The following is a 126,135-nucleotide window of genomic DNA, read 5'->3' on the forward strand; positions in this document are numbered from 1 at the left end:
AAAAATGGATGACAGAAAATATTGTAATATGATTATATAAAACATTGATAGAAAGTTTCAGTTAGCCGACCTTAGAGGAATGCAGAAGAGAAAGCTGCCTACAGAATAAACCGAATGACCTTGTAGAGGTCAGTCCTGCCAAGTGCCGAGTTATCTCCCCTCTTACTGACTACAGTGTGTCCCAGGCTCTCAGCACCTTCACTGAGCAGAATGGTGGCTTTTAAAGAAAGAGTACAGAAAAGTTTGTACAATGAAGGGTGGAGCAGACATGGCACATGGCATGCTTATGTACCTTGTTCAGCAATAACGAAACACGCAAAAGGACGTAACTTATCAATGCAGCGTATAACTAATCTCTAGAAAACTGGACGTAAACTGTTACTACGGTAGATAGCTTAGTTTACCACCACATTGGAGGAGACTTAAACATACATTTAAAAAAAAAAAAGAAATCCAGTCTTTCAGCTCATGTAAATCGAGTCAGTCCATTAACTGCTGTAATCAGGAGAACTGATTATACAGGCCAGGGAGGTACCATTTCATCCGCTGTTGTACAGAAAATAAAAATGACAAGAGCTTCAACTTCCAGTGTTCAAGACTCGGCAGGGTTAAGATAGAAATCCCTCAGATTTATGTCTCCATCAGCGATGATATAACCGGCGAGTTGCTTTATATTAGAGGTTTGTCTTCTCAGTTGTATGGCCACGAGGGAATCCTTCCCCAGGTACAGTGTTGTTGAATGCCTGACGCATTATGAGTTCTTTAGAAGACGTTAGCGTTGGCACCGCTAGTAGGCAGATACTGAACTTAGTGTACCAGCAGCTTTTTCTGTGCTATGAATACCGATCTTCAGGCAAAATACCTGTGCCTGAATTTCAGATATCCTTTTAGCTATTTGTTCTTTCTGAAATCAAGTTCCCTTGTGCTGCACTAACAAAAATTGAGCCAGGGATAGCTAGCCATAATACATGAGCAGCAATGAACCTTATATTACAGTTAAAAATAGCATTAATCAGAGCTATACACTGAATTCAAGCCAGTATTAGTCACAGAGCTGTTTGTTTTATTCCGCAAGCAACATAAATATTCTTGAGCAATCAGCTAGCCTTGATAATTTATATATGAAAGACAATGAATGAAATGTTCATAAAACATCGCAAACTACCAGGAGTTTTGTCCTTAAATGTGAAGACTTTTAGAAAATCTTTAAATGAAAATACAGATAAGTGGATATTTCTCAGACTCTTGGAGGAGTAAGAGCTATATGTACGTGTTTATTAGTAGTAATAATTGTCTTCCTACCCGGGCATGGGACTGGCAGGGGGGATTGGAAGAGCAGGCAACCACAGCAGGTAGAAGGGTAGTCACACTTGGAGGAAATATTTTACTAAAGATCTTGAAGACAGCTTCAGATAGATGTTAAGAGCCCTGACACACATTCTTCCTATCGCTGAACACCTTCCGTACCAGAGCGAACTATAGGATATTTGTTTCATCATGCATGGGCATTATAGTGAGGGAAGCTGTTGGATTTAACATTTTCCGCATGACTGGAAATTGGTTATTGGGGTGTCAGAGTCTGGAGGGAAGAAAGGCTGTGGATGCGGTCATGCAAAGAAGTTGTTGTTGAAGAACACAACTTTGCTGTGATGGATTATATGTTGTTGGACTGCTGCCGTTCACTGAGTGAGAGATTTGGTGGGGAGCGTTGCATGTACCTGCAGGAAATGGGCTATTTGGAAGGAAAATTGCAGTGATCTTCCTGGACAGGAGCTATGAGGACTGAAAGTTTGCAGGGATAATTCATCCTGGAGCAGAAAGGAAGCAAGAGCCTCCAAAGAAACTTACAGAGGTTATTGGTAAGAGGCACTGGGAGTGTAATATTTAGGACACAGGACACCAGGAAGGCAGAGAAGAGAGGGGAGCATTTTGTCCTGTTGCTTGGGTGGGAGTGAGCGCTGCAAGGAGCTGCTGCCAAGAGGCTGTTGGAAGGGTTACCTTTTGTGTGAGATTAAAAGTGCCAGGGTGGACCTTGCCTCCATTGAAATCAGTGATGATAATGACTGTTTCTACTGAGATTAAGGTAGCCAGGGTCCCACGCGTGATCTGAAATAAAAGCAGAAAACTAGGACAGTTTTAAAGTCTTTTTGACATCAAATATCTGTGGCCACAGTAATGATACTTAGGCGTTCACCCAAAAAGGTCTCTGCTAGGCATTTTCTAGGAGGAGGGTATCAGTTTTTCTGTTTATAGAAAGAGAAAAGGAGGTCTGTGTGAGACTTTCACAAGGAGGAAGGAATTTGGGTGCTTAAGTCTGATTTTCATTACATTGCTGGAATTGGGAGAGGGGGAAGAACAAATACCCTGGCTCCTCATCTGTTGATGAGACCACTACATAGGCTGTTAAAGGACTTGTTTTCCTTCCTGATTACATCTCACCATTTAAATCCATCAGCTTCTCCTTTAAAAGGAAAAGAGTGCATGCTCACTTCTAGAGTAATTAGGTAATGTTGGTGTTATGCTCTGAAGCTGTAAAGTGCTAATTTATGTAAAAGGCAAGTAGTAGTATTATTAGTGCTTGGCTATGATATCATCAGGCTGACCATAAGAACAGCGAAGTGTGAAAAATCACATACATCTGCTGTGCCTTCCTAAAAACAAATTAAACTGAAATTAATCAATTGAAAAAATCAGTGTATCATAATTTTGCAGCACTCACAAAGATATGTCTGATAAGAAAACAGGGTTTATCTTCATGTTTCCAAATAAGGGGCTACAAAACTTGAGTTTTAACTAGTTTTAGGAAATACAAACTATTTTGAACTATTTATTTTGTCTGTGTTTCATTATTTTTCAGGGGGTCCAACTGACTTACTGTACATATTTCAGAGCAAAATCTGAAACGCAGTGAAATCGAGTCTGTTGCTTCCGAATCCTATGGCCCACGAAGCAGCTACTTACACAAGTGGAAACAAGACTTGCTGGTGCCAACCAAAATGAAAGGCTGCGGGAAAACAGGAAGTAATCCGCACAGAAAGTGTGTAACTAATCCTGAGAGGGACAGCAGCGAGCCTCCTCTGCAGCAAGCATTCAGGAAGGGAGAAGCACAGATAGGCATCTTCTACACTGAGAATGGCCTGTCTGAGCGAGATTAACCCTTGCCACAGAGAACAAAGATAACGTATCAGTGTTCCAGAGAAAGACGATGTGAAGTGCTGTATTGAGATGAGACCCAACTTGAAATACAAAGCCTCGACATAGAGGTTTGCAGTAAAAAGGGTTACAGGTTCTCAACTAAAGAAATGCAGCGAAAATCCACTGAAAAGATGGGTGAGACTGGAATGATTCCCAGATCCTTCATACTCGTAAAAGGAAACCAAACTGGAGAAGGTGTATGTGAAAGAAGTTGCCTAAAATGCTGAACGAGATGAGAAGGTTTATTGCTTACAAATTCTCCTCAACCACAGCATATTCATAAAGGCCTGGAATGAATGCTGCTGCCATTACCACACAGTACACACATTATAATTATTTAATTTAGGAGAAAAACCTAATCAAATCAAAGGAGAAAATGTAACCGAAACTGCAACTGTCTGCTGACAATGTGTGACACGTGACCAACGCCACAGCTGCTTGTAACCCTTTATCATCGTGAGGAGGATTAAACTCCTTCCCTATTTATTTAAATAAAATTCGAAGTCACAAGGATGCTGGGGAAGCCTTAATGACCACAGTGATTATACTAAAGAACTACTTTCCTACATGCTACAACACTGTTTTGGCACACACTTATTTGCTGTACACTGCACCCTTGTAGAGTCCCATGGAAGTCCGGATTTCTCATGTGATTTAGAAAAATTCTGCTGTATATGATACCGTTAGGTCCAATACACATGTCCAAAGTATGTGCGTACCCAAATCTAAATTGATGCTCAGTACAGTAACAGAACATTTCTCTTATATAACGGTTATGTTAATTTTACTAGTGTTAATGTCAGAAATACTGGAACTGCAAAGGGAAAATGTGGACTTAATGAATGGAATAATATAATTACATTTTAGATTGGGTAATACTAAATTCCAGGCCAGGCACTTACACAAATCAGTGTCTCAAGTGGACTGTTGTGCTGTAAAGGTGCGAACACCTGGAAATCCAGTCCCAAGTACAGACCATTGTTGGCTTTAAGTTGTGTCAATTCAATCAGTTGATGGTTTGAGAAGTTAAGATTTTGTCAGCCTTACTCATACTGAGAAGTATCTTACTTCCTGCGTAGCCTCACTGATTTAAAATAGAATGTTTGTGTGCAGATATGAGAGTAGGGTACTGTGTGAAATGATCTGCCTGAAAAATGTGACTGTTAATCGTGTGTATAAATGTATCCTGGATTGGGGCCTATATTTGTAATCATAAATCTTTCTTTTTTTGGAGCATTCCAATTCATTCTAATAATAAGCTTCAGTTATTTGGTGGACTTCAAATAAATGACTTGTCAACTACCAGTTCAATTAATTACAGAATATATGCACTGAACACTTCGGGTGTAATCATGCAGGTCTAATACATACTTAGAAGTATGTACTCTGCTTTCTAATGTTTTTTAATTAAATAAAACATTTCATTCTACCTGAAATTTTTTAAAAAGTCTTTGTTGACCCAAAACAGTATTATTATTACTTGGCTCGGTCCCCAAACAGAACAAAATTTTGTCAATACAGCCTAGCTGGTGACCACTTTCCATCTCTGTCCCCTACTTGAACCTGGTGTCATTTGGTTTACTACAGAAGCTACTGCCACTTTCTCAAAGGCACCTGAACGTGCTCTTTTTGTCATTTCTGGTTCCCACTGATACCCAAAAGTAAAAAGCAGCGAAAGGGTCCATGTTGGGGTTCTGTGTGACAGAATACAAATGGAATGACACTTGATTAATGATTTACTTATGTGTGTGTTTATTTTTGTATATTTACATCCTCTTGAGCCTCTTCAAGAAATAATGTTCTTAATAAGTATTCTCATTTTTACAGATTTACTTTTTCAAAGAAAATACCTTACACTTAAGGAAGAACCTCTGTTGCTATCACAAGGCCTGAAGCACTGCGCTGAGAGGGCATAACAGTAAAACAATGGAGCTTGTCACCCTTCCCAAGATATTCTCACACAAACAAGATGATGCAGATGCAGGGTGCAAAGCCGCATTCATTATTACTGATATAAAATATACAGGCATATTACTATCTTGAGCCATCTAAACAAAACAGGAAAAGATGGGTGGGGAGAGAATAACACAATTTGCATAGCCTGTGTTCCTTAATTTAGAACAGCACTTTGATGGGTGCCATCTTTGGTTCCTGACACACCAGCAAGGGATGTAAACACATGAAACTCTCTAACATCCCCCCAAATACTTCAGGAAGCTCCTCGCTCTGGGTAACTCTTTGCTTTTCAGAAAGGTTTGTTGCTAACAAATACACTGGTAACCCGTGTTCTCAGCAGAGCAACCACTTCCCATCAGCACACAGATCGATTACCTTGTGAAACCTGGCAAAGAAAAAATGAGTCCCGGGCTGACTAATGGAGATAGCGCATGCTCTGCCTCTCTCTGAATTTCCACCGACTCCCACGCCAGCCAGCTGTGAGGAACGCAGTACAGATTTGCTCCGACATCACTCCAGTAACTCCTTGTAACATACGCCACCACTGAAAGAAATCCCGAGCGGGTCATCTCGTCCACACTTGGGCTGCCTACCTGTATGTCAGGTGCACTACCTCACTGAACACTGGCCTTCCCCAGGAGAGCGGACTGGTGAAACGGGAGGGCAGATGCTCCGCTCTGGGAAACGCCTCGCTGTCTCTGGACCGGCAGAGGGGAGCTGTGATGGCTTTAGGAAGCTTGTGCCTGGTATCGAACTAAGTGAACTGAGTTAATCTTATGTTTTCTGCCGTAGTTTGGACTTCGGTGCTGTTCAAACAGCTGAATTTCCCAAGGTAATTCCTTCCCGCCTGGATACTTGGAGGATCTCATGTCCAGACCCATGGCTAAGATTGTGTCCACTCTTCCCCCCAATCACATAAGAATAATAGGTCTCTCGGTAAAGCACGTCAGAAAATGGAACTCCCTTCTAGTCAAAACCCCTGCATTTTCACCCCACAGGCAAAAAACCCCACTGTTCTTCCCACAAAGGGAATTCCAGGGAAAAAAAAAAAAGGTATGTTGAGAGACCAAAACAGATTTCTCTGCTTCCTGGGTGCCCATCTGGAACCAACTTGTCACATTCATTGTTTTTCCTTGGGGCGGGCAGTGAAACCAGCGGCAGCCGTCCAGCTCGGCGCTGGTAAAGCAAAGACTGGGGACCTCCTGCGCCACAGTTCCCTCCTCCCTCCCAAGCGCCGGCTGCCCCGGGGAAGGGTGAGATTGAAGGAAGCTGTAAGGAGGTCAGGAGCGAGAGCAGCCAGAAAATCGTGGCTTGTCTTCTCAATAGCAGAGCTTAATCATTTCTACAGAAAGGGCATTTCTTCCAGGATATCATTCTAATATGAAATTTCCTATCAGATAACCCTAGCAGATGTCCTGAACTGGGTTTTCCTGACTGCTTTGTGTCAGCATGGGAGGGAACATACAGAAACTCACCTCCACACTGATCTGGCACAGACAAGTCACGGAGAGTTAGGGATTATATTTTTAGAGTTGTGAAAAAGGACTTAGAGATCCAAGTCCCCCTGAAATCCATTGCCCTGTGTATCTTGTTCCAGTGATGTATCCCTGGAACTACAAGTATTCAGCCAGCTTGAACATCTCCAGTAAATACCTGGAAAAACAGCATCTGGGATTCTCCTTTTTGATTTCCCTTTCCTTCCTTTTACCACACTCTGCAGACGTTCCAGCCTGGAAGGAGTGAGCGGGGCCGCATCCGCAACCCAGCCTCGGTGCCTGCCTGACCTGCCGATCCAAAACGTTAACACCCAGCTCACCCAACCGAGCATCCATCGTTTCCTTTCTTTTCCGTTGTCGTGTTTGATATTTCTCAGTGATCCTTCCTAGATGGGCACAGCAGTCACATTCTGCTTTCAACTCTACTCGGATTCTTCACTGAGGAGCGACTTTGTGAACCCTGCTGCTTTCATTCCCGCCCCTGGCCATCTCTGGCATTCTCCCGATACACAGTGCCCTGCTTTCTTGCTGTTTGACTGAAGAACCAACTCAGGTATGCAGAAGACTTTGAAGAATACGAGTGAAAAGATTTCTTTAAATAACCGTGGCTTAGATCAGGAGAGGCAAACAGATGAGATGCGGGGCTTCCTGCTAGCTCAGGGGCGATGGGCTCGTGCTTCATCCCGCATTCCCCTAGCTGCCTGTCACCAGTTTTCCAGCCATTTCCTGGAAAGCAACCAACTGATTGTGTTTCCACTTTGCTATGGCCATAAACAATGACAAACTTGGCTCGTCTGGCACCGCTCTGCTGAGCCTTCTCTGGACCCCACTGCAACCCCCGATGAAGAAAGCTCCGTCCTGCCGAATTCTTTGCGGGTGGGCTGTAAATGCCTGAAGGTATGTTTTGTATGAGTGAGGTGCCATGGAGGCTGTGACTTCCCTACTATTGCTCTTGGCAGTCTCATGCCAATTCTCCATAACTCACTTTGGCAAGCTGGCAGCTTCCAGCATCTGAAGGCCGAAAATAGGAAAGGGCATTTGCAGGGTGGCGATATGATGTGTGCTTGGCTTTAAAAAGGATCACAAACTTAAGGCAGTGGAGAGCAAAAAGGCATACCACTATCACCATGGATATGTGACATTAAACAAACCACTTGTCACGATACACAGCTGACTACTTGCCAAATGGAACAGGATCTTCTTATTATTCATTGTTTTGCCCTGCAAAACCTGCACAACCACAAGCAGGAAAAATCTCCGGAAAGGTACTGTCACTTTTCTGACCACCCGTGGCCAGACTGGTGGTCCTGGTTCAACGGCAACTCCCAGAGGTCCACCTACTCACATGCATTTGAAGGCCAAAACGTGAACTCGTGGTGGGCACCCTACTTAATCGCTGCAGGAAACGGAGCTGCAGGATGAGGTCACTTCCTCGAGGTAACTCGGACACTTGTGAAGCTTCCCGTCCTCCCAGGGCTTTGATTCCATCCCGGCTGTCCCTCACAGCGGGGGTGTCAGCCAGGTATTTTTCTGGCATCTTGTACGCGCCCACCCACTCCTGCCTGCCCGCATGGCTTTGCTAAAGATTGCACCAACCACGCAGGGAATTATACCCTTCTCCTCTCACCCGCCACACCTCGCTGCACCCGGGACCCCAGCTCTGCCTCCATCCCAGCCGGAGATGAGGTGGAGCTAACCCTCCTTTTGGTTTCAGCTTCATAGTTCGCTGTGGCCAGGTAAGGGCCCACCCAAAAGGGGGCAAGAGGGCTGCCACATGGACGGCATCTTGAAGCATTCCACTTGCCCTCGCCTGCGCCTCCCCAGGGAGGACCTCCTGCACCGCTGTGTCCTTGTGGGGCGTGTGGAGGAGCAGAAACCCCATCTCAGCCTACACGATGGCCGCTTCGGCCCCAAAAGAGGAGCACACAATTCCTCCCGCCCGGGGAGGGTGTCCTGCCCACGGCTGCCCCCTCGGCGTGCCCGTGGGTAGCCGAAAGGGGGAAAGCAGAGAGGGGGAGCAGAAAGCCAGGCGAAGGCACCCTTAAAAACAGGCCACCGTCCGGCGCTTCCCTGCAGCAGGCCTCCCCCGGCACCTCAGCGCTTGCCGGCGGCTTCAGCGCGGCCACCCTTCAGCGAGGAGCCGGTGGATCCGGAGCAAGAGAGAGGAGCGCGGGTCTCGGGGCGTTTGCCCACGCGTGGCGCTGCCGGGGCCGTGCTGCGGGGCAGGGGCTGCCGGACACGGGGGGCGGTGGGGGACGTGCCCGGCCAGGGCGACCGCCTTTGCAAAGCTCCTGCCCACCCGCGCTCCGCGGGTTCTGTTTTCTGTGCCATTCCAAGAAAAACAACCGTAAATAACGCTAACAAACCCCACCGGCCCGGCCAAGGGCAAGAGCGGGTGGGCACTCGCCCTGCGCACCCCGGGTGGCTGTGGGGCAAACAGGAGGGGTGGGGGGAGAGTGTGCGGCACCCCCACGCACACCTCCCGCATGCGGCGCCCGTGTCTGTGGAAAAAGGTGGATCTCGGATCTCGCCGCCGGGAGAGGGGCCGACCCCGGGGGCGCCCACGCGGGTGCGGGGGACCCACGCCGGTGGGGCCGGGCACCTGCGCGGCGGCGGAGGGCGGACCTCGTCCTGCCCGGGCAGCGCTGCCGGAGCGCCCGGCCCCGGGCGGCCGCCGCGCCGCAGCCGCACGGGCGGACGGGGCGCGACGGAGCCCGGCGGTGCCTGGGCGCGGAGCCGGCCGGGACCGGGGCCGGGGCCGGGGCCGGGGCCGGGACCGGGGCCGTGGGCGGCGGGCGGCGCCCTCCGCCGTGGCGGCGGCGGGGTGCGCGGGGCGCCGCTGGCTGCCGCCCCGCCGCCGAGCCCCGCTTTGTTCCCGCCGGAGGCGCCGAGCGGGGCGCGCAGCGCGGCGCAAGCGACCCACGGACACACGCGTGGGGCAGGCGGGGGGAGCGGGGGCCCGCCGGGCCGCCCGGCCCCTTCCCGCGTCTCTCCCTGCGCGCCCGTGTCCCTCTGCGTGTGCGCGCCTCTGCCTGCGCGTGTGCGCGCTGGGTGCTGGGGCTTTTTTTTCTCTTTTTTTTTTTTTTTTTTCCCTCCCCTCGCTTGCTCCAGGTTTTACTTCTGGTTGCCTGTAAGGGTTTTGCTCCTCCCTTCTGAAATCCTATATTAGCTGTGGCCAAAGCTGGGTAAGAAACACAGCTCATTGTTGGCAAGTGCCGGAGAGCCTCGCCGGGGAGTGGAAAACAGCTCTGGGGCTGCGGCAGCGGTCGCCGCGCCGTCAGGCAGCGCCGCGGAGAGAGCCGGGGAAGCCCTCCCTATGCGGGGTGACTTCTACTGACTGATTTCACCGCCGCCTTTGAAGCAGAAGAAGAAAGAAGCCGGGAGGTGAGTGCGGCGGTTCTGGTAGCTGGTGCCGGGTGTCCCTTTTGTGTGCAACAGGAAAACCGGGACTGTTAAAACACGCGAGGAAAGGTGTTTCTCAGCTGCCCGGCTTTGCCTCCTTATCGGTGCGTTCCCGTATTTTTACCCAAATAATTAGGACTTAATTCCAAAAGTTGCTGACAGCGGCTCGGTGGGAGTTGCCAGCTCTTTGCTCGTTCCCCGCAAGTTCGCGAGACCGCCGTGGAACCCCGCCGCCTTCCCGGGCGAAGCCGGGGGCTCGGGCGCCGTTTGAACGCGCGGGGAGGCGGCGGCTGTTGCCGTATGCAACACTTTCCGCTGATAGGTATGCGCAAGTTGGAGTGGGAAGGCGTGTTGCTCGCCGGATTAGCGGAGGGGACTGGGATTTTCGTACCGCAGGCTCCGCTTTTATTTTTCCCTTTGTACTCCAGGTAGAGCCGCGGCAGGAGGTTTGGGGGCTTTTTTTTTTTTTTTTCCCCCCCTCCCTCCCTCCCCCCGAGAAGGAGAGGACGGCGGGACCAGCCAAGTCGCCTCTGGCAGGGCCGGGCAGATGCGGCCGGCCCGGGAGAGGGCGGCTGGGTGTCCGAGGGTGTATTTTCCTAACGTGTTGGCACGCTGACTTTCCAGGTGGGCAATGGCAGACCACATGATGGCCATGAACCACGGGCGATTCCCCGACGGATCCGGCGGGCTTCACCACCACCCCGCGCATCGGATGGGCATGGGGCAGTTTCCCACCCCCCACCACCACCACCAGCAGCAGCCGCCGCCGCAGCAGCACGCCTTCAGCGCCCTGATGGGCGACCATATACATTACGGAGCTGGGAATATGAACGCGAGCGGCGGGGTGAGGCACGCCATGGGGCCGGGGGGCGTCAGCGGAGGGCACCCGGCCGGCAGCATGCCGCCCCCCGCCCGCTTCAGCGGCTCCCAGTTCATGGCCCCCCCCGTCGCCAGCCCGGGAGGGCAGCTGAGCGCCAGCATGCAGCTCCAGAAGCTGAACAACCAGTACTTCAGCCACCACCCCTACCCCCACAGCCACTACATGCCGGACTTGCACCCCGGCAGCCACCAGCTGAACGGCAGCAGCCAGCAGCATTTCAGGGACTGCAACCCCAAGCACGGCGGCAGCGGCGGCGGCAGCGGCTTGCCGCCCGCCGTCCCCCACGTCCCCGCGGCAATGCTGCCGCCCAATGTCATAGACACTGACTTCATCGACGAGGAGGTCCTCATGTCCTTAGTCATCGAAATGGGGCTGGATCGCATCAAGGAGCTTCCCGAGCTGTGGTTGGGACAGAACGAGTTTGACTTCATGACGGACTTCGTTTGCAAACAGCAGCCCAGCAGGGTGAGCTGCTGATTCATTTAAAACAAACAAAGGACTTTCTATCGGTGCGAATGAAAACATTCCCCCAGACGCGGTGTCTCACTTTTCAGGGCTTGAAAAGGTGAGAATCTGGAAAGCAGAGTCAACTATGCGCTTGTATAAATTCTTTTTTTTTCTTTGGTTGTCGTTCTTAAATCGCTGCCACTTTTTTTTTTTTTTTTGTAGCTTCGACATCCACGTCCCCTCCCGTAGCAATGATTTCTAGCGAACTCTGCCTTTTTACGTTGGTCGCCCCCCTCCCCTCCTCGCTCTCTTCGTTTCCTCGCGGTAACGTGCCCATAATTCCCACAGTGCTGAACTGTTAGATATTAATCTTGGCAAATTGCTTAATCTTGTGGATTTTGTAAACGATGATTTCCAATGACTTGAACTGCGTTCAAATTCTGAGTGAACAGGGAGAAAAATTTGCATTAGTTGGTTGCATGAACTTTGAAGGGCAGATACTACTGCACAAATGCTGCCATCTTGCTTAATTTTTAACTATGCATTGCAGCGCAGACTAATAATTTTTTTTTTTTTTTTTAATACGCTAAACTGGAAGCTTAACAGATGTGGGCCAAACCTTTCCAGATCAGGAAAAGTAATACTGTTACTTAAAAAGTCTGCTACCCATTCCCCCTCCCCCATATGTACAGACAATAATATGGTGTGGATGGAATGTTGACTAGTGGCAAACATTTCACAGATTATTTTTTTTTAATTATTATTTTGTTTCTGTCTTCAGCATTTTGACACTGTGCTAATATAGTTTATTCAGTACATGAAAAGATACTACTGTGTTGAAAGCTTTTCAGGAAATTTTGACAGTATTTTTGTACAAAACATTTTTTTGAGAAAATATTGTTAATTTATTCTATTTTAATTTGCCAATGTCAATAAAAAGTTAAGAAATGCTTTAGTTTTTCTAGAAGTCATTTACCAGTATTTTTCTTCAAAACTCTCCCCCACTGTCCCTGGTAAGTAGAACATCTATCTGTCCAACCGTGTTGGTGTGCAAAAAGACATTCCAAAATAGAAAGTACACTACACCCATATATATGTCATGGTGAACTCGGTAGGTGAGCGGGATTTGAACATACTTACAGCATAAAGCCTCATACGTAACATTGTAATATGCCTGTCAGTGTGGTTTTATGAAAAATAAAGTTGCCGAGGCGCAACTTTTTTGTGACTTGCCAACATACTTGCTTTAAATGTAGTTGTCCAGAGTTATGATGCATAAAGTATTTATTATATTTATCTATTAAACTTGTAATTTTATAAATCTGCTTTCATTTATATAGTAGACTTTGTTCTTTTGTATATTTATTATCTCACCTGGAAGAGCTATGTAAAAAGACCAAGCGCTTCACGTGCAAGTATTTGTAACTTGGGGAGGGAGGGCGGTGGGTGTCGTCCCGTCCCTCTCACCTCACAGGGTTAACACGGGAGATTTCTGCATCCATCCAGATCTGCATCGCACCAGCACGGGTTGTGTTTCATTTCCAGTGACTTAGGAGAAGGGGCATACATCCCTAAAAGATTCCACACCGGGACATCTCTAACCCCCTTCTCCCAGCAATTGCTACCAACTGAAGCCCCTGAGACAAATCCACACCGGTCTACTTTAAATATTTGGGAGAAAAATGCCCATTAATACAAGGCAATTGACATCTTGCTCCTTTAGCGCCAACTGTTGCAGCCTTCCGCCCCCACTCAGCCTTTGGCAAAGCTCCCGCACAAGTTAGTACTTCAGCGAGGACCGGCGGATCAGGACCCTAATAATACCTGTAATCCCATTTAGCCACACTTCCCAAGTTCGATACAGGAGCGATACCACTGTGCTTTCTTTTTGCTTACTTTTCCGGCCCCATCTTTTGAATTTACTAGGAAGAAAAACAGCATGGTGGATGTAGTTAAATTTTAAACCTGGGCACATAAACAGGGAAGGATATCGCCACACAATGGGAGTGTAAATAGCAGTGTTTTGAATCAAGCTGGGAAATTAAACTGATTACTATTGCTAAAATTGTCCCAGCTGGTGAGAAAACTGATAACGTGGCCTTCTTTGCTTTACAGACATGAAGCAGCTAATATGTTTTATGAATGTAAAAAAAAAAAAAAAAAAAAAGTTTGTATTAAAGTATTAGCAAAGCCAGAAAGAAGGAAGTGTACGCCTCTGGGAAAACCTGACGACAAAATGCTCTCTGCAGGCTGTAACAGCCTGTTCTTAGACAGCCCTCAGCACCCAAGAATTTAAAAAAACAACCGTCTGGTTTCAGCCAGTGATCGCTAATGTTTTGTGACAGTAAATTTAACATCAAATGGCAGTGAATCATAACTTATCAACTCACCAATAACATAAAAGAGTGTTTAGAAGAATATAGCTGCAGTTTCAAGAGCCGTTGCCCAACTTGCCACTATATAAATCCTTTTTTCCATTTTAAGGCTGTTTGATCTGCGCAAGTTGCATTGCCCTCTTCTGCTGGAGTTTGGGAGGGTGATTTTTCTGATTCTAATCAACTTCTTATAAAACAGGCTATCAAATTATGTGCATACCAAATTGCATAGATGTTTAAAGCCTCCACGATCTCCTAAAACAAAAGGGAATACTCTCGCTTTAATGATAAGCGCTTTTGCTTCATAAAGTTGGTTAAACAACAGATTCTTCACAGTTGAGACATCACTACTTAGGTCTGTCAACATTAAATCCTTCCGTATAAGCTTTTCCAAGAATAGGCAGTTTCACGGGCACGCCGGTAGAGTCTATTTGCGTATGATTCCTTGTAAAACTCCTAAGAGCTGCTGCCTCTAAACAACAGCAGCTACTGAAAGCACTGGCTTTGGGCAAGGCATCGTCAAGGAGTTTTACGATTTCTTAAAAGTAGACCTCGGGGAAATTTGCAAAACAATCATATTGCCTACCTTGTCCCTTAATTTCTAATGAAGAGTCAGATCCCACAACTACGTATTTTCTTATTCATAATATCATCCACCAAGCAATATTGGGGGCCTGACCCTCATCTTCCGACGTGAACCCCTTGGCAACGCTCCCACGGCTGAAGCAGTAACAGTCCTTCAAGTAGATCCTCTCTAGCCTCCACACTGTTTAGATATATGCTAAAGCAATTTATTATTTGAACCCAGCAATTAGTGAAAAATGCAGAGTGACCCAGTTTTCCAGCTACCGCCAGATCCTCGCGAAGGACGTTGCCGTCTTGCGTCCCATTAAGTTGCTTTCAGTACAGGAAACTTGACCTCTGTACTTTGGCTGTTTTTCAAGAACTTCCAACATGGTACATGAGATCTGCTCCTCTTTAAGCCGCGGCCATAAATAGACGCGCTGCTTTATTTGGAAGGGAGATCAGCTCTAAGCCGCCCCGCCACGCAAGACACGCTCGGCGGAAAATTAGGTGCCGATTAACGCAATCCTCTGCCTTTTTCCCCGGGAGTAAAGAACTCCCGGGTGGGCTGAGGGGGGCGGCTGCCCCGCACCGCCGGCGCTCCGCGGCCGCACGCCGGCCCGGGGGCGCTGGGGGCGGCGCGGCCCGGCCGGGCCCGGCGCGGCCCCGCAGCCACCTGCGCGGGGCGGCCGGCGGCACCACGGCGCCCCCGTGTGGGCGGCCGCGCTCCCTGCCGCCGCCCGCCGCCGGGCGCTGCCGGGCCCCGCGCAGCCGCCGCCGGGCGCGGGGGGCGAGGGGCGCCGCGGGGTCCCGGCGCCGCCCGCCCGGAGCCGCGGAGCTGCCTCACCCGCCGCGGCGTTTGGCTGTGCGGGGCGGAGGCGGGGCGCGGCCCGCAGCCGGCCGTGTGCCCTTGCGGCGCCGGTGCCCGTAGGAGCCCTGCCCGAGGCTCCCCGGAGGGCCCGCAGCGGCGGCGGTGCCCAGCACCCGTGCGGCGCGGCGCGGCGGCCCAAGGAGGTGCGGGGCCTCCCGGAATTTCTCGGCGTGGCTTTAGACGAGAAGCAAGCAAACCTTGTGAAAACATGCCTGCTGGTCTCAGGTTTTATTTAAAACAAAAAAAAATTTATATAAACGAGGGTTATCCCCTGCTTATCTTGTCTTGCTAGGGGGATTGGAAAATTCCAACATCTGGATTTGCGGAGTTCCTTTCATTTATTTCTTTTTTTACTTTCTTTTTTTCCCCCCTTTTTTTCCCCTAGGAAATGTTTTCCTCACTCCAGATCTGCGAGAGAAGTTGGATACAAAGCCCCGCGGATCGCTGGTGTTTGGCCAAAGGCTATGGCGTGTGCCTGTGGCGCCACATCGTAACACTTCTTCGGGGCAAGGGTAGCTTCTGCGTCAACGTCTTGCTACAGGAGCCGTCCTGTTCCTCCTGCCCGCTGCCTCCGTTCCCTCCTGGCTGTGCAGCCCAGCAGGGCTTAAGGTGTGAGCTGGCACCCAAGGGACCGATACCCTCTCCCGTTAGAAACCTCAGCAAAACCACGGTGGGCACGGGCATGGAGGGAAGGGAAATGAAGTCAGAAAAAGCAGTTCTTGTCCCTGACCCTACAGCTATCCTTTTTGAAGCCTTCATTTCCTCCAAAATGCTCGCTGTGGGGCTACTGCAGACGGGAATAAGAAATGCCAATGTTACGGATCTGGGCTACGCACACCGACCTTAACCTGATCTATTTCTGTATCATCACTCATAGGGATAGCGGTGTGAACAAGGACTAAGTAACATTGACAGGAGCTGTTTAAATGATAAGACAAAGTATTTTTTAAATAGTCAGGCAAATATATATGTCAGATACCACTGCATGTGCAATAAAACTAAGATGAGGAATCAAAGGAGTTTGGAACCCAAGGCAGCAGCATTTTCTCAGGGTTTCACGTATTCTAAAAGTGCATCATTTTGTCAGTACAGAGGAGGTGTTTTACATAGGTTCTGAAAATATATTTACACATTTCAATATGGTGCCACTATTGTGCTCACACACAAGATAAAGCTGAGTCTCAGTAACTGCAAGAATAGCGGGATGCATCAAATGACTGAACAGATGAGCCACTGTTATGGTGGGTTCTCTGTTACTCTCTTTGCCTCATTTTAGAAAGAAATTTGCAACACCAGGTTCTTAATAGAGATGGTTCAGGTATTGCTGTGCTGCTCCATCTGCTGTGCCCTTCCCCCTCTTAAAAAATTACAGAAGGGCAGTTTGATCACAAGCCTGAAACAAATTTTGAAAGACACGTTTACATATTAAAAATAAGCAAAAGATTTTCCAGCTTATCAGGCTTCGTAAAATGCTGACCACTTTTTTCACCTTTTTCTTTCACCGGGCCATTTTGTAATCTGTCTGTTGGTGTATTCATTTGGCAATGCATTCCCTATTTTATCAGCAATAAAGTAAAATAAAAGAAACTTTCAGAATTGTCAAGCTCCTAAAACCGTGGCTGAAGTTACTAGCGTGAGTGCATAGCATGTCTTGGACTCAGACACTAAATATTTAGCAGACCCTCGTCACAATAAGATGCTGAAGGCACACCTGCTCATGTGCAGTTTCAACCAAGAGCCTCCTAGCCATTGCACTGTGAGTTTTCTATTGCAGCCTGCTTTGCTAATGCCCTGGGCAGGGGATGGTGAAGTTTCTGAAAGTCTATAAAATCTTATCTGCTGCCATTCAAACAGAAGTAGCACAGATTTCACCCTCTCTCTCTCTCTCTCTGCTGGGATAAGTACTTAAAGGCTTGTTACTCAAAATCTTTTCTGTTTTCTCCTAGCTACATTATTTGGTCTAATAAATTATATTATCTCTGTCTACAAACCTTGTACAGCTATATGTCCTCCATCAACTTTGTATGAAGTAAAGTATGTATTTGAAGGCAGGAATGGCTTCCTGGGATTTTCCAATGACACCAAGCCTCTGCACACATCTGCTTTGTACAAAAGCTAAATAGTTATATTTTGGATTGCTTATAGGATTATAAAGGTTATATATTTATATTTTGGGTTGCTTCTGGGTTGCTTATCAGCAGCTGCACTAAGGCTAGCATGTGATCCAACAAGGAGATGAAGGGCAAGGTATGAGCACAGGTATGAAGATGAATATAAAGCCTTTCTAAGTAGTAGGCAAAAAAGAATTAATGATCATCACTGAGAAGGTTTTAGGGGATAGGTCTGAAAACCAGTCAGCCCTAACCCACAACCTATAAACAGGTGCCTGTCTGTGGAGTGATGGGGACAGCTTGGTTTTGCTTGTCATGTCTGATGGGGCGCAACATTGTACACCGGAGAAGTGGAAATTTGAGAAAACGTGATGTGTTGACTTTCTTCACAGACCATTATTTACACCACAAACCTGAATTGGTTCTGTCGGAGATAAGTAAGCAAAGCTGCCGTCGGATGGAGCCAATGGAGACTGCAGTCCTGTGTGCCGGCTGCTCTGCTCTTGAGGACGGACATGGGATCCATGTCATTGCTCCTGGAAGATGAGTAGGGAGCAGTCCCATTCCTAGTCAGCCACCATGCTGGAAACTGTTGTAACCAAAACATGGACTTGAAGCCTGTGCTCAGTCCTGCTTCTAAAAAACCACCTTCTCTCTGTTTAAATCCCCTGTAATCCAGTATCTCAGCCTCGTCTGGCGGGTTTCTTTTCAGTGGCCAGGAAGCACCACAGGCCCCAGGCTTTCTCTTGCCCTCACTTCAGTTCAATCGGGGTGAAAATAAGCCATTGAAAGCGTTTTGAGGCAGTGTGTGCTTGCTTTGGGATGCGCAGTCAGCTGATGGGGTGGTTTATTGCAGCCATGCCCTAGGGTGGCAGGGGAGGGCGACAGCTGGTCCGGCCCCAGTCACCTTGTGTGTGACTTTGCCCTATAAGGACAAGAGCAACCTCTGATGGGCCTCTTGCCCGGTCCCCGGCTTCGCAGATGGGGACCTGCTGCAGGGCAGCCCGACGTCCCATCCCGTGGCTTCTTTTTTTGTTTCTTAGCTCTTGCCTTTTGAGACGGGGGCCTCTTGCCCGACCTTTTAATCGAGTGCTTTATGTGAAAGACAGCAGTGCGCAGATAGTCACACAGATTTTTGAAAGGAGCTGTTTAAATTGTTGATACTTACTTGGAGGCGCTTAGTTTCAATTACAGCATATATATGGAAACAGAGCAGGAGTAATTTAGCGCGACAGATAAACCCACGTTATCGGAGAGGCTGCAGAAAGGCTGCAGTACTCGGAGCTTGACCACTAGGTGTTGCTGAAGCCCTGCGTTTCTTATTGATTAAAGTCTAAAAGAGCAGCCTTTTAATTTGATTTATTGTGTACGTTTTAACCGAATGAAAGGTAGTCAGAGTGAATAGTGATGGATGCTTATGGACTAGGGCGTTTACCTAATGCAAGAATTACATCTCGGCAATTCCACAATGCCATCACAAAAATTAGGTTAATATGCACAGGGACTCTTTACTCTGGTTCCTCTAGTCCAGACTTTCTAGTCCAGAAGTCTTTTTGACATTGTTCATTTTACATGTGAAAATCGCAAGCAGTGAAGTCCTCTATTAGAGGACCTGGGTTTGGCTGTGTGTTTTTCCCCCAGCTCTATTATCAAGGGCTGTCTTTAAAAGAGGAGGTTGGCTCCACAGAAACCAGTGAAGCAGAGCACTTCTGAATTCCAAAGGTGAACTGTCAGTTAATGTTTTGGCCTAAGGAGGAAAGGGAGAATACTTTGCTTCCTTGCCTCTCCTTCAGATCTCTCTAGCTCTTTCTGTACTTAACAGCTTTGTCCTGAATGGTATCCTCATAACTCTGACTGAAGATAAGGCAAATCAAGACAAGACCTGATGCGTAAGCCAAGTTCAGGAGGTCCATTCTCCATTTTTTTTTTTTTTTTTATGGTTATCTTTCAAAAGGCATTGATCTTGATTTATCAACTGTGAAGATTAACAGGAGTTAAGATTATTATTCACCCGTGATTTTCCCAGATAAACTTCATCACCAAAATCTGGATCAGTGATACTCTGGGTCTAGTTCTGACCTAGGTAACTGCTTGGCCAGGGGTGTCCAAGTCAAAAACCAAGGCCTGACTGATGGCTTACCCAGTATAGCCATACCCTTGGGATCCCTTTTGGAGTGCAGGCACTACTTTATGCCAAAACTGCATTGCATATGCTAAGTCTAACACAGTTATTTCAGTTTCCCCTGAGTCACCTCCCCTGTGTCAGTGGGCCTAAAAACGCTCTGAACATATTATTCATTTTAGGAGGACTATACATTGCTTGGCCAGGGTGCACTACAGTGGTGTAAATCAGTCTCAGGTCTTGTAAGTCCTTCTTGAGAGTCTGGAGTGGTATTGCTGGAGCCCCTGCTTGACCAAGTTAACGTGTTGCACGAGCACAGCACTGCAGGTGCAGACATGAACCATCCTGTGTAACTCCAACACCTCATGTCACAATGATAATTTCAGATTGGATTGTCAGTATTCACAAACACTATGATGACCAAGAGCCTATCCAAGGTCCTTATTAACTTAATTCAAATATAACATCACATATCTGAGTATATTCTTAAAGGGGCATTTGGGTCAGGAATGGATTAGAATATTTTTGATCTGTATTTTCCTCTGACATTAGCTTATTGTTTTTTATTACTGTTAAAATTATTCTAATAATGATTTAGTGGGATCTTCTGGTTACTTTTTTCCTCAGCATAAGGTCAAAGAACTTGAAAATGTCTTCTTTCTTAGTTCTGGGGGTTTTTTTGTATCACCCTGGTAGCAGGTGGCCTTTAACTACTGAAGAGGAAAGGAAGGTAGATGGAAAGCTGAGTTAGATGTTTTCTGCTAAATCTGATTGACTAACAGTTTCCTAATTTTTTTTTTCCTCCCCCACAAAAATGAACAGCTCCAAACTGCTTTTGGTCAGTGGCTTTTGCCAGCCTCTTTCATTGTGAGGAAATTGCATGTTACTTTTTAAGGAAGCTTAAGTATATGCATGTCTCACTTTCATGTATGTCACATCTTAGGGGTATAGACACTTTTGTCTTTCTGGTTGTTCTGCTAAAACAGTGAAGAAATAGATGTATATAGTATTTAATACCCCAACCAATGCAGGTTGCCAGTAAAGCGTCTGTTGTTATCAGGGGGGTTTCATGCTTTCCTTTAGAAAGGCCAGTTGCCAGCTGATACCTGCTTGTGCCAGCAGTTGCCGGTTCATGATTCCTCAGCGTTTGTTGCCTGAGATGGATGATCATGCTGAAATGCTGCATTTCTCTCTTATTCCACTTTTTGATGAGGGTTACCTGGAAGATTGATGACCTGTGGGTATCCTTGACACTTGACAGTCTTGGAAGGAACAGGATGACAAAACAGGACTTTGAAATTGATAAAGCCTCACAAGGACCCAGCTAGTCAAATGTTAGTTGGTGACATAAAAGGAAGGAGAAGACAGGGCAAGCCAGACTTAAAGGATCTGTATCCTCTCGTTGTTTGCTGTTGGCTGGCACATAGGAGGTTTCTGGGAGACTTACTGTCCAGTGTGCTCTCCAATAGCTTTTCCTTTTTGTGACTGGCAAATAAGTGAGAAAGAATAGGACTAAAGACAGATTTTGTTTATTCCATTTTCTGGTTGGTGAAACAGTCCACAATCTTACAAATAGTGACTATCCTTCCTGCCTGCTCTGCTAGCTGATCTCCTAGTGAGACAAGATGACGGCACAGAAGCTAACACTAAGGAGCCCAGAGGTACGACCAGAGAGCAGGAGCCTGCTGTGCCCAGAGGGTACAAGCATGCAACAGAAAGGTGGCTCTGAGGGACTTACCCACGGGCTATCCTACAAGACAGGGAAGGCAGGTGGGAGACCAAAGGATGAGAAAAAAAGAAAAACTGAGAAAAGGTAATATTTATTAGTCATTAGAATAACAATATGACAGCCCTGGGATTTTATTTACATTGTCCTGTGTGGGTTGTCATAGTCCCAACCCCTGACATGGCTCAGGGATCTCACAGATGTCTTATGAATTTAATGAAAATCAGAATTTCCATTTTCCATGGTCATGTGAAGTACAGTTCCTTTGTATAGGGAAGATTACTTTATATTGGCTAACATTTAAGCCCTCCAGTCCTATAATTTACCTAACTTAGCACTCCTTTGTGCAAAGCAGTGTGATTTTTAGACCATCTTTATTCAAGCTGACTGGTCAGGTCCTATGAATTTCACAACCAATGCAAACCCTTTGCGGAAAGTGAAAGCACGTAAAGACACTGAACATTTTTGTGAGGTGGACCTCCCCTTCACTCCAAGCATGCAACTCTGGTCCTCATGTATAAAGCAAGCACTCTACAGTTAAAGTAGGAAAGAATCTGAGCACATCTTGTTCCCATCTGCATGACCTTGGGCAAGTCATTATTTATTGTGTATTAACATGTAGCACTTTATGTCTCAGTTTACCCTTTCAAATAATGAGTACAATGTGCTTTTTGCAGTTCATTGATGAACTTGCTTAATTATGTTAGAGCCTCGCATGCAAGCTACGACACAACTGGAAATCACTGCCACAGAAGTTTGTTCCTACATCTTTAATTCTAAATGTTAAATATTTTAACCACAGATAACCATAATTTGTAGTAAAATACATTTCGGGCTCAGAAAACAGAACTAATAGCAAAAAAAAAAATTAATAAGGTGATCAGTAACTAGTGATGTGTCTTGCAATGCTATAGTAACACAGTCATAGAATCACAGAATCGTTAAGGTTGGAAAGGACCTCTGAGAGCATCGAGTCCAACCTGTTAACCTAACTGCCTGTCTGCCTCTAAACCATCAATATTACAGATTGGATGATGATGATTTCAGAGTATCCGAGTGAACTAGAATTGCTCTCTCTGATTCCAAGGGGCGTGCTCAATAGTTGAGTTTTCCCTGGTTCAGCAATTCCCCATACTCCAACTGGTTTGGGAGTCTCCAAATTATATAACCTCTCTGAGGTTATTGAGAAGCACTATGATCTAACCCATCCTCTCTTTTAGAGTGCTATTAGAAGAAAAAAACTTTTTAAATTCACTGTAGTGGTAGAGTTTTGGAGACAACTCTGAAGATACCTAAGACTAAATGTTATGCATATATCTGTCCATATACTCCTATTCAAGTCCAGGATCTAAATTAGAGACCAATTTGCCTTTCACAATAAATATGACTCGCATAGGCTTTTTATGTACACAAATTGAAGATTTATTATATTCTAACAAATTGGTGACCTTGGTGTTACATCTCGTATTTGTCTTTCAGCTCAGTAAAATATGAAAGTCACTCTCACCGGATCTTTTCTGTATTCATCCTTTCATCTCTTGGGTTTTATTTTCTTCCTTACTCCTTTGGTCTCCCAAACGTGTTATGTTTAATAAGGTGGTTCTACCTAGACAGCTAGAAAACCCTTACAAAAAATCCAATTAACACCGTTTCACAGTTTTGATCTGTTAATGCCAATATACCTTTTGCATTCTTTTGTGTTTTCCATGTAGTGATTCTCTTTCCACGCATGTCTTAAAATAGGTCGTTGGCGTTTACATCAGCAGCAGTTTTAGACATCACACAGCAGTGCTGCCAGCTCTGCAGATCACCGCGTGGTTCCTTCTGAACTAACAGTTCATCAGCCACCCTGTCATTATCCTAAAAAATAAGATTCTCATTAGGGCTTATTTCACCATCACTGCCCCTGTTATTTTCCCCCCTCTTTCTACTTGTCTTTATCTTTCACCACAAATGTCCCCCTCATTTCCAAGTGTTGCTTAAGTGTTATCTCAATCTGTGTCATTCCCATTGTCTCAGTCCCTATTCTTCCCTCCCGTAATCTTAGGCAGGTTAGTCATAACCTCAGTGTTGCTCAGCCCCCCGCCCCCTCAGCTTACTTATGACTGTCAGCAGAATTTGGACCTTGTCCTTTCCAGAGAAAGATGCTTGGCTCCAATTACGAGATGCTTTACCGCCCATGTACAGCCCGTACAGCTGAGAGAGCTAGCCTTCAATTTCCAATTTGCTTTATTCTCTGTGCTGCTCACCAGCAGGTGCTGCTTGGGAAATCAATGGCAGTTCCACACATGGAGCAGCTGCAGGACTGAGCCTTTAATAAGTCTTTTCCATTTCTAATTTTTACAAGCCAGCTCTAGCAGCAATCTAAAAAAAAAAAAAGTTGCATATTGAAAATGAAACTGATGCAAGTGAACGTTACTAGCAAATGGAAGGGTCTAGAAAAGGGAGGGAAAGACAAAAAGCTACCTCATGCAAAGCAAGTCAGTTTACGTTATGTTACTGGAATAGGTAATTTCTTCTCTACAACTCACCCTTGACCAGTGTACTGTTGGCATTTGAAAGACCTCCAAATTACACCTGATACATGATTTACAGCATGATTACATCTGAATTGGACCCAGAGATTTCCCCTGGCAGGTTCACAAAATGTCCGGGGTTGACAGTTGATTTGGCCCAACTCTGTTTCCACAGTCTGCTTGCTAGAAGGCCATTTCCAGATAGAGGGGCATAATTTTAAAATTAAATTAGATTAAAACTAGACAGTTTCAGGATTCAGTACCTTTTTGAAGTTTCATGTTAAAGTGTAAATCAGCAGTAACTTCACTGCAGTACCAGAATAACTGGAAACAGCTAATACTGCTCTTTTCCTTCCCAATAAATTACATATATATATTGGAGAAGAGTTGTTTCCAAACTGCAGAGATGCATTCAGGTGTGACTGCATGCCTCACCTGAGGGATTCCTTTGCCTTATGTGTGATTTTTCAAGTGAAGCTATTCTCCACTTTGCCAAATTCTTCAAATAGCACACAGCATAATGTATGTATGAAGAGTCTATCTCCTGGGCAAGCTGAAGCGGTGGAAATTGCCTGGAGAAAATTGAAACCCTGATAATTGATTTTGCTTGCTCTTAAGGTTTCAAAAGACTTGAATCTTTCCAAGAATAAATCAAAAACTGTTCAGTAGCAAACCATGGGGAATTCCTCCAGATTCTTAGAGTGGTTTCCTTGCTAAATTTCAGAAATTATATTCTTACTGATGTAGATTAAGAATTAAATTATTTGCTTAAAATAGTTAAGTCTGTTGCCTATTGGGATTTTGTGTGACAGCTAATTTGGCTGTGTTATTAACTGCCATTGGTAGCCAGGATCTTTGAGCTGTAGAAGAAAAGACCTGGCAAACCTTAGGTATATGACAAACCCTTCAGGCCATAAAATCTTATTAGAAGGCAAATCATAACCTCCCAACCCTTTTGAGATTGATTTGGAACTAGGAAATGTGTAGAAAATTGATGCAGTGTGGAACACCTGCTTTGTGTATGCAAATAGATGCAAATAAGTTATTCCCCCCCCGCCTTTTTTTTTTTTTCATTGACGCAGGACTATGCAAGAACGAAATGATTCCCAAGAGGTCACCATGCAAAATGTCTGATTGGTCCAGATGTTCACGACATTTCTATAGAAGTAAATTAAACCCAATGGAGATCGGTCTTGACAGACTTTGCATTGGGACCTCATAGGACTCACCCAACACTGGTTCAGTTGTAGCTGCCCAAAGCAGGGAAGCACTGCCAGACTCAGCAAGCTTCTACTTCTAGACCACTGCTCACACATCACTATGCTTCTGTGTCTCAAGACCTTTTTGGGGGCTATTTCTAAATTCTAATTATGCATTGTACATTGTAGGCATTTCTAAATCCTTCATACATGCTATACTTTCATTATATATTTTACATACCTACTTGTAACTATTTATTATCATGTTATAAGTATATTATATAGTTATATAATGGCGTAAGTATATTATGGTACATATTTAAACAGAATGGATCCATTTTATTTCCAATATAATTAACTGAAGTAGTGGTATTGCAAGAATTGGTTCTGCCCAGGTACAATATAATCTGAAAGACTTGTATCTTTCCAAAAATAAATGAAAAACTGTTCAGCAGGAAAGCTGTGAAGAACTCCTCCAGGTTCTTAGTGGGGTTTCCTTGCTAGAATCCAAAAATGATGCTCTCATCGATACAGATTTGGCATTGAAGTGGCAGGCCATGGCAGTCCACTGCAGTCTGCATCCCCATGTATGACGTGACCAGGAGTGGTTGTCTCCAGATTTTCTTTGGCAAGCAGGATCTCGTGGAGCAGAGCAGCTACAACTTGCAGAGGGGTGTAGATGGCTGTTTTCTGGCCAGTGTAGAAGGCAGGAGACCCTCCCCAGCCTCTTCGCCTTCTGTCAAGAGACGGGCCTGCAGGCCAAATCAGTCTGTATGGCTTCCAGGGGATATCAAGGCTTCTGCAGAAATTAATCTTTCGTTTAGGTGGAGGAAGAAATAAAGGATTGCCATCGCTCGTGGTGAAAAAGAAGCCCTCAAAACTTTTTAAAGTGGTTTTAATCAACACAGCATTGCCTTCAGACAGAGTTTGCATTTTTAAAGCCCTTGAGCATTTGAAAGGGAGACTCTAAACTTGAACCATTAATCTTTCACCTAAACCTTCCCATGGCACACAAGAAGAATACAAAAAGCCCCCAAAAGTAACTGTTTCAATGCCAGTGACAATAGCACTGGAGGGAGGGGGAAAGAGCATCAGCAGGTGAGAGCTGAATGTTGCAGTTGAGGAAAATGGCCTGGGGAAAGAAAGGAAAAGTTACATCGGAAAAGATAGGAAGAAAACCCAAAAGCTTCAATAGCATTGACTTAATTATGAACTTGTCCTTCCATTTGGTAAGGCTGAATGCATTGAATATCATATACAGCAAATGACAAATATAGGTAGAAATTTGCTTATTAGATTCGTTTTCCCCTGGGAAGCCTGTTTCTTCAGTAGGTTTATGCTGATGATGATTATGTTTAGTCCAGAAACAGGCTGCAGGACAGGCAATTTCTGTGTAACGTTACCAATGACATCGGTGGAAATGCCACTGTGCACCAAAGAGAGCGTAGGGTTATGGATACGCAATCGAGCTCACAACTGAACACAACTGAAAAAGAAATTCGGCCTTGTCACAGCAAATTCTCAGGGAGCAGTCTAGCTTTAATGTGGGGAAGGTACATTTCTCCTCTTTCTTGTGGATCAGAGAAAGCTTTTCTTTCTCTTCCCCTAAACAGGGACATGAAATGCCCAAAGCATTGCCAAAGCAGAAACCTCAGAAGAGGCACAGGTTTCACAAAGTTTTCAGCCAGCTCTCTCCTCAGCTGACCAGATGCAACCATCCCAGTGTGCAGTCAGAACGCCAGGTGGTCGGTCATCCTCAGCATGTAAATTGACTGCGTGACAGTTTCAACACACTCCTTTAAATTTCTAAGTCTGAGTTTCCCTTTCCATTCTTAAGGTGGTTGTTTCAATTCACAGGCCAAAATCCAGCAGATCCCTTTTAATCTTCTGGAGCTGCACACACATACTCCCCACATACTCAGGAACACTGATTTTATCTGCCCCTTTCTGTTCCCTGACTGTACCAGGGACTGTTTACTTGCGTATTTAGGAACAATTCAGAACATTTAGCTTTGGATTTCTTGTAGATAATTTTTATAATGATGACCCCAACTAATTTCTTATTATCAGTATGCTCTGATGTCTCAAGGACATGACCAGGTTCCCACCGCCCAGTGAATCCTCACATGTCATTTGAGCTGTGATAAGGGTCTGTGTGCATGCTGTCAGGCTGTTGCAAAAATGAGCTAACATGTAATAGCTTTGACCCCAGTGAAAGAGGGTGAAGCTGAACATGTCTTGCCTTGTGTTTGCCAAGGAGTGAAGATAGCCAGAGTAACTTTCTGCAACTCAGCTGTTGGTAGCTCTGTTGCGCATTTTGATCTCAGAAGCCCCGGAGCTGATTTTATTTCAAAAGAAAAATGAACAGGGGACTGGAACAGGAGAATTCTCCTGTCAAAACAGGATGAGCCCAAGGAGCCCCCACAAGCACTCTTCTCTGAACTGGTGTTCTGCTCGTTCACGCTGCCCTGTCACAAACAACCCCAGAGCTTTATCTTCTCTCAAAACACATCCAGCTGGTTTCCAACCCCCTCCAAAAGATTTGCAGCAGAAGCCCCCAACCTTGCAAGCTCCCTTTCATTATCCTTAAATCTGTGACTTCCTTAGGGGCACTACCGAGCTACCACTGGCGTCTGAAGAAGATTTGAAGAACTGATTTTTCCTGAAGCCACAATGCCCACACATCCCCAGATAATATGAGCTGCCTTTTCCAAGCAGATAAATAAGATTAACGAGAAACCACCCCAAGTATGTTCTTTCTGCCCCACAGACACTATCTCCACAAATATAGCAGGACCTTTAGTCCTCTCCAGTGAAAGTCTGGGATGCTGTTAACATATGGACTATTTCTGAGCCAGTACTTCTTAATACTGAGCTGCCTGGTACTGTTTTCTCTTATATCCCTCATAAATCAGGTGCAAAACATTTCTGGATCCTCTAGTGCCATGCAATAACAGTTCGGTTTGAAGGCTCACTCCACATCATTGTAGTATACATGTGTTTTTCCTCCTGTTGTTGTTCTGAGCCTTATTATTTTTCACTGGAGCCAAAGTCCCATTTCTCTTCTCATAGCACTGGCTGCCACTTCCAGTACCAGCTTATTGCATCTCAGTTGTTTTCATATTTGTGCATTAAACTGACCTACATCTCTCTCTAGGGAGTGGGCAGCAGATGGTCCTTAGGCCATCTGGCATCTCAAGATGCCGCCTGAGTGGTTTGTGTGTTGCAGCAGTGGGAGATGGTGGTCGCTGGATAAACAGCGTGCAGCTGAGCTCCCTGGGGAGTGCTCTGCTTGTTTGTATAAACAACTTTGGGCCGATGTGAGCCGGCATGGTAACATGCAGAAAGTAGGTCAGGCAGGTTACCTTGGCAGCAACGAGAACATTTGTTTGAGAGCTACTGGGATCAGGGGAACAGCTACATCAGCCATCTCCATTAGCATTGCTGCCACCATGGGAGAAGCTGGTCCGTTCACTGGAGGGGCACCCTGGTGGCTGGGGCTGGAGCACTTGTCCCATGAGGAGAATTTGGGGGAAGTGGGATGTTCAGCCTGGAGAAGAGACAGCTTTGGGGGCCCCTAACTGCAGCCCCGCAGTACCTACAGGGAGATTATCAAGAAGACAGAGACACGGTCTTCATAGGGGTGTAAGGTGGGAGGACGAGAGGCGATGGGCACAAGCTGAAAGAAGGGAAGTTCAGACTAGGTATAAGGAGGGACTTTTTCACCACGAGGACAGTCAGGCAGGAGAAGAGGCTTCACACAGAGGTCGTGCGGTCTCCATCCTTGGAGGTTTTTAGGACTAATATAAAGTCCTGAGAGACCTGATCTGAGATCACAGCTGAACTTGCTTTGAACAAGAGGTTGAACTAAAGATCTCCTGTGTTCCCTTCCAGCCAGTGAGTCTATGATTAAGAATCAGTCTGGATTTTAAAAAATCCTGCCCAAATCCCAGGTTGCAAAGGGCAGTCACAGCTGGGAGTTCACATCATTATGGAGAGCCTTCCCAGTCTTTCTGGTACAGACAGAAAAATTAGACCAAGTTTGACCAATCCATAGTCGATACAGACAAATTTCCCATAGCACAATGTGTCAAGTCATTGAAAGATTAAGATTTAATTTTGAAGGGTAGCAGCTGTGTATGAATCCTTCCTTTATTTTCTCTTTCTGAGGGCCCGAGTCTCTAATCTCTTGTGCTATCTCTGTCAGAGCAGGGAATAGCCAACATAGCTGGCTTACGCTGCCAGCTAGCAGGCAGCCTCCCTGCTCGCCTATCAGAGCCGATCCCCTGCAAAGCGCACATTCAGTCTCTGCAGCGTTTGCTCCTGCTGTGTCATTCTGTCCTTCCCCCCTCGCTTGGTCTTCCCGTCCCTCTTCCCTCAGTGGCAGGATTACAGTACCAGTGTCCTGTTGCTGGCGTGCCCTTGTCTGAGCTTTCTGCCTGACTTTTTTTCTCTGCTCAGCTCTTCTCTTTGCTCCGGTAAGTCTGACGAACAGCTTCCTTGCTGTCACTGCTTGGTGCCATGGCACACGGACTTTAATCTAAGTACTTCCCTTTGGGACTGTCAGCCCACGTTTTCTAGGAATAGCCTTAAAAGCCTGGGCACTGTGTGACGTGTAAGGAAAACAGGCGAGTATCTAAGGCTGTTGGTGAAAGTAAGAAAAGCTTCTTCAAAGAGCGATCAAAAAAAATTTAAGCTGACTTTGGTAGAGCTTGCCTTTCAGCGAGACTAGGGGCCGTGGCTGGTTTGCTACAACAATAAGTGATCAAGACTCAGGTGCCGCATGAGAGGTGAGGCAGGGGACTTCAGAAAGTCTCTGAGTCTTTTTTCCATGCCTGATGAAAACCTGCCATGAAGTCTCCAAATTTTTGTTCAGTTTTGCACAAGAAAATTGTGTGTAAATCATAAAACTGTTCAAATGTAGCATGTAGTTGATAAAGGTGATTTCATCACTGCTTTCTGAAGTAATACATAGGACAGCGTCTAGGCTATAACAAGGCACTTGTATTTTTCTGGAGAGTAATTGGAGCTACAGTAGTGTGGGCCATTCCAGAGTTTAATATATGCTGCTTTGAGGTGTTACTATAGTTCAATCTAGTGTTATGTCGAGGTAAAAATTCAGATTTTATCAGCATATGCTGGCTGATGTAAGTATATGGAACACTTTGTTTTAGAGAATTGTGTGTGTGTATGTGAATTTTGAGCATAAAGTGCTAAATACCATTACCCATTTTAGAAGTCCTTAAAATAACTCCTGGCTGCAGAGCAGGTGCCATGTGTCCTTCTGCTGGATACATGGGGAGGCAAGAGCTAAATATAGACCAGTTTGTAAACCCTTTAGAAGTTCAAGCTGCAAGAAGGGAAGGAAGAAGCAATTCCCATGAGAAGGAATGGGAAGCTCTCTGCTTAAAAAAAGATAAATAAAACTCTGCAATGGTATGCAAGACAGTCTGCCAGAGAAGCAAAGAAGAGGAGGTTTTTGGTGTGTGCTTTGTTCATGCTGGGACGGTGCCTCGGCAGCAGGGTCTGCTCCAGGAGTGCGAGAGGCAGGCTGATGCAGCGCCCGGCACAGGGACGGTTTTCCCAACAGCAGAAAGATGGCTATTGCAGCTCTGCTAAATCAGGCACTGGCTCTTGCCGACTGACCTTTTACTTTGGAGGTATTGGCTGATTTCAAAGCACAGCTAAGGCAAATCATGCCATAAATTGGAAATGTTAAGGGACGTGGTCAGAGACAAACAAACTCAGCGCGTTACCAGACTGACCTTAGCAGCACACCTTTTTCTCTTGCCTCTGAGCGCAGTTGTGGCTATGCTATGTGCTCAACCCCGTTGTGTGCCTTTGGGGCCAACCGCAGACTGGTGCTGCCCCAAGCACCAGTCTCATTGTGGGACCGCAGGCATGGCCCTGGGTCCTCGTACAGAAAGGCATCAGCCTGGGACCAGCGTCTGTCACCTTCTATCTGAGACTGGAGGTCACCTGTGCCCTGAGGAGCTCCATTGCTCTTCTGGGTTATCCCAAGTTTTTAATGGAGGAAGGAGGAGAATGGAGAAAAGCCTCTCCCACAGTGGGGAGGCAGTAGCACCCTCTGGCTATTGGGGGTGTTTCCCACTGGAGGAGAGGAGGACCAGAGTGACTATCTGTAGGCAGCAACCACAAGTGTCTGGGATCAAGCTTCCATCCAAAACACCAGGGCCTCGAAAGATCCTGATGTCAGGGTTGTGGAACAGGTCCAGGATTTGGGAGCACAGGAGGAAAAGAGTAAACAACACGCAATGATCAGACTCAGTCAGATAACCAGTCAGTCTTCCCCCTCGCCATAAAACAAGATAAGGCCGTGTTGGAAATTCAGGTGCCTGGAGGCAACAGAAATGGTAGTAGGAGTCGCAAAACTCAAGAGGTGGATAGTCTAAAATTGGGCAAGTCTAAAATGCCTTGAGGAATGAAGGAATTTCTCTTCTGGGCTCAATCACCTAATTTTTAGGCATTACTGTATCTAAGATAGCGTATAACGTAAACACTTTGGGTCTTGCTGAGATTGGCACCGAAGGTCTTTATGACCTGATAAGGAAGAATTCCTGATGTACATCAAGGTTAAACAGGCTGGAGCATGAGGAGGACCAGGGCCAACTGCAGTAAAATCTCCCAGCATCAAAGGCTGTAAGTGGGCTGCTCTCAGCAGATGAGAGCTGCCCTGTCTCCCTAAATATAAACTCCGTGACACTGGGGAAGCCGTTATACAAAACAAGGTGCAGAAGTCTTAACAAGCATTGTGTTTGTGCTGAAAGTAGTTATCAGACCTCTGGTTTAGCCTGAAGGAGAATGGAATAAAGCATTAAAATATTTACTTGGCTGTGTAAATACGATCCCCAGTATGGTCCATCAGGTGGGCACCTGTGGGTTAAAGGTTCATTGCTGAGTATTTCTGTGGTTCCTGCCTGCTCAGGCTGGTGGCCTGAGCCTTAGCAGATGTGAATTGCCATGGTTTCAGGGACTGGTTATTACTAATCCCTTTCTAGCCAGGAATGTATGTTAGGTAAGATTTCCTGTGAGACCAGCTTTTAAACATTTTGTGTCCTTGATTCTAAACATCCAGTTTCTCTTTCATTCGCCCGTGTGTTTCCCTTATTACTGAGAAACACTGTGCATAAATCGATTGCCACTGTTGATTTAAAGCCTGCTGTGTTGGCAGGCATGGTTAGTAATTCACATAGGAGGAAACCTTTAGCTGGATGGTGCTGCTCCATGAGCGATGCAGTTGGGAGTTGGGAGGCAGCCAAGGGAGAGAGTCGGGGTGCAGTGAGGACCACATCGACTTGTGCCTTCTTACAAAGAGAGGGAGTTAGGCAAAAGGGAAATTCATATTTGGAAATGGAGCATTTAGCGATTCTGTTTGCCTTCTGTGATGAACGTAGTACAAAAATAGCTAGTTTAAATTGGGGATGTACTTTGTGAGACTTCTCTTCTGTCTAGACAAGAGCTGATGTTCCTAGGTTTTCTAGCTGATTGATCGCCAATTGCCAATTAGCTCAAATTAATGAATACAATTGTAAACACTAGTCTGAACATGTCAGAAATAAACACATATTTTGTGGAGCTTCTAGCTTAGCATTTACAATAACCTTACTGACCTTGAATTAATTGGCAGTCAATTAACTCTGGTTAAAACAAGTTCACAAACTGTAGACTAACAAACATTTGTGATATCTGGAATTATTTACCGAAATTGCACATGTAGGGTCTAATCTTTCAACATAAATTAAACTCAATATGAAATCCAATCAGACAGATATAATGTTACAATCACTTTGCGGTGATATAATGACCATGCCATAAGCAGGAAGGAAAGAGTGGGATGTGTCTGTCTGTCTGACAGGGTCCGTGGGACCAGGTCCAGCTGCCTTCCCAAGCCGTTCCTGCTAGCAAGTTGTACCTGTGGGAGGACTTCAGGGGCATGGATTTACAGCTAACAGTTTTCAAGCACATCCTGAGCCTACTCAAAGCTTTCGATTATAGGCCCACAATTAATTACTTGAGAGATGATAAACCATAATATTTGACTATCTTATCTGTAAGCCCAGACAAATAGCTAGACAATCAAATCTTGAAAAACATTGCCTTACCGATGGCCATCACTGCACTTCCAAACATCGCTTTGACTGGGGAGAGTTTAATAACAAACACCAAGTGATGTATTACAGTAAATTACATCTCTCTTATCATATACTGCCTTTGGCCAAGTTAGTTTATGATTTCAAAAGCTGTAGAAATCTAGACACCATCGAAGATATATGTTACGGCCAACTGAACAGGAAACAAAATGCTTCCCAGTTAGCTCCGTGTTTTCAAAGCAAGTTGTCTTTTAAAAAATAAGAAAGCAACCACTTCAGATGCTGTAACAGCACTGAGAAAGCAATCTTTTTCCTCTCTTCGTTCCCCACTGGCACCATTGTAAATTATATCATTAAAGGGAGGAACAAAAAATCAGCCTGAAAAAGAGAGAGAAAGGAGCTATGGCTATAAAGTGTACAGTCTGTAGTCAAGCAGAAGCAGGGGCTAGTTGCAGGGCGAGACCCAGCTGTGCACCCCACAGCTCGTGAGGGCAACGCCGCAGTGACAGCAGCTCTGCCGGCACTCTGAGAAGGAAGGAGCCTTCTCTGCACTGAGTTTTCCAGCCGCGCACAGTCAGAGAGGCTGTTTCTGCTGGCCCACAGCTTGCAGGAGCTGGGGAGCAGGTGCCCAGGATGGTCTCGCTGACACCCTCATCGCCAGGTCCTGGGCAAGCCGGAGCAGCCTCCGGAGGAACACAGGCACATATCGGGGGCTTGGGATTTGCCTGACTGAGTGCAGCCGCTCAAAGACATGGGAAACAAAAGCTTCCCTTTGTAAATTGGGAAGAAATTATGTGAAATTCACCTCAGAAAACACCACGGACAATCAACCCATGTTATGCCCGGTCGGTTTTACTTCACTGTGATTTATTCTGTATTTGTACTTTGTCAAACAATCTGTCAGCAGCACACAGCAAGTACGAGAGAAGAGTGGTTTATAGCTGTTTATCTTATTCTTTGCTGTTATTGTGACAGTACCAAGCCAGGCCACTTGTAGATCAAGCACCACGCTGGGCTCTCCAAGAGCACAGTGCAATTTTCAGTTTGCTGGTTTCATTTAAAATATTCCTTTTTCGTGATTATTGACTTAAGATGTGCCGACGGGGGAGAAATAGGAAATGAAACTGATGCAGCTCTGAAGTGAAGCTGCCCATATCAGTAGCCAGCGTTGAGGGTAAACAGATCAAGAAAAGTAAACAGGTGGCAAATAGTATGTTCCGGAAGGGAAGTGATATAAATGACTCGGGCGTCATTTCGTGTGTTATCACTGGCAACACAAATAAGAGGTTTTGATTTTTAAGTATGAGGTTTGTGCAGGCTTCTCCTCTTGGAAAATGTATAATTTGCTTTTCTCTCTGCAGGCAAATCACCTTGGTTGTTTATTTAAGTGTGACATATTTATCAAGCCAGAGCCAACAGATGAGCTGCTGTCCCGAATTCCACAAAAAATCACTCACGTGCTGGCTGAGCTTTGGGAACAGTTAGATGACTAGTTCCGCACGCTTTTAAATTATCCCTCCGTTTGTTTGCTGCCAGGTACTGCACCAAGGATGGAGAATGACCAGTCTCCCACCTCGCCCCAGCAGGACATCCAGGGGCAGAGCGGGGACAAACCTGTCGCCAGCTCGCAGCCCCCCGCTCCAGCCCCCGCGGAGCAGCCCAGCACCCAGCCCGAAGCAGCCGTGTGCGACATCTCGGAGGAGCTGAGCCGGCAGCTGGAGGACATTATTAAAACCTACGGGTCTGCTGCAAGCCTGATGGAGAAGGAAAGCGCCGCTGCGGGAACTGACAGGCCTGAAAAGGGAGAGCCAGGCAGCGTGGAGGATGCGGAGTATGAAGATGCAAATGAGGAGAGTGAGAAAGAGAAGCTGGCTCCTGGGGATGCTTCCAGAGCAAAGGAGCCCAGCAGCAGCAAGGAGCAAAAGCTGGAGAAGAAAATCCTGAAAGGCCTAGGCAAGTACTTATGTACTTATGCAGCCCTTCTGCGAACAGAAGTAAAACTTCCCTGGTCCTTTCCAATGTTAAGCTTCTGCCGTGGATGATAGGGCCTTCTAGTTACCACTGAAAATTACGGTGACAGTTATAACTTTTCTCTAACTGACAATTATTTTCAGCAGTCACCCGACAGATACATGTAGGCTGTATCAGATATTAGTCTTTTTAAAAAGACAAAAGTTTAAGATTATATCACACAATTCTGATATACCGTCAGGCCACCCAAACTAGTTAGCCAAAGCTATGAGACTGATGACACACTGCGGCAAGTTGCTTCTTAGACAAAGGAAAACCTGGCCTCTCATTTGTGCCTCAATAAATTTTTTCTCCCCCTGCTGCCTCGGGTATGACTTCTCAGCGGTCGTAACAGTGCTAATGGTGCTACTATGTGGCGTGGGAATCTGCAGAACAAATTCACTGTCATGCCAGGCTAATTTTCAGCTAGCAGACCTCTGGACTCACCACGGACTATATGAAATAAGGCAATACGCTTATTCTCTCTGAGCACAGGGCTTTGAGAGCACCTTGGCCGCGGCAGGGCTCTCTTAGCTGAGCTAGAAAGAAGTCTCAGCGTGTTTTTGTAAAGTATGTCCTTTCTGCTGGGCAGCCACTAGAGAGCAATGTAGTCACATCCCAACCTAGCAAACGTAATTTTTTTTTCCCTTCCTACATTTAACTCCCGACAATTTTCAGGCCTCTCCTTTGCATGAGAACCCAAACCCAACCGCAGATTAAGCCTATAGAAAAATCACTGTCGGACGTTCTTACAGACGAGGGACTAAGCATAGGACAGAGCAGGGATTTTTTTCCCCAGATTCCTTGAATGTCCAGGAGAAAGAAAGTTCCTCAGTTTCTATTGCCTTGGCTTTGGTGCAGTTATTGGTACCTCTCCAAGACCAGTGAAAACACTACCAAAGCACAGTTCTCCAGCTGCACTTGCAACAGTTTTCACTCCAGGATTTTATTTTAGCTCTCTTCAACTTATTTATACTGGTGCTGTAGAGAGAACTTAGTGTGAAATAGTGGATTTTCCCCACAGGCAGTACTCCTGGACTGCACTAGACTTGAAGTAGAGAAAGTCCAGCCTAAAGCAGAAAGCAAATTTGCTCTCACAGCCTTGGGTAAGAGGAGCATTTGGAAAAGCACAGCCAAGCCCCTGGCACCACAGCCATCCTTATCTCCAGGGATGCCAGGGACATTTTGTATTTGATGAACAAGCGGTGTTCAAGCTCCAGCTCATACTCAGTGCTGAAATGAATGCCAAGAGGTATCAGAAGAGAAGCGATACGTAAATATCTATGCAGTGATTTGGCTATGCATGCCCAGATAGTTATTAGACTGTCTCTGGTATCCACACTCTCTTCACCAAGCCAGGGAACTGATTTACACCACTATCATGTAGCCCAGACCTGGCTGGCATTACCTGCTGCTCTCTCGTATTGTTTCCATCCACACCATAGTCTCCGTACCTAACTTAATTTTCCTTATGTCTTGTATGGGTTGAGCAGCATAGGAACTGAGTACACCAGCTTTGATCAGTTTTTGCCTGCAAAGAGATCTGGTTTCTGTGCCTTTGGAGTCCAGGCCCTTTCCATCCTATTTCAGTCAAACATGCCATATATGTGACCCAGTCATGTTACGAAAACATTAAATGAAAATCAGATTATTCAGAACAAAAGTATTTCACAGCCAGTGCTTTTGCTAGAAGACAGCACATTACTGAAGGCTGAAATGGAAGAAAATTCAAGCATGTTTGCTCTTGTGGGGAGAAAATCCAACAGGAATTCATAGCAAAATTATTCCTTTCCTTCCAAAATTTCTCATTTCTCCCTGAGTTTTTATGGATTCATGCATCAAACAACCAATTTCATAACAGTACATTAGCTACAAACTACCTCTACCATCAAATCTCTGCTTCTTTTTTTAAGGGAAGGAAGCCACCCTACTGATGCAAAGCTTGAACAAACTAAATACTGCAGAGGAGAAGCTGGACCTGCTATTTAAGAAGTATGCTGAGCTGGTTAGTACAGCATTGGTTCTCTTCTGTGCAAACTGTCTATATGGGAAGGTATAAAAACCATATGCCATGCAGCATGGTCAAACCTCATGTAGTAGTAGCATCTGTCCTGTTAAGTGAATCCCAAAATAATTCTCAGGGTTAAATAATCGATTATGTGTGAGAAGGAGGAAGAAAGTAAAAAGTGAGGAAAACAAGCTGGACTTTGGGTTCAAAAGTTGATGAGGCAGAATATTTGTACTTGAAGGTAAATCTACCAAACCAACCCACACTGGAGACTAGTGTCTAGGCTCCTGCCTTCCCCTTCTGCAAGGAGTTTTGCGTGCCTCTGTATGCAGGTGTTGCTTTAAATTATGTATCAGTGATTTAATCAAAATGAAAATAATACAGGGCTTAGTATAAAATGTTAGGAAGCAGAAAATCAGAAAATAGAGAACTGAGGCTAATTGGGAGAGAAACCACAACATAGTGAAATGAAGAGTCAAAGGCCCTGCCACCATAATGTCACCCCTGTACCAACACCAGCTACCTGACTCTGTTCTTTCCACACTTATGATGAGTTATTTTCAGACAAAGTATAAGTAGTTAAAGGGCCCTATGGCCATAAACTGTGGAAATCTTACAGATGGAAAGGCTGCAGCATTTTACAGTTTGTAGAGTACTGAAAAATGTGCCAAGCAGAACATTGACTTTATAATTGGCTTTATGCACAGATTTGTCCACATCTCATCATAATGTGAAGTTCAACTTTCCCTTTTTTCATGTAAAATCCTCTGATTTAATAAATTGGGCTCAGGTGGTTTATGGTTTAGATTGTGCTTAAAGGGACTTCATGCCCACAGATTTGCTGAAATAGGTCATCTTCTTCCTCTACTCTCCACTGCATTCAAGCATCATTGGAGCACTGTATAAAACAGGGGCGATATTGCCACTAACACATCCAGGAGAAAGGTGCTAAAACAAAAACACTGCACATTTGTTTTTGACATCCTGTGCAATGTCACTAAAATAAATTATTTAATAAATACGCTAAAAGTTTGTTGGAGAAAGCCTTACACTGCTATTAAACTGTTAGCACATACCCTGGCACAGTCTATAGTGACGGGTACACCAGAAAATGGAAGGCATCAGGGAAGGGCATGGGCTGGTGTGAAGGAAGCCGTGCCTGCGGGGACATGGGAGGAAGACAGCATAGCCAAGACAGCGTAGCGTGGCACAAGCCGCACCACGCTACTCGCCATCAGAAAACATTTTATTCACTAATACTGCTGTAGGCAGAGTGGTTGGGCTTAGTAAAGCAGACTGTGCTGTATTTTAGCTTTTGCCTACAAATGGCTGTTGCAGAGTTGCTTGTGACCAGTTTATTTTCAGAGGTCCTGAGGGTCTCACAAGTGCTGGGTGCAAGAACTACACACTAACAAATAAATATGTTGTCATTGTCTGCAGTGGGGTCAAGATAACACTTTTTTTCCTAACTTGAGGGTTTATCTCTCTAGGTCAGACTTCCAAAATCAGAATTCCTTCTATTTGTAGTTAATTTTAGCTAATATTTCATTCATTATTCTTAAAAATTTATCATTGGTGGCCCTTTTGTCATTCCTATTTAGCAGTGAATTCCCTTCTTCAGTGCAGAAGTAACAACATGTCTTAGACATTCCTGAGAACTTTGAGATACAGGTTTCTAGCACAAGTCCTTTTTAGGGGAAAAAAGAGCAGAAATAATGCTTGGAAAATTTCTCATACCATGATTAAGACGTATTTTATTCTAAGCCCCCTATCTCAAGAACAGCTTGAGTGAATCATCTAAAATTTGGATAAATCATTATCCGCTCAGCACAGGCTGCGCATGCAAAATGTGAAGCAAAAAGAACTTTTTTTATGTTTTTAAAAGGGAAGGGGAAGGGGCCAAAATCAAGCTTATAAAGGAAAACAAATCGCAGCCTTAATTACAGAGAGGCTATTTTTTCCCTACAATACTAGAAAAATTATTTCAGCTAGTGCAGCTTGATTTGATGCAAAAGCCCCTATTCTGATCTGCTAGGGTAAAAACACTCAATACACGTGCTGAAAGTTGAGCATAAAGTGTAAATATGCTCCAAGCTGGTGATTGCATTGTTTTGTGGTATGCCTAGCTGTGGTTTGATTGATAATACACAGAGCTCTGTACTGTAAGCATAAATTACAGAACATCTGCAGAAAACAGATCCTCAGGCAGAGAAAGTGTAAAATACGATGCCTGTTGACTGTCTTGTTTGTGCTGCACATCATTCCCCTGCACTCACAGACTCTCCCAGTCATCCTGGGGTTAATAATTGATACTAGTGGTACCATATTATTAGATAATGTAATCTTAATAGCAACTATTATTATTAAGGTTTGCACATGGTAGGTCATGTGCTGCTGTTTTTCAACCAGAAAACATCCGGACTTCAGAAATGTCTTACAATGTATGCACGCCTGTAATACAGTGAGGAGGGTTGCTGTGCATTGGAACGGGAGAGGAAATGTTTTAAAAGCTTCAGGGGTGAAATGCTGCTTTGACATGTCTGTTATGGTGTTAATGTGCAGTGCAGGAAGTTTTTTCAAAACAGCCAGTAATAAGCACGTGCCAGAAGAAATGACCAGTTGTTGTGGGAACTGCTATTCTGTTGCTGCCCTGCGTCCCCCCTCCAGATACGCCCTCCTCGCCCCCAGCCCTCTAGGGAAGGCAGGAGCCACGCACCCACAGGAACGGTAGGTTCCCAAGTGAACGTCAGGGACTGTCCATATTTTCTTCAGTGATTACATGGATCTGAAGAGCCTGAAAGAGGTTTGATTCCCTGCAACCCACCCCCATTGATGATGGGACCTCCAGAAACACAACTGATTGATAGACAGTCCCACATGTGCCTGCGGGCAAGAGGAGCCTGACAAGAGGAGGTGCCCCCGCGTCGTTTTGGGGAACTCTTCCCTGAAAAGCATTCTCCTCCATCAGCAGCAAAGCCCCCCACACAGACGGCATCCCTGGTCTCCAGCACCTCTTTTGCTGTTGTTTTTTCCAGCAGGTTCCTGGGTATCTAGGAAGCCACTTCTTTTTTAGGAAGCCACAAAACAGAACGAGCAACTGTTGCGTTATCTTATGATCTGGAGAAATCTCACCACATAAAGTGCTACCAGCTGCTCCAGCTCCTAATGTTGAAACAAAAATAAAACCTCACAGCTGCCCTTCAAAGAAATTCAAACCAAAGAAGGAAGGGCTGAAATGGTGTGGCGAGTATTAAGAATTATGTTTACTCACCCACACTACATTACACTTGGGACTGTTGCAACGAGCAGGCTTGGGACTCCCTCCAGGTCGCTCGCTCCTCTTCCATTAGCGCTGATAAATACAAAACATTTCCTAAGAGGTTAATAAAGTGTGAATACTTTCCTGAAAGCAAAAAAGCTCATTTTCTTTTCTTTCCTTTTCCTCTTCAATTTGTTTTAATCCCCGTTCCCTGCCCAGCTTGAAGAACATCGTGCTGAGCAGAAAAAGCTCAAGTACTTGCAGAAGAGGCAGGCCCAGATCACCAAGGAGAAGGACCAGCTGCAAAGTGAGCACAGCAGAGCCATCCTCGCCCGCAGCAAGCTTGAGAGCCTGTGCCGGGAGCTCCAGAGGCACAACAAAAACCTCAAGGTGAGTGGTGGCCTTATAAAGGTATCTGGCAGTGGGGGGGAAGAAGATGCTGATGCCTTCCCGTCTTGCTCTAGTACCAAATCAAAGGGACCTTTGCCTCTGCATGTGAAACATATAATTATATATACGCTCTAATCTTGAGGCCAGTATACCAAGACCCCTTTACTCCTCGTTTGGAAATATCCAAGTGCTTTGGAGCATTGAGTTCGCCCACATTAGCTGTAAGGCCTTCTTACGTTAGCAGGAAGCTCAGCACAGGAAAAAACAGTGGTGCCAACAGACCAGCTCTGCCGAATTTGGCATGGCAGGTTGCACTCTGCCCCCCAGCCAGGCCAGTCACCCAGCACAAGGCTGGGCTGTGAGAAGTGTCCCTGTTGCTCCAGCTCTCAGCCCAGCTTCAACCATGGCTGAAACTGGAGAGGGGGTGGCACAGGCACACGTCCCCATCCTGGGAACAGCAAGCCAGGGCTGAGCTGGAGCAGGCAGCTCATCCAGAACATGTCTTCCCAGGTCCCTAAGGCTGCAGATGCGAATGCATGTGCATAGCCAGAATAATAGGAACACCAGCTTTGCTCCAGGGGACTCTAGGACATTTGCCAGGAAGAATGACAGGAAGAATGCCAACACTGTTTGTGGAAGTCACAAGCATCAGTTCAAAAAGGAAATTTTCAGGAGTGTCAATAGGCTGGGATCCATATACCATGTCTGCCTATTGCTTGGTGCATCACAAAATTTAAATGTGAAATTTATAATATGATTACGCTTCTTGAAAAATTTTAGGTTTAAGAAGTATATTTCTGTTGTGATCCTCCTTTTTTTCTGAGTACGTTAGTGATGGTGGTGTTATTATTATACAAAAAGCCTCTGCTTTGATCTATTCAAAATCCTTCTTTATGGGGTTATAGTTATGTATAGAATTACACATATGAATTCTCAGCAGCAAAAATTTCACCTGATATAACCTCTATAAACTGTAACGGATTTTCATTCATTTCCACCAGCTCAAGAGTGGGCCTTCAGGGTCTAGCTCTGACTTTCATTGTACGTTGGTAAGAATATAGCTGCAAGGGAGAAAGGCCACATATAAACTCAAACTGTGCACTAGTAGAAGGACAAAAGCAGTTTAACAGACAGTTAAGAAAACTAGAAGCAAATCTCTGTGTGCTCAGTTATAGTAGCGCAAAACTGGTAGTGTCAATTAAATTTGTGCCTGTCATTTGTACCAAACCTGGTGCATATTGAGCTATTCAATATTGATCCACACTGATTTACCAGACCGTCTTTGGGCAAAATCTTTCAACAGAAATACAAGCCAATTTTAAAGTGATTTAAGAGTACAGTGTACAGTGCTTTGCATAGACTTAACTGAGATTTCTAAAACAAATCATATCAGTGGAACAAATAAGCAGAAACTGAGCTAGAGGAAAAAATGAATTCTATTGAGAAAATGTATTTGGAATAGGTTTTGTTGAATTTCCCAGCTATCATATGCTTATTAATGTCAATATTAGAGAGCATGGTTTTTCCTTTCTCTTTGCATATAAATACTTCATTACACATTTCATCTTTACATTTAGGAAAGTCTCTTTCCAACATCTTTCCACTTGTTGGACTGTTTTACTTTGGGACTAGGTCCCCTAAATAAACCTATCAATTTCAGACTCTGTTCTGATTTTTATCCTGTACCTATGCCAGGTGAGCCAGGGAAGGTACCTGAGCTGATCTTGTAGCAGGAAGAAGTGTTCAAATTTTGGCCACATCTTTCTAAGAATTTGGAGACCTTTTAAGAAACCCAGAGTACTAGCTTTCCTCTGGTTGCTGGGCTTTCAGTGTAAAAACAACAAAGTTAAACAAGGCAGTAAGACAAAATATACTTGCAGAATGCATGAGGATTAAATTAATAAACAAAGGTATTCAATATCTGTATGAGTTTTGTCTCTCTAAGAATGTTAACATAATTCTTGGAATATTTGCCTTTAAGCTTTAGCTCCTGGACATCTGTGAATCTCCAGAATCTCATCTTCTGTTTATTTAAATGAGTGCAATTTTCTTTCACTTATGACTGTACTGAGAGGGCCCAAAACAGGAGAATCCATCAAATGTTATTTTCAAAATCTCCTGCTTAAGTCATTTTTATTTTGGTTTTGGCAGGACAGAGAAGCTGATTCATAATTTTTTAGCACTTGGGTTTAGCACTTCTGATTATATTCCAAAGCATGGAAAATAAAAACTGTAGGAGATTGTGTCATTTCAAGAGCAAAGGAGAAACCTGGCCTGTCCAGATCATGAACCTCCTCTGACTTGCCATGTGGTACATTATATGCACATCACGTCATGTAAATGTCGTCTTCACTCATCTGGTATGTGGAATTCCCATTAAGTGGAGATCGGTGCAGCCAAGTGGTGATGAATATGCAATGCGGTGCTGTGCTGAAAATCCACAGTGCAGAGTAGAGAAGAAAAATTTCTGGTTAGTATTGGATTCTGACCTCAAAATTTTACTTACTTACAGTCCAGCTATTCAGATTATTTCCTTGCAGTTACACTTCACAGCAGAAAACAGATGTTAAATTCTCCCTCCAAGAAAAGCATAATAAATGTTCGTGAAATAGCAGAGTGTGTTCCCACTGCAATAGAGAGTAGCTCTGCTAAGACCAGCAGCGACTCATTTCTCTGCATCGTGTTCATGTTCTGCCAGTTATCTGGCAGTTTGGTGGCTACTTAGCATCTTGTAGTGACTTGAACATCTCAGGTCCCTTGTCCTTCCTGCTACCGGGCATTAAGCAATGACTTTCATACAAATGTTGCAACAGTCAACAGCTTCAATTGCAGGCTCAGCTCCAAACTGCAGACTTTGAGGCTTAGACCGTGCTGCCTGGGAGTGAGGAGAACGGATAGTTGACAATGAGGAGTCCACGCTCATATCGTCTCGGCTGATATGGCTTCAGCAGACCAACAGTCTTCTTGACTTGCCCCAGAGAGAGAGAGGAGGACCAGAGACAATCCTGCCCTTATATTTGCAAATTATCTCACATTCCGGTGATAAATCCCAAACTGCAAAATACCCTTGTCTTAATTTTAAAAGGTTTTACTCAATGCATTCTTACATTTTTAGCAGTAAAACAGGGGAGTGATATCAGTGTTGCAGTAGGACACAAGAATATATCTTTGATAGGGTAGATATGGAGCACAAAGGTTAAGAAAGGGCAGAGGAACAACAGTTTATGGCTGGACTTTAGTCTTCCACAACTGGAAATCTAAAAAGAATTTACAATGCTTTATTTTTCTCACTAAAACTGAACACTTAATTTAAAACTATTAAAGAATAAGCACAGAGTGAAGCAGCTGGCAAGGCCTAGCGTGCTTTACATGTTATGAATTAACCATGATGATGCTGAGAAGTCACCACCCCAAACACCCTCTGCTCTGCTCCCTACAACCAAGCAAGCCAGGAGCTCTGCACTCTGCACAGCTACTTCAGCTGTAACATCAGTAACACAAAGCATAAATCAGTCTTCAAGCCTCCAATTAGGGACAAAACTTAAGGATCTTATTTTACATTATGGGATCTTAAAATGGGAAGGACTAAGGAACCTCTTGGAAAAAAAGTGTATTCTCAGGTTACGGGGACAGGTATAAGCAAAGGGTTGGGGCTGTATCATTGTGATAATAAAGCCTGGGTCATGCTGATGGTTTGAGGGTTTGCCAGACTGTGCCTGCCCAGGCGAGGTGGGTGAAGAAGAGCCAACCTCGCAGCCCCGGAGCAGAGCTGGCAGGGAAGCAGGGCTCTGCTGGTGGCACCATGGGCATCCAGCCCCCTCCCTGGCTCCAGTGCAGGTGCAGCCTCAGCCATAGGCTTTCACAGCTAGTAAGGGCTCAGGTTTAATGCAGACACCTCCAAAGACCCATCACTGTTCCCATGGTATTATCAGTAGCACTTCAAGATTGAAACCATATTACCTTAGGGACCAGGCACCAGCCTACTGTCAGCTGGGCACTGGCAGCGTCGCGGCCAGCTCGATGGCAGGGCAGAGCCTTGAGGCACAGAGGGGTTTGTTTCCTCGGGGCAGGCAAGAGGCAATGCCTGCAGGTCTCTGCGCAGTGCCGTAGCCACACACCCGCCTTTCTGCTCAGCCAGCTCCTCTCACCCACACCCACCCTTAATCTGTAACTGGGATATCAAGGATTTAACAAATCACTGCCGTATTATGAGGAGCTCTCTGGGACACACCCCAGCCCCCCAGGCAAATATCCTCCTCATGTATCTTTTTCTCCGAAGCAGAAGATGTCAAAAGAAATATTGTGCCCTGCAACTAAATGCTTCCTGGCTCAGTGTCTTTAACCATGAATCTTTGTATTGTCTCTGTGCTCTGTATAATTATTTTACTTCAGAAGAGAGGATGAGCAGGAAATAAGATCCTCTGAGTAACACATGCACGTTTTCTTTTTTTACATTTTCATGATTGCTACTCTCAGGACGTCTCGTTTCACCTTGTAACAGAACTGTGCAGTGTGACTTACGCACAATCCACCAATTGTTTGTTTTATATTCAGCTGGATTTATTACTCCAGAGAGCTTTAAATCACAGCAGTGATGTGCTATAACACCATTTGGTCCACTGAAACAATAAAGTATTTTTGAGGAAGGATGTTTTGAAGCCATAGAAATAGGACTCCAGACATGCAAGTTCAATTTCTCACTCTGTCTTTGACTTCTTGAAGTGAAAGCACCTGGTCACTCTTCTCCCTGCTCAGGGCTGCACCTATACAATGGAGAACAAAGAGGCATGAGCAGTTTTTTAAACAGTGTATTATTGGAGGTAAAATGGAGTTCTGACTCGACCAAAACTGTCTAGAAATTCAAGTTAAATTTGCCAAAGTTTCAAAGAAAAATAAAAAGGATGACATTGTAAACATCCCCTTTCAAAAGAAAATTAAATGTTTAATTTGGGGAATGCTAAAGCAGTTGATTTAAAACACCTTCTGAGTAGCATTTTAAACTTTACTTTGGAACAGCATTTCTGTTTCAAAATTGTCCTAAAAAGAGTTAAACAAAAAGTAACAACAAACAGAACACAGCTAAATTTCTGGTCAAGCAAAATGTTTCAGGCTAACTCAAAATCATTCTCACCAATTAAAAAAAAAAAAAAATTAGAGAGCTTCTCTTTCATCTTGCTGCAAATTTTGTGTGTGTCCAATTTCCAACCCAGGTACTGAACCAGGACACCCCGCCCCCCCCCCCCCCAAGTCATTTGCCCAGCTCCACCTGAAATTCTTTCTTCCTCTTAGGAGCAAGAGTCCTTCTGGGCTCACACTCTGTTTTACTCTGTGAGTACGCACACACGTTCTTATGTAAACTGCAGAGCACGGCAGGGCTTCATGGTGATTTCTGTGCACTATGGTATTATTAGCACTAATGGCTCCAATACTTTCCTCCCGTCATCCAAGGCGTTGTCACCTCTATCACTCCCCGGTCAGCAAAGGACAAGCATCCCCTACCTTGAACAGCAGGTGTCCAAGATCAGGCTTGTGTTGTGCATGCTAAGTAGAAACTGGGTCGTTTGGTATTCATCTTACTTTAAGAGTAGGGCCTGAATCAACACGTTTTATGTCACATTCATGATATAAATTATACTTCATTAGAGTCAGCTAAGGCTTTGTTCAAGTATATTTTATAGAAAATATCCATATGCAGTGTTATCAGACATTTTTATGTAAATGACTATGCTAGTTGAAACCTTATTAGAGTATGCTATTTGCATGCTGTGGAGTGGATTCTTAACATGGTTCTGGCATGATTTGTAACTACAGCAGATATGGTCCTAGCCACTGTACATCAGGATTACATTCCCCAGAAGGGCAGACTGCCCTGGAAGCAAATGAGTAGGGAATAAAAATAGTCTGTATTTCTGGATCGAAAGCAATGAATCTAGATTCTTTCTGCATTGTCTCTTGTATAAACAAATCCAAAACAGCATTTCAATAATTGGTAAAAAATAAAAAATCCATCGATCTTTCTCCAGGCAAAATTCTGATTCTCTGCTTTAAGTCTGTAAGAAACAGCCCACAAACTTTCCTTGATTCCACCACTTAATAAATTAGTGCAAATGTTGGTGTCAGTTAAAAACTTAGGGAAGGAAAACTGAGGAATTGGGAGGGATTCTACAGAAGGTGATGGATTTCCCTTAAAAATGAAAATCCCAAAGACCATAAATTTGATATGAGGATTCCTAGTTAAAAGGAGGCATTTTAAAGGGTGATTTTTTAATTCAATCATAAAGAATTTTGATAAAAGAGCTTTTGACTACTTCCACTAAATATCTTCTTCCAAAGCAAAAGCTGTGCTGCAGTATCATGAATCAAGACGTGCATGTATGTCCCCTTTTCCAGGCTTGCTTTGATCTGAAACTCTGCTCTACATCCATCTTTATAAATGCAAATTCTTAGTTCCCTAATTTTTTCAAGGCCACTGTGTAATTTGCTCTGTAAATTTAGGATCATGCCTAATGCTGGAGCAGATGAAAGCAAGAAAATCTCCAAAGAGGAATGCAAACATGTATAATCCTTCAAAGGGAAGCCTTATGCTACTCTGAAACAGTATCTTTCTGGAACCGCTTATTATGCGTCTTTCTTGCATGACTGCGTTCTCTCCCATTTAACAACAGGAGGAAACAATTCAGCGGGCACGGGAGGAAGATGAGAAGAGGAAAGAAATAACTAATCATTTCCAGGGCACGCTGAGTGAAATCCAGGCTCAGATCGAGCAGCAAAGTGAGAGGAACATGAAGCTCTGCCAGGAGAACACGGAGCTGGCAGAGAAGCTGAAAAGCATCATTGACCAGTACGAGCTGCGGGAAGAGGTGAGAGCAATGCCCTGGCTGCCTGCAGGGACAGGCAGCAAACCCAGCTTCCCTGGGGGAAAGCAGAAAGCATTGCCAGCCTGTCCTCCCCGCTGGCTATCGTTCGGGTGTCTCATGGAGGTAACGAGGGTAGCCCCCACCACGCTTTGCCATCTGAGCGGGACGATGCATGCAGCGAGCCCGCCAGACTCCGCCTGGCAAACTCTGCAGGCAAAGAGTTGCTTGGGCCAGCACCCTGCCTGCGGCACCCACAGCAGCCTTGCCACCGTGGGGAGCGGGGCTGAGGTGCCGAAGCAGCAAGGTGTGCCAGCTGCCTGCTAAACTGCCCCCCGGCCCGCTCACAGCTCCCACAAATCCCAGGGGACCCCCCCAGCACCCCTTTCCTGCTTCCCCCTCCAAGTCCCCACCGAGCACCTCCCAGCTCCCATCTTTTTGGACAGCCTGCTCTGCTGGTGATGCCGAATATACTTTTGTTCCCTCTAGACAGAGGTTGCTGAGAAGGGCTCTGATGTAAATGCTTTGACCTTTCCCCAGAAGCAGAAAATTAAGAAGACAGATAAAGGAGGCCCTTTGCATTGGAATAGATTCTTCTTTGCAGGCACAATGCTCACCATAAGATCTAGCAGATAATAGACAGATGGGAAATTATTCTTTCTGTAGACATTAGAGTTGGTCAGAAAATTTTGACACAAAAAAACCTCAACGGTAAAATGCCAAACTACCTGCTCTTTTTTTTCATTTTATGACAAACACTAACAAATATCACAATGGGTCTTTTTATTGCTTCTAAATACATTTGTTATGAGCCTCAGTGCAACCAGACAACATTATCTTACTGAATAAAACATAAGTAATCTTTCCTTACAATCTGGAATGCCCGATTCAATACATGCATTTCCGAATCTGTTGCATCATATATGAAGTCTTAAGCTGAATGAAGGAAATGGATGTTCCTGCCTTGTGGTTTCTATGAGAAGAAAATGTAAAGCAGAGGGATGTGCTCAGAGTATTTGCTCCTGTGAATTTTATCTAAATGAAGCAAGAGTGAAGAGGGCTATCAGCAGCATTTACCTCCTGAAGGTCACCATGGAGCCAGATATTTTATGGACCAGAGGAGGCCTCTGGTTCATCTGGTCTGATCTCCTCCACATCCCCCCACAGGCCCTCCAAACTCACATTATGCATGTGAGACCAGAGCAAAGGTGATGTAGGGGGGCTTGTATTTACAGAGAGGACAATATGAACTGTGCACATGCTCCCAGGTACTGCAGGTGCAATGTGTCTTTACACATTTATCCATACAGTGGCTTAGATCCACTGGCAACTTAACAGCTCCAAAAAAGTGTGTCACCTGCATATTTATTATTGATGATCAATTATTCGATCTTCAGTTATGTTGGATTATACTGATGACTTCATACGTAGACCACAGAACGGGAAAGATACTAAAGTGTTTTTTTTAATTTTTTTTTTTGCTATAATAAATCAAAATACGTAATGTAAACAGGTTTCCCTTCCCATGCAAATTCTGGTACAGTTTGTTCTTATCAGCAGTGTAGTTTTTAGTAATTGCAATAGGTTGGGAGTCTTCCTGTTTTGCAATGTTTTTTACGAGTATTCCAGTATATAGCTGTACATGCATGAGCATGAAGGTCTGTGTACACAATTAAACCTGCACATTCAGCAGAATTTATTTTCTTACAGCACCTGGATAAAATATTTAAGCACAGAGAACTTCAACAGAAACTGGTGGATGCCAAGTTGGAGCAGTCTCAAGAAATGATGAAGGAAGCCGAGGAGCGACATCAGAAAGAAAAGGAATACGTACCTATCCTTCTAATCTGTCTGTCTTTTATCTAACTTTAGGCCAAAACAAGCCCTGCATGCTATTTCACTAATATATTGCTTCTTCAGGTCCGAGCTGGGATACAGTAGCAGAGATGTTTTTATTGCTACTGTCAATGCTTGATGTAAAGGAACAGCCCCTGAAAGGCTGCTTTCATTGGCATTTACAGCTTTTGAAGCAAACTGCAAGAGCGGTAGGTTAGAGCACAGACTGCTCTAGCTAACTCACCCGTTACTACACAGTTGATTTGTCGTGACATTGGGCCAGGTGATGCCATTAGTTTTCAAATGGCTCTGATATTTGATACTCCATCTCTCCACATGATAAATGGGCACATTTAAACAATCAGAAATGAGAACAAGAACATGGGATTAAAGTGCGATGGCTGAAGGCCGGTATCCCCCCAGGCTCAGAGCCTCCCCAGATGTCCTCCTGTGGGTCTGCTTTTGCCAGCAGAGGAGGCCACAGGAGCTGCTTGCTGGGACGGAGCCTCCCCTTCTCTTTTGCAGAGGTTCACCTCCCCACATTGGTCTGCCAGTGCCTCTTCCAGGCAGGAGGGGTCTGGGGCCATTCAGCAGCCTCCTCTGCCGTTTCTCCCTACCTGGCGGAGGGGACAGCTCTAGCAGGAGGACAGCGAAGAGCAGGAGGGATGTCCCCTGCAGGCACAGCTGGGATGGGAGGAGGACACTCCTCCCTGGTCTCACGTATTTTGCAACTCAATCAGACCAAAATAATTTTCTCAGGCTGCCTGGTATTTTCACAGCAATCCTAACATCTACAAAGGATCGGAGTTCAACACTGACATCTAGTCCCTCTCCTCAGCGGTGGCAGCAGCTGAGACTACTCAAGGGGAGAGACAGGCTCTCATCGGCTGGAAGAAAGCTTTAGTTTTCACCAGCCCTCCAGCTAACTCAGAAGCAGCATGAGAGAGCTCTATAAAGAGGATATTTATCCCCTCTCCGTATCTGGAAGCAGATACATTAGCATAAGCATGGCCAAAGTATCATAAAATATGGATGCAAGTGTGGGGCTCTAAGCCCTGTAGGTAGAGCACCAGGGAAACACAGCAAACACCTCTTACCAAAACTTGCCTGTAAGAGCATTTATCCTCTTTCTCTGCACTGATCTTGTGGCTGGGACACCCACTCCTGCTCAGCCTTACTCCCAGCTAAAGAGTGAGGGGGAAGAAGAGCTGGGGCTTCTCCGTGTGCACATCTGTGTGTCACTGCATGACAATTTGTGGTCCAGCTGAGTCTTCCCTTTCACTGTCAGGCCTATGTAAAGCCAAACCCTCAAATTTCATTCATGACAGTCGATTCTTGGAAGATTCAAACCCCAAGGAACATTTCTAAATATTCCCTTAGAACATTTAGAAATCCCTTACAATGACAAAGCAAATTTGGGCTTACTTTACTGCAGTCACTGGGAGTTTTGCTACTGAGTAACAGATTCCAGATACTGGGGGGGGGGGGTGGGGGGGGGGGGAGTGAAAGACAGGGCATTGGCTCTGTGGAAAAGTGGCATATACAGCCTTATATCAATGACCTTTCTTTCTGTGGCTCACAGAATATGCATTTTGGGGTCGCCTGCTGCCTGTGACTGGCCCTGTTTCTAGTCAAACCTTCTTTGTGTATTTATTTTATCCAGAACTGGTATGCACAGTTTTGTTATTTTCATTTCTTTTATAGCAGTGAAAGTTATCACCATCTACATTTGAGAGTGGGAGATTTTCTTTGTGGCTTTGCTGTATGTATGACTAGCACCTATGAAATAACAGGTTTGAAAACAAGCTACAAAGTCTTTAAGTAGTGGGTGTATAATGAAATGCACCATATGCAAAGAATAATTTTCACACTGTCCAAGCCAATGCTCAAAACCCCTGCCTTTGAGGTAGGCTGGTGATGTATGACTCACCTCAGAGCAAGGTAGATTTAGCTGAAGAACTTAAGTGACCAGCCAAAAGCCATGCAATGAGTCAAGGCGCAATTAGCATGTCGTGATTTGTCACAGGTAGCCCAGCACCCAGAGAGCTGGCCTACACTTGTCTCCCACCTCAATCATATTCCTGAGCTCTTAGTCCCACCCACCCAGCTATTGTGCTAGTGTCTGTAGGAGTAATGGGTATATAAGTATGTATGAAATCAAGGTGGTTTCGATGGAGTCCTCTCCTTTAGCTGTATCTTTCCCCAGCTCAGTAATGTGCAAAGTCAGAGCCTTACTGCATTTCAGCATCCTGTCATTTGAGGGAAAGGCTTTTAGAACTATATGCCAGTTCTCTCCATACCATATTTTACATCACTGTGTATGATTTTTGCTGCAGGATTTTGAAAATGTCTTTAAATGAATTTTTTCGGGCATTCTTTTATCTATTTTATTACTCCTTGAAGGCTAACTTTGATGTCTTCCTATGCAGTTCTTCCATGTAGGAATCTTTGCCCCTATACAAAACTTCTTTATCTCAGACAAGGAGAGATGTTCCCTCCTGCAGCCTCTGTACATCACATCTCAATAGGCAGGTCATCTCATTGCTTGCACAATTCACTCTACATGTGCAACTAAGAATGTGATTCCCTATATAAGGAGCAACGGCTCATACTGTGTGGCCTTCCCAAAGGGTCAACTTTACCTAAGGATGCAATTTTACTATCATCCTATAACTGGTCAAAGCTACTTGGACTTCCTCCCCATACCATACATTTTTAGCACTTGTGGTACAAACTTTGATGTGCAATTAATTGCAGTTTAAAGCCTCTGTGGCTTTCAAGTATATGACTGGAAGGTATTGATCAGATTTCTACGTAATTGCAATATGCAGTCTGGCAGCAAAAAGGGAAGCTTAATTTTCACTAAGCCATTCCCTAGATCCATGTCATTAAATGGGAATGTATGTTCTTGGGGACCAGCTCTTTTAGTCCTGAGCATGATGTGACTGTCTGGGCCTCCAGCAGCTATCATAGCTCTAATAATACAGTGTAACATCACCACACTTCACTGAAGTGTTGCTTTGTAAACACCACATGAAATATTTATTCATTTCTTTATACTTCAGCCTCCTTGTTACCACTTCATAGCCTATTAATAAATGTATCAGTTCTCCTGATTTGTTTTCTCCCAGCTTGGTGTTTGCGGGTGACCTCAGGCTGCATAAGAGTGCTTACTAATTTGAGCGAGCATCTCTGTGCCTTGCTTCCATTACAGAAGAGTTTATTAACTCTTGGATTTTTACTGGCTGCAGAAGCTATGTGGGTCAATAAGACAGGAGGATTTCATTAACAGACAAAAGAAGCAACATTTCTTTGCCTTCTCTGTCCATCTCTTACGCCATGACAGAAGACATGGTGCAGGAGCTGGGACATTTTCATTATCCCAGGCACACTGGGTATGAAGGTAACCCTAGCTGAGATTTAAGCAATACAGATAAAAGCCCAGTTCTTGGAAGTAATGACTGGCCTAGAGACTGGGTAGCTCTGAAGGTTTTCAAAGCACTTTTCATTAAATCATTCAAACCAGATACCCTATAATTCCTAAAAAAAACCAACCAAACAAACAAAAAGACCAAAACAAAAACAAAACCCAAACAAGTAGATATTGAAGAAACATGAAACATAAAAATCCAGATTTCATCGAAACTTAAAAGAAAATTCATTATTTTTGTGTGTGTGTAAAACACACATTTCTTCTCCCAAGCAAACAAATGCATGAACTGATGCTCATTTAACCCAGGCCTACTCATACCATCTCTTTTTACTGGCTATGACACAACCTATTTGAAATTTTAGTCAACAAGATCTAAACTCAAGAATTTGACTTACCTCCATGGAACCAAACATCAAATTAAATTCTCAAAATAAGTATCAAGAGGCAAGTATAAAACAAACAGAATACGGTATTTCTTCATACAATGCATACTTGAGCTGTAAAACATTCTTGTCAAGGAAAGTGTAGATGGCAAAAATTCAGTGGGTCCAAATCAAAAGGCCAAATTGATGGAAGAAGTATTTTTCTAGAGCTTTTATATATGTGTGTGTGTGTGTGTATATATGCAAAAAGTCTAATTCAGATAGTCTCTGTGCCACAAATAGCTGGAAACAGGGAGGGCATTCATTATGTTGTCCAGTCAGCATTTTTAGGGTGCACCCTCAGCTCTTTTGCCAGGTGGTATTCAAGTAGTTTACATGTGTTATTTCCAACAAAATGGTTAGAATAAAAGTTTTTACTAGGGATCAAATACATTTTCTGCATGTGGTTCTACTCACCTTTCACTTCTAATATGAGAGTAGGATCTATTGACCTACACAGTACTTCTCAATATATTTTCAGAGCCCAACTGTGCTGTTTTAAACAGTACAACTTAATCCAACAGAAGAAAGTCCTGTGGTAAACTAACTTGTTTATATCTCATTTCTCAAGCTATCATTAGCATTCTTTTTCTAAAATACATTTGGCTTAACCAGTAAAATGCTCTATAAATGTTTGTTAGGCGACAGGCACATTTCTTTAACACTTCAGTAAATGTTTCCTGCTTTCAGATTAAACCAATTGCTGGAATATTACTACGCACTTTGGAAGTGCTGACTCAGAACTGCAGCCTGCAACAGTCTCTGTACACCTCATTCCTACAATTCATGCAGCCTCGACCGACCCCCCCATCTGCAGCCTGTACATCAGAATGTCATTTTGCCAAATACCTTGAAGCCAGGAATCACATCTTCCCAGGAGCAGCCAGGGATGAAACTGCAGTCAAGCTCTTCCTGGACTGCCTCCTTGAGCTAAGTGAGGCATTTATCACCCTGAGCTGGGATTCTCCGCTGATGGCATGTCAATGCAAGTGGAGCCCAAAGATAACAGACACCAGTAAATGTATGCCATCTACTATGCATTCCCTTTCTGAAAGCTCAGAGATTTTTTGAGGCACGTCTGACTGTGACAATACCTGTATGCTAAGTCCTGATCATTAATGCAAAAGGGAGCTTTCCATTTACTGGAGAGCAGGAATTCGGCCAGAGCTGCACTGAAATGAAAGTGCTGGAGAGTATTATAACCACTCTCTAGAAGTCTGATGAAGATATGGTTAAATACCACACTTTTTAGAGCCCACTGTACTGCACACTTCATTCCAAGTGTTTTGAACTCCTATTCAAATATGCCTTTGGAAACCAAATGCCCTGTCCCACGTCTCAGGATAGCACTAAATAGTCTGTCTTGCCTAACTCCTCTAACTACATTCAGCTGAAAGTTAGAGCACTCCTTATCAAGGTAGTAGTGGCAGAAGCATAGGTAGCTCGAGGATGAGCATTTCCAACTGATAAACTGGAGACCTAACAATTTTCTCTCTGTTGCCCAAAACACAGCTCCTGAACCAAGCTGCAGAATGGAAGCTCCAGGCCAAAATGTTAAAGGAGCAAGAGACTGTCCTGCAGGCACAGGTGACGTAGGAGAGGTGATTGCATGGTGTGCCTTTGTTTCCCACTTTTTAACCCATGAGGCCCATTCCAGGTAAAGTATCTAAACTACTTTCTATGTGTTCCTTCTAGCCTCACTCTACACCCCATAGACTACTGCAAAGGAAACAGGTTATTTTCAAGCCAACTGTAAGATAATGCCCATACTGCAAATCATACTGTGGCAAGTGGGTTGTTTAGTCTGGAGAAGAGAAGGCTCTGGGGAGACCTTATCACGGCCTTTCAATATTTAAAGGGGGCTTACAATAACGATGGAGAGAGACTTTTTACCAGGGTCTGTAGTTATAGGACAAGGGGTAACGGTTTTAAACTAAAAGAGGGTAGATTTAGATCAGATATAAGGAAGAAATTTTTTACTATGAGGGTGGTGAGACACTGCAACATGTTGCCCAGGGAAGCTGTGGATGCCCCATCCCTGGAAGTGTTCAAGGCCAGGTTGGACAGGGCTTTGAGAGACCTGATCTAGTGAAAGATGTCCCTGCGCAAGGCAGGGGGGTTGGACTAGACGATCTCTAAAGGTCCCTTCCGACCCAAACCATTCTATGGTGCTATGATTTATGAGTGTTTACAGAACCCAACCACACAACAAGGTGTGTGCCTTGGCTTGATTATTCACTATAACTACCCTTCAGGCAGGTTTCTAATCCAGCAAAGCACTGGAGTACATACATATCATGAAACATGTTTACTAAACTGGAGCTGATGTGCTCATGTGCTTTTCTGGTCTGGGGTGTGAAGGCAGTGTTTTCATTAACTTTAGTGGGAATTCTGCCTACTAAGAGCTTATACAAAGGGGCCTCTAGGATTTCAGTGTTTAGTTGGAATTTGAAACATTCGATAAAATAAAATTACTTGCCAAAATTACACTAAGAGTCAGGCTGGAGTGAAAGGCAGTAAAAACAAGAAACAAGCAGTATATACTACACTTTGAGAGCAATGCAATAATCGACCTTGAATACGAGTGAGAACACTAGATGACATGCTGGACTTTCACACCAAAAAGAGACAGCATTGGTAGATTTTCCTAGACTTACAGAAACAGTCATGTAGGTTTAACTTCTTTGACCTGTCTGTGAGAAAGGTCCCCTCCAGCAGAGCTTTGGGGTGGGGGGGGTGGAGGTGTCAGTCCTTCAGCCCCTCTGCAGCTGCCCATCTCCTCACCCATCAGGAAGCCCCCTCCTAGTCCTTGCTCACAGTTAATCGTACTGCTAAGATGTTCCAGCTCTGCCCTTGTAGATGGTCTAATTCCTACCTGTTGAGCAGTGAAGAAAGGCTAAATTGATAACCTGGAAACATGCTAAGAGGGGTTTTGTCCTTTACGTGTTTTTTCAAAGGCTAAGATAAGCCGGTAGCACACCAAAGGATATCACATAAACTGCTGCTGACACCAGTTTGACAGGTTCTGCAATCAAACCTCAAAGGCCTCCAGCTGAGTCTGTCCTGACTGCAAACCTGCTCCCAATTTTCTCAGAGTGGTTTTAATTAAACTTTTATGTTCAACCAGAAAGAGCTTTGTATGCAGGCAGACCTCTGTAGCCAGTTTAATGAAACTGAAGGTATTGATAAAAGCTAGAATATATTAAGCATACATTTGAAATGGTAAAATTGTTTTTAGAAAAATCCAAACAAGTCTGCAAAGGCATTGATAATACATGTGCCCCTTGCAGACTTGTGTAGATGAAAATTAAGTGATTCACTTGCTGAAATGAAACATGCAGTTAGGTGTTCTGCTCAAGTGTGAGAGCTCTGTCACATACACAGCAGCCTTGATTTGGAATTACTGTGAATAATAACATTATTATTATTATTATTATTATTATTACCATCAGTATGGTAGCACTGAGGGGCCTCCCTCATGGACCAGATGCCATCGTGCAAGGCGTTGTGCAAGCGCAGAACAGAAAGAGCATAAAGAGCTCCTTGATGCAAACAGCACAAAACAACAAATAGATATTAACAGAGGAACAGCTGCATGGAAATTATGAGAAGACATTGGTCAATGGGATAAGGAGAAGCCATAATATAGCCCTCACTGCCTGCTATAGCGAGTGAGGTACCACTCCATTTTAAAGGAGGTGAACACCTGCTGCTTCCTCGAGCTGGAAGGAACCAGGGGACATCAGCTTCATGCCAGCCTGTCTCTGGGTGGCACAGTGTGCCTGAGACAGCCAAATCTGCCCCTCTAAACGGTGACAGGGATCTGGCACCAGCTGAGGGACTACACCCAAACAGCGGTGGTGCCTCCCAGGATGCTGCACGCCCTCCCCAGGCACGTTGCTGAGGTGGACTTTTTTAGCTTCGTGCTTTGAAACGAAGCAAGAAGATAAAAGTCAGCTGAGGCCTTTAATTTTTGGTAGCCAGCGTAGTGCAATCACTGGGCTATGGCAACTGGGAAGAATGTAACTGGGCCGAAAGGGCGTCCTTGCTGTAGCAGCCCCACGGCACGGCGGTGCTGAGATGCCCCCGCTTCCCGAAGCCTTGCACTTAGGAATTCTCACCTGGCAGCAGCGCTGCCTCCGCTCTCCCTGCCCACGCTGTCAGGGGAGCTGGACGGGTGGCGGGCAGCAGCGAGGGGGGGCTCGTCTCCCTAACCAAGGAGCACGAGCGCATGCTCCTAGTGAGAGACAGCTCTCACAGCCTGTTCCCAGCCACTATGAAAACATTCATTTATTATTCAAATTTAAATTGCAGAAGCTATTCTTGGTGCTATGGTACTGCCTAGGGCCCCAGCTGAGATCAGAGCTTGCCCAGTTCAAACCTGAAAGGTTTTTAATCTGATTAAACAATAGCAAAAGTTGGAAGGGTAAAACAGAGACAGAGAATTGAGGTGAGGTTTTTTAAGACAACGGCTCTGGGCTAGGAGCCCCAGTTTGCTGGCTTCCACCCCTGCTCCCTCACCTGGCTTTGGGATGCTCAGGCATTTCTCCTCAGAGCCATGACATCTATTCCAAATGTCCCACTTGATATCAGTGTCCAACTTACACTGTGGCACTCAGCCTGCTAAAACAAATCCCTCTGCATTTCTGTTTGTGCGTAGGTCACAGCACTGGCTACAGCCTTGTATAAATACACACGTGCAAGCTTCATGTCAGCCAGCTCTGGTATCGGCACCAGAGAGCTCTGCCCAGATTAACCTCCCATGCCTGCACCCGGCTCAGTGGGGAAGGGCTGCAGCCAGTGCTGTATTCATGGCCACCAAGACCCTAACTACCTAGTTTAAACTGAGGTCAGGCACATCCACAGTACACTGCAATTATAGCCACAACATCGTCTAATGGGCATCATAACAACTAACCAGAATGAACATGAATCATAACATAACCATATTAAAGCCACTCCACTACTCGCCACATTTCCTAAATCTTCTTTTCCTCAGTAACTGAGGAGCAGCATCAGGAGAGGGTGTGTGTTGGCTGGCACCACACAAAATAAAAGCTCCTAGCTAATCATTTAGTCAGCTCCCCACCGCTGCGGAGAGGGCAGCCAGCCTCCAGCCAGACGCCTGAATACTGCAGGCTGCTTTTGAACCTCCCATTGCTCTGTGCCCACCCCACCTCAGCCACTGCGTGTTATGCCAATCGCTCTTTTTCTAAGGAGAGCTGTCAGGCTGGACAGCTGAAATGTCCGATCACCTAAACACTGCTGGGGGTGCTCTGGCACCAGAAGGAAGTGGCTGAGTTGGAGCTGGTCCTCTTTTCCAAAGAGCAAATAACGATGTTTTATTTATATAGCATCCTGCATGATTTTGGAGCTTTGCAAGTGCTTTTCCCACTCAGAAAAGCAGAAAAAGTAGAAACCAAGAGAATCTTACAGAAAAATTCAGATCTTTAGAACAATTTTTTTCAAAAACATCCACATATAAAAATATATCTTAGTGACAGAACACAGCCACAGATGAACTTTCACATGGCTACCAGGTGTAAACTGGTAGCAAAATATGGAGCCCTAATCTTGAATTGCAACAGATTGCACATTGCAACAGATCTTTCTTCTGCTCTGCTTCATGAAGTGAAATGAAGCTGGCAGAAGAGGCTGGCAGGGGATTATTTTCTCTGCCTTTGCTGGCCTTGCCTGCAGCTGCAGTCCACACATAGGCTACAAAACAGAGCTGACAAGGTGCCCTCTCAGCTTGCTCAAGCCCCAGTGCAGGGATGCAGCTTGAAGGAATCCAGTGCAGGGTCACGGTGGTGTGAAGTGAAGGGTGGGCTTTGCTCAGTGGTGGGGCTACACTGCATACCAGATGACATAGGAAGGGAGCAGCAACGCTCCTCTTGAATGGTGGAGTCCAGTGAAGCACATCAAGTGCTGCCTGGTGCAGCTCCTGGCCACAGCCTGAGCCACCGAGTGGGGATTGGAAAGATGGAAGAGGGGAAACCATGGCTGCAGCGTGATGCCTCTCCCCCAGCTCGCTCTGATGTCAGAAGCAGCTGAGCCAGGGTAGCTCCCAGCTCCCAGCTGGGCTTGTTGGGTCATGAAGAAGGCGGGTAAACAGCTGGGCAGCCAGGCTATACTGAGCTCCTCTGCTAAAGCCTGCCAGAGCTTACGCCCTCAGGTTAAAGTTGGAGTTTTGCAGTGCCTGCATGGTGAAGCAAGGCTTACAGCTCAGGCACAGCTCTGACCATGCTGGCTCTCACCTTGAGTTAATCCCACTGCCTGGTCCTGCACAGCATCAGTGGTCGGACCAGCTCAGGTTAGTCCCTGCCCATGGACATGGCCCTGGGATCACATTATCATTTTCCATTCTGTAGGTCATGCTAGGAGTCCTTTCCTGTAGGTGTCAGCCACAGCGGTATACAGAAAAGAAGTGTACAGGGCTTGTGAGGAAAGGCAGGGACTGGAAATCTTTGTAGGCTTTAATGCTGTCCTCTTGAAGTCTCCATGGAGTTACCTAGGGAAATATTTTCAAAGTCTCCACTTCTAGGGAATTCTTTTGCTTCTGGGCACCCTGTGTAGAGACACCATAGCTGCAACATTCAGGAGAATACAGCACCCATAATTCCCAGGTCTTTTTAAAATCACTGGCCTGGGTCTTTCTATTCTTCCTCAGTTTACCTTTCTGCAACAGAGGAATCATAATAGTTTGCAACCTTAAAAAGATGCAGAGAATTTCAGTTCCCTGATGTTTGTGGTTCATGGTCTCCAAACAGAACCTAATTTCCATGTCCAAACACAATACTTTTTTATTATCTTCTACCAAAGTAGAAGTTCACCATCCTGGAGACTGAAATTACTATGGTTATTTTTTTCCCTGTTAATGCAGATCACTCTCTACTCTGAAAGATTTGAAGAATTTCAGAAAACATTGACCAAAAGCAACGAAGTGTTTGCCACGTTCAAACAGGAGATGGAGAAAGTGAGTAGCAGCTCATACCTGAACTCTGTGCTTGAGACTCCTTTTAGATTTTGATATTTCTCACTGCAATAAATTTATCTGGGATGGGGACATTTTTGCATATATCTCATACATTCCTATATTTCATACAATCTCATCAACATCCAAAGAAGATCTGGGGCACATTCAGCCACAACTGACAGCAGCTTAGACTTCAGCACTGAACATTTCACTCTCCCTTTCAGCTAAAACTGAAATTGCCTTGAAGAACAAACATTTTACTTAAAACCTAATATGGAGGATGGGTACAGACCCCCCAGAGATACCAAAGGGGGAGTCTGGAGCTGCATTTGTCAGCCCATGTCTCCAGGAGTGCCCAGAGCCTCCTGGATGACTGACACTGGTACAGAAAGGTTGACACAGGCTACACATCTTCCCACTGGAGTGTGTGGGCAGAGCTGAAGCCCACCAACACCTTCCCATCATTATACCCAAGTGACTTTCCTTGCAGCTGGTGTACTTATTTCCTGTAATGAATGGGAATCAAAAACCACATGTGTCCACTTTCATAATAAACAATGTTCTGCTCTGCCACCAGGGCCCAAAATCCTGGTGCTCTGATCCAGGCAACCTCTAATGACCTTCACAGAGTTCAGCCTGCAGAAAACCAAAGGGAAAGATGGTGCTGTATAGCTAGCAGTGTGTGTTGGAGGGGACTAATCCAGAGAGAACTTCTTTGACAGTGCTGGCTCAGAAGATACAAGCCCTTCTTTAACTTCCCATAAATACAACACTGTGGTCTTTTCAAAGAGACAAACAGAATAATGTCACCTTTTCTCTGCCTTTTGTTTTTGTGATAGTGTGTACTCTGGGAGTTGGCTATACTTTACACACATAATCAGTTGGTCCTACTTTAGGACTGCAGACTGGAGGCTGAAAGTTATATGGCAGCTACTTAAAACTAAATCCATCCCTTAACATAAATTATTACTTAGCACAGCCACTACAGCTTCTGGTAGCAGTGTTATGAGTACAGCCAAAGACCTAATTAAAAGTGCTGCCCTAATTTAAGCTGCAGCATGGAATTCCTGTTGTGATTCAGCTTTTCCTCCTGCTTCTATAGATGACAAAGAAAATGAAGAAGTTGGAAAAGGATACTGCTACATGGAAATCCAGGTTTGAGAACTGTAACAGAGCATTACTGGACATGATTGAAGAGGTGAGTGGGCTTTTTCTTCTCAGGATGCACCTCTTCCCCCACATAATGCTTTAAGTAGGAGATGAGATGACCTGAAACTGCCAAAAGTCAATGAAAAATTTGTTCTTGAATCTATGGGTCGTCTTTTCAAGCTACCTTGGTAATTAGATGTCTTTAAAAAAAAAAAAAAAGACAAAAATCCCAGCTGTTAGGGCTTTTAGATTGTGCAGAGACATTCATTACGTCCACGAGAAACTGAATTATGTAACTGAATTTTAAGTGCTCTAAAAATGTGTGATTGTTAATGCTCTCACATAGAAGCAAATTGACATTAGTTCACTTCACACTACTTTCTTTCTCATAAGAGCATCCACCTAGGGAATTAATGTGCTCCAGCTAATGAACTTTAAATTCACACCTTTCGTTAACTTCTTGTGTAGGCAAACTCTAAGAGCCAAAAGCAAGTACTGTGGCTTACCATAGTTTTAAACATGCTGTCACAGGGGCATTGCAGAGGAAATTCATAAGCATGTTGGAACTCATTCAAATTAGATAAGAGGCTGCCTGTAGTTTCACCCCAAACTTACACTGAACTTGGACCAGGTCTTTCTGGTTAGCTTTGTAGCTCTGTGCTATTGCTATTTCTACAAGTTTCTGTATCTCTTGTTTCCTCACTGGGTGTAGAAGCAAGAAAATGTTCTAATTCAGGCTGCTCTCACAGAACCTAGAAGCAAAATAAACAAAAAATATAATACAGCTTGATTTCCCCCAAATTCACAACCATGCCCACCAGAAGTCCAGGTAGGCTTTTGGATGCTTATCTGTATGGACACCCACAATGTTTTTCCATCTCTGCACATCATCAACAGGTATTCCTGCAAGTATTTTTGAGTGAATTTGATCTGAATCTGTATGGAGAATGCTAAGACACTACAGTAACAGGGGTGAATTTCCTCTTGAAGCTTCAGTACAAAAGACCATAGTTATTGTAGAGCAGTTGGTGAAAGCCAGCTACCTGGCAGAGTCCTGTGAGGGCTGCCTGGATCTCAAATTTTTCCTAATTGCCAGTTCCACCAATGAATTGCATGCACCCAAACTCAGTCTGCACCTTTGTCTGATGTCTTTGACCACAGAAAGCCATGAGGGCCAAGGAATATGAGTGCTTCGTGCTGAAAATCCAGAGGCTAGAGAACCTTTGCCGGGCTCTGCAGGAAGAGAGGAATGAATTGTACAAGAAAATAAAGCAAGCACAGTTCCCTGAAGAGGTGAATGGAAATGGCATCTTAGAAGAAGAAGACGACGCTGATACGAGCCCTTCCTCCTCTGAGCAGGCGAGCATTGAGCTGCACACTGCTGACGAGAGCATGCTGAAGGAGCTGGCTGAAGCTTTCAGGGTGTCCCACAAGACAGAGGAGTCCCTCCCAAGCAGCAGCAGCAATCCAGAGACCTGTGGCACGCAAACATGTAACGCCACCCTGGTGCCAGAGCTCCCTTCTCCTCTCACCCCACAGTCAGAGGCCGGGAGTAGCTGTGATCAGCCCAGCACGAGCACACCAATGCCCACTGAACACATGCCAGCACCCACTGGGAGCCTGCCAGCGCCCACTGAAAATATGACAATGCCCACCGAGAACCTGCCAAAGCCCACCGAAAGCATGCTCGCCCTCCCAGAAAGGGTGCCAACACCCACAGAAAGTGTGCCAATACCTCCTGCGAGCGTGCCAGTACCCACTGGGAATACACCAAAACCCATTGAAAGCATGCCAGCAACCCCTGAAAATGTGTCAACACCCACACAAAACATGCCCACTCCCCTTGGGAATATGCTGGTACCCACAAAAAGTGCACCAAAAGCTGCAGAATGTGTGGATGACCCAGCGGAGCAGTCTGTCCAAGGTCAGTCTGCAGAGCAAACAGGGGACACAGACATGGAAGCAGTGGATTGAAGACACTGGTGTGTCCAGGCTTGTCTTCTACAAACCACAGCTCTAATTTGTTCTCTAAATTGATACCTTTTTTTTTTTTAAAGAAAGAAAAAGTGGGTGCTAAAACACACTCACATATCTGTAGGCAAATGTAATGCACTTCTCTTTGCCACCACTATCCAGTAATAATGGGTCTGCAAATTTTGCTGTCCTTCATTTGCTTGAAGCATAATATTTTCTTAATGACAGGAAAATACAATGAAATTACAGGATCTTTTTTCCCAGGCATAGTGAGTCATCTCATTCAGCAAGATACTTTTAGAGCGTTGGAGTTTCATGTTTCAAAAATCATCGCAATTCATATACATATATTTAAAGCCTCATAATTAATTATATCTATTTGTTATGATGTTGCATAAAAGATGGCCTACTTGGACACGTAGTGATTTTAATAGATGAGGTGAAAGGAATCTGTAATTATAAAACAAAACAGTGAAACTATCGATGTGGTCAGTCATATCCAAGGAGAGGTGCAACAACAAAAGGTGAATTTTTGTACAAGTAAACTACCACTCAGCACTATGTGGCCTGAACACCCACAAGCTCTTAGCCTTACCTTGAATTGGTCTTTTCTGCTTAGTGCGCTAAAAGACGTTTTGTTTTCAACAGAACTACAGGGCAGGGGAGAAGATCTTTTCTAGATGCCTCATAAAATGACTGAAAACAACAGCAATTTCAAAATTGATGGCAATTCCCAAGGTAGGGGTCACAACCGTCTTTCTGTATCCAACAGAAACCTGCTAGTTTGTCATACTATTTGGGATCGTGAGCCCAACAGAGGGGCTCATGGCTGTTTCCAGCTCACAAATGAGGTCAGAAGTTCAGAAGTTGGTTGCAGATGCTGGCTTCTAGGCCAGGAGCAGAAAGCAGGGTGGAGCTGCACTAGAAGGCACCAGGATGTATTCCAGAAGATACCCCTGAGATCATGCTTCCAGATCGTCCCATCTCTCCCAGTCACAGCCACATGAACCTTTTCACCGCAGCTTCCTCCTGGCACTGCTGCATGTGCTGATGCTCCCAGGAGAAGGGCGAGTACACCTGCCTGTCACCCCGTTCGTTGGAGTGGAGCATAAGTAAATAGCCCAGAAGCACGCAGGTACCAGGAAAGCAGGAATCCCTCTCACAGACACCTTCAGGGACTGGCTACGTTCTCATGCCCTCTCTTGTCTAACCGGCTCTTCCCGTCTGCCTGCCAACATACCGCTGCTTAATAATGTAGCTACCTTGTCAGAAACTGGTTGATTCTGGCACCAAGAAAAAAGATAAAGAAGGAAGGGGGCAAGAGAGGGTACCTACCCAGACAGCTGCATGGTCTCAAGCAAGGAGATTAAGAAGGCTTTTTGGAAGAAGGTTAAAAAAATCCTGTTGGCACATTTCTTGTTTCTCATCCCCTTCCTCTGAATTCAATCTAGGCCTTTTGGAGTCTGAGTTGGATAGCTTAGGAATTTGAAAAGAGCAATTAAACAAGATGTCCAGAGGCTGGAAAGGGAAATGTTACAATCAAACAAACGCATCCCAAGAAGCCCCTGAAGACAAAGTGACCCATTCAAGCCAAAGTTGAAATACAGGTGAACCAAGAGAAAAGATGCCATCTTTGGCAGACCATGGGAGACTGTGGTCACGGAGTCCTTCTGGCACGTCACCCTCCGAAAGCAGGGTTTGACTCTTTGCTTGCTGCCAACGTGGTCCACACCCTGGTTGTGTATGTCTGTGTCTGCACTGCTTGGTCCAGCCTTTTTGAGAGCTAACCGTTGGAGCACACAGAGCGTGATTTGCAAAAGTTTGTTTTGATACGGCCTTACGAGTAGCTATTATGGCTACAGTTTTCAAATGTGGATGCCTTACCTTAGATACCAAGACTGACAGGATTTATTTCATGTCTTTAATCACCTGAAAGTAGATTATTCAAGTCTTAGTTACCTTAAGCTCCTTTTATAAGCAGTGGAGAATAGGCATCTTTTGAGGACAAGTCATCTCATGCTAAGACTGGCATCCAAGACGGAAGAAATTACTTTCTCTCTGAAGATGCAATTTCTCTTCACTGATTCTAGAGCCAGCCTAAGACAACTAGCTTAAATTTAAAATGTCTATTACTAGGTGTCTAAATTAGGCAAGATGAATCCCGTCAAACATTCAGATTCAAAGCCCTAAGCAAATGGCCATCTCTGAAAACCAAGCCACTTACGTGCCTGTGAAAATGTTAACCTATAACAAATCCTTATCCTAAGATAAAAAGTTATACTCACCTGATTTACTTTTTTTAGTTTCCATTGACTTGAGTCTGTAGAAATCTAGTTTCCATTACAAGTACAAGTTTTGTTTGTTGTTAGAGTGACTTTTAAAATTAATGCAATTTATATACCCGTTAATTTTTTTTTCCTTTCTTGGTCTTGTTTGATTCTGTTGCCGTTTTAGTAATTACCTGCATGAAACCAACTTCTTTTTCTTCAAGTAGGCCCTTAGAATGCCTTTAACTGTTGAAGTTTTCTTATACATTCAAATATTCAATTACATAATAATAACGATCAACATGGCCTTGCAACTTTAGCTTGGTTCCATTTTGCATAATCATTATGGTCGCATCTTTAATTATATAATTTTTGCCTCATACCTTCCAACTTCAGCAAGCAGGGAGACAAGGATCCTACAGATAAAAACTTCCTACATAGTCATGATTGATTCTTATAGCATCATCCCTCATGAATAATTACACAACCTTCTGGGAAAATCACTCCCACTCTATTCCGCCTTCCTCATTTTTGCCCTTTTAATTCTTGCATCTAAAACTGCACTCACATACTTGCAATTCCTATTACTCTGTGAGTTTCTACCCACGTACCTGTTGCTTCTCTTCTTCTATACCATCTACCAACTGCATTTTATCCCAGCAGTTTCCTCCTCATTCTCAGTGCGTACATACAACACTGAAAGCCCAGGAGAGCAACCCTCCCAGCTTTTAGTTCCAGGATTCAGCCTCACATGTTTGCAAGAGATGGAAGAAAAAATTATACGTAAAATTCTGATTGATACCAGGTTGGATGGAGCATTTATAGTCACACTGCGGGGACGGTTTATGTGTAATCTCATGGCCTATAGAGCTGTGGGAGGCTGGAATACCCTCAGTAGAGGTGGAAAATGGATAAAATTTCACCACGCACCTGTTCGTCACCCCTTGCATCAGACTGGCAGTTTAAACCGCCATCACCATCACAGATTTCTGTGTGTTAACCTACTTTCTCCCATTCTTCTTCAGCATTAATTGCTGGCCTCCTCTTGTTCTCTTCTTGTACTGGTACCCAATATAAAAGCTGCCTCTGCATGGTAACAGTGTCCTCATGAAAACTCTTTGGGCTTGCAGTCTGTACGTCAGCTCTGCTGCACTTCTGTCAGGTACCTCCGCATTCAAGACACAGAAACCCACCACATTTCTGTGATCATTCGGAGGCAGTAAGTAGCAGTGAGACATGCGTCTTCCCTGCTGTTCATCCTTATCATCATTCTCCTACTGATACTGCCAGTCTCATCAATCCTCGTCTGTGCTGTGGTCGCGTCCTTTAGTCTTGCTTTTATTTCACATAGTTATTCCCATACCACCAGGCACAGATCTGGAGGGAGAAGAGGTGGTGATTGTAGCTATATCCTCCTTAGTAAAACCATCCATTGCTGCGCTGCTGCCGAACCAGCAACAGCCTTTATTTGCAAAAGTTGCAAGGAAAGAACAAAAATATTTTTCCTTTCTGCATGTCTGACCTTTACCACCTCAAAAACTTAACAGCTCCCCTGCTGAACATGTAAAACACAACATTTTTCAATAACGCAGATTTTATCCAAATGTGAGGGGGTTTTCATTATGACAGCTAAACTCACATCCATGATGCTAACATGACCTTCTCACCTAATTTCTGATCCCTGTGGCAGACCACAGTAATGATAAATCTTGTTGATGAGAGATTAGTAAGAAACAGCTGACCTGTTTCAGCTTAACTTTTCCCACAAAACTGAAGTAGATGCAGGCATGGAATATAAAATCCAGATGACAGAACTGCAGCAATAGTGCAAGCGACCCAAAACAGGGATGTATGATGAAATACAGTGAAACTTTCATTATAGGCTTCACTATTAGTGTCATCTTTAAATTCACTTTGTCAGTCAGATTGCCATCAACCACATACGCAGCAGTCGCCGGATTCACACCGCCCCACGCTCTTTTCAATGAACATCACTGCATTTATCAGTATTGGATTTAGACTTTTCTTTTTGCTTTATAAGGAAATGGCAGCAGGACTCCTTCCTCTCCTGGTCCCACACACTACCCCTGCATTGCCATTCATACTAACTTTCAACCATGACCTTTGCTTAGCCAAGGGGCAAGCATAAGAACAGAGATAACCCTGCCCAGCTGCGGCACTGCAACGCAGCACCTGCCAGCTGGATGAGGAAGACAGGAGGACTGGGAAGGGCAGACACAGAGAAAGGGGGTTTGCTGCACTGGCGGTATCCCCATCCCCTGAATTTTTTGTACTAACATGGTTCACCAGTGTGCAACACTGTTTTTTCTACTTAGAAAAGAGTTATCACATCCCTTTCAAAGATGCAGGAGGAGACAATGATTGTGGCTGTGGCAGGACAGTGCTGGACCAGTGCTCAAACCCTGGGGAAACCCAGAAATGTCAACATTCACAGTCCCCACTGGCTCACAGCTTCACACGGCTGACAGCTCAGGTTGCCCTGCAGCCCTGGCCGCTCATCACACTTGACCCAGCACAGTGAGTCAAGCGGTAATTGCTCATGGGCCTCAGACGGCTGAACAAACCATGACCCAGCTCCCCCTCCGCAGGAATGGCGAGGAGTGGCAGAGGATCTTACACTTTGGCCCCGACCGTGGGAGAGGGGTGGCAAAGAAAGACAGAATCATAGAATCATAGAATGATTTAGATTGGAAAAGACCTTTAAGATCATCAAGTCCAACTGTAAACCTAACATTGCCAAGTCCACCACTAAACCATGTCCCTAAGCACCACATCTACCCGTCTTTTAAATACCTCCAGGGACAGGGACTCAACCACTTCCCTGGGCAGCCTGTTCCAGTGCCTGACTACCCTTTCAGTGAAGAAATTCTTCCTAATATCCAATCTAAACCCCTGCTGGTGCAACCTGAGGAAGATGCCAGGGTGTATGCCATTTGTGAGCAATTTTCTACATCAGCAAAGTAGCTTCCACACTCCTTCTTATATTTGGAGGTGGTCTGAAAGAAAGGGTGTATGAAAAGCCAAAAGAGGTAATGGTCCAGAAATAAGCCCAGAATAGTGTCTTTTACAATATTTACATCACACGTGTATGGACAAGGGTCTAAAGGGAATGCCCTTTGCTTTTTGCCCCTACTCAAGGGAGCTACATAATGTAAGCATGCCTGGACAGAGCAACCAAAGTCATGCATCCTGGCTAGGGCAGCCCTGGGTTTACCCTGCGGATGCGGCAAAGGCATGCACATACACCCATTCATGTTGCCTAATGAGGCATGTGCTCTGTGTCCCATAAGGATGTCCTGTAAGGAGGGAACAGCCGCATCATCCTCCCTCCCCATCACAGCTGCATGCGGCCCTGACTGGAAGACTGGGAAAAGCTTTACATTTCCCTGTGTTTGGATCCTGGCTTGCTTTTTTCCTTCATGCACCTCTGATTTGAGGTTACTTTCTCTGTTTATCCCATTGAAAAGATTTTTATGCTTAAAAGAAAAAAAGGGAGAGGCGTAAGTACAAGTCTGTCTCTGTCAAAGTTAGTAGGATTCAGCTCTGAGGTGCAGATGAAACACTTGCAATCCAGCCTGAGAGAAAGGCAGCCTTAGCAAAACACTCTATGCTCAGCACAAAAAAAGATTCTGAAGGTGGGCTAAGATGTCACACCTTGTGGCCATGAGCCATGAGACAAAGAACAGATGAAGAAAATAGCTCATGTTCACTGATCAAGAAAATAAGTTCTGTATTAGTAGAATATTCCTTTTTTCTGGGGGAGAAAAAAAAAAAAAGGATGTTCAGGAAGCCCTCTTATTTGCATGAATCATTTTATACACTGATTATCAAAATACACCTCAGAGAGTGCCTTCAGAGGATCCCAAAATGCTTTGCAGGCTATATATGTTAAGGAATGAGTTCACTTTGGGCTGAGGGCGACCTGCTCTGGGTTGTAACGCTGCAGCAGTACACTGCAGAAATACAGAGAGATGGGGCAGAGGCTTTCACTAAGTATAAACCTTCAGAGCAGAATCCAACCACTAACTGTCTGGTAATAGAAAGAAACCTTTTCAATGACCAGTTTATTCCCTAATTGCCTATTTTTTGTGCCGTGCCCTGATAATTCTGGTTGTGCCATCAGTAGAAAGTAAAGGTTCAGCTCTTTGCAGGTGTAAATCAGAGTAGCTCTTTTGGAGCCAGATGAGCTCCACACATTGACTTCCAATGAGAATCCTGTCCAAGGGGCTGAATTACTGGGCCATTAGCAAGTCCTCTGCTCCTATGAAGCAAAACATTTTACCCAGCCGATACTTCAGGGGCCCTGAGAGAGACAGAATGGATTTACTCAATTAGAATTTGGCCAACACATTGCATTTAATGAAGCCACTTTTAGGAAAGGTGCCAAAAAAGCAATTTTTATTGACTACAAGTGGCCACGGCCTCCGCTTTGCAGCTCATCCAAACACAAGTGCTGCAGTGCTCCAGCTCACATCCCCTTCTCAGAAAGGAAGAAAGGCAGAGCACCATTTCTTCAACCACTTCACCCGGCAGCTCTTCGCTCTTTCTCACACTTCTCCCACCCAATGACAGGTCTAAACCTATTCTGCTTGCTGCAGCTTGCTGGATAGACCTTGTTAAAAATAGAACAAAATATTATTAGATACAGGTTTCATTTCACACGAGATCTAGGTCAGGGCTGACAACACTGTTTGAGCTGCTGCAACAGCTCTCAGTCTCCATGACGGGGGAGGTCCTGCTCCTCTCACCAGCTTACGGCTCTGCAGACACTCCTCTGCGCTGGCTCTGATGCTTGTCAGGCTCCCTGATGAACTGATCTAACTCACTAGCCCAACACAAAAGTAATCCAACTAAGGAAAAAAAGATTATTTTTCAGCATGTTAGAGTGCTGAAAGATAAAGTGGGCATAGTCCTTCTGGCAGCAGCAAGCTACTACGTCAGCTCAGGTGTACCAAAATCCTGCTCACTTACTACTTAATCACAGCGCTACCTAAAGTGTGATCTTCCTATTCCCACAGCCAGAGACAGAATACAGGACCAGACGGACGACTGTTGTGAGCAGCAGGATAATTTTTATGCTTTTAAAGACTAGCTACCACTGAAGGAGTCCTCCTCCCTCCACTTCTGCTGGGTATCACAGCCTTGTCTCCTATGTGGGTGGTGGCACCCCTCTGCAACAGCTGTGGGTGCATTTGGGGGTTAACCTGGCAGAAAACCAACCTTGCAAAAGAAAAAAAAGATATTTTTTTGCCAGTGTGGCTCCAAAATTTGGCTTACTATGGGGTTGGGGTGCTAGTGCTTCACTTAGTGCAGAAGCTGAGAGGAGCCAAGGACTTTTGAGCATCCACGTGCCCCCACACATCGGTAACACTCAGGCCATGAAGAGCTCCTCTGGCAGATCACATCACTTCCAGTTTGCAGAGGTGGGCACTTTTCTAGGCCAAAAAAGCTACCTCGAATGGCAGGCTGTGGCAGCATCTGCCTTTGCAGCCCAGATGGAAAAGGTGCGCTGTACAACACCATGGAGCCCTTAAAGAAAGGATTATGGTCTAGGCACCAGGGGAGGCATCTGAGGTCCCATCACCATTGCTAGCTCAGCGAGGCATGCTGTGGACACAGGGCCGGGTACCTTACCAAAATGATAATAGGGCTGGGAGAGCTGGTTTGTGTGACTTGGGCACACGGACCATGCCAGACCTCTCCCAGACAGGGAACCTTTCAAGGTCCCTCCTAGTTTTATCATTCCATGATTTGCCAGGTGTCAGCAACATTAAAGTTGTGCACTGTGATGCTCAGTCCCCTTTTCAATCCATCCCTTTGGAGGGTATTACTAAAAAGAACCAGAACAAAGAAAAGCAATAGCTTTTTTAAAATCAGCATTTGCTGAGATTTGTCGGTTTTCTGGAATTTCTGTTTTCTCAGTTTAGGTGGTCCCAGTGCCCTATGGCTAACACCAGAAAGCTTCAGCCTACAAACTGTCGGCTAATTCAGTCTCTGAAAAACAAAGTCACAAGCTGAACACCTCCAGTGTCACAGCAATCGTACACAGAAAAAACCTTAAGCAAGTCCCAAGAGGAGAGTCAAGTTGTGCTAGTCATCATGTTACTCAGCTATCTCTTCCCGGGTGTTTCCACTAGTTTCCACAGAATTAAAAATAAAATGCCGGCTCTAGCAGTAACATGACTTACAGCTTCTTCCCCCATCCCCCTGTTCAAGGCATCGCTCCCACCCACGTGCTGCACCCACTGCCCTCCCCAGCATGCTGCTGCAAGGCTGCACTTGAACTGGGTTGCTCAAACGATCCAGATTAAAAATATCCCCACCACCACTACACCAAGAAGAGCTAATTTTAACTCAGATCACTGCAGTGATCCAGTTGGGTTTTTTTGTGACAGTATCTCATGAAACTATGACCTGAATTCTGCTCACAATAACTGCTAATGGAACTTTACCCATCCTTTGCTCATAAAGGAATCCACCCATTTGGATGTTAACTCTGGAGCATAATGCTGTTCTCAGAGTTTATGGTAGCCTTTCCATTGACTATTTTAGCAAAAATAATTAAACGGAAATTGAAAAGTTGTGTTTTAAATCTCAGTCTGACCCTCCACACAAAAGACAGGAAAGACGCAATACCCAACACATGACGATAATGACCAGCTCCAGTGTCTGGAATTGTGTGTTACATCTTCTGCTCACAGAGAAAATGAAAGCTCTCCCACTTCCATACGGACACCCTGGGTTCTCACACACGAGAACAGGTCATGTGCCAGCAGCAGGGTGATTGCTCACACTTCAAGGATCATTTCTGTATTCCCAGTCATTCTTTCTGGTAGATCCTAATTGGCAAATTCTCTCAGCAATATGAATGAACTGAGTTTCTGTCTTTCTTTGCTTATTGTACTACAAAATGTTCTTAAATCAATGTCTATAGACCACAGCATTTCAGAACACAGAAGATTCATCTTTCTGTTGTACTGGAGGCTGAATGTCATGTAAAGAAAATGAGGCATTTGTTTCAAAAAAAGGAAAAAAACCAGTGTGGTCCATGTCATTTTTATTAGAAGCAGCCTTTTTTTGTGGGTTGGTAATGCAGTGTTACCTCCTGAAATTCAGGGTCACATCTGAATTACATCAACTGGAGACAGTTTTGGTTTTAAGCTTGTGCTGCTAGACCATTGCTAGACTGCCAGACTATTGCACAAAACCACACTTTTGACTGGTGCTGTTCTATACAGCTTGAAAGTCTGTTCGGAAAAGTCTTGATGACAGAAATAGCAGCTTGACTTAGGGTCAGGAAGAGATGGACCTGCCACAAGAGATGTCTTACTCAGCAGCAGTTCTCTGCACCTGTCTAGGTCAACCCATTCCTCTTCACCTATCATTTTCTGCATCATTAAATACACCCACAACACTTCAAAATATAGATTAAAATAACGGCAATTTACAGGCATGGCACACAACAGCATGATATGTTCAGCTGCCTCCCCAGAAAGAAGACTGAACTTCTTGTTCTATAAAAGATCACGTTTACCTTGTGCATGCAGAACAGTGGCTGTCATCAACCCACCCAGGCCTTCCATATTTTCAGTTTATTATGTTTGCCATTATGTATTTCTACGTCTCTATTATGCACATGCCAATAGAGATTCTTGATGGAACACAGCTTCATCTGCAGTTACCGGTGTATTCAACACATACCATACTAACATCTTAATTATATATTAATGTAACATACCATATGACGTAGCGTGTTCTATTATCGCTATAAAGCACATAGACCTGCAGAGCTGTATTAAGACACTTCAATGGTGTAAGCTTTGTAACACCACAGCTGCAGGGACACGGCAACATCGCTGCTCCACTTGGTGTCCTTCTCCCCCAGGGAGGAGCTGGGATCCTTGCTGTGCCCTGGAGAATCCCATCAGCACTGGCAGATAGCAGGGGAAGACATACAGTATGGACACCAGCTTGTGCACCTGAAGCCCCTGCAATCTTTGCATTATAATCGCTGCTCTTCAGACCCTGTCTCTCAGATTAACGATGTTTCTGCCTCAGCTTCCTGCTTGTAAAATTGGGGTAGTGAATGTGGTTGTGAGTTATTTTGAGTGCAAGCTTGCATATAAACATTTAATTCTCAGTAAGATTAATTGCTTTCATGTAATTTAAAATGCCATACAAAAATTATAATCATAGAACATTTTATGTTGGTAGAGACCTCTAGAGGTCACCTCCCCATCCAAAATGAAGCAGGACCAATTTTGAAGTTACATCAGGTTTCTCAGGTACTGTCAGTTTTGAGTATTATTTCCAAGGATAGAGATTGCACATCTCTGGGTACTTGTTCCCATGTTTGATTACCTTCACAGTGAATTTTTTTTCCTTCTATCTAATCTTCCTTAGTGCAGCCTGTGCCCTTGGTCTCTCACCTTGCCACAGCGCACCACTGTCTTCTCTATAGCCTCCCATCATTAGTTGAAGACAACAGTTCATTCTGCCCAAGCCTTCTCCAGGCTAAACAAACCCGGCTCCCTCAGCTCTTCTTCTGTTGAGATGACATGGGACACCCTTATTTCATGACAGGAGAGCCCACGTACATGCTTAACTGCAGCAGTGAGTTCTGCTCGAGCAGCCTGCTCGAGCTGCTGCTAGCCAAGCAAAGCAGCCACCATTCCCCATTCATCCCTCCCATCTTCCCAGTACCTCACCATGAACTCCACCACGGCTTAACCCCTCACCGATTTTGCCAGCATACTAGCTCATGTGATCATTTTGTAACCCAGTCTGGTGAAAATGCATCAGGCAGCTTTAGATTTAGTTAGGAAAATGCTCAAGCAAACCAGATCATTTTGACCTGGGTTTGCTTAGGGGATGACTACGTAGGCAGCTGTGCCAGCTGTGTAGAGGAGCAACTGTTAACAAATGGATGGGTTCATCCAGGTCTGTGGGGAGTGCAAAATCCTCACCCTCCTGCAGCTGCAGCTCCAACGGGATGTGTAATACAGCTTGGGCCCTATATATCCTATCCTGTACTTGGGCCCTATATCCTATAAGCTCAGGTTCCTACACTTGATAAAGATCTTCTCCTGAGGCTTTGGCAAACCTTTCCGAGTCCTCAGCAGAGTAGTAATTGTTAACAATAACATTTACACAGGTGTATGAACTTTCCGCATGTACTGTTCCTACTTGCCAGGCAAAATGTAAGGATTAATAAGAAGAAAAATGCAGCACCACGAGAACTTGGTTAAAGCACACCCATGCAAGTTACATTCAACCAGAGAAAACAAAACAAGCAAAAGTCTTTTCTAACCCTTAAAGAAGCTTAAATCAGTCTTGTAAAGATATTTTGTCTTGTCATACCAGCCTACCACTGAGAAGCCGCTCTAGAAGAGAATAGAACAGAACAGAAGAGGACAGAACTATTTCAGTTGGAAGGGACCTACAACGATCATCTAGTCCAACTGCCTGACCAATTCAGGGCTGACCAAAAGCTAAAGCATGTTGTTAAGGGCATTGTTGAAATGTCTCTTAAACACTGACAGGCTCGGGACATTGACCACCTCTCTAGGAAGCCTGTTCCAGCATTCGACCACCCTCTTGGTAAAGAAATCCTTCCTAATGTCCAGTCTGAACCTCCCCTGGCACAGCTTTGAACCATTCCCAGGTGTCCTGTCACTGGATCCCAGGGAGAAGAGCTCAGCACCTCCCTCTCCACGTCCCCTCCTCAGGAAGCTGTAGAGAGCAGTGAGGTCGCCCCTCAGCCTCCTTTTCTCCAAACTAGAGAAGCCCCAAGTCCTTAGCCGCTCCTCATAGGACATGCCTTCCAGCCCTTTCACCAGCTTTGTTGCCCTCCTCTGGATGAATTCAAGGACCTTCACAGCCTTCTTAAATTGTGGGGCCCAGAACTACAGGCAGTATTCAAGGTGAGGCTGCACCAGCGCTGAATACAGCAGGACAATCGCCTCTTCTGACCGGCTGGCTGTGCTGTGATTGATGCACCCCAGGGTGCGGTTTGCCCTCCTGGCTGCCAGGGCACGCTGCTGACTCCTATTGAGCCTGCTGCCAACCAGCACCCCCAGATCCCTTTCTGCAGGGCTGCTCTCCAGCCACTCCTCTCCCAATTTATACTTGTGCCCGGCATTACTCCATCCTAGGTGGAGGATCCAGCATTTGGGCTTGTTAAATTTCATCCCATTAATCATTGCCCAGTGCTCCAATCTATCTAGATCCCTCTGCAAGGCCTCTCATCCTTCAAGAGAGTCAACAGCACCTCCCAGTTTGGTATCATCAGCAAACTTGCTAATGGTGCATTCAACTCCTGCATCCAGATCGTTGGTAAATATATTGAACAGAAACATAGCCTACAGGGCATCTCCCAGGGGTACTCCAACCAGCAAAGTCTGAACAATAAATGTATGACAACCATTTCAAAGTCTGTTGGATATGTATTTTTGTTATAAAAACTTCTGCTGAAACCACTTAGCTAAGAGTCACAGTCACAGCTGATGATTAACCACTTAACTGCTAAGACTTGTAAGGTGTCTACTACTTAGTCCCAAAAGCCAGGGGCAAGGTTAAGACACTATGATGACGTTCACATGGTTTGTGCCCTCGCACTGGTGACTCCAGGACTCCAAAGCCTGTCTGAAATATCTTCCACTGTGCCGGTGCAACATGCACCTACGGCAGTCAAGAGGGAGCGACGGTACTATGGAGGAAAGTCAGGCTTCTTTTGGGGTCCTCGCTACCACACTACAGGTGTTCAAAAGTGCAATACAGATGTTTCTGGGTCTTGTTCATGCCTGTCCATGTTCGAATTGATGCAGTTAAACCAGTGCAAGCTCTCACATGCACGTTTATCATGCCCTGACCTCCGTCAAAACAATCAGAAGAAAATGGGAGTTCGCAATTACACAGTATTTTTTCTGGAGATTATACACACACACTTTAAAATCTGGCCCACTCTCTCTGGCTTGCCTCACAAAACTACATTTCTACTACTCAGCAGCTGAGTGCAGGGGGGAGGGAGGATTAAATAATAATCTGGCCTGGAAACTCCAGCCGCTTTAGGTGTAGCTGTGTGTTTGCACAGAGGTGGCAGCTGAGCGGCGAAGGGACGACAGGGCAGCCGCGCTCTCAGCCCAGGAGCAGAACGGGGCTGGGCTCTCCAGCGCTCCTCTCTGCCAGCACATTTTCATCAGAGAAGGTCAGACACGGAGCGTGCCAAAATCCGCACAAATAAGAAACCTCCAGTGAGGCCGCGACAACATCGCCATCCCTGCGGATGAGAGTGCCAGCATGCAGACGCCATCCTCGGCAAAAGCCAAGTGCAACCCAGAGACTCCCCTCCCCTCTCAAGGCATTCTTGCATTGGGCTGTGCCCAGTGCTACAGGTATTAACTCCTACCAGCTCTAGCGACAGTAATAACAAGAAAGAGAGACCAAAGTAGGCCCTTTGTACTTGACAACAGTTTCTCCCAAGTCAAATTTTATGTTGCAAGTAAACTAAACTAGTCATCAAACATCTCGATTGAAGCTCTCCCTGTCTTCACCAAAATGCTAATTTCATCTTTCCCCCAGTCTGTCGTGCCAGCACACTCCTCCCTCCAGCCGTGCTCTGCTGGACGCTCTCCAGACGGAAGTGAAATGTTAATTCTCCCATCACCTCTTTCACGCCTTCAGCCAAATGTCCTCACCTTACTGTATGAGTCAGATTTCTGATTCTTTTCTTCCTGTGAAAGGGATTTTCTCTGCAAAATTTCTGAGGGTATTTCTGAGGGTAATTCCTCATTAATAAGAATATTATAATTCTTATTAAGAATTCCTTGTTAATGAGAGATCTGCCAAACACATGACTAATTTATACAGTGCCTATTCTCAGCAATACCTGTACTCTGAATTTCTGATGTCCGGCAATTAAACAAACGGAAGCACTAGTACAAATCCTCTCCTGGCATAAACAGGCACACCACCATTTCCATGGACTTCAGGAGACTGAGGACAGCTACGTTGCCAAAATCCTGGCTTGGCTTCCCGGCTCTGCTGCAAGCTACTCCTTTCTCATTTGTTTCAGCCACAGATGGGCAGCACCTGAAAGCTACTTCTATGAGGATCTTCCCAAAGAGCAGAAAGACGGCTGGGCAATCCCGCTCCACCTGCTGCGTAGCTGCTCCACCTGCACGGGCACGATGCCTCGCACGAAGCAGTCACTTCACGGCAGTAACAGGAGCCCCGCTGATCTTCTTCCACCACACGAATAATGAAACAAGGACCCTCATGGCTCCTTGCGCAAGGTACTAGAGCAAGCTCGCAGTGCTTTATGTTCCCCTGGCCAACAGGTATTATGCCATTAACACACAGCAGCAGGGGCAGTTAAGCGGCGTTCCTTTTTTTCCTTCCTTTTCCATGCAAACTTTAACATAAATAGTCCTCAGAAGCAAGTCGCAAGCATGTTACAGGTGAGGAAGGCAGAACACAGGGGCAAAATAATTCAGCTCCGTCACACCCATGGTCGCCCTCCCCAGGGCCGGCTTCAGCCTCTCCGTGTCGCATCTTGTACTTGCAAGCACTGAGGTGCAGAGCCAGGTCAGTGGGCCTGGAAGGAGCCAGGTCCATGCCCCCTTGGCTGTGAGCATCCCTTCAGCCCCAGCATGGGTGGGAGGAAAGAGGTGAAGAAGGGAAACAAGGACTTTTCCAGCCAGAGCCACGGGAAGTTAAATTCAACAAGATATGAACGTATTGCCAATTTTTAAGTGAGGACTGCTTACAAAAACATTAGGAAAAACTGCCATAAACCTTTTGACAGGAAACACCCCTTACTCTGCACTTGACTTGTACTCCAACCAACCTGGCTGCCACGCTGCCCGCAGCAGTGAAGTACAGCTTACGCGGTATTTTGCTGCCGACCATTCGGTTCCCACGTCCTCCCCAGCCGTACGCCAAGGCCTGCAGCCTGCTCCCTGTCCGCCGTCGGCCCGGCCAGCCAATCTAGCGCTGACTGCCCCGAACGGAAAGGCTGCCCGATGGCGAGGAAAGACTCCCACGCAGTTCAATATATTCTTTGGCAGAAAATTGAGATTAAAAAGCAGGCTAAATTCAATTACTATTTGTGTAACTGGAGTACCCTGGTTACAGAGCTTGTAACCATAGCAATCATTTAAACAAAGCTTTAAAGAAAATATTCCCTCATTATTAAAATGTTGATCCTTCATTCTGATTCAGTTTCTTGATCTTCCCCATGTCTCCGATCTCAGAGGTGCTGTCTGCCTCCAGGTCTTACAGAAGGCACGGGAAAGGAAGAGCTCGGCTCAGAGCCACCAAGTATCCTCAACTAGTATTTGTGTCTTGTGCCAATAGAATGATACTTCCTAAACATACGAAAATGCGAAAGGATCAATTTGTCTTGTGAGGACTGGGAGGTTTGAGAACATTATACAAGTAATCAGCTAGCAGGGATGCTTCTTAGAACAAGTCCCAGACAATTGAACTGAGCCTACTATTAATGACATTCCAAACAAGATATTAGTTAGGTTGGAGCCAAACGCATTTAAAAGCTCAGGCACTGAAAAAAAAGAAAAGGAAAAAAAAAAAAAGGCTGAAGTATTTGGCAATTGGCAATTAATATTATTATTTAAGCCTCCTTGATTTTATGGCCGGATTACCTTCTACCTCCAAAGACTCCATTCCACAGTTATGACTCTTGTATTAGTAAGAGTCATGCAGGCATCACACAAAGGCAGCATTGATTTGTTATTCTGTAACTCTATCTGGATAACCAGGGAGATTTTTATTTTGAAAAGATCCTGCTGGAGCTTTTTATTTTTTTTAAATGCTTGTTAAATGAGTATGTAGCCAGGAAAATGGGACACAGAAGCAGTAAGATGGATGGGATCTACACACGTGTTTTTCTCACAAGAAAACAAGTGCAGTGCATGTTGAACAAAAGGGAGTAGCTTCGGGGTTACATTATATAATGGAGCTAGACGTAAACTCTTGAATATACAGCACTCCAGGCAGGTACATTACAAAAAGGAAACATTTTTCTTTATGGGAGGAAGGAGCAAATTTCTTCTTGGAACATGGCTTGAGAGCTACTCCTGGATGCCACCACAGCTGGTTCGGCCCCGCAAGCTTTGCTCACGTGAGCATCGCACCAGGCAGGCTGTGGGTTAAGGAGCCATACCAGCCGCTGTAGTTTCTCTACACAGCCCACTGATGTTGGTTGGACATCACTGAACGAAAAGTAAATGTGCAGGAAACCCAGTGATTAATACGCGTATTTAAGGCCAAAAAATACTCATGTACCAAGTCAATGACAAAGCACAGCAGCTGCAGCCTTAACGGGAAAGCAGGTTTTGTTTTATATGGCCAGGTTTTACTAGCATCAGAATGAACAGAAGTTGTTTCGCAGAATACTGCCAGAATAGAAATCAAATACGAATATAGCTGCGTGAAACCTGGACATGTATTTTTAGGTGCACACACCCACACATGTATGCAGCCTGAATAGTTCATTCCCCTCCTCTGATACAATCAGGGATGCCTCCAGCAGGAACATGAGCCCAGGCATGCTCCTAACCCAATTTGCCTGTGCCACCCCTATTTTAACTACATACTATATCATGTAACAGCTTGAAAAGCTTTTTTTCGGTGACTTTTTCCTTCCTCCACATTCTCACAACGCTACTCAGTTTCTTTTAGCAACACAGTAATTACCGCAGCATATCAAACCTTAAGTTCTGCAGCTTAGTGCTCAGTACCATATGCCCCCCCAAAAAGTGGTGAAGACTGCAGTAATTAAGCTAGGGGAAGAGTCTCCTCAAAATATTAGTTCTCATTTAGTTTTCTCCCATAGGCTTAAGGCTCAAACCATGTCCTACAATCCCTTCAGCAGGATATCAACACAGAATCACTACATTCACTTGCAATTACTTGATGGTAGCTTATTTACATTTCCACCTCATAAACAAATCTTCGTACTTTAAGAGGCAGCTATCCAGAGTGCTCTCCACAATTAACACAACACACAGTTTTTCAGCTCGAAGGTTATTCCAGCCAGCCACCATATCTGCTTCCAAAATTAAACCTGAGCAGCTACAGCTGCCTGTTTAAAGAGCATTTACCAACCTCCAAATCACACCTCATCTCTCTTGAGCCGTGGCCCTCCTTCCCCTGCAGCCGTATTTGCTTTGCCTTTTGTAAGTCTGGATTGCCTTGATCATTTATATCCTTCCTGAACTTCTCTGTGGTAATATGCAAAGGCTGAAAAATCACGCTGTAAGCATATGGAGCAAGGTTTGTAAAATGCACGATTAGATGACTAGTCAGACTGCTGAAAACCTTATGCAGGAAGTAAGGATTTGAGGCTCCCTCCCTTGCAACGGGGTTTCAGAGGTGAAGCATTCAGTCCTAACATGGGAAACCCTTTTGCTTACTGCTACCGTATTGCATCCTCCCCTACAGAAGCCCTTCTGATATTTCTTGGGCACCAGAGGGCATATTTCTATTAACAGACTCAACAGCAAGTGAAGGATTCAGCACTCAGTCCTCTATTCATCCCCACCGGTGATGGCTGGTGCAGCACCCGAGCATTCCCGAAATGGATCCCGCAGGACACGCAACGCTGCAGGATGAGCATTTCCAACGTCAACAAAGTGAACAGGACTTCTCTTTTGCAACGGGACACGTCACACCCCACACCCCCTTTTAGTATCACAGTCTTCAAAATTACTACATCACAGCTTCATTTTAATTGACACTGAAAACCTGTTTTCACTGTGCCCTTTAATACTTAAGGTGACTAGAGTAAGTCTCTCTATAAGGAGCAGGTGTAAGAAAGTAGGCAAGAGAAGAAGGGAAAGAAGAACCCACGCCGTTAGCTGTCTGGTATTTATTACTTTTAATACAGAGAAGTCACAACAAAATATTCTCTAACAACACACGCAAATGATATCATAACCAATTATTTTAATTTCATCAACATTCATTTGCTATGTACATATTCTTCCATCTGCAAAAGTGCAATCCAAGAATGTCTCAACAAGAAATCTTTATGGACAAGTATACTTTTGAGGGGTTTTCTCACCAGTGGCCTTACAACAACATGTTTGTCCTCAGTTACCTGGTACAGCAAAATGTTCATGGGGGGAAAAAAAAAAAAAAGAAAAAAGAAAAAAGAAAGAAACTGGGTTAGATGCCTCCTTTGTAGTAATATTCCCTATTTTCCCAACTAAATTCATTATGAATACACTGCTCACTACTGGAGATGTTAATGCAAATAGACTATAAGATAGCCTATGGGCTCGCTATAGAACGCTGTAGTTTTAAATACTCTGCAGCATTAGACAGAAAAGGAATTTCAGGCTCATCACCTCGGTAGATGTCAAATTACACATCAGCATGTAAAAGATGTCCATTGTGTTAGTTACAGTTATCAAAATTTACTTTTAAACATCCTACTGATGGATGAATTCATTTTTACACATCCAAAATATGAAGTCTATCTAAATGCAAGCCTCTCCTATGGAAAACAGAGTTAACTACCGGAAAGAAAAGCATTTGCACATGCAACTCCTATTACTATCACAAGGAGTATCGTGCACTTAAGAAGAGTAGAATGAATCTCCAAATCCAGAGGACTGTATTCTCGTTTACAAAACATATTTCAGGCACAATTTAATCTGACCACAGGCCAGATTTAAAAGAACACACAGCATCAGAAAAATGAAAGGTAACAAAGAGCAAACTTCAGCCAAACAAGCAAAGCAAGCAGCTCCGTAGCTTGGGAAATAATTTCCCTTTTGACGCATTTAAAAGCTCACGACTACTTCCAGTGCTCATCAAGATGGACAGCAAACCAACTGCGGTCTAGTTTAACCTCTGAAGTAGCCATTAGGTCCCAAAGCAGTTACCGCTGCCTTTGTACTTATGCAAAGCCCAGCTGAAACTCTCATGGCCCAAGGGTGGGCCTGAGTGCTTGACTGGAATCTGATGCATGTTACAAAAAAATACCGCATTTGCAGTAACCCAAGACCAGTTTTCAGTACCAGCAAGAAGCAGGGGAAGCGTTCTCTACAAATTAGGGCAATTTACTTTGGAGTGAAAGTTCAGAGGAATATTTCTGTAGTTCAGCTGGTTTCCATCGAAGATCATTTTTACAGTGCTACATGTGCTGCTAGCCTCCAGTTGAGAGATGTGTTTTGCAAGAATAGGCATTTCCTCAAGCAGTAGATAAGACTCACTTAACAGCAGAATTAAAAGGAAAAGCTGATGGAGGACTAAATTGTTTTCTTGGATAGATTTGTATGTAACTCCTTGTCACTGTCAAGACTTTAAATATGCTTTCCCCATCCCATTTTCTCAGTCTGCTGCATTCTTGGTTTTGACTTGAATATACTGTATGACCTTTAATACACTTGTGTTTTTAAAGCTAGCCAAATTCCCTTTTTCCATGTCTACTCATTCTTGATTGTCATACATACATGTCTGGAGAGGCATCTAAGTATTTAAAGAACAGAATCGTAAGTTAGGCTACTCTAAGGAAAGCAAATGAACAAGTATTTAGAAGGACTCCAGATCCCACTTCCCCTCTACCACATGCATTGTACAGTGACACCTCCCCTCGCCGAATGAATGAAGAAGTGGGTACGCAACACCATGTAGCCTATGTGGGAATCAACACCCTAGACACATGGCATGAGTGACTGGCACTCAAGACCAAACACTACAGTTACAGACGTATCCTTTAATTTTTCTCATTACAGGAGCTTTGTCTTTGCTGTGTGATTTCTGGCAGCTGGAACAGCCTAGCCATTGTCTATCTGGTCTGGTTCTGCCAGGCAACTAACTCCAAACCTTGTTAGCCACCCTAACTCCAGCAGGTTGCTCAACGCACCATCAAAGCTGAAGGGTCCATCCCCCCTTAGGAGTTAATTCAAATTACAACTTGATTGTTCTCCGTCTACACTGCACAGCTAACCAGGTTTTATCTGCTAGACACCTTCTTCCAGCCCAGGTATTCCTGGACCAGCTCCTGCTCCTATGGACAACAGTTACAGTGCTGGTCCCACTGCAACTGGGCTCGGTGTTAATTGGTTTGTGGTGGCCACCCCAGACCAGTGTTAGAAGTCCCCCGAAGTCCTTCCCATAATTCTCCTTAAAAAGGAAACAGGTTTTCCCAAAACTGTCACAAACAGGGAACAACTGTACAAAACCCCAAGGATGTGCTCCAGACCCAAAACCAAGGACAGGAGCGAGGACAGAAGGAAGGGAGCACCAGTGATGAAGGCTACCACAGCTTGTTCAGACCAGCAGTGGATCGGCAGTGTAACTGCATGGGATAGACAGTCCAGATGTGAAAACCATTAACGTGAGCTGCCTGGCTTCTAAGGACATTACCACTCAAGTTTAGCAGTAAGTGATCTGTGCCAACAGAAGCCCTCTGTGCAGCTCGAGTATTACTAGAAGAGCGGCTAATGCAAAAAGGAGCTAATTCTGCAGTGAAGACAGCCAGGAAATAAAACTGTGAACTTGGCATTTTTATGCACAAAGAAACATGGATATTCAGTTCGAGTTTTACGGGCACATTCATTTCTTAGCAGAAAGCGTAATTCTCAGTCCAGCATATGAAACACTTTTTTGGCTTCTGACTTTTTTGTTTTCTTTCCCAGGGTGGGAGAGTATCAGGGTCATTTTCAAGATCATGATTTCAACAGATACACTCTTTAAATTAAAGATTCTAATTTGGGAAAACCAAACAACTTCAGAAGAAACAAAAAATAATCCCACCTTGTAAACAGAAACAAAACCCACACCTCTCGATTGGACAAACACTCCATAAATACACTATGAAAAAAAAAAAAAAAAAAAAAAACAAAAAACAACCTCCCCTAAATCTCAATTGGCTTGAGAAACCAAGCAAAAGATTAATGACCTATTTTAAAAATTTTATTTAAGAAAGGGAAAATGGGAACCAAGAAACAACAGCCGCAGAGTCTACACAGTCAAGCCCTCTGATAAATTCACTGCCTAATGCGTAGTCTATTATGTACAGCACGGAGGCATGTAGGAAGTAAATACGCTAAGTTTGCTTTCTTAAAAAGTCTCCCAAGTTTTTAGATCCTGGACTCAACACAATTTTGAAAGACAAAGGTGCAGCAATTAATTGTTTTAAAAAGCTATGCCATGTTTCGTACTCAGTACCTCTCAGCTCTTACAGGTCTGACAGCCCAGATCCCACTTCGTGGTCCTCCTTCCACACCAGTTACACCAGTCTGTGGTAGGCAGCAAAGCCTCAGCCCCAGAAGACACATACAAACACATCCCCATTCAGCTCAGCCTGTTCCTTCCCTAAAATGCCTGTGGAGAAACACCTTTAAATAAAGCATTTTAAGATCTCCAGCTTGTTTTGGTATGAACAGATGACCCGGCTGGGCACACGACAGCCCCGGTGGAAGCAGCACTATTGCCATATAGTCCATCAGCGAGGGCAACGCACATCAAACGCACATGGCAGGAAGACACTATGCCAAAAAAAATAATTCATTTTAAGATTGCATTTTCTGGCATACATTTACATTCACTTGTCACAATACCTTAGTTTACCCCGTCTCGGGAAATCTGAAAGAAAGCCTGCTGAGGCGACTGGCAGCGCAGGGCCAGCTCCTGCGCCCGTGGGAACCAATGCAAGAGGCTGAATGAATTCAGCAGTAACAGGACGGTTTCTTTCCAAGGATTTCCCATTTCCACCAAGCTGGAGGGACAACCTACACAATTACTCACTTTCCAACCGGACGTACTTCTCTGTCCTGTATGTCTCCCCACGCCCTTCCTATAAACTGTATTACAATTATACAAAAAAAAAAAAAAACCAAATCATTTTTAGCTGAACTTTACCCCACACTTGGGATATATTCAAAGGCCATTAAATTGGCTTGCCTTCAACCTTCACAGAGATCTTGTCAGGAGGATTCTGGTTTGAACAACATGTATATATACATATTAATATGTACACAGACAAAGAAGCTGCTCTTTCAGTTAGAAAAGAAATTAAATTTCATCACAGAATGAATCCTATAAAAAGATATGTAATAAAGTTGAAATACCCATAAAATAGCTATTACTAAAGCAAAGCTTTCGTCAATAAGCCTCCAAAACTTTAAATGAAGAAAATGGCTTCACGAAGTGGTAGTCTAGATTTCCACAGTGAGGACACTGCTGGACGTTGCTGTATTCAGAGAAATACTGCATGCCAATCCGTACATCTATTACTGGCTTCCCACAGTGCTTACAGTTCAGTCGAGCCTGTAAAAACAAAGAAACAAACAAAAAAACCTTTTGAAATAACCAAACTCGCCTCCGCTTCTCGCTTCTGAAAAAGAAAGCATCACACGCAGCCGCAGCCCCTGCCCTCCCCGGCAGGAGAGGGGGTAAGTCAGGGAACTGGCAGCAACGGGATCTGCTGGTGAGGACATTCCTCACCCGGACTGGTAACTCGCAGGCATATGCAATGTTTTTCACATGAAATACCACCACCAAATTCTGGAGAGTAAGCTACCTCCCACTCTGACTGACAGGAGGTAGAGAATTTCGAAGTTTATACACATACACACACACACACACACACACACACTAATGTTTTGTGCTGATTAATCTCTGAACCAATTCCTCAATCCCCAGCACAAGAAGTCCCATCTCAATAAATCATTAATGAAGCCCTGAAGCGAAGAGAGAAATTTTACATTTGTACTGTGCAATTCAACTGTTTAGGTTGACGTTTGAACATGATCTGTCTATGAAATATATCAGCATTTTAATCTTTTGGCTTAACAAATGTATAACTCAATCTACTTTATCAGCACGGCATGGTATTGCATCACTTTAGGTATCTACTTAAACATTTATAATACATATCAGGTTATACAAACTAAACGTCACTTCAAGCACACAAACTATTCTACAAAATCCAACTGAGAAAGGCCCAACATTAACGGGGTGGATATGAGAAATAATTAAAGGTCAAGGGTGAGGACAGACAGAACTATTAATGTTCAGCAGTAACAGAAAAAAGTAAGTCTTCAGAAGAAATCTAGCTCAGAAACCCAGCCCATTTGATGCAAAGAAAGCAAAAGGCGGTGTGAAAGCTCAGCAGGCCATTTGAAATACTCGAGAGAAGCAGAAGAGATTTGAGACCATAAAGGAGTTTAAGAGTAAAGGCGGCAAATGAGCAGCGAGGGCCTGAGCTCTATCATAGCGTAACCTCACAGCCCAATTGACGCTAATGAAAGCTTCAGCTCTTCACTGAAAAGAACAAAAAATGATTTTCTATGGCAATCTTGATTTAAGGAATTTTCTTGGGATGAGGAGAGGAAGAAATTATTAAAGTACTATTACTGTTGAGACAAGACTCAAAAAGAAACAAACCATCAGCTCCACAGCCATTTGCTCTGCCTGAAAACCAGAAATTCTAGAAATACAACCTAGTAGGGCATGGATTTGTATGATTTTCTTAACCAAAGTGTTGTTTTCCCTCTTGCTACTGTCCAGCACATCAGCTAGCTGCTAGTAACCTGACAGTGGCTGCAGTTCCTTATCCTACTTGCACATTTGTGATGTATAATTAAATATTTTGAAATAAAGTATGAAATTATTCAAAATAGAAATTAGCAAGGCAATTTGGAGTTAAATTATATACCACATTTAAATGTCATTCCTCTGCATGCACAGAATCATCTGTAACAATCACGGTGAAACAATAATGCGTATTATCTGGCAATCACAGTCACTGCAGCTAATGATTTCATAGTCACTTCTATTACTTACCATGTACTGTCACACTGTCCATTAATCATATAATTAAGGCTCTTGTATAATGAGACCTTAATTCTTGTCTTGTACATTCAACAGAAGCAATTCAGATTTAAATTTGCTGGCTTTTACAGAGCTAGCAAGTCGACACCAGTGTTTTATCTTTAAAAATCCCTATTTCTTAAAAAAAGTTACAGTCTCAAGAGGCACTAAATTTGGAGGTACTATCTCTGTCTTTAGTTATAATTGCTACTAATGTCATTTTATCCAGTAGCAGCGACACCACGTGTCTTTTGAGCAACACATTTTGGTAAATATGTTAAATTTAAAATGAAATGGCATTTTGCATATTGACAAAACTATATTTTAAATTGCTCTTAAGCACGCACAATACCACGAAGTGATCCTGCTTTGAATGAATGCATCTTTGCAAGGCTCCTGTTCTCCCCCAGTAACACCGCCTGCGTGTCCAAAGGCAACAGGGCGCTCCTGAGCATCCCGAGCGGGCCACTGAGCCGTTCCCAGACAAACGGCGCCCAGCGCTGTTCCCACGCGCTACCTGCACAACAAAAGTGCGCTGCCCATCACACGGACAATTCTCTCGGGTGCTGACCACCCTGCTGCCTCAGGCACGCGTCTACTCTGGAGTAACCCCAGGCCTTGGATCTTTCACACCCAAGGTATAGATTAGGTGAGCATTTAATGAAAACGAAGTTGCTTCAAGCTGTGGCGGAGTACCATCATCGGAGTCGGTCGCAGCAAAGATTAAGGAGAGCTAGGTAGTCTCCAAGCACAAAGACTCTTTAGACCTTTCCATTCCCTTGGCTTTTTTGCTACAATCATCTTATGATAAAATACAATTGAAGCAACTAGAAGAAAACTGAATACATGAAGCATCTGCTAAAACTGTGCAATTGTTATTAAGATACTACTGGAATTACATCTGATGCCAAACATACCTGCTAGTGATCATCCTAAGCATCAGATTTAATTGTGAATGCATTTAAAGGGGTTTTACTTAAAAACATAAGTATTAACCACTGACCATCGCACAGGCTTTTGCCTAGCTATAGGCCTTTGTGCCTCGCCAGTTAAGACAAAGGGACAGGGACTCAGCTTTCTTGTATTGCACTCATAGGTACAGGCTGGAAAAGAAGGATGGAAGAAGGGAGGGGAGAAGAGAAACACAAACCTTGGCTTTACTTATCATCAGTTGGAAATTCACCTTATGAGCCTTATTTACGTATGGTACTAACCTGACAACAGGGAGATGCTGCCAGAATATCGTAGGTGTACATAGTTCCCAGCTGATGCCAGCTTCCATCCCATCGGGACTTGCACTTAATGCAGATAATTTTGTGAACCCCTTCTAAGCAGTCTACACAAACAGCATAGAGGTGCATAAGCCTTCCTGTGGACAGGAAACACACTTCTTAAGGAGACTGGAACAGAAGATTCAAACAGACATTTCCCACAATGTGTTCTCTGCTCTTTAGTGATACAAATCACACCTTCTTAAAAATCTTTTTTTTTTTTTTTTTTTTGAAGGATGAATGATAAAGTAAAAAATGTTTCTCTATGGGAAATACGTAGGGCTTTACTGAAGCTATTTTCCATGGATGCCAAACTCAGGAGTTAGTTAGTCATCACCCTGCCCACCCTCCCCTCCTCCATTTGCTGGTAGACCTTAGCAAAATATTTTATAAAAGGAGTTGCTGAAGCTCCACGAACAGATGCCAGGTTAAGCTATATGATCTGATGCAGTGTTTCCAAAACGAGGATTGTGCCCTAGCTTCACCCCCACCTGACAGAAGAAGCGGAGAAGTGTTGAAGCTTATTAGCAAGCTGGGTACAGATTCATTTAACAACTTGCCAAAATCTTCCAGCAAAGAGGGAGCTAAGGACCTAATATTCCTCATGGAAAAAAGCAACAGCCAGAAGAGCAATTTTCTTTCATGTACTTTTTCCTGACCATTCATTTACAGTAAGTATATTTAAAAAACATCATCTATTACACATACACAGACTTTAACATGCCATTCAGACCTACGAATCTATTGAGCTCTATCGTGACCTTAGGCTCTGTACGCACAATGACTTTCAACACCTGAGTTATATTGACTTCCATAAAAACCAAGCAGCTCAGACTCGAAAATGAAATATTTTCTCTACATAAATGTTACTAAACTCACCCATGCAAAATCCGAGATGCAAATTTCACACAAAACAAAAATTCCTACACAAATTACAGAGAGCTGACGTCTAGATTGTGCCTGATTTGTAGTGACTGAATCCATTTGTAGTTTAATAGTTGGCTATTAAAAGTGGGCTGACAGTACTGATTCTGTAATATACCATATTTTGCACTGCTATACAAGACAAAATTAAGAAGTACTGCAGTTACAGATAAGCTACAAAACAGGATTGGATATAATGTGTTTATTTTGGAATGCAGTTTGTGCTTTTTAGCATCCAAATACTGAACACATCACAACCTGTAATTTAAAGACGACACACATCTTGTACTCTTTCTAGATAAAAGGGAATAAAATATTATCGATTTCTGATTAGCCCATACCAGATACTTTAAAACTAATGGCTTGGTTTTTAACTTGTTTTGGTTTTTAAGCCAGCTATTTTAGGAAAATGAAAAGAACAAACCAGACTCTTCTTAAAATATATATATGAAATAAACCTGCTAGTATGAGCTGGTAAAAATTGAGTTATTCCACACTGGCATGTTCAGTTGTAGAAAATGCAATGTGATGAGACTGAAGCGCAAATACAATAAACTTTGTTCCTAAAGTGAACACTCAAGATCGGAGACTTTCAAATAATTTCACGTACAGAAGTTTTGTGTTGTGCAGGAAGATAAAATAATTTTCCTCATCTGAAGTTCTGCAGTGCTCCCGCACATGAAAATACTGCATTCCCCCCCCACTTAATTTTCAGGATCCTTGTTATATAGGAAATCTGACATCTTAAACATGCCTGAAATAAAAGAAGTGATTTTCTGTACTGAAGAGAAAATAACACCCTGGTACAGCACCTTGCAAGCTTAATTTCATTTCAAAGAGTACTTCTGATAATAAACCATTTTACCCAGGACAAGGAGGTAAAAATTTTAACAATTCATTATTCATGGTATCTTGTCTAAGCAAGTTTTTCAGATGTACCGTCCAATGGGTAAGGAACAATTAATTAAAAAAAAAGAATTTTGCAGAGTTTCATTCTTAGTGGTAAATGTTAACAAGTGATGAGTTTCACTGTTATTAAACCAGCTATTAGTACTGATAAAATCACAAGCACATTGTGCATGCCTCCCCATCAAAGAAGTAAGTATTGTTATCTCACATACGTATACTCTGTTCATCCTGGAGCTTTTTTAGCTTGTATGTTTGCCTATCACTTTTTCTCCTTGGAGTACATTAGGCAAGACAGCAACAATAATGTTAGTACGAACACAGTTTAGTGACTTAGCGCACAGTGATTTAAGGGAAGAAAATTAAAAATACAAAGTTTGTTAAGCAAAGGAATGTTACATAACACATATCATGACCATGCATGGGATATAACATATTTTATTGAAAGGAGAGAAGCTTAAATGTTAAGATACCTCTCATTAAAGCCTTCCCAACACACTTTTCAGCATATAATTCTATGCTTTTGAACACCAAACTATGAATACTTTCTCTGACTTATTTTAGCCATGTACCACCCTGATCACTTAGTTTGGGACACAGCTTTCAGGAAAAGCTGAAGCTCATCTTAGCCCACATCTGTTTCTTTCTCTAGGAGGAGAAAAGTAATACATGCCTTGGTCTCAACTCAGCTCAGAGCTGGGACGTTATCAAGGTGCAGTCCAAACAGGTGGGAGTTTGGAAATAAGTCTCAATCCCCCACTACACCCTTGCTGCTTCCATCCACCGTATTAAAAACTTGCTTTTACTATGTCCAACCTCTCCAGGCCAGTGTTAACATAGGCTAGACCATAGTCCTTTTCACATAAAAAAAAAAAAAAAATAGTTTCCTATAAAACAAAGCTGATATTCTCTACTCTGAAAGCAGATGAGAGGCATCTCATCTCACCAGTGGTACAAATGTAACTTTCACCCATGCTGCAGCACAGCATACTGAAATTTAAAAGGTTGTTTAAAAGGTTGATGTATATCTTGGAGTAAAGCTCACAACAGGTAAATCAGCACACACAGGCTGCAGAACAGAGTGGCTGGAAAACCTTCCCGTGGTGTACCTAGAAACCAGATGAGAAATCTCTTAATTGTAAACCCAAACACAAGGCATGGATCTTTCTACACGGCATTTGCTCCTTGTAATTCCTTCCTGTGTTTCAATCTGATCCATGTGATAATTTGGACGCGACTTCAAGCTTTACAGAACTGCTTAAAAATGCAGAATCGGGATGAAAACCTAAAATGAGAGGGGCAGGGCACAGAAGGCAGTTCCACTATTTAATGAAGCCTAGCATGACTGACAGACAACCTGTACCTTGAAGGTGACAGGGAACATCATATTCAATCTCATCGTGTCTCGATGGGCTAAGGAACAGGGTCCCGTCCACCAGCGGAAACTGTTCAAACACTGGCAGCGCCCTGTGGCACAGAGCACAGTTTACAACGTTCCTGTGGCTGGCACTAAGAGCAGCAAGGATAAACTTCCGAAGGTCCTCCCCTTGGCCCACCTGGGCATCGTCTTCCATCCGCACATGGAAAGTATTCAATTTATGCCTGGGGATGTGGGTAAGCAGCTCAGATAGATCGAGCCTTCTCAAAAACTGCACAGGGGCATCGAAGTGTCCTGATCTATGTGCTTGCAAGCCAGCTGCCCCGTAATCAAAGTGCGCGTTCCTGAACATGCCCCCACCGGCCATGTTCTTCTTATGGGGCTCCAGGTGAATGGCGTTCTTCAAAAACTCTCCTAAGTATCGCGAGGAACGAGGGCCGCTGAAATGCGTGGGGGCAAGAATAGAGTAGCCGGTGGGTGGGGACTGGCCGGGAGAGACACAAGGTGAACGAACGGCGTAGCTGCCGCCCATGACGCCCTTCTCCTGGGAGTTCTGCCTGTCCATCGAGTGCCGTCGCTGGAGGTCGTGACTCAAGCCTTTCTGCGGCTTGTTGGCTGGCCTGCCCTTTTTGGCTTCTTCTGCCGACTCTGCCATCGACCTTCCCGTGCTCTTCTCCAACACTGATTTTTTCTTCTTATCATCCTGCATTCGCTTCACCTGGTACCAGTCAGTGTCCTTCTTTAAATGACCCTGCCCACACCGACAGGAGCAAAAGCGAAAAGCCAGGTCATATCCCTTCTTTGTCCACATGTTTTGGCGACACTGCTTTTCGTTCCAGCTCCTGGCTCTGCCAATGCAATTGAACTGGACGAGAATGCTGCTTTCCCACTCGTAGAAGCACTGAAGGTGCATCCAGGTGCTGTACGGGCAATGCTCGTTGTTGCATATAACCTTCTGGTAGTCATCCTTCTCCAGGTCCACGGGTCTTCCAAAGCTACAGATCAGTGGAGTAGCACAAGGGGCTTCTGTGGAAGATAAAACAGATACATTAATAACTTAATGGCCCACTTACTGCAATACTTCTTTAAACGCCACGCCAAATACGTATGTGAGCTCTTATTCATGAACTGTATTACCCAAGGGCCCACAAGCACTAGCTCTGGGTCAGGGCAAAAAGCAGTCTTTGCCAAAAAAAGTTAAGTATGTGAAAGGAGATACGGAAATGAAGGAATAAGGAAACAAAATGATATTACGGTTTGTTTAATATTCAAAGCCAAAGCACCTCAGAAGCATTAGCCCTCCTCAAGGGTTTGCGGATACCGTTGCAAAGGCTTTAAGAAGTAAGGAGAAAGCTTTGTGGATATTTCTGGAGGGATGCTTTGAAGCCCTAGAGGCAACATGGGGAGAACACACAGAGATGCTTGTTTGAAAAACAAGGAGGCAATACAGCCTGGCTTTGCGATCACAGGGAGAGGCAGGAATTGATCTTTTCTTTGGGACTGAGCAAGAGACAACAGCTAGGGAGAGAAGGAGGAAGCAGAGGACTTTGAAAAGCAAGATTAACAGCTTATGCTCCGAGTGCAGAAAGGAGGGCCTTCATTACATTGCTCAGGCAAATACAGACTATACCACCATCACTGACCTACTGGATCGCTAAATTTCACAAACCAAATATTTCTGCAACATAGACAGGTTAAAAAACCAAATGCCATGTGGTCTTTTATCAGCAGAGTAGCAGCCTTTGCTATATCCTGAGCAAAGAACAGTTTATTTCAATTCTCTCCCTGCAACAATATCAGCTTCTACACAAAAATGTTCTACAAAAGATGTTCATTTATGGACCAGTGACATTTTCCGCTCCCTCACCGAAGTACCACGGACTACAAACTACTCCCATTTCTGGCTGCTCAGTTGCAGCTGGGAGGCACAGAAAGGACAGGAAATTTTCAGTTCAAGTTTCTACTGGATCTTAAGAGTTTCTAATTATGAAGTTTTTAGATGCTTAGTCAAGTATTACAAATATTTCTCTTCTGTATTTCTGACTTCCCACTTCCTCCACTTCACCAGAAAGTACTGCTCCAACAGGGCTGGCAGGCTGTCTTTTAACCCCTGTATTGCTGCATTCAAATATTAGCAGGCTTCTTCAGAGTCTCCCATGGTCAAGTGCTGTCTCATCCCATGCAAAACAGAGCAAACGGCTCCCTGCAGTTCCCCAGTCTCAGCCAGAGCTCCAAGACTTGCAAAAGAGGTACACCAAGCCTCGTGGAGACAGGCTGCCGTGATCCAGGATTTTTTTCTCTAGGACTTCAAATTTCTATCTGATAAGCCAGGGAAAAAACGCCACTCGGTTTCACTGCTTTTAATCCCGTTCTTGTCACTACTAACACAAATAATACACATAATTTGTAGTGGGGTGATAGGTTTTACGCCGCTACATTCACTTTTACTCACACTTTCAGTAATAGACACACTACCCATCATCATCTGTCCTACAGCAGCAATACACAAACCAGATGCTTTACAACAACAGATCTTTGCCATACTTGTGGTTTTGCGCCTTCCCAACAAGTTGTTAAAAGGCTATAAACAAACAAAATCTTCAAGGTTACCTTCAGTAAATTCAAGATTACAGTGGCTCTTAAGACTTATTTACCCAGAAGACACCGCTACAAAGAGTACAAGAGAATTTTCCTGAGCCGTTCCCCAGAAGATACCTCATCCTTCACCTCATTTGTCTGCCTCTGTTTCTAATGCCAGAAGCGGCACAGTTGCAAGGAGAATTTTCTGCAATACCTTTCCTTCAAGGACTATACTATAAACTGCAACCAAGGCACATTGCCGAAAAAAAAAAAGACTATTTCATTTCAAAATATGGACTGTTCAATCATTAAAGACAAATTACTGAATTGGAGAGAAGAGAGATAAGAGAGGCATTCCCTCAGGACTCTTTGGAAGTTCCTTCTATACATGTGACACATATTCTTACTACTTGTCTCAGGTCCCTGAAAAGCCCACTAAGAACATGCAGGTTTTGAGATGTCTTTGAGAAGCATTAATTTTATTGGCTAATGACTAACTTTTCTCCATGTTTTTTACTGTGTATTATTGAGTATAACATCACTGGCCAAGAGCAAAAGTGAATGTAACTTATCTGCTCTGAAATAAAATCTGCCAGTTTACCAGAGAGTTCTCCCACCTATTCTCCCAGACTTCAATTCAAGTCACACTATGCCACACGAAGCATCTCTCCAGAGTTTTATTTCGTTGCCAGTCATTCTTTCATTACATTTAGGGTCTGAAAGCATAGTTTGCAATTACAGCATCCTTAAGAAATCCATCTCAGAGAAGCCAGTTACACTGAAACCGCTAAAGGCAAATCATCAGCAGTCAGATGTGCAGCGAGATACCGGAGGTACCAACACGCACAGTTCTCACTTACACATCGCCTGTATTCATCTATTTCGGTACATATTCCTTGCCACCGCTGCCAGGAGGCAGGAAGAAAGAACATGCCAAAAATCCACTTATGCTCCCCCTGTGTTTCGGAGCGTAAATGTTCTAACAGTCACAGGTATAATTATAGCTGACAGCCGAGAAAGTTACTATACAGACAAGTCTAGAGATCTCCACTTTAGAATAAAGACTTTACACTTGTTCATCCATACTGGCATAGTTAACTGACTAAAAAAGTGTTTCCTTGATTAGCCTTTGAACATGTTCTTGGTTTTGGATGCAAAAACATATGATCTCTAGCCCCCTGAGAAGTTTACAGCCTCATCATTATGTGGACAAAAAATGAAATTTATAAGTAAGTGGCTGAAATACGGAAAAAAAACACCACAGTCTGTGTATTCCACAGAACACATCCACAATAATTTGATTACAATCATGTATTGGATGTCTAGAGGTTATTGTAAAGGTGACTTTCAACAGATTTTTTTCCCCTTTTCCCTAGTTGGTGAATGGAAGGACCGTGGCATGGGATCTTCTCCAGCTTCTCCTTGAGAACTTACAGATGCCAGATTACCTGAGGAACTTCCCACACAGCATAACTATGAGAAAGAAAAAGCTTCAAGTTTTGGACAGCGATGTCCTTTTCAACATTTAGGTTAACTAGATGACTACAAAATTTTCAGGTGTTCCCTCATCTACTCAGCGTGAACTGGCTGGTCACACAATCACCACAGCGAAAGCAGGCCGAGGGCAGCTGGAGGAAAGCAACGGAGGGAACAAGAGCCTTCCCCCCCATACAAAAGACTCCACTGAATTGCTAAATGATGGCACCGAGATCGCTTTGGAAAGCATTGCTAAGAGGAGAAGCTGGTCCCTACTCACCTCTTCTGGGAACTCACCTGACGTTTCACTACTGCCACGGTAGTAGCGCAGGAAATACTAGAGAAACTAGAAAACAGGTCTCTGCCATGTTGCCAGGCTCCACAGCAAGGTTAATGCCGTGCCAGTCAAAGCACCTGCTTTCACTGATACAGGTCTGTTGTTATGAAGTCTGCTGATTTGGAGAAGGCCTTGATAAAACCGCTGCAGTATTTCCACAAGAGAAACTGAAGAGCCCAGCACGGCTAATGAAAGTTGTCTCAGTAGAAAGTTCTACCACTTCTGTAGCATCCCCCTATTTAAGAAAGCAGAAAACTCCACTACCTGAAAAGCTTACAGAAACCTCAAGCCAACATTTGGTGCTGCCTAATATTTCAAATTCCAGCAGGTCTATCTGTACAAAACAGACTGTGCAGACTGAACATCCCTTGCAGACTTCCCTCCATTTATGTCTCCTGCCAAACATAATCATGCCACATGTTCCTACAGAAAGAATAAATGAGAAACAGAAAACAAAGCAATTTTTTGTGCAACTTTCCTAGTTCACAGCAACAGATATGCCTTAGGAGCAAAAGAGAGAGCATTCAGATCACTTAGTATGGGAGCCACATGAGCAAATGTGAAGAGCTCTTCCCATTAATTCACACCCTTGAAAGTGCTCTGGGTTATTTAATCATCATTTTATAAACGAGACAAAGCACTTATTACAGAATTACAAAACTTTAAAAATTCTTGTTATCAAGCCCTTCTATTTCTGATTAATTAGAAATGCATTTTGAGATTATTCTTCAAAAAGTCAGAGCTAGAATCATTGTCTTAATATTTTATGATAACAGTACAATGATTACTGTCAGGAGAGACAATAAAGGGGAGTACATAGAAATTCACATGGCCAAACTGCCCATCCGCACCTGCAGCCCCAAGCTGGTTTGTCATCTAAATATAGTTTGCTTCCAAGTAGCTAATAGCTGAACAGATTTCTGGTTTCCAAAGTTATGAAATTGAACTTCAGGAAAAATGAAAGATTAGCAGGTATCAGAGCAGCATCCATTCTCCCAGCAGACCCTTCTGACAGAATGCCTAAATGACCATAAAAGTACCTCTATTTTACCTCTCAGTTTCAAGATGATTTTCACAGCCTAAGAGAACAAAACAAGACAGCGTGCAGTTTTGTGTAGCAGAACGGCTTCGACATTTAGACATAAGCGCATGGTTGTAACAGACGGGCTGCCAAGCTGCAACTGCAATTGCACGCTCCTTCTTTCTAGAAGTTATGTTCCCACATAAAAAAAACAAATGTTTTCTCATATTCCACTGTAGTGATTTTGATCAGTAATTCTGAAAACAGTTGCAAGAGGTAGCACATAAATGTCCTCTAAAACAGAAATAACATACAATAGTCCAAACAAACATACATTTGAGCAAAGATAGCTCATTGTTTAAACAAGGTTATGTTTTACGTTTGACAGAACTACCATAAAATTAACTTTTCTTTCAAAAACAAGAACATGAAGACTGCAAGGAAGCTGGTTTGGGTGTTTGGCTTTTTCCTCAGTTTTTCCCTTCAGGTTTATAAACATCAATAAAAGCCAGGAATAGAAACAGACAGTTGAGATAAATCTCCTTCAACAAAAAACACACATTAACCGGTTTCTACATTTTAATAAAAAAGAAAGAAGGTATAGGAAGACCACCCTTCCCGTTTTATGACTCAAATGAAGGCAGCAGAACAACGGCTGCCTGAGGAACTTCCCTCTGGTGAAGTAAATGGAGGAGAATGTTGTTTACTTCTGTTTACACACCCATCATAAAACCAAAGATGCACCCAGCAAGCCAAATGCAATAACTCCACGGCTTCAGTTTCGTGACTGCTCTCATTTGTTCCAAGTCCTCAATGCAGACGCCTAAAGCAAAATTCGCTCTTCCCCCTCCACGTTCCCACATTATCCATTGTGTTAAGCACCAGAGTTTTTCAGTCAGTGGACAGAAACAGATAATTATTTCCTGTACTCGTCAGCATAGGTTTCATCTCGCCGCACAGACTTGCAGTCGCTGGTAAAGCTCAAGGGAGGTGTTAAACATGTGAGGCTGGGGGCAGAAGAGAGAGAAGCGCGGCGGCTGTTGGAAGAGGCAGCCCTACTGCCATCTTAAAACAACTGTCAGGTGACAGTAGGTTGTTATGGATCTGGAAAAAGAAATTATCAAAAAAAAAAAAAAAAAAAAGGTAAGGTCTTAGCACTGGATCGGCTGCAAGATACTTACTATAGCTTGCTTTTGGTCTACCGTTACTCTAGCATCTCATCATCTATGCCAAGGACACTTTACTTGCCAGTACATTACTTAGCCAGAAGGATACCTGTGGGACACACACTTTGCAAATCAAGTACTTTAACCTCTACCACCGCTTTCCCATGAACAGTGCTCCCTTCACAACCCTACACAGCTAGGAACTGTTCACTCTGCCAGCTTGAACCAGAGCTGAGTCATTTCTGTGGAGGGCTACTCCCTACCAACCATCTGCATGAATCTTCTGAATTTCCTCTGCCATCAGTATAGCTTTATTTTAATTGAAGTCATACAGTATTATTGTGCTAATACTGTAATGCAGCTGTAGAAAATAAACCACCACAACAACAACAAAACAGACTGAACACAAAACTTGTACTAATTATCTGATATGTTTGCTTTGGTGAACCTTGGAATACAATCTAATATTCAAAAGATTACCAAGATGTGACAAAGCAGTATTGCCATATGCATCACTGGTTAAACAGTACAAATAATACGGCAATACAGAAATGATCGGTCACCTTCCTAAGTGCCTGAACGCAGCAGGAAGAATGCAACGGGAAAAAATGTTTCACAAGTGGATCCAAAAGGCAGCCTTGGATCTTCGGTGCAGCCACAACAACAAATAACAGCCAACAAACAGTAAGAGAAGTCTTTCAAAACAGCTCGGTTCATGGCTTATATTGATAACACTCACTGATGATGACATCTCTCCAACACTTCTTAAGCAATCTTTGCAGACTGATCAAGATGAAAGTTTCTAGTCATTCTCTGGGAGGGAGGGGGAAAAAATAAGACAGCAGTACCTGGGTAAGCCACCTAAAACACAGGCTTTCTTCTGCATCACGAGACTCACGTTCTTGGTAAGAGAAGCCAACATCAGCAGTCCGTCTTCAGTGAGCAATGGCCAGAGAGCTCAGGCTGGCGTGACACCCAGCACAGACCCAGCTGAATCACCCTTGGAGAGCCACTGAATCCAGACAACCCCTCATCGCAATGGGAGTCTGGCTGATAGCTTTCCATGTGTAAGCACCTACACATTGACACTTACGTGCCAATCTGGAGCTCAATCCTACCCCCAAGGACCAAATAGCTGCAACCAACATTTACGCTCAGAAGGGACTTAAAGAGAACAAAGCCATAAGCAGCCTGGCTCTGCTTGGCACACTTACCCCATGGGCGAGATGTCACTAATTCTGTTAGGTGAGTAGCCACATGAAGTGATCACCTTCTCCTATAAGAGATTTCAGGTAATTTGGAGATACTAAACCCTGGTTCACCTGGAAATTCAGGGACTCCCGGAGGGCTCAGTAGGTGCTAGAACCATCTCCATGCACTTCACTTACGCTGACTTCATGCTTGGCCTCTAAGGGAGTCTCTTCACAAAAAAAAAAAAAAAAAAAAAAAAAAAAGAGAGAGAGAGAGAGAAAGGCCTAGCAACTACACAGCAGTGGGAAGATGCCATGGCAATCATGAAGGCTTAACTCATACCTGCCACATTAACACCTTCTAACTTATAGCACAGTTGGAGCTAGTGCCCGTTTATGAAATCAGCAATTAGCACGTGATACAAAGTCAGTTACCTGCGGCTCTTACTCAAGCACCCACTCCCAGCTCAGCCATCACCTCACCAAAGTAAGTCAGAAAGTCAAGAGCAAAACTGTACAACCTAAGGAGGACAGGCATTTACATGTGCACAGTAGTTTTGCAGTTTGCTCGCACAGCCATCTGTGCTCCAAGCTGGACCAACTGCCTACGCCACTGAAACCCATCATGAGAATTCACACGGTCTAGTAGAAGTCACCATAATCTGTACAGTTATCATCTAGCCAACCTAGCCAACTTCTTTCCATTTAATACCTGTTGTCCAAACACAGAGAACAACTCTGTGGGTGGATTTTTCTGGTGACTATCATGGTGAATGCAGAGATTAGTGACTATCTCAAGACTGGTGGGCATTAACGTGTTTTGAACCTTGGCTGTTGCTTTGTCCGCACATGAATTATCCACACAAAAAAGCATTTCCACCATTAAATTCTCTCACTGTAGCCTTCCGATAGCTTTTAATACCTTGAAGTGTTACAGGAAACTAACCCCAGTGCCTCAAGAAACAGACATCCTCATAACTAAAGCAGACTCAAATGCACCCGCCCTAGCAAGTTTTCAGTGGCAAATTCCAAGTCATGCTGGGAATAGAGAGATAACCATGGCAAGCGGTAGATGCCCTAATATCAAGCACAGATGTAAACACCGCAGGCCAGACTTGCCCAGGTTCAGAGCCAGCTAGCCACCAGACCCAGTCCAAAAGCACGAGAAGGGAAGAGAAAAAGGAGAAAAGGTTGAATCAAGTGGTATCAGCACCTCTTTTAGTTTCAAGGCTAGGGATGTTTGTGTCATTGGTCTATCCTTCCCAAGTTTCAATATGACAGACAGTATTTTTATTTCCCATGCTAAAGGCTAAAGAAGCTGGTAGAAACTCAGTGGGAAACGGGAGACGCAGTCACCCTAGCTGCAGTACCTAGCATCTCTGCAAGATAGCAGCTCCTGAGTGTGGAGCTGTTGGTTCCAACAGACGTCTCCTTCATGATGCTGTGCTGGCTCCCAGCCCTGCCCGTGTGCCATCTTTGGCATCTGTGCAGTACCCAGAGACCTCGACTGTACTCTGCTTCCAAAATGGATTTCGGTAGCACGGAAGCGGAGATGGGGAGCGCCAGGCACACTCAATAGCCAGGCTCTGATTGAAGCTACCTCCTCTCCCAGCAGGAATTCAAGACAGGAACAGCAGCAATATCCCTCTCAAGCCCTGGAAGGAGGACTGATAGGCTCTACCATTGCAGGAGAGACAAAGAGATAAAGGTTAAAGTGAATGCTCTCAAGATAAATGTCACTGAAGTCTACTGGGAAATGCCAGTGCTCTACTCAAGATCCCACAAGCTTTCAAAACAGAATTACCCACTCCAGTGACTACATTACTGCTTCAAGAGGCCTCTCTGAAATTATCTGAATTTCTATCAAAACTGTTTAAAGAAAGCCCATGCCCTACTAACGCTGCTGTAATTTAGACACCTTGAAGATTAGCTGGAGTATTCTACCGTGAGCTGGATGCAAGGTTTACCTCTATTTTTCTCCTTGACATATGCTGCAGGAAGAAAAGCAGAGAAGGATGGACATCTGCCAGTCACCATGGTACTTTAATATCAAAGGATGTCTCAATATGCAAGGCTGTAAGCAAGGCTGAAGAAAACTTACAAATGTCTCCAAGGACTAGAAATCGTTTTGTCACTACTTGTTAGATCACTGGGAGGAAGATACGAGATGAGTACAGACAAAGTAAAGCAATCAATTCAAAAACTGTATTTCCTCATATGAAACCTAACAAACATCAAGCCTAACCCTTACTCATGCAAGCCCTACACTTGAGCAAATGACTAATCACATGAACACAGAATGCTGTCAGGGCACTGATAACCATTTTGATAGCAAATAACTGTTAAAAAAAATTAAATGGGTGTGTACTTGCTTGCCTGAAAGGATAGGATTTATTTTATTCAGTAATACCATAGACATGATTCCATTTGCAAAGATTTGTAGAACATGAATTGCATTTGCTATAAAAGCATGTAATTGCACAGTTTTAAAAAATCCTAAAACGAACACGAAAATCCTTTCGAACCCGATTTGCATTGATAGAGACAGTGATATTTGCCTTCAATTGATTTCTGCAGTTAGAAGAACTCAATGGAATTATGAAGCAAAATGGTTTTCCTTTAGAAAATTAATAGGTATTAAATTTTGTAGTCACTGCAACAGAATAGAAACTTAATTTTCCAGGTGGTCTCACTGATATCAACAGGGCTTCCTCAAGCTAAGTAATAAGAAGGTGCCAATACTGAACATCACTAGAGTGCCAAACTGGAACTGGATGTTATATGCAGCAGGGAACATTTGACAGCAAATATTAATCCATTAAATACTACAGCAATTCATGCTCTAAAAATAAATTTTTAAATTAAATATTGCACTGACAAATTTTCCGGCCCTCTTTAACTATCCCACCTCCAGGACATAATCTTTTTTTTCTGTAAATCTTAATTGTTGGCCAGTCACAGCTTCCAATATGTTAGTCACTCTTGCGCTGACTGATTTTCTTCTTCATACATTTGTCCTACATTAGCATTTTTATTTGAAAGTAAATCAAAGTCTTAGAAACTTGTGAAACGCGGGTGAAGAGCGTGCAAAAGCACAGCTGGCCATTTTAAACCCAGGTAACCAGAGACAAGTTCAGAGCCCGGCCAGCGCAGTGGGCACTGCTGGCACAACCCCTTGGCTGCCGCGGCAGGAGCTCCGGCCCTGGGAAACCACGCTCCAGCGAGACCTACAGCAACCACCTCCACCAGCTCCCCTACAGACATTTTTTTTACCTGAAAGACTCTCATGCCCTGTACACACCTGACCTCTGGCAACTCCACCTGACAACCCACCAACTCGCCAGCTCTGCCGCTTGTGCAGTTCAAGGGCTCACCTATGCCAGAGGGGAGAAAGCATCGGCTTAAACCAGGTTGCCAATATACCGTAAGACGGTGTTTTAGAGACAGCTATGCCACATTTTTTTAGTTTAATTTAGCTGGCTATAATGAACCCCAGGTTAAAGGAGAAAAGTACAGACAAGGAGAGCCACCTTCTCCTTTTCTCTCATCTTCTCACAGCACCAATGCTGGAGAGACTAGAGCGACACGGACAAGGGGATGAAGCAGCAAGATGCTACGACAGCAACCATCAAGAGGAGGAAGAGGACTTGGGTCTACTGGACAATGAGACCAAGCATGGAAACGAGGCAAAGAAAATGGATGGAAGAAAGAATTTCAGGGTCAGAAACAACCATATGTGGAGACCAGAGCGAGAAGTTTATAGGATAAAGGGATAAAACGGCTGGAGCTGACGGTGTAAAAGTGTGCAGGCTCAGTGAGGCAGAAACAGAGAAGGAATTTGCTACTCAGAGCCCTCAGATCTGAAGTAAACCCTGTGGATTTTCCTCTGCTGTTGCTCAGGACAAAGTGTCCACAAACTGTCTTGCCCCCTCACACTCGTTCATGTCTGCAGATGAAGGTAACCAGCTATTGCCATTGGGAACGCTGGCAATCCACAAGGCTGGAGTCAGCGGGGTGAGTGCACAATCCCGTGGAGCTGCTGGTATAATTTTACACGATGACAGCTCAGATTTTCCAGTTTGGTTAAGAGAAGTAACCCAGAAAATTAGCTGGAAAACTAAAAATTGTCTAGGAATATGATTCAACCACCCTGAAGACAGGGAATCTAAGAAATGAGGCTTTCTGTGACAGCACGTTTCAGTTTCCCTGTGTACTGCGACACTGTTAAATTAGCCTGTCCCCCCCCACCTGTGACCTGTGCCTCATTCAATGCAGAAAATGGATGCGCTTTGGTCAGGAAAGATTAATTTATCATATACAGAATTCCTGTTTGGTCTGATGGAAGAAATAGGAAAGGAAGGCACAGCTACAGAACGTGAATCCACCTTGCAGGCATCATCCCAATACCTGCTGAAAAGTTACAGTGCAAGATGGAGCAAAGCCATCACATCTGGCCAGTGGTTATGCTCTCCACCTTCCCAATTCCCACGTGGGAATCTAGAACCCTTCGATCGCCTGGGTTTGAGCTCTGAACATGCACATGTTAAACCACCACCCAAAAAAGCATAAACAGATGCCCTCTTGGGGCAGGGGAAAATCAGCCTACGTTTCTCAATCATGACGCCAAAAATTGACTGACACTTTGAGGGAAAATTGTGCGGGGATTGAAGCTGAATTTGTCAAAATGTAAAAGGGAACATCTTTCCACTGTAAAGAGGTGCTATAATGACAGTTCCGTATTACATGGTCAGAGCTGCACAGAGAAGCCCAGAGGAAATTAAAAATTCTCTTTCATTATGGCACACGGATGGGGGCAGAAACAATACATGGACCACATAATGAACTGTGAAGACTTCAAAAAAATTATCTCAACCACTACCCCTTCCCTGAATGAAGGGGGGTCCTGATGGGACTGCATAATTAGACTGTCACACTGAAATCATGATGCAAAGCCAAGGTTTGCACAGACAATCTTAATTTTGCAATTAATAATCTGCTGCTTTCATCTTTGCATACTTCTGCCTTGTCATATTAATGAAAGAAAACAGGTTATGTTATTATGATCGTCTACAGCTTTTTCGGGGTAAAGATAGAGTAGAAGAGCGATAATACCAGACACATGCAAATTACTCTAGAACAACACACGGTGACGATGCAGGAGCAAAGAGTGAGCCCAGGGGCGAGGGACCCAGAGGACCAGCGAGCCCGGGCAGCACGAGTCACAGCATGCAGCTGCACAGTCCAAAAGCAGCACGGCAAAGACCTTCCCTGCACCCAGCACGCTTAATCCGCAACCCAGATAATCTCCCATGAATAATCGAGAGTTGACCGTGTACAGCAGAACTCTATTAACCTCACAACTCACTGCAGCCGCCTGCGTCCTCCATAAACTGCTTAGTGATCAAGTAACCGTAAGTGCACGGCCTCTTACAAACGTCTTGAGTCTAGTAACGGGATACTTGCCTCCAAGGCCCTGGCTATACTACATAGCTTCATTTCAGATTTATCGTTTTTGAAGACTTGGGGGAATCCATTATCATCATCTAATCTTTTCCTTGCACATCAGAGCCGGATTCCCAGCTCCGTAGCATGACAGGAGCAGTTTCTCCTTTCATCTCCTGAACCAAAACTGTTGAAAGCTTTGGACTTATCAGTGAGAATACAATTTAGGAAACTTCCAGCTCAGAATTATCTGATGGGCAGTAGCCAACGTAAAATAAAGCTAATAACCACATCTACTCCTCTAGCCTTTATGATTATCTGAAATGAAAGATATGACTAGACGCAATGATCCTGTCGAAGCAAAGATCAGGTGTGCTGACCAGGCACTCACAGCAAATGCCAAAGCCAATGTTGCACCTCTGTCGTGAGGGGAAAAAAAACAAGAGGTGAGGGAGGGATTTGACAAAAGAGTCGAGGATGCTTCTGACCACTGAAGTCATATGGAAGCAGGGAGAGAGAGAGTAAAGGAGCATCTCAGGTTAGCTCTCAGACAGGCAGCCTCAACTTGCGAGGAAGCTGGCCGGCACAGATGCCTAAGGTACCCGGGACACACAGTCTTACGGCTGACGGAGACTGACAGCCCGTCCAGTTAGCGCGCTGTACCGCTACCAGCGCTCGCTGCCACCACCTTCAGCGGCACCTGCGCAAGGAACAACACGTCGTTACCCCCGTGCCAAACAGCCGCATCGGAAAGGCGCCCCTGCTCTCGCTCCTGCTTGAGCGAAAAAATTTGGAAACACTGTTTCTCCTCACTTCAAAAACTACAAGCCAACAGTGTCCTGTACAAGCCCCCACCTGCAAAGCAAAAGCAGCTGTCATGCACGGTACATCACCGGACGGAAGTCGTGAGAGAAATGCTCTAGAAATTCTCTAAATCTTGCTAATCTTTCTTCCCCCCCCCCCCCCCCGCCTTGTTCAGTCACTAAGAACAAATAGTCAAAAAAAAAAAAAAAAAAAAAAGAAGGAAATACTAAGCATTCTCCATGACTCTCTGGAGTAAGTAATACTCTTACAAAAGCAGTCTGGCAAAGACCTTGTGAGCCAAAGTGATTTGCAATTAATTGCTAATATTTCTAAGGAAAAGTTTCCATTAAATAACACATGAGAATCAGACATCTTGAAAACTGAAGTAAGATTTTTGGAACTACCTTTGGCTAACAGCAGCCAGGCAAAACTACCGCCACAAAGTATAAAACCAGTTGTAGCCACCCTCCCACTTTTTCCAAAGCATGGAGAGTAAAAAGCTGAAGTCCAACTTGGTAGGGGAAAAAAAGTCGAGAGTCTGTGCCGCAGTTTGTAAATCTAGCAGAGGACCTAAGATGTGGGGTTTTTTTGGCTTGGCAAAAGGTGTAATAAAATCCTAGCCTACCTTTAGTTTTAGCCCGAAATACCATTTTGCAGCAAGACTGTCTCCAGACACGGGTAGCAACGCAAGTTTCTGCAAGAAAACACCTTACCGAAATTGCTCTGAACGAAAAACCAGCCCACCAACCACAGGCAGCATAAAATGGTTGATGAAAAGTGAGCGCGTTACCCGGACAAACCCAACGGCTGTGAAACGACAAATAAAACGGACCGAAAAGTAGGACTCCATTTTTAATCGTGCTGAAATAAAGTCGGGATTTTTCAACTCGGCGCTGAAGGAGCCGAGGCGCGGCCGGAGCCGGCGGCGCTGCCCCTCCCGCCCGCCCGCCCGCCGCCGCCGCCGCCGCCGCCGGGGATGCGCGCTGCCCCGCGGCCGCGCTCCGGGGCGCCCGGAGCCCCCGCCCCGCCCCGCCCCGCCCGGGGCAGCCGGGCTCCCGCCGCCCTCGGCACCGCCGCCGCCGAGGCCGCCGCCCTCCGGCGGGGCGGCGGGCGGGGACAGCCCGGCCAGCGGCCCCCCGCCCCGCCGCGCCTGTCGGGGAGACGCCGGCGGCCGCGGCGGCCGCGCAGGGCCCCGGGCGGCGCCCGCCCCCCGCCTCCCCCGGCCCCGCCGCCGCCCCGGGGCGGGCGCCCGCACACACGCTCTCGCCGGGCGCTCCGCCGCCCCGCCGGGCCCCCCCGCGCCGCCCACCCGCCCCCCAGCCGCCGCCTGCGCCACCGCGGGCCGCGGGAGGCCGCGGGGCCCGGCCCGGCCCGGCGCTCACCGCTCTTGACGTCTCCGGGCGCCGCGCCGCCCGCGGCCGCCGCGCCGCCCGCTCCGCCGCCCGCCCCGCCGCCGCCGCCCGCCGCCGCCGCTCCGGCGCCGCCGCCGGCCGCGGCGCCGCCGCCCGCCGCCGCCGCGGCTCCGCCGCCCGCCGCCGCCCCGTTCTCCTGCTCGTCGCCGCTGCTGTTGGCGCGCTTGTTCTTCTTGCCCTTGCCGCCCTTCTGGTTCGGCATCGCGGGCCCGGCCGCCGCCGCGGCGGGGCGGGCGGGCGGCGGCGGCTGCGGAAGGCGCCGCCGCCGCTACCTCCGGCTCATGGCGGGGCCGCGGCGGCCGCGCTGCGCTGCGCCGCGCCCGCGGTGGGCGGCGGGGCCCGGGGGGCCGGGACGGGGAGGGCGAAAGGCGTGTCCCGCTCGGCCGGCCGCCGCCGCCCCGCTTCCTCCCGGAGCAGGCGCGGGCGCTGGCGGCAGCGGGAAGCGGAGCGCGGTGGGGGGGGCTGGGGCTGAGCCAGGCGGGGGGAGCGGGAGGGGCTTATCGGGAGAGGGAAAGCCCCGCTCCCGCCGGCACGGGGCGGGGGGGCGGCAGCACCGCACCGGAGCGGGCAATGCGCGCCCCGCCGCCGGAGCGGGAGCCGGAGCCGGCCCCCCCGCAGCCGGGGCGGGGCGGGCGGGAAGCTGCCGCCGCGGGCCGTGCCGCGCCCCGGGGCAGGGCGGGGGCGGCGGGGGGCGGCAGCCCGGGCCCGGCGGCTGGCGGGGGTCTCGGTGCGCGCTTCTCGCCGGAGCCCCGGCCCCGGGCCGTGCGGTCAGGGCGGGGCTCCCGCCTCGGCGTCCCGGGCGGTGTGAATGCCCAAGCAGCGGGGAACAGCTGGAAAATGTCCCCTGACGGTGCAGGAATAAAGCGGGGGGAGAGGGGAAGGAATCAAAATAATTCAGTCTCGTGTTCGGGGGGCGGGCTGAGGAGCAAAAAAACCTTACAACACTGCAGCCCTGACCTGGGGTTTTTCATCCCGTGTAGTTACTGGTAGGGGCAGCTCCGTGGGTGACGGACAGCGAGGGTGAACCTTTAGGGTACCACTTGGATGAAGACTGTCAGAAGTGCTGCGCACGGCTGGGGCACAGCTGGAAGCCCCCGTGCCTCAACAGAGGCATCGTGGAGGGGCCGCAGCCTCAGCCTCTGCAGGAGTCCGAGGTCGGTGGGAGGCACGGCAGAAAACTGGCAACAAATACTCACGGGATCCCGGCACCCAGGGAGGTGAGGTGCTGCCAGTCAGCTGCAAAACAGCAGCGCTTGCGACATGCCTTTGCCTCACCGACAGGCAGCAGCTCCTGGCTCCTTGGGGTCGCCCGCTGGTGTGCTCACGTTGGTACCTCCCAGCTTATCCAACTTGAGAATAAAAAATACAACCTATCCTAAGAACGGCACGCCAGCTCCCAGGCTGAGCAGTTATTCTGAGCGTGGCAAGCTTATTCTTGCACATAAATTAACTGTTTTTCCTTTCTGACCCAGATCCTGCAGATTAGGTTTCCATGATTTCCTTACGGAAGAAGTACAGGGGTGCGCAGGAATGCACCGTCGTAGAGCAGTTAGGGTCAGTGGTCTGTGACTGATCCAGGCTGGGAGGACAAGAACTTGCATGAGCCCTCTGGGCTCTAGAGGTCAAGTCAAAGTGGGGAGGACAAAACCTGTACTAAGTGCGGTCAGTCTGATGGGAGGGTGCCACAGGTCGTAAGTTACAATTTATCTACAGTGACTGGCCAAACTGTTTGCCTGGAACAGTTCCCAAATTTCTTCTGTTGGAAACCGGGCATACATCCTGCGTCATCTTGTACCTGTAGCCAGGGCCTTAGTTTTCCAAGAAAATTAGCCTCTCTATTTTCAAATACTCTTTGAAGCAGCTAGGACAAGAAGTTTTGAGTCACGTGGCCTAGTTTCTTTGCCTGCAGACATCAACATTTTAGAGAGATTTTATAGAAGTTCCTTGTGTTGGTGGCAACCTTCTGAAATGCTGTGCTCTTCAATATCTTGCATTCCCATAGCTAAATGTCCTGCTTACCTTAGTTCACAGCTTTGAAGCTTCTAAATTGCATTTCTTTCTAGAAACCAGAGGAATGGAGAAAGTATGGCCAATTTCTGAGGCCACGAGTTTGGGCAAATCCTGATCCCAGCCATCTCAGTTGCAGAATTTCCATTTGTTTTGGCAAGAACAGATTTCACCCCAGTTCTTTAGGTTTCCAAGACCAAAAAAAATTTGATCCCTTCCACTACCGTGCTCACAGCCTCATAAACGTGCTTGCCTGCAGTAACAGAGGGTCAGACCTCCAAGGAAATCTTTTCAAGTCTTCATGTTCCTATAAAACAGTAAAAACCCCATGGATGTGAAATAGGGGCCTGATTCTCATGTCCGGAGTAGGTGTGGAGTGTCGGACTAAATGGTCCAGTTTGAGCCAAGAAAGCAGCTACTTACCATGCATCAGATGTGCTGGAGGAGTAACTGCTTCAATGGTACAAGGGCTGGGTACAAGGGCGTAACATCTCGAACGGCAGGTTTGCAAAATTTAAGCCTCCTGGTTTGAAAAATTTAAGCCTCCTGGTTTGCAAGGTGATGCAAATCTCAGTGATGTCCAGTCAGCCTTTACGCTCTGCGAGGGTTGTGCCATGCGTAGGTGAGAACTTCTCGGGGTGAAATCGTAGAAATACATGCAGATCAAGTAATTCATGGTGGTTTCAGTAGTCGTGGAATCTGCCGTAATGTTCTGGGGGTGAAAAAGCTCTTCCGCCAGTGTGGCAGGTACCTGCTGGCTCGCACAGAGGAGGTGTCTGCCTCTTGGGCTTTTCTTGTTCAGATCTACTTAATGAAGTAGTGACAAGCCCTCTGTGGGTACAAAGCACCACTACTAAATGCATATCCAAATGAAAGGCCTCTTGTTAACGTTGCTGAGGACAGATTTGTACCTCTGTGGCAAAACTTACTGAACCAAAGACCTATGTTGGTTAACGAAGAGCAGAAGGGTTGTGAGTAGCAGCAGGAGGACTGAAGGGGGGACCTAGGTAACCACAGCAAGGTGAAATTTCCTCTCTGAAGTGGTATGATGTCTCTAGGCTGACTTGGTAAAGACCGACTGGGCAAATTAAGACAAATTAAGGGTATGTCTGCGGTCAGCACCAAAAAACCCCTATGTCATCAGAAAGGGAGTAGCACAGATAGTGGCCTTCATCTAGGCGATTCAGGGATTCCCTTGGCTCTGAGCCAGCCATGAGCCGTGAGCCGAGGACAAGTTTTTGGCAGAGCAGTGAGTAGGAGCAGGCATGTCGGGTTGGAGAAGGCTCAAAGTACGTACTAGTTTTGGACAGGGAAACTCATCTCAGCTATCTTGATGCTATGATGTATGCTGCCTGATTTCCCTTGCCTGGTCTGGCAGGGGAACTAGGCTGCCACAGTCCCCTGGCACATGCACTTTCCTGCTTAGCCCCATGGTTTTTTGTGGGGTCACGAGGATCCCTCCGCGCGAGGCTGAGGGGACTCCACCAGCCTCTCCACCAGGGCCCTCCCATTCCCCGTCCCACGGAAGCGAGGTGGCTCTGCTTGGGTCTGCAGGTCCTTACTGCGCACCATCAGCCAGGGCTTGTCCTGGAGATGCAGCAGCTTTCTGATGAGCGCAATTAGTCCGCACCAACCAGTACTGCAGATTCTCTTTCCGCAGTCCAATCCTTTGCAGAAGCCTTGTTTTTCATAACTCAAAAATAAGCATCTCTCTTTCTTTCTATATATAGTGCACAGAGTAGTTGTGACCATTTCAACCTGCAGTGAGCTATTTTAAAAGCCAGGTACGTAGTTACATTATTCACACAAATTTTGAAAAACTTCACCGGAATTCTGTTCACACTTGGATCTTTTCCGTTTATCATACTTTCTCAGGAGTTCCTTTATCAGAACAGCTATGATCTCCTCCTTTAATAAATAAACAAGGAAGATGTTAGCAAAACAAGCCACCTTTCACAGCCTTTTATTGTTATTTGTTTGTAATTTTTGATATTTTATTTCTTTCCCTATACAAAGGGCTAGCAACAGTCCCAGAAAGTTGACCTTAGCTTACTGGACTTGCAGACATTCACAAATTGTTCAATCATCTCACTGAATTGTGATTTAGAACATAGAAGGCACCTTAACGCCCAGCTGTAGTAGCATAAACAGCATCACATTTGTATACTTCAAAAGAGATGCATACAGAAAGGATCAAAAGACTTTGAGAAAATGTACCAAGACTCTTCTACAGAGAAGAAAAATTCCCATGAGCAATATATTTTGGGTTTACAGGTATTGGCCAGTATTTCATTCTTGATGTAATCTCCTTTGAGGTTAAAAAATGAGCTTGAAAACATCAATAACAGAAATAAATGACTGCACCTCATCAGTATGATGGTATAGGAACAAACAAGACTTTCTCAATGGTTACAGACTAGGCACCTGAAATCAGGGTCATACTCTGAGAAGAGACTCAATTGACAAGAAATGGGAGTAGATAAAATAGTGCCATTTTACTTAAATTGGTGACAGAGAGAGCGAGCGCCATATTCCATTCCATGGCTGTCAAAAAGCATGAGAGAGAGCTAACGGGAAGAGGTTGTGAATGATTTTGGGATCTTCTTGTCTGACGTATTTAATACAAATATCCTGTATTATAAACGTTCTATTTAGGTACTTCTATGGAAGCATAGGGTGAAAAAGAAAGAATTAGATTAAAACAGTGAAAAATCAAACTCAGACCTCTGCAGCTCTCCTGCACAACTTAAAAATGTTCGTTCAAGTCTGATTTCAAGCTGATCAAATAGAAAACCCATAACCAAGAAATAAAAATAAAACGCCCTTTGTGGGATGCAAAATAGACTACTTTGACCAGTCTATTTTATTGCTAGTTGTTACTGTCACCTCTCCAGATAACAGGTTGCTGCTCATCCAGCTACTTAAGATGACTAGAAACTCACCTCTGGGCTCCAGTTAGTTATCTTTCCAAAATACTCTCTTAGAAGAGAGATGAGTCCCTCATCCTCTCCCTCTGCGGTCCCCATCTGTGGTTTCCACTCGTGCCGCAGTGGTCTTTCGCCTCCCATCCCCTGTTCTTAAAGCCCCTAGCTGAGTGCCCGGGAGCATCTGTGCTGCAGCTCCCCTCCCCTCAGTGGCTCTGGCTGAAACTCAGAAAGCAAGAGATGAAGAGACATTGGTTCTTCAGCCCACTCTCTTTAAGTAATTTTGGTCCTACACTTATGATTTTTCTGAAGTAGTGTTATATGAGTCCTTCCAATTTTTAAGACAATAAAAGCTAGGTTTGCCGAAGCATCTGTCTCTGCCCTTAATGTGGAATAATGGCAAGCAGGCTGTTCTCGTCGCAGTTGGTCAGTGAAGTTTGCCAGGGAAAAGTGGTTTAATCAGAAAATGTGAGCTTCTCGGCTCAGAAATGATTTGTGGCAACTGGCTGAACGCAGACTCTTGCGAAGCCCCAAGTATTTTTCAAGTCCTGGGAGCTTCGGTTCCAGAGCAGCACATTCGAAGCTTTTGCAGCTACTGAGGGAAAATTGGTGGCATTTGTTACCTTCACTGCTGCTGTTCAGAAGTGGGTAGGTGATGAAGTTAAAGGAAATTATATCAATTTCACATAGTTATTGCTAAGATGACAGGCAGTGCACAGATTTTCCAAGAGAATATCATACATCTGTGAAAAATATCCGTTTTGTGGGAAGCTGCAAAACACAAAATTATCCACAACCTGGAAATTTTTCCAGTTCTCCATAAGTGTTTACTGCAAAGAAGTTGTTAGCATTTCTTCCAGGCGTTTCTTAACAAAAAAAGGAAACACAACATGTAATCTGTGAGCTGTTACTCATTCTTTGAATAATGGATGCTATTTTTTGCGAAGGCCCCATGCGACGCACGGGCAAGTTTTCTCGGCGTCTGTAGGAAGGTGGTACAGCAACAGTTGTTGAAGGAGAAGGGATGAAGAAGTCTTCATATTGCTTTTGTGGTGTTTACTTTTGGAAAACTGGATTGAGTTTCCAAACATCCAGTGATTAAGTGTTTGCCATCCCCGGTATCTGTCTCCGGCGTTGAGGGGAGCGACAGGCAGGGGACCAGTCTCTTGCTATCGCTAACTATGTGTAAACGCCTGGGTTTGGGGATTTATAATAAGGTCTCAGGAGATGGCTTCTGCTATTACTAATTGCCATTACTCATTTGAACGGGAAGATTGTTTTAGACATCTGTGGTAGGGAAACAGCAAAGCACTGCAGAGCTGTAAACGAAATAAAGGAGAGTGGTGATGTGTGCAATTCCTTGTGCTCAAAGTGAGTTTGAGCACTAACGATCCAAGGTGAAGGCCCTGATGCCAGCAAGGCATGAGTGTGATGTTCAGCTTGTGCTGAAACCCGTTTCCGTCACGCCAGACCTTGTTTCCCGATACTGGGACCAGGGCAGCTGCAGCCGCAGCACAGGCACAGGGTTTCTCCAGCCTCCTGAGCGCAGCCACTGCAGCAGGCTTGCCTGTCCCTTCCCAGCCACAAGGTAAAACCCTGCATGGTAGTAATGGTCAGTTATTCCATATTCCATGTCTGAAGACATCACCGATGTTTGTAATAATTGCGTATGCCCTTCACTGTAAGCAGCAGGGCAGGCTGAGTTCAGCGCTTGCTGTTCTCCCCCCATCCTTACTCTTACAAACAGATGGGCCTCGTGAACAAGTCATGTCTCAGTTGCATTTAGCTAACAAAAGCAACAATCAAAATCACCACTGCGTCCGCAAAGAATAATGAGGATTAGAGTCTCGTCCAGTGTGCCGGGAGGCTCATTTGCATTCCCTGATCTGGCTATTCCCCATTTTTCCATTTTACGAAAGGACCCCCCCGCAACGTCTTTCTGTCCCTGAGACAAGAGAGCTAAAAAGCTTTCGTTGATGGCGGGGAGGGGAAGATCATGTTCGTCACATCTCCTTTATACATAATTCTTACACACCATACACTTCTGCCACAATTATCATTTAATTTATGCCTCTCCAGAAAAATACACCAGTCGTCTCCGTGGTCGCCCTGTTTATCGTCTCCGGCTGCGGGAGCCGGTACCGGCCAGGTGCGAGGACAATGGCTGGCTGTTCATTTCTCGGCACCAGCTGTTCCCCTCAGCATGCACCGAGTCTGGGCCCTGCTGCTGACAACCCTGTTACGGCTGCTGCTGCTGCTGCTGTGAGTTTAATTTTATTTTAAGAGCTAATCCAGACTGATTATTCTGAAAGTGTGGGTAAGTATAGCAAGGGGTAAGTATATTTTATAGAAAGGCATATATTCTAGAATAGCTTATAGGTCTGTGTGAGCTTTTGGGTTTTTTTCCCCAGACTCACGGGAGATGTGGACTGGTATGATTAGATAACACCAGGTAGTCAATTGCAGCCCTGCTATCAGCGTCCACTGAATTCTGTGTTCCAGTATATGGGTCAGATCATGACTTAAGCCACCAGCGATGGCTGTCACGAGTCCAGTACCCGATAAAAGCAGGTGGATGCCAAAGAAGAGTGCACAGTACATCTCAGCCCTGCAAAGACCCCGGAGCCAGCGGAGCCCGATTCCTTCGATCTGCTTGTGACCACCGGAGTCGATCTGCACCAGCGGCTTAGGGGTCCTAGGACAACGCTGCTTCTGGCTTTTTGTCACATCGACCCCCAAACAAGAAAAGGAGCGGTGAGGGTGCTGGTGTTGAGGAGTTCATAATGAACTGATGGCACAGGAAAGAAAAGAAAATTTGCTTACTAAATGTCACGAGGCCTCTGAAGCCCAGATTGAGGATCCAGGTCCCAGTCATTTGCTTTCACGAGCATGAAATCCATAGCTTCCCATTTAAAAAGCAAGTAAGACTGTCTGGGTTTTCAGGGAATTTCTGGTTCTGGTTTCAAGCTCTACTGTTCACCAAAACATTATCTGCGAGGTTTTTAAAAATTGCTTTGAACAAGATGTTTTGTAACAAAGGGGGAGATATAATTGGCAGCTGTATGAAAACAATGCAAAAAAATGAGAAATTAAACGCGGAAAATCTTTTCTTAGCCTCGATGATGTAATTCACAGATCTCTTCCAACTAATTGTTTTTGAATTAATTTTTCAACTAATTGTTTTACTTCCAAACCTTTTTGACTAATATTAGAGACAAAACCAACTGTCTTATAGCTATGGCAGTTACATTTAACTTACATCAATGGAGATTTTCCTTCCCTTCTTCTCCCAGCTCACTCTATTATATTATCAGTCAAAATTTCCCACCAAAGAACTTCTGCCTTGAAGATTTCTGCTCGCTTCTCTCCAGCTGAAAGGAGGAATTTGCCAGTACTTTGACCTTTCTCTCTCTACTAATCTAACTTGAGTCAGTAGATGCCAAAGGTAGCTTAGGTATTTCATACTTTTCCAGTTTTATCTGCCGATAGTCTGTCATTCTTTGTGTAGACTCAGGTGTCTGCAGAATAGTACATTCTGTTCTTCTACAGGCCAACAAAACAAGACAAATGGGATGCTGTAAATACAGTAATAAAACCCCCGAATAAATGAAACTTTGAGAGAGGTCACTCAAAAATAGCTGCAATTCCAATAGACCCTGTATTAGTGACTCAAAATTGTGTACATAGCCAATTAAACCAGTAGTTCATGCTGAGATACAGAGATGGGGACTGCTGGCTATTTTTTGTGAATATTGACTTTCCTTCCAGGAGACCTGCATTCTTTTCCCAGCCATTCCACATGTTTACGGCAGAATGTTTAGTTTAAAATTTCCCATTCATTAGAACAAGGACCATGATACGGCTGTCCTTTGTAGAAAGCCTTGAAATCCATGGATGAAGTCAAGCCTTACACTGAAAAATCACCAGCAGTATGCATTTACAAAGCATCTTCTAAGAGCCTCAGAATGCTTTCCTGAAATTATACAAAAATGCATATACTAATTCAGGAGTGTTCTAGTTAGATAAAGCTGCCTGAAAAGGCTGTATTCCAAGTTCACGGACAATTATCCTTTTTTTTTTAATTCAGTTTTGGCCCAAATCATACCAAACTCAGAAATTATTAATATTTCTTGCAAATGGGAAGTTCCAAGGGGAAAAAAAAAATAATCAGAAATACCAAGGAAGGATGGCTTCCAACACAAATTACATTCCTGAGTGAATCCTGCATTGTAGACAATGGGTGCCTTGGGTGGGGGGTAAGGACGAAAAGAAAATTAGTCTTGCAGGATGCCTGAAGAGAACCAGACACAGCTTGTGTATTTAAATTACTCTTCCTCTTCTTTTTGTGTTTTAACCCGAACACTTAGCCAAAATTCAAGGTTCTGTAGTCATTTTCTGTGAGGAAGAGAAATTAATGATAAGAGAGGTGGGTGTCTTTGACACAGCTCCACTTGTTTACACATAATGTACAAAATCTTGTTTCTTTAAACAAGGTAGAAACCAGCAAGCTGGAGACAGCTTCTCAGAAGGGGGTCCGGCGTGGCCAGCCGCCAGCACGCAGCTCAGCAGGATCCCAGGAGATTTTCCCAGCACCATCTTCCCCGCGCTTATTCACGCCGTAACTTATGCTTGGCTTTACCTCCTCCCCCCTCGGGTGCGCAGGTCCTCCGGGGCTGCGCCCAGAGGCACTGTCCAGGCAGCGAGTGTTGCACCTTGAGGTCTCTCTCAAAGCCCCTGCTGCTGGGCACAGCACCAAATTAACACAGTCCGCCTCGGATAATTTCAGAGAAAAGTTGAAAAAAGCTCTCAGGGCAATCTGAAAGCTCAAAAAGGAGAAGATAAGAGAACCGCCAGTGTACTTTCTTCACCATAGAAAAAAAAAACGTAATGTGAGGGCATTTGTTACTCTGGGCCTGGCTGCTGCTTTGAACATCTAAGATAACTGGTGATTTTCAGGAGCAGACTCGATCAAGTTCAGTACACTTCTGCCACAAGAAATAGTTGGGATGATGTGGGCAGGATGGGGATGGGTAAAGGTAATAAATAACTTAACACAAAGGTAGTACACAGATGCCAACGGCATCTCCGCTTGGCACAGCCGTCACTGCCAGACTCAGCCTCCTCGCCGTTCCTGTCACAGGCTGAAAGGTCTCCCTTGCTGTAAGAAGTAGAAGTCTTTTTTTCAACTCTCAAAGGAAAAGTGGAGCGTGTATCACAGGCTCTTACACCAGGAAACGTGCATGAACTCAGTGTAAAAGATTGATAATAATGAAATTGTAGTAGATAAGTAATTTCCAGCAGCAAAAAGTCTGCTACCAGTCAGGAAGGAGGAACTAGAAAAAAAATTGAGAGGTCTTTTTCATTATCTAATTTGCCGTCATTCCTTGATTTCTCCAAGTGAGGCTGTGGGCTCTGGAGTAGATCATTAAAGCTCCTTCCTTCTTTTCTGTAGTGTAGGCTTCTACACTACAGAAAAGAGAAGCTGGCATTGGATCCTGTAGGGATGCCATGAGCTCTAGCAATTCTAGCGAATCTATAGAGATTTTATGGAGAATAGCCCCAGGCACAAGATCAAAAGAGCAGAGAGAGTGAAGGTGATGTTCCGTCTTTGGAAACATGGAGAATAGCTGAAGTTTCTTGGAAGACCAGAGCTTTTTTTCTAAGTTCCCTCATCTCTAATGAGCAAGAGTAATTCTGTCAGGTATTGAGTTTAGATTTAGATTGCAGTGTTGTTCACTACTCTGTTACAAAAGTCAAATAGATTTAACATCCAGACCTGTAAATCCTCTGCAGTGAAACAGGGAAAAAAATGAAGTTACAGAATGAAGACCAGTTAATGGGAGTGTACGCATGAATGGCCTGTAGAGTTTTCTCATTAACTGCTGTGCTGATTTATATTGTTGTCATCACAATCTTTTTGTATTAGGTTTCATTATGTTCAAAGAATATTGTTACAATTAGATTGAAATTTGTCTTCATGGGAGCCATTGCCCTCACTGAAGGACAAGCATGATATTCTGGGCAACCTGCAATGCAATTTGCCACCTACACCTGCCAGCTCACGTCCACTGGATCTTCATCATGATGCACAGAATCTGGGGAACAGTTAACAAGGTGATTTCAAAACACCCACATCTGCACTAAGCCTTCAGGCGAAAGACAAACAACCACCTTTGTGCAGGACCGAGGAAGGGAAAATCCAGGCACCTCCCTCCCTGGTTCAGGAAGGGTTGAAAGCAGCTGCCTCTGCTGGGGTTCATGCCCATGCCACCGAGAGCAGCCCGAAGACGGCCTGCCCAGGGGGATGTGTGCATGCATTGCAACTAATCGTGCTCTATACATCAGACAGCAAAAAAAAAGACCAATTAATCATCATTTCACCTTGCCAAGTAAGTGAATACTACTACCGTCATCTTACATACAGGAAAAACGAGTCATCAAGATATCACAGAAAGAGCTGGGGCCGGTGCCAGGACTGGGAAACAGGTATCCAAACTCTCCAGTTTGCTTTCACCTCGCTTCTCTCAGGCAACAAAACTGATTTCCCACAGAGTCAGACTCGAGCTGGCTCCTCTGGAGCAGGGGAAGGCAGCAGCCAACCTGTCCTGATGTCCCATGGACCATCATGGGCAGCAGGACCCTGCTCTTTGCCAGGAGCATGTTGCACTTCCTAACTTTTGCCTTCTCGTAACTTGTTCTTTGTTTGTTGAGAGGAGTTGAGGCCTTGAGGAGCCCCATGCAGTAGTTCTAAGGGCTTCTGGTTGCTTCTATAGTAGCAAAACAGCAGGCACAAAAAATAACAGTGACAAGGTTTGAAGACTAGCTAATGTTTCATTTACATTTAATTTTCAACATTTCATATGTGTGCATGCAAACACAGGAGCAGATTAAAAGCTTCTCATTAAAATATAAAACCAATAGCCTGGACTTTCCTAAACTCAGAGGCATCACAGGTAGATGCTTCACAGGTCCCATAGCTGACTCTGTCCTTTTCAAAGGCAGACAAGTACAAACTTCTTGCTCCTGTTGTTATAACTCAGTTCATCCTATAGAGTCACAGCTTGTAGGCCCATGAGACTGCCTGTCTTGAAATAAGCACGCAGGTATTGTTCAACTTGCAGCCCTTTCCTTTCACAACAGAACAAAGAAAGAAAATATAATAAATAAATAAATAAATTTTAAACCTCCAACATCAAACTTAGCAGATAAAACAAGATGCTTGGCCAAACCTAGTTCTCTGGGGGAGCTGACAGTTGATTTACCCTACTAACACATCAGTAATTCTCTGTGCTACAAAAGAACTAAGTGGTTCAGCTTGTTTGCTCTCCGGGTCGGTGCTGAAATCCCCTAGCCACATACTCAGGAAGGGATCCTTTTATCAAAAAAGCTTTGCTCTTTGCACTGCAAGTATTGTACGTAGCTGATATTGCCCTTCCATTATACTCTTGAATGGGATTGACTGTAGTGATGTGGCAGCGATGTGCTGCCAGCAGAATTTAGCCCCAGTTCGATGGGATAAGGCAAACACACAGATTTGGGCACTTACATTCAGGAGTGCTAATATCAAGGTGTAGGTCTCTGCGGACATTACTAGCTCAGTGGCAAAACTCTGCTGATCCAAATTCAAGAGACTAGTCTCAAGGAGGGCATTGCATTAGGACACTGGCAGAAAAGGAAAGAAGGGTTCAGAGGCTGAAGTCACTGGCCCAGCAGCAGCAATTGGAGCTCACAATAGTTCTGAGGTTACATATACCAGCAGGGACTCCAGCTGGATGGGAAAACAAAAGTGCGGTAGAGCAAAAGGAACACGAGGAAGAGACAAGGATTTGAACCTGGCTGGAGGAGTCCATCTCCAGACAGACCCAGCGTGAATGAAGGTGGTGTTTATATGCGCAAGGATGGAGGGGACAGATTTTGTGCTTGCAGCTGGTTAGGGAAGGCAATAAGCTCTGCCCTTTTCTTTCTGGACGGTAAAAGGACATTCTGTTCTGCATTAAAAAAAAAAAAAAAAGGAAAATAGGAGAATTTCCACACTGGAAATTCTTACACCACCTGTGCAAATACCTTTGTATCCATTGGCAACAAATCTGGAAGGTCCATCTGCTTCCAGCCAACACCCCAACACCCACTGATCCAGCCTCACATACTCTTACTCTATGCCCCCTCATTTTACCAGGTCGTAGAAAGGGAGGAGGAGGAAGAAATCCAGCGGATTTACTCTAATCCTTGAATGCAGCTTTGGATCTGCTTTGTATGGTGCCTGACCCACCCCCTTGTCTATATAAACAATACCCTGTGCTGAACAGGCGATTCTGTACTGCCCGTGGAGAAGAAAAAGGAGAGAAGCAAGGGTAGTGAGAAACAGAGACAGTGTATAGTTTAGGTAAGCATAATATAATAGTTGCAGAGTTTGCATTTCATGCCAAAAAAATCCCACCAGTTTTCTTGGCTTTCTTACTAGAACTTGCTGAAGTTAAGAGGCAGAGAGTAATTTTATAGACTCTGACACGTTTAGCCGAATGATAGAGCAAAAAGCTTGGGAAATACCTTTCACATTTGAATGTACAAAATAATACATCTTGTGGTTTATATCAGCCTGGCTTTCTACATGCCTAGGATTTAAATGCAAATCTTTGCCAAACATAAGGAGTCTTTAAGGGTGTTAATCACATAGTCCTTTTTACAGTGTGAGAAGTGATTTGAAATCATTGGGGAGCATTAATACCTTGCAGGGAGAGTTCCAGGTTAGAAGACTGCAGTTTGCAGCACTGCTAAGACATATAAATCACTTCAGCTACGGTGGAATGTGATGATTTGAAACCATCGGGTTTGGAAATGGAAAAAAGACGTGATCTTGAAAGATTCAAACTGCTTTGAATATGCTGAGCCCAATCCTACAGCTCTGATTGAGACATATTCAACAAACATCAAAGTACAAGCTGCAAGATCAAATATTTTCTGCTGGAAAACTTCCAGTAAAACTTACCCTTTCTAGCTCTGCATATATTTAGAAATACTGGGCCTAATTGTACAGCAGTTTGCACTTGGTGTAATCACCTGCTGTTGTGCAAACTGAGCATAAAACACCTTTTCTGATCTAGTAATAATTGTACATCATTTTGCCATCTTTGTGAGGTGCAAAGCCACCGTGGACGAGTGCTTTGTTCTGCAAGGAGAAAGAAGTTGGAGAGACAGTGTTCTTGCTTCCATGAGATTGCCAGGCTATAATGAGCAGAAAAAGATGGCAAGATGAAGGGCACCTACAAAACTGTGCAAGTTACATAAAATGGAAGTAGGAAAAAAAATGGAAGTGCCGCAGCTTCATTCCTATGAGCAACATCAGCTGGAGAGTAGGAAAACATTCTCATCTTTACCATCCTGTCCTCTAACCTTGCTCACAGGCAGTCTTGAGGACTGGAGGGCAAACGCAGCTTGCATCCAGTTTATGTATTATTTATGCTGGACCTGCACTGTTTGAGACCTAGTACTGTGCTAGTAGGAAATTTTAAGAAAAGAAAGCTCTAAAAAGGATTTAGGAACAAACAGCTGTCAATTGTTGATGCTCAGTAAGATGTAATTAGTGACACTGGATCAGACGGGATGTGTTTAAACATTACACTCGCTTCCAAAAGCCATTGCGTGTCCACAGAGGAAAGAGTAAAACAGATTTCTAAGTCTACCAAACTTCTAAGCATACCAAAAGCGTTCTTCTTCTGAAGAAGTTTCCCTGCCTTTTGCTGTGACTGATTTAGCAGTAAGGATGGTATGAGAGAGCAAACTGGACTTGTATGTGCAGGTTGTGAGGAGCTGCATATTCAGCTTGATTAATATTTGCTATTGCAAAAGATATCTGACCTTTTTTGGAGGAGCTCAGTTGCTGCCTCTGCCTCGTAGCAAGCCTTTGCAAGTCCGGAGGGGAGTGATGACAAGTGCTCTGCCTGCCTTCCACGGAGCTCCATTCAAGCTTGGACGACAAACAGCATTTTTCAGTTTTCTGCGGTCTTTCTGCCATCTGCATTTGCACTGCCGAGATCCTGCCAAAATAATAGAACATGAGCCCTTCCGAAGGGGAGGACGGAGCGTGCTACCAGGAACAACTCTCACGTGGATCCAGAGTGAGACTCTGCTTATCCATCTTCCTCACGGAGGACTGGCATGTATAAATGCTTATCAATATGGAGTTAATGCTTATCAATATGCATGTATGCTCGTACATACAGCACTTATATAATATGCCCTAGACTGAGATTAAACGCTCTAGAATTACAAATGACACCTTCCATGAAGCCTTAATTTGGTTCCTTGTGTATGTGCAATGGAAGATAACCTTTAATTAAATGTTGTTCTTCTTTCTTTTTTTTTCCACAGGGATCTTGTCATATGGTGAGAACAGTGATAAGAAAAAGAAGCAAGATTGGGAATTAATGAGGCTCCTTGCTTCATTTGCTCCACCATGTAGGAAATAAAACTTCTGCAAAGAACAAAGGCAGGAGACTGCAGGAGAGAGCATGTCTTTTGGAATACAGCAAGTGAGTATTACAAAATAAAACTCAGTCATGTCCCTGCCGCTGCCACAGACTTCCTCCCTGACGGTAACCGCGGTTCCCTCAGCCTGCTTCGCAGGCAGTGAATCGACAGTTTAGACACAACAGGGCAGAAAAGCAGCATGTGGGTCAGCAAAACGTGGGCCAACATTAGAGTGCCTGGCAGCTTTGAAAATCAGAAAAGACCGAATCTTTGTAAGAACAGGAAGGCGCAGAAACAGGACATGACACCCAGTAGGATTAGGTACCTACTAATAGCTTACCTCTATGTGATATGATATAGTTCTTCCATAATAGAAAATTTGCATTGGGCAGAATTCCCCTTGGGACAGTTTTTAAGCTCCATTCCAACACGTGAAACACCCAAGTTTTCTGAAAGACCAGTTACTCTACTTGAAAACAACAACAGAAAGGACTTCCCCAATTTTTCTTCCCATTGCCACCGGTACGTTAAATGACTTCATTTCGGATGTGAGCCAAGGCATAGCTTAGCAGCTTGTTAGAAGGAATAAACTAAAGATTTGAAAGCATCTGTGTAGTGATCCTGACCAGGATACTGCTGTGCATCAAGGAATCGGTCATCCACATCACACCAAACCTGAGCAGTCCCAGGCCTGTGCCATGCCATGCCGTGCCGTGCCGCACGTCCAGCGTGGCCTTCAGCCTGCATTGCACTGCACAGATCCCTTGGCCGCGGGACAAACTCGGCCACCTCGTTATAACAGAGGAGTCTGCGGGCAGCTCCTGCTTGGTACCAGCAATTGCACCACCTGCCTGGCCTTGTCTTTATCTGAAAGTGCAGCAAGATCTTCTGCAAACATCCTTTAGGAATAGAGTTGTTTTCTTGTAAGGAAATTATTTAATAGCTTGGAGGAACATCTCCTTGGAGGGATCTGCCATGGGTAAATCCATCTGGGGCCTGTCTGATGCTGTGCAAACATAGGGTGCCCGGCGTCTGAAGGGACCTAAGAATTACTCACTATCTATGTTCCTCTCTTTATTCTATCTTATTAAAATGGCTGTTTTATTAATTTATTTGTTGTTGGGCCTTTCTTACTGAGATCCAGAAAGTGCCCTGCACCATCTTTCTCTCTGTCCATCTCTCTCTCTCTCACCTCACCACCCCCCCGGTGCAAAACAATGTCTTATACGGATTTTTTTAAAAACTTTTTGCTGTATTTGTGGGAAACAAACTCTGACAAGAAAAAATTATTTGGAAAGCTACTAAATGCAAGTTTAGATTATACTATCATTTGCACCATTACATCAGTAAAGGAGATGTTCCAGTCAGCACTAGGTTAGTGGTGCATAACATGCATGGACAAATTCAAAGAAACAATACTTACTCTGGAGAGTTTCCACCAAAAAGCCCTGGTGCTACCTGGAAAGCTGCAGGCATGGGCTCTGTGATCAGATTACTTTACAAGAGCTTTTTGTAGAATTTATGGGCTAAGACCTCTCAAAAGGTTATTTTGTCTACCTGCTATGCAAAGATGGAGATATTTTGCAATGTAACAGGTAAGGTTATGCTGCTTGGGCTTTAGGGGATGGAAGAGAGAAAGGAGGGATGTAATTCTGTTTAATTTAAGTGTTTACCCTAGAGATATAAACTAAAACAAAAAAACTAAGACCTGTAAAATGGATTGCTGTTGTTACAGAGACACGAACTCACACTTTACTTTCTCCAACGAGGGCAGAGATAGTCACCTTTTTGGACAGTCACCCAAAACGCCACATCTCAGAGCGGCGGGAGGTGGAGCCCACGTTGCAGACTGCCGAGTGAGGAGGAGCTCTGTGGGTGTTTCAGGTAGAGACAGCAGCGTCCCCGGAGTGGAGCCCCATCTTGCAACCGTGGGCAGGACTGGGCTGAGCACCCGGCAGGACCTCCGGCTCACTCAGGAGTTTCAGCCTCGGTTTCTCCCCCAGGATTGCTGCCTTCCCACAGCCAGGGGACCAGGTCACCCAGCAGTCTTCACAACTGTACTACCCCAGTGAACCTTTAAACCTGAAACACGTCATGCCATTTTTTTTTTTTTTAAACAGTAACGTTAATGGGTTAAAATGGTAATATATACCTCTCTCATGAGACAAATGTATCTAGAATACGATTGTATGTCCAAGCTGTGGCCTTGGTACCATCTGGTCAATAGTATGGTATCGCTAACTACTGCGGTCATGAAGCCACAAGATCATGACTTTATGCTTGAATGGCTCACAAACTACCTGTGCTGGGGATGGGAACGTGCATAAATAGCAAGTGCAGTGATGAGACCTGTGGTGTTCACACTGATTGCCCCCTTGCTTCTATAGCCACAGCCATATAAATGGCTTGATCACGTGTGAACTGCCCCATTGACTCCTAAACATTTGCAAAAATAAAGGTCCTATGAAATGCAAAAACATTCTTAGAAATTTGATGCAAAAAAATTTATTTCTCTTGTGGCTTCACCTTAACCATAGAATACCCTCAGATTTTAGATTTAGTAAAAACCTTGCCCCTATACTGCAGACAGTGGCTTGGAAATATGACCCATTCACAGCCAGAAAAAAAGGAAGGCAAAGAAAAAGCACCTCAAGCATTCCTTGCAAAAAATCTTTCCAAACCCTCATCTTTACATCAGCCTCTCGATATTTTTGCAGCCTGACTCATAAAATGCTGAGCGTGTGTGGGAGAGGTAGCGTGGGAGTGAAGGGATGGCACTGCCATTTTAAAAATGATTATAAATAGATAAAATGCCAACTGTCTGCATTTTACCCTCAAGACATCATTAACCGGCCAGGATTATTGCCATCATCTATAACTAATAATGCAAAGATTATTAGTTTTGTTTCTTAAATTTAAAGGAGAGCGTCATAAGACTTGACAGCAACACATGCAGCTTGCAAGGTAGGGCTCAAGTCAGTCAGGAGTTTTCTAGACAGTTTCAGTGATGTTTCCTTTTTTGTTTAAAATGGAGATTATCAACATAGCAATTCAAAGTATGTGCTTGCACGATCAGTGGCAGTCTGGATTGCAAGAAACCAAAAATTTGCAGTATCATTTACTTTGCACTGTTTATGCCATTTACTTCCTCTTGCTTCTGCGGGAGTGAATGGGTTTCATTTTCCCTTCCGCAGAAGCCCAGGGCGCGTCTCACCCCTGGCGTCCACCCACCGCCGCATCCTGCCAGCGCTGGGCTGCAGGCCGCGCCGGGGAAGGCCTGCCTTTGACGTCCGCATGCAAAGCCTGCTGTCTTTGGCTGTTTTAAAAACGTAAGGGAACCGTGTTGGGTACAGGCCTAAACTTAGTGATGACAGTGGGACTGTGGTATTGCCATTTTTTTAACCCTTCGTTTTC

The 126,135-nt window shown here is 44.8% G+C and overlaps 3 protein-coding genes across 3 annotated transcripts; 2 read left to right on the forward strand and 1 right to left on the reverse strand.

Annotated features, from left to right (window-relative positions):
• The first annotated feature begins 9,894 nt into the window (after positions 1 to 9,894).
• Positions 9,895 to 11,537, forward strand: CITED2 (Cbp/p300 interacting transactivator with Glu/Asp rich carboxy-terminal domain 2). The gene is made up of 2 exons (XM_082306211.1): positions 9,895 to 10,031; positions 10,674 to 11,537. Exon 2 carries the CDS (start codon positions 10,681 to 10,683, stop codon positions 11,404 to 11,406), a length of 726 nt encoding a protein of 241 aa, XP_082162337.1. The 5' UTR covers positions 9,895 to 10,031; positions 10,674 to 10,680; the 3' UTR covers positions 11,407 to 11,537.
• A 22,970-nt stretch (positions 11,538 to 34,507) lies between these two features.
• TXLNB (taxilin beta) lies at positions 34,508 to 63,282 on the forward strand (the record flags this gene model as incomplete). The annotated part of the gene is made up of 9 exons (XM_082307316.1): positions 34,508 to 34,936; positions 36,895 to 36,986; positions 40,468 to 40,638; positions 47,304 to 47,498; positions 49,203 to 49,322; positions 54,696 to 54,770; positions 60,067 to 60,159; positions 61,262 to 61,357; positions 62,470 to 63,282. The coding sequence occupies exons 1-9, from the start codon at positions 34,522 to 34,524 to the stop codon at positions 63,280 to 63,282; spliced, it is 2,070 nt and encodes a 689-aa protein (XP_082163442.1). The 5' UTR covers positions 34,508 to 34,521.
• Positions 63,283 to 81,468: 18,186 nt separating this feature from the next.
• On the reverse strand, positions 81,469 to 107,525 carry HECA (hdc homolog, cell cycle regulator; the record flags this gene model as incomplete). The annotated part of the gene is made up of 4 exons (XM_082306444.1): positions 81,469 to 85,871; positions 88,631 to 88,785; positions 91,881 to 92,921; positions 107,294 to 107,525. 4 exons carry the CDS (start codon positions 107,523 to 107,525, stop codon positions 85,707 to 85,709), a joined length of 1,593 nt encoding a protein of 530 aa, XP_082162570.1. The 3' UTR covers positions 81,469 to 85,706.
• Between the last annotated feature and the right edge of the window lie 18,610 nt (positions 107,526 to 126,135).

The sequence above is a fragment of the Platalea leucorodia genome (assembly GCF_965183815.1).
Source record: "Platalea leucorodia genome assembly, chromosome: 3".
Taxonomy (NCBI): domain Eukaryota; kingdom Metazoa; phylum Chordata; class Aves; order Pelecaniformes; family Threskiornithidae; genus Platalea; species Platalea leucorodia.

Excerpts from the sequence above, each read along its gene's own strand:
- CITED2 (XM_082306211.1), top strand. The coding sequence starts at position 10,681 with ATGGCAGACCACATGATGGCCATGAACCACGGGCGATTCCCCGACGGA.